Raw genomic sequence first — 141162 nt, 5'->3', positions numbered from 1 at the left:
CGGAAGGAGGCGTCTGCAGCCTCCTAATCCAATTTGTTTACAACAGTCTCTGCAGCTCATTTGCTCACAAGTGAAGAGCGGGCGTGTGCTGTGTTGGAGTGCACGTTTGCACACATGTGGAGGCTACACGGGGTGAACAGGTGGGCTGTGTTACACAAGCCTTGTCTCCCATCCATGGAATAGTCCCTTTCTGCTGCCCTGCTTCCCCGCCTTCCCTTCTTTCATCTCCAGTTCTTCCTGTTTATTCCAGCCCTGATAGATCCGCACCAGACTCCTCTATGCACAGCCTGACCTTGCGGTGCAGAACTCCACATACTCAGACAGGGCTAAAGAATCACCTCCATCCCTGGGAGCTGCTGTTATCAATAGCATAGTCCTCGCCCAGAGCCCCAGGATCCCAGGTACCCCTCCTACCAAGCCCTTCCATCTCTAAGGAAGATTAATGTTGGGTGTGTGTCTTCTTCAAGCCAGGCTGACTTCCTGTTGCAGTTGGAAGAGAACGGAGTGGGATGGGAAGGGGTCTCACACTGTTGGGGGTCCCTCGTCTTTGCTTCCATTAATTCACCTCCATTCCAGCCTCCAACACTGCTGAAAGGCTGCCCCATGGCTGGGCTCTACTCGTTGAGATTCCCAGCATTCTCTCTGAGTTTCCGGAGCCATGGGGATGGGGAGCTTGTCTGAGGGTCGCAGGCTATTCCTGGAGTTCCCTGAGTTAGGGTGTGTGTGGGGAACATGGAACGGAACACTTACAGATCTGGGAGCAGGCGGCCACCGCTGTCCGTTTTTCTGGTTCTCGGGAGGATTTCTCTCTGGGGAAATCCTCATTCTCCAGCGTAGTGGGGGATTTGACTAGCCATCACTCTTGCCTGAAAAGAACAAAAGGTCTGGCTCTTCAGAAGTATTCTGGGCTACTCTGTGACCAGAGTGCTGAACCCCAAGAGCCTGCGCCTGATATTGCTTTCCGAGAGACTGAGAGAGAGGGCCTAGGCCACTCTGAGCCCAGCCTTGGGCTGACTTGCTGAGGTTTGTCAAGCCTCATGGAATTGTCCTTCGGGCCCTACATGGCCAGGATCCCTGCTGCGCCCACCTTGCTTTCAAAGGGAAACTCTAAGCCCTTTGAGAAAGAGAGATCACCTTCCCTCCTAATGCAGCTGGACCGGTCAGCGAAAGTTCTGCTCTCCAAGGGCATTGCCCAGAGACACTGATGGTTAGTGGTCCCTCCCATCTCTCATATCACAAGTGGGCTGTGCTGGAGAAGGCCACAACCTGGGGTAACTCGGTGACGGAGACTGTACCTTCTTCCAGTAACACAAGGTTCTCGGCCTTGTAGAATAGCCTTGGACCAGTACAGCAACTGCTGAGGTGGGAGGGGACTGAACAAGGCCTTGCAGCTTGCTCAAGGCAATCTTGACTGACCAGGGTTCAAGGCAGACCAGGAGCCAGGCTCAGCTGGCTATCTCCTGAGCTCGGATGACCATAAAGCAAAGTTCATGTGGTCATTGCCAAAGCCCGTGCCTTCTCCCAGGGGACAAGACACAGCTGTTCTCTTGGGAGAGATGGTCTACCTTAGCTTTCCTTTGTAGCTCCCTCCCACACACGGGTTCCACAGCTCTTGATTCCAGGGCCCAGTTACCACTTTAAGCTTGGACAGAATACGGGAGAGGTGGGCCCACCTTTTGAATCTCATCCCTACCCCTTCCCAGCTGTATCTGAGGGTCCTCGTGTTCACCTGGATTCTGACCTCACATCCTTGCTTTAGACAGTCGGGGCAGCGGATAGCAAGCACAGTGCTAGGCACATGGCAAGCCAAGACTAAATGGCGGAGGTTTCTACTGTTAGCATGGTAAATGCAGGGGTGGGGTGGGAGGGTGACATCTGGAGGTGTGGATGCCGACAGCAGGAGCCACCCCTGCCTGGCCCCTCCTCATGTTCCTTTCTGTACAGCTTTCCTTGGCTTCTGTTCCCAGATGCCCTCAGCCCCTTGTCACCCTGTAAAGTTCACCAACCTCACACGCTCCCTACTTCCTCCCCAGGGAATGGTGTTCTGGGACTCTTGAGCAAGCCCTGGGAATGCAGCATGAGGTGAAAACCAGCAACGCAGGGAAGAGAGAAGAGGGAAGAGAAGGGCTCTCCTGGCTCCTCTGGAACCCCAAACTTTGCCTCCAGAAGCAGCTCAGATGCTGGGGGGGGGGTGAGAAGAAGGCCTAAACACCTCGATCTCTAATTTCCAACAAGGGCAAAAAGAAGTGGATTTCCGCCCAGCTTCCCTTGGTGTCTCCAAGCAAGATGGGGGAGAAGAGCTGGGAGCTCTTGATGCACCTCCCCCTTGCTAAGAATGTTTGCCCAGTTCTCATTAGGGGCCTTCTGATGGAATTTTACCAAGGAAGAGACCAAGGATCTCAAGGATCACAGCACCCCCTCAAGGTCACAGTCGTACAGCTCATTAGTCTAGGAGTCCCAGTGGGGCCTGTGCAATCCAGCACGCACCGTCCTCGCTCCCCTGGAGCTCAGACCGTCCTTGTCTTGGAGGGTAGGAGGCTGAGAAGAGGCAAAGCTGTTTTAGTATGAGCAGATGTCATCTGGGCCCTGGCAAGGCCACCAGATACCGGGAGCAACGGTTTTCTTGTGGGTGTAGCTTTCCTTCCTGTGCCATCTCTCTTGTTCGTTGAGTATTTGTTTTAAACAAGCAAAACCCCATTGCCGTTATAAAAGCCTTGCTTCTGTCCTGTTTGCCTTTTTTGGGTTTGTGTATATGTTAGTGTGTTCCCGTGTGTGGGTGTCTGTGGTGCTCTGATGGTCACAAAGGAGGGGAAAGGGGACAGGGCTCTGGTGCAAACGGACATCTCCATGTTGGGTTAGGAATGCATGGGCATGTTATCAGTGACACCTAATGTCAATCTCTGGTCTTTACACTCACTCTCTGTGTGTAAGTACAGTGCTCTCAGAGGGTACAAGGAGGTGTTGGAGCCCCTGGGACCGAAGTTGCAGATGGTTGTGAGCTACCATATGGATGCTGGGATTTGAACCCAGGTCCTCTGCAAGGGCGGTGTTCTTAACCACTGGGCCATCTCTCTACTTATCATCTAGCAGGATCTAGGGATCCTTTCGTCTTGGCCTCCTCAGCACTGGGATTATAGGTGCTATCAGAGCTCCTGGCTTTTACATGGTGCTGGGATCTAAATCCAGATAGATCTTCGTGCATGGCGAGCGCTTTACCAGAGTTCGTCCCCTCCCATCCTGCCCGTCTTCCCTGCTTTGTAAAGAACAGGGACTCCAGGGCTGCAGGGCTTTGTAGGAATGGGCACTGGGCTTGTTTTCTGGATAACAGACACTGGTTTCTTCTGGACCATTGAGAGCAAGGAGATTAGCAGGCGCCTGCATATATAACTCCCACGGCTTATGTACATGGGTCTTCCCCTCTCTGCATGTCAGGAGCCACATGCACAGGACATGGTGGGAGAGGAAGGACTTCCTGATGACAGGACTCTCCCAATTCACCCCTTCCCCAGCTCCCTTTCCTTGCTGCTGCAGTAGGACCTGAAATCTTGGTGCGTCCTGGTCTCACGCCCTTGTTCGGATGAGAACACTGGGGCGCAGAGAGGAGAGAAGCAAGGGATGCAAAAGGAATGCTTGAAGTCAGCTGACATCCAGCTAAGGTCCTGACCTCATCTATTGACTGAAAGATGTCATTGGTCGACACAGGGGGCCTCTGGGAGGAAAGTGGGGGAGAAGAAGAAGGCCTTAAGTTCCCTGGCTTTGAAGATGGAATAATCATGACTTCCTTCTCCAAATAGCTTTTGGCCCTTTCTAGAAGCCAGATGGCGGATGTTTGGAATGTATGTTGTAAATACTGTTTCAGGAGGGGGTGGGAGACAGATGCGTCACTTTCTCCAGTAACCAGAAAGGAGATCTGAAGGAGGGCAAGAGGAGAGAAGCCGGTTGTGAAAGGATTTGGGGAGAGGAGAGGAGACATGTGCGTATGTGTGTTGTGTGTGTGTGCGTGTATGCTCATGTGGTGGCGCGCGTGCGTGTGTGTGTGTGTGTGTGTGTGTGGTGGCATGTGTGTGTATGTGCATGTGTGTGTGCGTGCACGCGTGTGTGGTAGTGTGTGTGTGTGTGTGTGTGTGTGTGTGTGATGGCCACAAATGAGGATAAAGGGACGCAAGACAGCAGCAGCTGGGGAAGGGGCTGTGGTGTAAAGGGACAGCTCCATCTTGGGTTAGGAATAAATCCTACATCTAAAAATAACTCAGCCTTTCCCCCAGCAGGGCTGAGAAAGGCACACTTGCCCTTTTATGGTAAGAAAAGCATCTCAGCGGGAAGCTGGGCTGGAGCCTACAGCTCTGGATGGAGCCCAACCATGGGGTCTAGGGTGGGACGGGGCTGGTAGGGGTCCAACCTGATGGGATGTCCTGGCCCGAGTCCCCTACTGTCTGTGAAGGAAGAGCTGAGGTGAGGGCAGCAGGGTCCACCTGGGAAAGTCTGTGGATCTGCTGGGTGCTAGTATTAGGTCCTAAGAAAGCTCCTATCGTCTGCTTGATATTGGTCTTGGGTCCTGATGCCTCTAGTTCATACCAGGATGGCTCTTGTGCCCATTATCCTGAAAAGCACTGTAGACCACGAAAGGGCACTGGCTTGGGAGTCAGTCCTCTTCCAGTTTTACCTTGCTTTGCCACCTTGAATGCTGTGCTGACTTTTTTTGGTCTTAACTTCCCTCACTGGGCTATTTTTATTTACTTATTTATCTATCTATTTATTTATTTATTACTTTTGTTTTAAAATTATTATTTATTGTTTTTTTTCAAGGTAGCATCTCACTGTGTAGCTCTGGCTGTCATAGAACTCACTATGTAGACCAGGCTGGCCTTGAGATCACAGAGATCGATCTGCCTCTCTTCTTCCCAAGTGCTGGGACTAAAGGTCTGGGCCATTATGTCCCAGAGTCCCCTTATCACCACTAGGGTTTCCTAGTGCAAGGCTCAGGCTCACCCTGGACTCACTATGTACCCCAGGCTAGCTCTGAACTCATAGCAGTCTTCCTTAGGTTTCTGAGTGCTGGATTGCAGGCGTGAGTCACCACGCCACGCTTGCTTCCACGATTTTTCTCTCTCTGGGAATTTCTTGGCTGGAAAGCAAAGCTTGGGCATAGAGGAATCTGGAGGCTGCTGTTTTCTTCCTGTGGCTCACCCGCTCCCTCTGCTAAGCCTCCCGGGTAAATCTAAGATGAGCGAGGCAGTACATCATTGCGGGGCGGTCCCTCTGCTTTCCTGGCTCCTCAGATCTAGACCCTGTTAAACACACTGAGGCCTCTCGTTTAAGGTCAGTCACACAGAGAGCTAGGCAGAATCAAATAGAACCAAGGGCTTCCCCGTCCCAGCCTTGGTGGTTCCTTTTTCGAGAGGCCACCTCCCATTTGCAGTTCCAATAGCTTGGGGACCATCTCTAGCCACATAAAGGGACTTAGAGGACAGAACAGCAGGAACTCGCAATAGGTTGCTATTAGCAGACAATGGATCCTGACATGTTCCGGTTGGGTACCTGCCTCTCCTCTGTCCCTGCCTTTGGTATGAGGAGCCTCCAACATGCCTCTAACATTGGCTAGAAGGCAAAGGAGCCCTAAAGATTGCATGTACTTATGCAGTGTGATCTTGGGGCAGCCTCTCCTCAGCTTCTTTGCCGTTGACATGAGGAAATAGAGCTCTGTTGCCTGTATAAAAGGACTATTTTGCCCAGAAGTCACCAGGTTACCAGGGGGAGCGCATCAGAAAGTGTTCTAGTATTAGCCAGCCTGAGGCAGGGGCTTATCACTCACAATTGCCCAAGCCTCTGCTCCACACTGCCTGCCTTTATTCAGGGGAAACCTGGACTCGGCTCAGGAAGGCTCTAGTGCTGAGCATCCCTGCCCTGTCTGTTGGCAGGGCTGCTGTTTGTCTCCACTGCTCCAGGACTCTCCCCAAGCCTGATGGGTCCCTGAGCATCTTCCCTGGACTAAACACCTCCCCAGACTCTAGAAGGTAGTGGACTACCTGGAATTGCTCCTGATCCTAGCTCACCATACTGACTTTTGTGACTCAGCCTAGGGAAGCTGCTTGCTTTCCTCATCAGCTTCCTATCACACCCACTGCTGGGGAAAAAGGAGAGAGCAGAAGGAAAAACCGAGGCATCTTGATTGTCAATCAGCTGCTTTCCTGTGACCCTGGTGGAATCTCCATGCAGACTCTCTGGAGCGTGTGAACGGGCTCTCAGCCACTCTGCCCCCATAGATCTCACTCCTGCAGGCGGGGAGGCCATCGGATGGATGGTCCCCAGGGACTTTGTTCTCGTAAATAGTATCTAGGTCTCTCTGGTCAAGCCTGGAGTCCCCTGGGAAGAGCAAAAGATCACAGTAGACTAGGAGGAAAAAGGGGGTAGGGGAGCCCAGGAAGCCCCTGCGCAAAGCTGGAGCAGAACTGACGTCATATCGGTCCAGAATCTGACATGCAGGCAGGCAGGCAGCGACCTGTGCTCCGTGGTTGTCCCATGGCAGCCTGGGAAGGCATGCGAAGCTGCAGGCCGTTGGTGGGAAAGCGCCCATAAGGGACTCTGATAGCTGACTTTTCTCTCTGTTGTCACCGCTAATCTTACATGCTTCTTGGGATAAGAAGCTCATTACTTCCAAATGCCCCGCCTTCCCGCCCCCAGGAACAAACTATTGGAGACTCCCCTCTGGAGGTTAGATGTCATGGGCATCTCTGGGGCTTCTCGTGCTGTCCTCTGAGCTGCAGACTTCCTGCTCCTCTGGAATCTCTCAAGATGTTTGAAGTTGGTGTTTACAGTCCGCTGGTTCCCTGTCCTGACTCTTCTGTTCCCCTTACCTGACATCTGTGGTCATATTCCCTCATCTCCCTGCTCCTCTGGGGTTCTTGGTCTGAAGGTGTTTTGGAGAAGGGGAACAGATTAAAGGAAAGTACTGACAGAACTAAAAAGCCTGACTCAAGCCATTCCAGAACCCTCTGCCCGCCGCCAGCCTCAGTGAGCTGATAGGCTCTGAAAACACCTTTGCAGTTTTGCTTCTTAGAATTCCTCGGCAGGCGGTGGTGGCACCCACCTTTAATCCCAGCACTGGGGAGGCAGAGACAGGCGGATCTCTGTGAATTCAAGGCCAGCCTGGTCTACAGTCTACAAGAGCTAGTTCCAGGGCAGGAGCCAAAGCTACAGAAACCCTGTCTTGAAAAAACAAACAAACAAAAAAACCAAAAAATAAATCCTCATCCTGCCATCTCTTCTCTATCCCATTCCCCTTTTCTCCCCATCTAGCAGCTTTCCCTCAGGTGGAGTCTTGGTGTCTACATGAACTGGTCATGAGCTGCTCCCCCCTCCCCCCCACCGCCCACCATCCCAAATGGTGTACCAGGACCTGCAGATCTCAGCAGGGAATGGCACTGCCTTAGGTGTAATGGTGACAGAGCCTGGGCCAGGCCCTCGTCCAGTTCACCTTAGGGGATGGATACCCTCGGCTCTTTGAGGTTGGTATGCCTGAGATCTACTGGCTCAAGAAAGGCTGGCAAATGAGGGGTGGCATCCTGGCTACTACTTAGGCAAGGCCGCCTGTTTTGACTTGTTCCCATTCCTGTTTGGCTGGTCCAAGCAGAGGAGGAAGGGCAGAGAGAGTTGGTTTCGGGGGGGCAGGGTTCCTTTTAGCTGCCTCCCTGTGATACAGTTAGGGTCCATAGCAGTACAGATAGACATGTCTCGTGGGGAGGTGCCATAGGGTTACCTTTCCTTGACCTAGCTCACCGGTTCCTTCTGCAAGACTCTGAAGGGCTCTGTGGGGAAGGGGCAGCCCAGGACTGATGAGGTCTCCAATCAGACACAGACCACCTAGCAGGTGCTCACTGGAAGGGTCTGGCTGGAATCTGCATTTTCTGTCCTCAGCTGGCTGACAGTCGGGGGTTCTGTCACCATAGTTATTCTAAATTCAGAAGGCACAGAGCTTCCTCTCCTAAATGCCAAGTGTCCTATCAAGCTGGAACTGGCTCTCTGATTCATGGCCCTCTTGTCAGGTTCTAGAAAACCACAGTTAAGCATATGGAGTCAGCCAGATTTGGGATTGAGTCCCAAATCAAATCCCTGTGTGACTTTGAGCAAATAATCAAACCCGTCTGAGCCTCTGGCTGACCTGAGGGAGGAAGGTACGTACCTCAGGGCACAGGACAAGGAGGCCTTGATACACAGCAACTTGGTTGTGTGGGAAATGAAAGTTGCATTGAATGGAACACGGGGTCCTGTGTGTGCCAAGCAAGCACTCTGCCATTGGCTCACAACATCCTCAGTGTGAGAACTGATTTTTGAGACAGGATCTCCTGTAGCCCAGGCTAGCCTGGAACTCACTATGTAGCTGAGTATGGGCATGAATTCTTGATCCTTCTGAGTGCTGGTATTACAGGCATATGCTAACAGACCTGGCTTGAAATTGTTATTTTTCTCTTTTTTTCTATAGTTATTATTATTATTTTATGTTCACTTGTGTTTTGCCTGCACATATTCCTATGTGAGGATGTCAGAAGCCCTGGAACTGGAGTTACAGACAGTTGTGAGCTGCCATGTGCATGCTGGGAATTGAATCCAGGTCGTCTGGAAGAGCAGCCAGTGCTTTTAACCACTGAACCATCTCTTCATTCCTGAGAACTGTTATTTTTGAAGGAATGAGAGCATGAAGCTAGGTAGGACTCAGCAGGACATCCCCTCCCTGAGAAGCTGCCTGGGGCATAGGCCCCGTGTGCCAGTCATTGCTCCGTGGGCTTCAAGAGCTTCAGCTCCTCTGATCCAATCAGCGCAGTAAACTATCCTTGTTATTAAGAAGCTCAGTCTCCCTACTTTACAGATGGAGTAACGGAGGCTCACAGAACGGCAGCTGCTTCCAGACAAATGCAAGATTCAAACCCAAGCAACCCGTGCAGACCTGGCCCTGTGATCCTGGCTTCCTGTGTTTCACATCATTCTTACAGCACCCTGATCATCTTTGCCTCGTTCCGGGGGGACCCCTATTCCACCCCCACAGAACGCTGCATTCTCAGCAGACCCAAAAGTGGCTCGAAAAAGCTGGATTGTGTGGGCCAGCGGCGTGGGCGAGGCCCATTGCGCGTCAGGCATGTTCCAAATTGGAGGAAAGGTTTGTGGTGTTTGTGAGACCGCCACCAGTGGATTCTTTTGCAAGCAGGAAAATCGCTGACCCCAGAGCTCTCGCAATGTGTGTTGATGTCAGGTCCCCGTGGGGTTTGTCTAAACAGGCTGTGAGCAGGGATTGCTTCCGGACTTTATCCACGCAAGCCCTGCAGCTCACTCCCAGGCATTGGACCCAGGGTGCACCAGGGTAACTATTGCTTAGATCCCACCCCGGGGTCTTCCTAAGAGTGTGCGATATAGGCGCTCTGATAGGGCAAATTCCTAGGCATCCATGTGGACGGGGGGCGGCAGCCTGCAGAATACATATGAGTGTGCCTGCCTTCCTTCCTCCACTCCCCTGCTCCCCTTCCTTCTTTTGTGGTGCTAGGAATGAACCAATGCTAGACAAATGCTCTACTACTGAGCTACATCCTCAGCCCTCTTCTTACATTATTTGATGTATACAAGATAAAGTAGGTAATATATGTATTTCAAGAAATCCTACCATTTCTAGTGTGGTCAAGGAGAGGGGTTTGCTCAGTGAGACATGTAGAAATAGCCTGATGGAAGACACACACACACACACACACACACACACACACACACACACACACAGTGACTTCCCATGCTATCTTCAGGCCACACCCAGGACCCAGCAGCCCCATTCCAGGTGTAAACTGGAAAAATTCTGGCCCCTGTGCTCAGGAGGTTGTTTAAAACTGAACAAAAAACAGAGGGCAATATTTCTTATTCCTCCTCTCTTCCTCTTCCCTTTCTCCTTCCAGGATGTAGCCCTGGCTGACCTGTAACCCATTAGGCAGACCAGGCTGGCCTTGAACTCACAGACCCTCTAACTCCTGAGTGCTGAGATTAAAGGCTGTGCCACCACACCCAGCTTTCTCCTGGTTCTCTGAGCCACTCCAGGACCTGAGCCCCAGCCAGTTCTGATGGAAAACTGAAGAAGTGGCAGGGCCACCATCAAGGACCTTGGAGACCTCCTCCTAGGAGGAGTCTCACCTGGGGAGTCACTCAAAGCTTGGGTCTGTGGCAACTCGAGGTCTGGAACTTTCCATTCTGCAGAGCTGTATTAGCTTTTCTCCAGAACAAGCCAGCAGGAGAAAGGGCTGAGGTTGGCCACAGAGCTGTAGTGTGGCTATGGGACCAGCGCCTGTCTCCTCTGTTTTAGGACAGTCTCGTGGCTGAGGGACAGCAGTGGCTTCAGCTGGGAGACTTTCACCAAGCCCCAGTACAAATCCTGAGATGGGAGTCTCCTCCACATGTCTAGCTTCCTTATCAGCACTCAGGGGCTCTGGGGCCAGGTGAAGAGCAGGCAGGTGGAGGCTGTGTTTATGCCTACCTAATTTCTCGTGGTGAGAGCTTGGGTGGGTTGTGGTTTATGCCATAGCCAGGGACACTGGGATCATTTAATCTCTCCCAAGAATAATCTTAGGAGAACTACAATAATGCAAACCATTTAGCTGGTGTCTGGCTCCTGGGAATGCCCCCATACATATTCTACCCATGAAATTTATTGGACACTTGCTAGGAGGTCCACGTGGCCATAAGCAAAGCGAGAAGTTGGAGGCTCTTGGTAGAGACAGCAGCCTAGGGCAGCCAACACACATAGACAGTATCGGACCTCTCTGTAAAATGGGAACGATTGCACCTAGCTCCCCAAGTCCTGCAAGGTTCCATTGAGTTAACTCATATAAAACTCTCAGATTCCTGGATCTCCTAAGTGCTCAACAAAAGAAAGCAATAGATTTCTTATTTACAGTACCTGAAGGAGCCCCTGACTGGGCAGACACACACTCTGCCCTGGCTCTTTTGTCAGCGGATGGACCCAGAGCTATGATTTCTCTTTGGGGTTACCAATGCCCAGCTGTGTCCTGATGGTCTCAGGTTGTTCTGCAGCTCTGGGGCCTTGCACTGCTGGTGCCTAACTCCAGGCAGAGGGTGAGAGCAAAGGGAGCAGTCTAAAGCTGGTTGCTCTTTGCCTGTTTCCTCTGACTGGGCTTTACTCTACCTCTCTCTTTCTAGAGTCTTCTCTCTCTAGGGTGCTCTGGGCATTTCCTCCCTCTGTCTCATTTCCTCTCCCTAAACATAGCTGAGACATATGTCTCTTATTCCTCACCAAGGCCATATGGGGTGAGAACTTAAGCTGCACCTATTCCGTAGATGAAGGCGCCTAAGCCGAGATGGCTGATGACTGGACCAAGCACTTTGATATGTAAACAAGCCCAGAGTTGGGGCCCCATCCCTTCTGAGCCATATGGCCTTGGGTGACCAGGTGCAAGAGGAACAGATGTGTAATCTGAAACTGGAGGACCGTACTCCGTTCGGGACCCAGATGGGGCCACTGTGTTAGGCCCAAGGAGTTGGATGTTGTCTGTGTGTTCCGATCTGAGCTCCGCCTGGCCCCCACACTGCCCATCACAGGCCTGCCTTCCAAGGTTCTGGAAACTGTCTGTGATTTCTTCACCCCATTCCTGGCCCGAGGTCCTGCACTTGTGGCTTATTGTGTCAGACATCATCTCTGAGCCCACCAGAGGCAGCACAGCACCCTGGGGAAACCAGATCTAGGGCTTCAGCTAGACACCCTGAGGGTGTTCTCCATCACGTAGGCTCTAAGCCTCCAACAGCCCTCAGGGTTTGGATCAATTGCTTGAATGCAGAGTCTATGCCCAAAAGGTGGTATAGCCCAGGAATCTCGAGGGAACTTCCCCCCAGATGGCTCAGAAGCCACACCCTGCATCTCCAGACCATTTGGTCCAGTTACACATCTCGATGGCCCAGAGAGGGATGGGTACCAGCTCAGAGCCATATAGTCCAGCACTGAGTGCAGATCTAGATAGTCCAAAGTTCAGGCCCTACCTCCTCAGTGTCCCTTCCTAGCTCCCTCTCCCCTTTTACACACAGCCAGCACCCCATCCTTCCAGCCCTTGGCCTCCTACTCCCTGGCTGCCTGAGCATGCACGGCTGCCTCCGCCCCCAGCTATGGCTTTTAGAACCGTTATTCGGAAACAGTTTTCCTTAATAGGAGCCCCAGATTCTTGGAGCTGTGGTGTGAACACCTGGTACAACAAGGCAGAGTGCTGTCAAGGTAGAGACAGGGCAAACAGCCCAGATGCGGCACCGTGGGAGCTTGGCCTGCCAAGGACATCCGCTCAAACCCTTGTTCCTCGTTCAGCAGAAGCAGTCAACAAGCCCATAGGACTGGAGCTGGCCAGGGCTGGGTGGTCACCGGATCCAGTCCTGGTACAAATAGGGAAACTGAGATCCAGAAAGGCAGACGGCCCATAGCAATTAGCAGACAGCACGGATGAGAGCCCCTGGGAGGAAGCCCCGGAGGCCCGCTCTGGGACCCATGTCTGTGGCTGGTCCTTACCTTGGCTGTTGTCTGGCCCAGGGAGGACTCTTCGGAGGTGGAGGCTCAGCTTATTTGGGGTATGGTTGTGGGTGTCACTGCTTCTTAACTAAGTTGACTCGGTTCTGGCACCTCTTGATGCTACAGGGGCATTTTTAAGCAACTGGCATCGGACCCCCCTCTGCTCAGCCCCTTGCCCGTGGCTCTCTGGCCACGGAGGCCTCGCTGCCTTTTACCTTATATGAGCTGAAGAAGCGAGCCTGGTGTTGGGGCAAGGCGGGTGCTGAGTCCTCCCTGGGCCCCCCATTGGCCAGGGCGCCAGCCACGTGACTGCCTCGCCTTGACCTGCCCCTGGTGCCGAATGTTTCTTTTACCCCCTAAGGAAGGAGTGGTTGACAATTTTCATATTTCTTCTAAATTTGGAGGTTTCAGACAATGCTGAGGGCTTGGCTCCAGCCGCCAGAGCCCATGTGGAAGTTATTAAACTGGAGAAGGGCAGCAGGGGGAGGAGGAGGCAGGGAGGAGAGGAGGAAGGGAGTGGGGGACGGACTTCTGAGGGTTGCCAGTTGTCAGCCTGGGAACTTAGCAAACTCCTGGGGGAGAGCTGTGTGTGAGAATTTCCTTCCTCTCCCGTTGCCCCGAGTCCCAGGACTGGACAACCGGGCCCTGGGATGTTTTGAGAATCCCCCAAGAGAAAGACAGCAGTTGAGGCTTCTGGGGCTCAGCGGGTGATGGGAACGGTGACGCACGGCAGGCCCCAGGGAAGGCAAATCTCTTCTCCAGAAATCCAGGACTTTGAGCGGCCACTCCTATCCCTGTGCAATTGAGGTTCAGGGCCCACACAGTGAGGCTGCCTGGATAGGGCAGGCTCTTGAAGACAGGCATGCGGCGTCGGGGACTCTCCCATCCTAAGGAACAACCACAGCCTCTTTCTTCTTCTTCAGTGCCTTACTCTATGGCCTGGTTGGGTCTAGGACTCAAGGTCTCCATGTTGTTATCATGGTTTGCACCACCACACACAACCCAAGGCCTTAGCTCTTCTCCCTGCTCCTGCTCTATCTCAGCCACCATCCCTGACCACCCCAGGATGCCCCCATGTGCCCCGCTGGCATCTTTCCTAGGGCTCATCACACACTGTCTTGCCCACTTGCCTGCCTGGTTTACCACAGGCTCCTCTAGGAGGGGGTGACTTTCTCTCCAAGCTCTGAGTCCCCAGGCTTCCCATAGTGCTGGTCATAACTGCATACAGAGGGGCTGCTGGCCGTGGTCAGCTGGAAGCTCAGCTCTCAGACCTGCAGAGAGCTCCTTCCAGTGGTCAGCCATGCCCTCAGTTGAGGGCTGTCACTCTGTCCCCGCCCCTCATGGCCCAGCCCTGCCCCTCAATGTCCACACTCAGTAGCCATATCCTCTGACTATTCACAGTCTGATTCACAGACACCTGGACTCCATCTTTTCCTTTCCTGGGGACCACACTCTATGATCTGCTTCTACTGCTCATGTCCCTGCTAGTAATAGACCCATGGACCCATGCCAACCTATGTGGATCTAACCAGGGCATCCCTAGGGTATGGGGGTGACAAGTCAGAGACACAGTTTCTTTCTTTCTTTCTTTCTTTCTTTCTTTCTTTCTTTCTTTTTTCTTTTGTTTTTTAGACAGGGTCTGTCTACATAGCCTTGACTGTCCTGGTACTCACTATGTAGACCAGGATGACCTTGAACTCACAGAGATCCACTTGCCACTGCCTCCTGAGTACTGGTATTAAAGGTGTGAGTCACCCACCACGTCTGGCCCACATGGCTCCCAATCAACTGGGAGGAATAAAATAATAAAGTACTCCTCACTGACCACCTGGTCCTTGAGGGAAGAGTTTTCTGGAGGTGGACAGGCCTGTGCTCCTTTCTACCTCTACTACACCCAGCTCTGAGTGTGGGCGAAGTTACCTCTGGCACTCTGAAGTTTTGCCTTCATGACAGTGGACAGTAAATAGTCCCTCTTTGTGTGACCATGAGGCTTGGCAGGGTGGCAGTGCATCCTGGGAAATGGTGTGAGCGGAAGACAGGAGGGGGCTGGGGTCAGCTCTACCCCTAGATGCCTGAGGGGCTAACATCTGTGAAGCTAGCCTCCCCCCTCCTTAGAACGGAGCTGAGGAAGCGCTCAACTCCCAAGGGCCTGGCATGCAGCAGTCACTGCTCATGTCCCCGCTTCCCTCCTCAGGCTGGGAGACGCTTGCATTCACTGGCATGCAAGTGAGAGGCTACGGTAAGCGGGGAGAAGGCTCATCATGTCCCCTTCCCTAGTCTCCGCATGGGAGTTAGCCATCTGACAAGGGTACTGGGAGGGAAACTTCCTCTCTCCAGGTTCCAGTTGAGTAGAATAAAGCGCTACCTCCAGAGCCCAGAGGGAAGGCAAAACCAGCTCAACAGAATCCCCAGGGAAAAACCACTCTGGAGACCTTGCTAATTCAGGCCTGCGCTGTGCATGTGAGCTGTGGGGACCCGCCATTGCACCCACTCAAGAGCTCTGTGGCGTCATGCTAGTCTGACCTACCTGTGATAACAAAATTGGCTAGTCTTGGTGTGCTGGTGCACGTCTATTGTTCCAGCTGCTCAGGCGGTTAAGCCAGAAGGACCACATTAGTCCAGGAATTGAAGTCCAGCCTAGGCAATGGAGAAGGACTTTGTCCCTGCCTCCCCGCACCCCTGAAAAAAAATCCATTGTCATGACGTGGACTAAAGAGAAAGGGAGGATAGGGTTGCCTCTCCCTCTACAAAGGGGCTAAAGAGGGGTCTAGTTTGTACAGGCGGAGACACAGGAGAGACTGTGTTTTGAAAACAGGGTCTCAGGTAGCCCAGGTTGGATGCTCTGTGGACAGAGCTGGCCTTCAACTCCCCATGCTTCGTTGACCTCCCAAGTGCTGAGATCCCAGGTGTATGCCATCACACACAGGTTTAAGCAGTGTTGGGAATAGCACTCTGGCACCCGAGCTACACCCCGAGTTCAGGAAAGACCCTGAAACAGTCACTGGAGACACGAAGGAAGATAGGAGCGGATGGGCTTTCTCAGTAAAACAGGAAGTTCTCTGCCATTAGAGAATGCAGCAGAGGCTGGATAACAGCTTGGGAAGTCCCTTCTGGCTCTGAGGGCCTCAGAATGAATATGGATTTCATGTCATCTTCTTTCTTTCTTTTTTAAAAAAATATTTATTATGTATAGTGTTCTGCCTGCATGTATGCCTGCAGGCCAGGAGAGGGCACCAGATCTCATTATGGATGGTTGTGAGCCACCATGAATTTGCTGGGAATTGAACCCAGGACCTCTGAAAGGCAGCCAGTGCATTTAGCCACTGAGCCATCTCTCCAGCCCTTATTTCCTATTTCAACCCCTAGGCTTTCCCTTGTTTTTAGCTGTAGTGAGGAGCTTTGATTTCCTACCTATTCTCCCCAAGGATACAGCTCAGAGGTGAGAAAAATTATGTTTTATGCAGGATCCATAACCCCTAAGTTAACAGCACTTGGGAGGCAGAGGCAGGCAGATCTCTGGGTTCAAGGCCAGCCTGGTAAATTCCAGGACAAACAGGGTTGTGCAGAGAAATCTTGTCTCGGAAAAACTGAAAACAAACAAACAAACAAAAGCAACAGTAAAGCAAAACCCAAAACCAAAAAAATTACTAAATTAAAAGTTAAGCTTCAAGCTGGGTGGTGAAAAAAACCAAATAAGCTTATTGGTGGTGGTGCACACCTTTAATCCCAGCACTTGGGAAGCAGAGGCAGGTGGATCTCAATGAGTTTGAGGACAGTCTGATCTACAAAGTGAATTCCAGGACGGACACAACTGTTACACAGCGAAACCCTATCTCGAAACAAACAGACAAACAAACAAACACAGGTCTAAATCACAGCACTTAGGAGGCAGGGGCAGGCAGATCTCAATGAATTTAAGGCCTGCCTGGGCTCTATAACAAGTTCCAGACCAGCAAAGGCTATAGAGTGAGGCTCTGTCTAAATAGAAACAAAACAAACAAAGAAAAAAAAACAAAAAGCACCCCCCCCCCAAAAAAAACTGCATGCCTTCTTCAGTGGTGTCTGTTTGAATCTGGGAGGTGAAACCACTTGGTCACTGATGTTTGAATCTGGGAAGTGAGAACACTTGCCTTCTTCACTGATGCTTATATCTGGGAGGTGAGGCCATGTGCCCTTTCACTGCTGAAGTTCCTAATGGCTCTTCTTCACTGTCAGCTTGACTAGATTTAGAATCACTATGGAAACATCTCCCTGAGAGTGTCCGTGAAGATCTATGCGGTTGGAGGATCCACTCTGAATGTGGGTGGTATTATCCCACAAACTAGGGGCTGAGACTGAATGAAAAAGAGAAAACACCTGAGCACCGACCCCCACACTTGCTGCTTCCTGACTGCGGACACAATGTGACCAGCCTTGTGCTTCCTGCTCCCATGACTTCCTCTCTCTGATGGACTGGACCTTCAAATTGTGATTCAAGATAAACCCCTTTTTTCTTAAGTTGTTTAAATTACACACACACACACACACACACACACACACACACACGCGCGTGTGTGTTACTATAGTGCACATGTAGGTCAGAGGTCAGCTTCTGGGAGTCCATTTCTTATTCCAGAGGTCAAAATCTGTGTATCACTGTACGCCTTTATCTGTTGAGCCCTCATACTGTCCTAACAAGTTGTTGTTTATAAGATTTTTCAAGACAGGGTTTCTCTGTGTAGCCCTGGCTGTCACTGGAACTCACTCTATAGTCCAGGCTGTCTGAAAACTCAGAGATCTGCTAGCTCTGCCTCCTGAGTCCTGGGATTAAAGGTGTGTGCTACCACTGCCCGGCCCAACACGTTGTTTTTTTTTTTTGAGAGAAGTAATTAAAAATTCTTATAATTATTTGCTTTGTGATCAAACGATCCTCTCAAAAATGTGCTCCCATTAGCAGGTCAGCTGGAAGAGTAGAGGATGTATTACTTCTCAAAGACACCACCCTAGAGAGCTTCCCACAACACATTGAGGTTTTATAAAGTGCATGAGGCAGAAGATGCACGGTGCAATGTCACTGGAGTGAAGCGAGGCATCTGGGTGTGAGCGAGGTGGGTAAGTGTGTGAGCAGCCAGGTTGAATTAGTTTTTCCTCTCCCTGAGTCTCCCGCACAGACAAGTCAAGACAGAATCTCACTATGCAGCGCCCGAGGGAGCATCACTGGCAATGGCAGGGGTGGGTGAGCTGCCCCATTGTCCTGGAGAAGGAAGCAACAAACCCATTGTGCTGCTCGCCAAGGAAGACTGGTTGGGAACATGGAGGGAACAATGTGTAGCATAGTTCTCCCCAAACTTTGTGACAGCCTGGCATGGGGCTGACAGGAAACAGGAATGGATTGCATTAAGAGGCCCCGGTTCGTTGGCATGGGACCTTTTCCTGGTCTGGTGGGAACATTGGCTGTCATCCCTGTGGCCCCTCTGGGAGTCCTGAACTTGACCCACAACTCAGGCAGTAACTTGCTGAGATTGGCCTAGCTTGGTCCTTCATATCTTTCCACCACAGAGAATTGACTTAGAGAACCAACCGGGACTGACACTGCCCACCAAGACCTGGCATAGCTGGGGGACTGTGTGTAAGTAGTGGGTGGTGAGAACACTGGAGAGGACAGAGGGGTTGAGTGTCAGACTTACTGCTATTGCCAGCATGGGGCAGGGGATCGATCATTTGAACCTGGGGACAAAACCCTGACTGTACACCAAAGAGTGCAAAAGAACACATCACAGGGGCGGGAGAGCTGTCTCAGTGGTTAGGAGCATTGGCTGTTCTTCCAGAGGTCGTGGGTTCAATTCCCAGCACCCACATGACAGCTCACAACTCTAGTCCCGGAGCATCTGATACCTTTTTCTGGCCCTGAGGGGACTCCGTGCATGTGGTGCACAGACATGCATTCAAGCGTGTGAACGTGCACACACACAGCATAAATAAATATTAAGAACACCTCAGTTACACAGGTGAGTGTGCACGTGGCTAAGTGTGTACCGAAATGTTCAAGTTGGATAACAATAGCGTTGTCCTGTCGGGTCAAGGCCATTCTTGCCACCAGGGTGTCATGGTTACTCTTCTGACTCCACTTGGCTAGATTAAGCGATGCCTACAGAGCCAGTAACACACTATCTCTAGTGTGGCATGGTGTATTATTTCTATCAGGAACCGAGTAAAGGAAGCCTAATTTTGCCAGAGCGGCTGGGCATCTTCTAATCCAATGAGATATAAATAAAATGGAAAGGAGAAAGGGTGAGTCCACCCCCACCCCTATCTCAGCAGAGATCCATCTCCTGTCCTCTGACCCTGGAGCTCTCAGTCCTGTCCTGTGGCCTTGCGGAATGAAATCCAGCAGCTCACTGGGTCTCTAGCCTTTGACTATGACGTCAGCAGCTCTCCTGACCTTCAGCTTCCAAGTGTGTGGTGTGGTGGTCTGGTCTATGCCTGTGCGTGCACGCATATAGAGGATGTCCAAAATCAGAGGGGTGGTCAAGGTTGCTTCCTTCTAGGCTAGAAGGAAGGTGAGCCGCATTCCTGCTTAGTTTCCAAGGGGTAAGCAATCTTTGGAGTTCCTCGACTTGGAGACGTACCCCTCCCATTTCTGCCTCCATGTTCACAGGGCCTCACTTCCGTATCTTAAGAGATAGCTGTCTCACTGGATGCTTATGTGAGTCCATCCCAGTCACACCTGAAAAGCTCTGTTTCCAAATAAAGTCTCTGCCTTAGTTCTCTTTCTAGTTGCTGTGATGAAAAACTCTGCCAAAATCAGCTTTCTAAAAGGAATAAACTGCTGCCAGGGAAGTGGACTCTAGACTGGCCGCATTGCAGAGGGCTCTCTCAGACCTGTGCAGCTGCCTGCAAGGTGTTCCCAGGGTTGTAGCTTTTGGGAGTCATCATTTACCTTGCACTGAGCTTTTCAGTGATGCAGCTGCTTTTACTCATCCCTGCTTCTGCAACCCCTCAGCCATACTCCTGTAAGTAATCCCCCAGCCGTACTCCTGTAAGGAACCCCTCAGCCGTACTTTTGTTAGTAGCCCGATAAAGGCTCACTGGTCTAACAAGACAGACTTTGGTACTTTGGTGTAATCATTACTTTGGTCAGTCATGGGTTCCCTTTCTGGGATGCGTGCGTGTATGCGTATGCGTATGCGTGTGTGTGTGTGTGTGTGTGTGTGTGTGTGTGTGTTACTTCTCTGCAGGAACAGTCTCTTCCACAACACTACTAGGTGGAAAGCTGCATCCTACACGATTCACTCAGACACTGTGGTGCTCAGAGCTCTCACACTCTCTAGACCAGGCTCTCATTCCACATGCTGAGAACCAGCTTTGTAAGTTCTTCCCACGAGGCTATCATACCCAATTTTGTTGTTCTGTTATAATAATTTTAATATTTTAAAGATTTATTGGCTTTATGTGAATGAGTGTTTTGCCTGTATATATGTATGTGTGCAGTACCCACAGAGGGCAGAAGAGGCCATCAGGCTCCCTGGAATTGGAGTTATAGGTGTTTGTGAGCCATCATATGGAAACCAAACCCAGGTCCCCTGCAGAAGCATCAAATGCTCTTAACTATGGAGCCGGAACTGGAGCCGGAGCCGGAGTCAGAGCCAGAGCCCTAGCCGGAGCCGGAGCCAGAGCCGGAGCCGTCTCTCCAGACCCATGTTATTGTTACGTTTATCTTAGGATTGCTTCCAGAGCAGTTGTCTTCTCTCAGCCATGATGTTCCCTGCCACCAGCACTTTCCTTGCGTCTTGGGAGCTGAGTGCAAATCTCCGGGGAGGGATCTGAACCAGGGAGCCTTGCTTTCCGCTTTCTGTCTGTTTGGCCGTCGCCTTGCTCTGGGTGACTGGGATCTATGACACCCAATCTGTGACAAAGGCCTATAGATTCTGCTCAACTGGCAGAGTGTGAGCAGGGCATCGAAGGAGGGTGTAGAGGGACCTTTCTGCCCTGGGTCTGCTCTCCTGCATCGAGCTTGCTTGCTGAGGGCTTCAGGTAGGGTGGCTGCTTTCTTTGCTCAAAAAAAATGCCTGAGTATCTCTTGTGCACAGTACTGTACAGGATACCATGATGGCAAAACAGGGAAGTCGCCAGTTTCTGTTACCTGGTATTTACCAAGTTCCCCTTTTGGAGAAGAATGAAAACTCCTTTCTTCCGGGTTTCTAAACAAGAGGGACACCAATGGCCCTTGTGACTGAAGTCTTTGGGTAGTTTTGCCTTTAGGTGTGTCTGGACCCAGGGACATCTGTCTTGTTTTCTGAGAATGAATTCTGGGTAAAGAAAGAGGGAAGGGTTGGGGGAGAGCAATGTCGCTGGCAGAGGCAGACAGGAGCAACCCCACTGCAGAGAAGCCAGCGCTACGTGACATGAGAGCTGTGTGACATTAGGAAGCATGGAAGATTCCAGAATGGGGTGCAGTTAACACACTCATGCATTTGTCTATGCCTTTATTGGGGCTGAGATACTAACTCGGGTCTGGACCTCATGAAGGACAGGTTAGGTGTTTCAAAGATAAAGACGAAGCACTTGGTTTTAGGGATTCTGGCTGTGTCTTGGAGAAGCCAGGCCAGCACACACTGGTTACTAATCAAGCTTCCCCTGGCACAGTGATGCACCGCAACGCACAGCAGCTGAACTCAGTTCCTACTGGGAAGTCTAGGAAACTTCTTGGAAACAATTTACAAGGACTCAGAACAGGGCAAGAAAGGCTTTTAAAAAATCACTAATCTGTACCGTGTGTGTGTGCATGCACGTGACCAGTACTGGAGAGGATGAGGCCAAAGGATCATGAGTTCCAGGCCAGTCTGCAGACACTGCCGATAAACAACAAACGATAAACAAAATACTGGCTGGGAATGCTGGCAGGGGGCTTGCCTAGTGGGTGGAAGATTCTCCGTCCACCTTCATGTGGGTCCTGGGTATTGAACTCAGGCTGTTGAACTCTTCTGGAGTTACAAGCAGCTGAGAGCCATCAGACAAGGGTGCTAGAGACCAAACTCAGATCCTCTGCAAGAGCAGCAAGCACTTCTAACCCCTGGGCCGTCTCTCCACTCCACGTTTACACATTTTATAAAGTGCTATTATATTAATAGATTAACACAAATTAAAAGGTAGAATTTAGAGTAGAAGTAAAAACAGAGACCCCTTATATTTTCCCCAAACGTAGAATGACACCCACTTTGGAAAAAAAGCTACCTTAGTTTTAGGCACATATGGAACGTTTCTGTCTGAGAGGTTCTGGAGTGTCTCTGTGTGTGTGCTTGTGTGTGCTAACTCAGGCATGGAGGTGCTGTGGGGTTTGGGAGGTGTGAGGCATGGCAAGGATTGGCAGGGTCTCTGAGACCTGAGGGCATAGACGGAGCAGTGTGGTCCTGAATGAGGAGGGTCATGACAATACAGTAGAGGGGCTGGGCCCTCTGAATCTTGGTATGGAGGGGCTGGTGGTTCTGGCAAGTTCTGTGCCCCAGCTTGGCTGCAGAGAAGTGAAATGCTAGTCACCTTCATAATAACTCCCCCTAACCCCCAATCAGTATCCGCTCCCTGTCTCTGCGGATAAGAAGCGTGACCATGGTGATGAATGGAGGTGGTGCCAAGGCAGGGCCAACAAGGTGATCATTCTACCTGCTTGCTGTAGGTCAGCGCCCCTGTTTCTCTCCAGGTGCCAGAGGGTTATGCTAATAGGGCTGGGAGGAAGGGTTTCCAACTGAGAGCAACCTGACCGGTGAGACAGAGAAAATTAACATCCCACCTTGCCTGGCTTGTTCATAGACGGCTTGCCCTACCCTCTGCCATGCTGCAGGGCCTCCCCTCCCTGCAGACATCCCCACCCTGCCCGGTCTTTCCATCTGACACTCTCAGCCTGCCTTTAGGACTGCTACTGACTCCAAGTCTTCCTTCATAAACCACTCAGGACTGTAAAACAAATCCTATAATTAGAAAACAGGTTTGCTAAACCAAGTGAAAAATGTTACGTGGTCCTCCGTTCACTGGACCTGCAGATGGTGTCCCATGACCCAGAGGAGCTGTGACCTTGGGCTTCCAAGAAGCCTTAATAAGGTAATGTTTATAAGGCTTCGGGTTTATAACTCTGCTGGAGGAGAGCCCTGTGAACAGTGCACTTGCCATGATTCCAAGGCGGTCCCTTCCCGCTCTATCTTGATAGTGGAGCATATTGCCCCCTTAGGTGGTACGTGGAAAGTCCCAAGCTTGGCGTAAAGGAAGTGGACTCTGGTTCTAATGGTGACTCTAAATTCTTTGTGACACTGAATCAGCCTTTGGACTTCAGACTTCTGTTTGTCCATCCTTGAAAAAAAAAGAGCCAATGGGCGTTGCTTTCAAAGTCTTTTCCAGCCCCAACAAAGGCTAGTTGATTTCTGTGCTTACCACAGTTTCATCTCAAGCAAGGATTCTTTCCCAAATTCTGTTTTCCTCCTCTCGACACCGAAGAACTTGGTAATGAACTTGAGCTGCATGCCACTGGGGGGTTGGAAAGACACACGGGCACACATTTCTCTGCCTCGGTATTCAGTCCCCGATCTCCCTCCGGTGAGAGAAAATGAGAAACAAAACAAAGGAACAAAAATGGGACAGGCACTGATAGGGAAACCAACTGACGGGGGTGAAGTGGGACAACACGGGGGAATGGGGAGAGCCAGGGTCGCTCTGTGGAGAAACTAGCGTAGCACCAGTCAGGAAGCTGACAGAAAACTCTAAGAACCAGGCTCTTGTATGGATAACTTAACCTCTATCCTACCAGCTCAACTCCCAGCAAAGGAGCGGGATGGGTACCTCTTCATCATCCTCATTTTAGAGATGAGAAACTAACAGAAACAAAAGAGAGGGCGGGAGGTGAACCTCAGTGATTAGAGCATTTGCCTCTCATATGCTAGGGCCTGGGTATGATTCCCTTCACTGAACTGAAAAACAGAAAGAGAGATAGATGAGTTTTACCCCAATGAAGTGTGTGGTTGGAATAGATATTCCAAAATATCCTTGGCCTCTGCAGACGAGCCATCTACAAATCTCAAAGCCTGCTGCGATGTTTATGGTCACAACCGTGAGGGGATGTTTTTATCTCTGCATCTCTGGATGGTTCTGATGGACGGGGCTCTGTGATCTGTACGGGTCATGAAGCATGGGTGATGAGGGTGCCTTGGCTGCACCAACCCTTTCAGATTTGGGGGCTGCTAGTTGGTGCAGCACAACCTCATTTATCCTGACTGCTTAGCATGGACAGAGGTATCAGCTTTGTTCTGTGTATTCTCAGTCAATGTATGGGCAGCAGAAAAAAGGTTCAGACACAGAAGACGAAAAGACCTTTGAAAAGAGTGTCAGAAAAATGTGCTTTGTTGGTCCCGTGGCGCTTGAGAACTGAAGGGGGGATCTGCAATGTCCTTAGGAAGACACTGATTCCAGAATGCCCAGCCAGACCTAGCTTGGGGGCCAAGATAACGGGGTGAAAGCAAGGGAATGCTAGAATGGAAGAGAAAGTCCTCCCGCCCTCTCTTTTGTAACAGGCAAGCCACGTGGTCACCTGGAGAGCTCACTGTGAAGACAGAGCCGGTCAGCCTGACCTCTGACTCAGTGTTCTGGTGCTCAGGCATGAAACCCTCTGACAGATAAATCCTCTGCTGTGAACAGAGTACAGGATCTGTGAACAGAGCTTGAAATCATTCGTCTGGCCTTTGGCTCTCAGTGGAGGCCATCTGATAATCAGTCACATGCCTCTGACCTTAGCCGGCCTGGTGCCCCTTACCTCTCTCTAAAGCAGGGCAAAGATTAGGGAAGCTGTAGGCCCAGCGTTCATGCCAACCTCTGTCTCTCTTTCCCTCACTGTATGGCCATGGGCAGGTCACATCTCTTACCTGGGACTCTTTCTTCTTCTGTTAAATATTTATAGTGATTTTACATCCTGTGCTGAAGTCACGGGAATGACTGCTTCTAAAGTGGAGGGGACTGCATGCCCGCGAGGAGTATCACCTCCCACTCCTCAGGCAGTGGTCATCTGCCTCTGTCTATGACCTGGGCAGGGGACATCTTGTGTGTTCCAGAGCCAGGGGCTGGGAAGCTCCTTCCAACAACAGAGCAATGGCGGACTTCTTTCCTGGAAGGCAGGCTCCAGAAATGACCATCATCACACAGGCTGGCGTTTCTTTCCTCCTGCTATCTAGAGAACTGGCCTCCCATGGAAACTGGGTGAGACTTCACATTCTGGGGACAGTGCTTTTCTCCATATGTGAGCTGAGTCCAGGGTCCCAGGCTTCTCAGAAGGCGAACCACCAGTTGCCAAGGAATGTGGGAGATGCAGAAGGCTGAGCAGAAGTGTTCAGCCAGAGCTCTTCCAAGACGCGTTGCTGCCCCTGAAGCAGGGGTATTGCCACATCTGCCACTGTCCGCCGAAGCACAAGTCTAGGAGCTAGTGGAAGTATCCGTGCTAACCCCCAGGGCCTAGGACACGTTGAGCATACTGCAGTTGCTTAATATACATTTGCTTAGTGAAGTGGGTAGACCACCCCTTGGGAACGCTCCAAAGCTCTTCACTGCCCGCAGGCTGAAGCCTCAAAGGACATTGCTCACTAACTGGAGATTACATTTAACCATCACTGTTTCCTCCAGACTACACAGACCACACAGCCAGGGAGACTGGGTTGCGAGTCATAACACTAAACACCTATGAACTCTCTGGAGGTCAGGAGGATGGGGCAGGAGCCTTGGCAATGGCTCCCAAGGGGTAAGAGACTGTGTTCAGAGTTGTCTCTTCTCCCAGCTGGTGGGTTGTTAGCTGCCCTTGGGGAGAATGGGAGCAAATCTGCATGGTCATCCCGGCCCCAGGCTCTCCAAGGCAGGCGAATGAAATACACCCACTGCCTGGAAGCAGAGCTCCCTGATGGCACTCCAGGACCGCAGCAAGGCACTGAGACACTACCCTCAAGGCCATACGCCCCCAGATCCCCACCACAGAGCCACCTCTAATAAAACAGCTCAGTACCAATCTCCCCAGCTAGGGCCTACTATTAAATCTGACCTGCTGAAGGCACAGCTCTCTACTCTAGCCCACGTCACTCCAAGATGTTGGCTGCCCCATCTCGTCCCCTGTGTCTACAGCCTGGCTTGTTCCCTTTCCCTGGATTGTGAGGCTGTTCTTGTTTCTTTTTCCTTTTTCTTTTTTTTTTTTTGCTGGGTAGTGGGATCTCCCACCCCAAAGAGACACAGACCCACCCAGGAATGGGGGAGGTTGAGTGGTGACTTAGGGCGTCAGAGTCCTGGAGTCTCTAGAAGATTATAAACATCCCCTGGGTCTGAGGTGCGGATGTGCGGGTGAGCCGGCAGCCCGGTGCCTGGACTATGCACGCAGGCTGTTTATATCCTGCTCCTTCCTGCCCAGGCCTGAGCGAGTGCAGGCAGCAAGGCCATGTTTATTAGGTCCCAGGGCCTAATAAACGATCAGGACTTTTCCATGCTGGGAGCTTCTAAACTTTGGGAAGGCTGATCCCCTACCTGTCTTACACAGTGTCCCCAGCCAGGCTTCTTGCCTCTGCTGAAACTCGTGGGGTGCCCATTTTTCCCTAGGGTTGTTACTTCTATTTTGATGTCTCTCTGGGAACTACGAGGTTTTAGGACTGAACTGACTAGAATTATGCCGTGCTACGTGATCTGACAGAGCTAAGAACAAAATGTGTGCAAGCAAGCAGTAGCTAGGCCGTTCATGTCACACCGGTGGGCAAAGCACACAGATGACGTCATTTTCATTATTCTCTCCCCTTTGATGGAGGCTGGGGGGCCAGCCCCAGGTGACCTCAATAGACCAACTGCTGCGTGCCTTGGGCTGGGGTCCTTTACTTTGGTTCAAAGTCTAGGATTTAAATAATAGTCTTTGTGAACATCAAAGAGCAAGAAGAGACCCATGAAAATGCACAAGGAGGGCGGGCGGTGGTGGCGCAGCCTTTAATCCCAGCACTCGGGAGGCAGAGGCAGGCGGATCTCTGTGAGTTCGAGGCCAGCCTGGTCTAGAAGAGCTAGTTCCATGACAGGAACCAAAAAAAAAAAAAAGCTACGGAGAAACGCTGTCTCGAAAATCAAAAAAAAAAAAAAAAAAAAGAAAGAAAGAAAGAAAGAAAGTGCACAAGGAACAAATTTACAACGAGAACAGCCCAAAGAGGCCAAACACAAAGTGCCTGTTACATCCAAGATGGAATGTGTATCCTGAGAGAAGCAGGGAGGTCACCAGCAAAGACCCTACACAGGAAGGCCTGGCAAGGTGTCCCTGCCTGTGGGCGATGTCTTTGGGTGGCGAGCACTGGGACACAAAGCAGAACAGTCAATCTGCAGCCTAGAAGCAAGGCCTTGGTATTTTCAGTCCTGGACACTGGCCGACGGGCATCTCGGAGCTGGTCATCCGAGAACCGACTCCAGCTCATACTTGCTTGACATCCACCCTTTGGGGTGCAGACGCTAGTGACTGGCCTGGGCCCAGGGTCCTGCTGACGTGGCTGCCCCTCTACACGCCTCATTCACCCAGCCTTTCCCTTTTTTGAAAACTGGGAGCTGGCTGGTTAGGGCTATTCCCACCAACAATGTTCCTGTCTCTGGAGCTTAAAATAGACCCTCTTGGCTGGGACTCTGGAGTGAGCAGTGAGGCAGGCATTTGTGCAAATAAGGGCTTGGGAGAAGGATTCCTACCCTGGAGGGAGGGGACAACGGCATGGCAGAGGAGGCAGGACCTCCTGGAAGGATGCGCTTTGGGGGCTCTTGCCAGTAAAAGAGCCCGTAAGCCTCTTCCTGCCTAACTAGACCCCCTTGATCGGGGTCTGGGGCCATATCCCCCAGCCTCCTGGCCTGGTGGAGGATCTGAAGTGGGCACATTGAAGAGAGAAACCTCTGCATTGTCCCACTGGCTCTCGCCTCATCCCCACCCGATAATGCCGTATTTCTACTTAGGAATACTCCAAAGGCACCCTTGGAAGCCCAAGTTAAAGCTCATCTTAATAAGCGCAATCCCAATCTCTGCTATCACTAGTTGGACGCTCGCCTTTGCCAGGCACGGCACAGAGCACCGTAGGATGCATTCTTCTTCCATCCTTACAGTAACCCATTGAAAACTCACCATTTTGAGACAGGGTCTCTGGTAGCTTAGGCTGGCCTCAGATTTATGATGTAGTTGAGGATGGCCTTAAAGTTCTAATCCTCCTGCCTCTGCCTTCTGAATGCTGGGATTACAGGCACGAGCCAACACGCATGGTTTGTGCCGTGCCAGAGATCAGACCCAGGACTTCGTGCCAACTGGGCAAGCATTCCAACAACCTGATCTACATGCCCGGCCCCAAACCATTATCTCTATTGTACAGAAGAAACAAAGGGTCAGATAAACCAGCTCTTTCCCCAGAGCTATGACGAAGAAGACAAGATCAAGACTAAAATCCACCAGTCTTCACTACCCTGGAGGACATCCCTGCTCCTCTGGGTCCCATAGCGCCCATCTTTCATCCTGAGTTCCAGCGTCGCCATCCTGTGTCACAACTGGTTTGATTGAATGTATCACATTCTTAGCAGGTGCTTTCTATGTGCCAGAAACGTTATAACTAGACCGCCCCTGGGCTGGGGCGATTTCGCGTCTCCCAAGAACTCTATGTACTTCCTCTCCTGAGCTCCTCACCTTGCCCCATCTGGGTTGTTCGAGATCGCTGGGTGAGGCTGAGGTGTTACAGATCCCCTTTGATGGGCAGTCCTCCCCTTCAGGGGTGGTGTCTTCTACCTGCCCTGCAGCAGGAGATGAAGTGGTCAAACAAACTTGCTTTGTGTCTTCTGTGACTTTGGGCAAATAGTTAAGTAGATGGCCTAAGCTTCAGTTTCCCCAAGTCTCGAGAGAGAGTAATGACTGCACTAAAGGTGTGTTGGGATTGTCCCATGAACCAACATACTTGGAGGAGTTAGCGCTGCCCAACACCCAATTACTGATTGATGCCCACCTCCTACTCAAGTATGTATGTATGTGCACATGCGTGCGGGTCCATGCGGAGGAGGCCAGACGACAAACTCAGAGGCCATCCCTCAGGAGCCATTCATCTTGTTGAGCCAGGCTCTCTCATTGGCTAAGGGCTTTCCCAGTAGGCTAGGCTCTCTGGCCAGCAAGCTCTAGGGATCTGCTGGTTTCTGCCTCCCCAACACTGGATTAGAGTACGCAGTGAACACCAACACTCCTGGCTTCTCCTCTTAGCTTCTGGGGATTGAACCAAAGCCCTGATGCCTACGTGGCAAGCATTTTATCAACTGAACTACTGCCCCAGGCTCGCAGTTACTGTTTGCTGAGACAATGGTGCCGTGTTTCAGATACTAAAGTCCTAGAACATAGTAGATGCTCAAAGAAAGGAAGCAGGTACTCTGGGGTCAGCAGATAGAAACTTTCAGTCACAGACGGGCAGTGGTGGTACTTGTCTTTAATTCCAGCACTCGGGGGGCAGAGGCAGGCTGATCTCTGTGAGTTTGAGGCCAGCCTGGCCTACAGAGCAAGTTCCAGGACAGCCACAGTTACACAGAGAAACCCTGTCTTTAACCCCACCCCTCACCCCCAAAAGAAAAAAAGGAAAGAAACTCAGTCATTGCCCTCCACAGATTGGCTGGCCATGTCTGTTCTGATGCGGAAGACACCTCTAACACTGCTCCTCAACAGCACGGTTACTGGGAAGCCAGGGGCAGGCACAGGCCTTGCCCACAGCTTCAGCGTCTACTCAGAGAGGAAGGAACGGCCGCGGCTGCTCTTCAAGGCTGTCTGGCTTTCTGTTGGCGCCATCTAGTGGTGAGTGCAGTGAGGCTCCCGGCAGGTCTGTAGTAGAGGTGCCAAGGGATCGCTGCGGCTGCTGGCTGCCCATCCGTGCATCTTCACAGGTGCTTCCATTCCTTATTCGTGAAGATCCGAGGACTCCATCCTCATACACAAGGCAGATGGAGACCTGAATTCCTGGTTTCTTCATCTTCCTTTCTGGCCTTGCACCAAACTCTGAGACTGGATTCCACAGGTCTACACTCTGGACATCACTATGGGACAATCAATGACTCTACCGTGGTTTTTCAAGGCCAAAGCTGTAGGAAACGGCTTCTTTCTGGTTCAAGACATCCCAGGAATGGGGAAACTGGTGACAGTTACTTTGCTGTCTCTGGGGTCCATTGTAAGCAAGCTGAGTTCTCAGAAGCACTGACCTAGCTTCTCCGTCCACTACAAACTAGCAAGGATGCTCAGCCTAGCCCAAGGCTGTTAGTATAAGCACTGAGGGAGGACCAGTGGATAGAACCAGGGGGATAGTTCTGCTTCCAGATCCAGCACAAATACTGTGTGAGCCTGGGAAAGCCCCTGTGAACCTGGGAAGGCCCATCCTCTCTGAACTTCAACCCTGGATGGGGCGTGGACTATGTGAGAAGCAAAGATCTCTGTAGCTTCCAGACTGGCTTGTATTAAAAATGAAGACTCCTGGGTTTCCTGCGCCAATATCTCTGGACTAAAACACTGGGAATAGATGGACACCCACCTTCTCTTCTTGAGTATGTTCTGAAACTAGGTCTCTTGTGTTCCAGACTGGCTTGAATGTGATGTGTGGCTGAAGAGGTCCCTGAACCCCTGGTCCTTTTGCTTCCACTTTGCAAGCGATGCCACCACAGTTTGCACTACTAGATTCTGTTATTTGGGAATCTCTATCAGCATACCATGTAGTTGGGTCACGGGCAGCTGCGTTTTGTCCTTAGGGATTAGAAGGAAGGGTCCATATTCTAGCAAGTAACAGGATGGATATTTCTGGGGTTCTGAAAGGCAGAGGAACCTCCATATCCTAGTATGTATTTTTCAATATCCTCACCTTATCGTGGGCCCCTCTATAGCAGTAGAAGAAAGCCAAGAACTAGCTAGGCTGCCTCCATTCACCCCTCAGCCAGGTCCTTTCGTTTGTTCAAAGAGGGGCTGGGACAGCCAGGGGTGGGGGTGGGGGCTTGCTGCCCAAGGAGGTATTTTTCAGAGTCTCCCGCCCTCTGGAGTTTCCAAGGACAGCACAGAGCCCTCTCTAGTATTTGACCAAATATGGTGGTATCTCTCAAGGAGCTCACGCCCCAGCCAGCTCCTCAGTTATGCTGTGGAAACCTGCCCTGCACAGATTAATCTTGTGACATTCAGGAGCCTCTCACCCTGCCCTCCTCCTCTCCCTAGTTCTTGTAAATGGCCAAGACTGGCCCTCAGTAAGACAAGACAGGGGAGCTCGCCCACCCCTTCCTCCTCTGCTGCCCCCACCCCTGGGCACCCCCCAGGGAGTGTACTTACTGCTCTCCCACTTTCAGTTAACGGTTCACTCAAGGTGAGTGGCCTTAGCCACAGAGGGTTCGCCATCAGTTTAGCGTTTGGGGCCCCATGGACCCTGGGTCACCTGAGCTCATGAAGCTGGAACCCTCTTTAGGAAGGCTGCAGGCAGTGTCTCAGCCAGCAGGGTTGGTTTGAGAGGTATAAGGACGAGGTGCAAAAGGCCCATGAGCCCCAATACTAAGACAGCTGCTGTTTATAATAAGAAACGTAATAATTATAATCATTACAGCATCGTTTTATAATAAACAGTAAAGTGTTTATTGAGTGCTTCCTCTGTGCCAAGCATTGTCAGCTATGACATGGCCTATTTCTTTATTCTTTGTAGCAGCCTCAAGAGATATGGAAACAGACGTAGGCAGTCAGTAGGAGTCAGCAGGGGCTGCTACTCCTGGGATGTGACTCTCATTATATAGAGAATGGAACGAGAGTGAGAGAGAAGGAAGGTCATAAGCAGTTGTCAGACAGGGGATAGGCCCTGAAAGGGGAGATCTCTCATGCAAGATGGCAAATGTTACTCCCATGAAGGTTGTAAGAAGGTTACTTCCATGAAGCTTTTCGGTATCTGCACCTTGGCCTGGGTGGAGCACGCAGACTCGGAGACCTGTTCACAGAGGGCTAGAATTGTGCAGAAAATATCCCAACACAAACACTGTAGCGTGGCGTGTTGAGTTCTGGATCGGAACCAGGCCCAAATCCCAGTTCTGACATGGCTAATTCACTGTGGAATACTGGGCCAATTCCCTTCTTGCTCGGGCCTCAGTTTCCCTGCCTGTAACTAGAAGTGAGCTCACCTGAGGCTGGTTAGAGTACCTGAGGCGGTTTCCTTGGGAGATAGTACTGTCTGGCTCTGGACCAAGACAGTCTCAGTACATTTTCTCTTCTGACCAACCAGCAGCCCATCCCTCCTCCCCTCCTTCCCCCTGGCCATCCCCAAAGCAAACGAAGCTGATTGTCTTAACTGGCGCTGTGGGTGCTGGCTGGTCAGCCGGCCGCAGGCCACAGGCGGAGGTGCCATCAGCCAGGGCCCCACCAGACACACAGGACATTGTCCTTCGGTCAACAGCCCCTGGGCACCTCAGGGCCTGGCTCCTGGCCTGCCCCCACACCCCTCACCGCCTGCCACTGTGCTAAGGCCCAGCCAGCTGGGGGCCCAAGGCTCCCAGCTGACAGTGAGCCCACCCACCCACACCCCCCAGCAGCCCCCCGTGGAGCTATAATTGCCTCAGTCCATCCTGTTGCTGCTATTCTCTCCCTGCGGCATCTGGGGTTCCTGGCCCGTGGCAGCTGCAGGCCTGCTGCCTGGCTTGGTGGGATGGACTGGCCACACAGCCTGGTACGTGGTGCTCCCTTCTCGGTAGCTGTTCTTTCCCCCATTGATTAATGGCTGCCTGTGTTTGGCTTGGAATCTGCAGGGACCAGCTCTGTCCTCTCCTTCAGGCCCAGAGAGAAACAGAGCCTGGTCTCAGCCTGCAGTCATGACCTAAGGCTTGGGCTACGGCTCTGGGCATAGCCTGGTCACACTGAACTCTTTCAGGAGGAAGTGTCCCGGGTGATCTGGGCAGACTCGGGCACTAGAGCTTTTCCAGACCTGGCTTCTGCAATCTGGGCAGCGTGCATGATCTTGGGCAAATCCTTCTGTCTTTGTTACCCATCTGGAAACTGAGGGAGGGGATGTTGAATTTGGTCTGTTTCCCCTGCAAGGTGAGTTGAGGAACGTGTGGGCAGCTCAGCAGAGTCGGCCTGCAGTGAGGGAAATATTTCTGCTGCAGAATGTAGGACCAAAGGGAAGAATTTAGCAACCTAATTCACTGCTATGGCTTTTATGCCAGCAAGTGGCTCTGCCAAGAGGGGCTAGGCTGGGACTTGTTTTTAAGGGTCAAGCTTGCTGGGTAGCCTGGATGATAAACCAGGCCTGTCCCCCTTCCACCTCCCCCCAACCCCCGTGGGCCAAGATGCAGGGAAGGCACAGAGTCTGGTAAGACTCCGAAATGGAATGAGAAACAGTGAGCTGGAATAAGGTGTGAGGTAGGTTGTCTGGTGCTGAGGTGGAGGAGGTGGTGTGTGTGTGTGTGTGTGTGTGTGTGTGTGTGTGTGTGTGTGTGTGTGTCAGAGAGGGAGAGGGAGAGAGAGATCTGGAAATGAAGTCTTACAGGAACCACGCGCCAGCTCCGCCAGCTCCATGCAGTGTTCCTTCTCGCCCACTCTGTTTCAACTCATTTCCTCTCGGCAAAACCTATAAGCGGCTCAACCCCCCTCTCCCTCGTCCGCGTCCCTGGAAGACTTTAGGCTGCTTCTGCTCACGAATCCTCTTTCTTATTCCATTGATGAGTCTCCAGAGAAGCTAGGCCCAGCCACCCTGCTGCCCCAAGGGAGAGCCCTGCTCCCCAGCCATGCCTGCCCTTGCCACTCCGCTACCTTTCTGTTCCACCCCCACAGTTAACAGCACTGAGGTCCCTGAGGTCCCGGGCAGGCGTGGTGGTGGAATCCGTTCACTCTGCAGACGCAGGCACAAGGGGATAAGATGCATGGAAGGGAGTCTGTCCCTGGGGGGAACAGCTAAGGAGATATCAAAGAATCACATGTCCAAGTACAATTGCGGACGTGTTAGGGACATGTGGGGCATGGCGACTCCAAGATGTCCAGAAGCAACGCTGAGGCAGTGACCTAGAGCCCACAGCTGGGCAAGGTTTTCAGAAGGTGGAAGGAAAAGGCAGGACTTGGTGGGCAGGGTGCAAACTCCCTCCCACAGCAAGGAACATGGTGAGCACAAGAGCAGAGGAGGCCAGAAGGGACACAGGAGACCCCCACCCCCAGAGGGCCTCAGGAAGGACATTAAGAGGGAAGGTGGCAATGTCAGAAAGGCTTTTCAATGGCCGCCACTGGCCTTGATACGGTGAGTTGGTTAGGAGCCAGGCAGGCTTGGGAAAGCCAGTTGGGAGGGGGTGGAGCTCTCCTGGGAAGCAACTATGGTCTGCAGATTGAATAACTAGAGTGGGCAGGGGGATTTTCTGGAGGTACCTGATTTCAAGGACTTCAAGATGTGGGAGTGTCATCAGTGCCCAACACAAGTGTCCATACACAAGGCGGCCAACACAGAGGCCTCTCTCTTCTTTGCCCTCACCCTAAGCCTTGGCCCAGAGAGACTTGGTTCTGGCCTCTGACCAATAGCCTTCTTTCTCAGCTGCTCCTTCTTGCCATCTCTATCTTCCTGGGGCCAAGCCAGCCCCGAAACACCAAAGGCAAAAGGAAGGGGCAAGGGCGGCCTGGCCCCTTGGCCCCTGGGCCTCACCAGGTGCCACTGGACCTGGTCTCTCGCGTAAAGCCCTATGCTCGAATGGAAGAGTATGAGAGGAACCTTGGAGAGATGGTGGCCCAGCTGAGGAACAGCTCTGAGACAGCCAAGAGGAAATGCGAGGTCAACCTGCAGCTGTGGCTGTCCAACAAGAGAAGCCTGTCTCCTTGGGGATACAGGTAGGTGGGCTGGGCCCAGCAGGCCACCGTTTCCACTGTCCCAGATGCTGTGTTCAAGACCTGGGATTCAGGTGAATTTTAATCTCTCTTCCATATCTTTCGGCCAGTTGAATAGCTTTGCTGAGCCTCAGTTTCCCCAGCTGTCAGTGGAATAATAATAATGGTGGTATGTCCTTCACAGATAGACATACACAGCGCTGTCTTTTTATCCTCCAGGTCTCAAATGTAGTACTTCTAAAGTACTCTGTCCAGCATGGTGGTTCACGCCTACTGGCTATGCTCACACTTTTCAAATCAGACAGGTTTCTTCTTAAAATCTGCCTCAGAACCACCTCAGTGTTCCCGTGTTCACCCAGTCAGAATCCCTAGGACTGATGCCCAGATCACAGAGTTGCGCCTGCCTCTCCATGCTTGGGGTACATGGCCCCTGCTTTGACTTGGGGATCACTTTGCGGCCCTGGGTTACAGAGGCAATGTCTGTGTGTCCATCTCCACCTCCTAGGTCAGCGTGCAGAAGAGGCCCAAGGTCCACGGATTCGATGGAGTGAAGAAATAGCTAGCTCGCTCACAGACTCAGCCCAGGGCTTTGCCAGCTACACTGCCTATATCCTAAGACTCTAGACTAGCACTGTTTGCCAGAACTCCCTGGGATGAAGTCCACTGCGGTGGCCAGGTGACTACTGAACCACCGGAATGAGACTGAAGGACTAGTATAGATTGACTCAGATTTAGGTCGGCACTTGTGCTATAGCCAGTGGCTACTGTGTTGAGCAGTGTAGCCTTGGACTGTGACAATGCAATCAGCAAAGGGCCTTCAGACCACATTTTGCTCCTACTTGGCTGTGCTCATGTGCCAGTCATGGAGATTGTAAAACTGTAGGCTCATTCAGGAGACTTCAAATTTATTTCCAAGGAGCTCCCAAGCACAATGAGGTGACTGACACCGGGTGTTCCTAGGTCTAATTCTCTTACCTCTCATTTGTGTTTAACTGAGGAGGAAATCGAGACAGAGAAGAAAGATATTCCTAGGTCTGAGACAACCTCGGAAGGATCTCACTATGAGTGTCTCAAGTCTAAGACTGATTTGCTTTTTTTTTTTTTAAAAAAAATTATTTATTTTTAATTTTATGTGCATTGGCATTTTGCCTGTATGCATGTCTGTGTGAGGGTGTTGGATCCCCCGAAACAGGATTTACAGACAGCTTTGAGCTGCCATGTGGGTGCTGGGAATTGAACCCAGGTCCTCTGGAAGAACAGCCAGTGCTCTTAACCACTGAGCCATCCCGATTTTCTTTTAACACAGTATGTGAGCCAGGTGGTGGAGGCACACACCTTTAATCCCAGCACTTGGAAGGCAGAGGCAGGCAGAGCTCTGTGAGTTCAAGGCCAGCCTGGTCTACAAGAGCGAGTTCCAGGACAGTTAGAGCTGTTACACAGAGAAACCCTGTCTAGAAAAACCAAAAAAAAAACAAAAAAAAACAACAACAAACAAACAAAACAAGAACGTAGTATGTATATAAAAATACAATCTCCAGAATTCACATGGGGAAGGAGAGAACTGACTCCTACAAGCTGCCTTCTAGCTCCTTGTAAGGTACCCTCTGATCTCAGACAGACAGACAGATAGATGGATGATAGATAGATGGAAGATAGATAATAGATAGATAGATAGATAGATGATAGAATAAAAAAAATCAACAATTTGGGAAGGCTGAGGCAAGAGGATTGCAGGCAGGAGGTCACCCTGAGCTACAAAACAAGACCTTGTCTCAAAAACAAAAAGCAAGCAAACAAACAAAACCCCAAAACAAAAACAAAACAAAGAATAGAATAAAAAAAAATCAATCCAAACCAATCCACAACATCCTAAAACTTGTTGAGTCTCTGAGGTTCAGTAAAACAATAGAACACAGGCCCAGATCCTCTTCCAATGCAGAGTCTACACCCACTTGTGAACATTTTCTCCCTGTAGATTAATTCCCCACAATATAAAAACAGGGTAGATAAGAGGGAAGGCTTAGTTTTTTCCATGGTCCCCGTGGTATCTTACTGGGTAAAAGGAGGAAGCTGGGGACACGGTGGTGACAGAATCTGACTAGCAGTGACTTCCAAATCGGGGTCTCCTTTTTTGGGAAGGCAGAGTTCATTACAACACACCCTTGTCACTAGCCCTAACCCTCCCTAATCTATAGGACACCCTGGGGATGGTTCGGGCAGTTCCCGTTGTTGTTAATGGTGGCGCTCACCCTGCTCTCTCCCACCGGCTCTCTCCCACCGGCTCGCTCCCTGCAGCATCAACCACGACCCCAGCCGCATTCCTGCGGACTTGCCCGAGGCGCGCTGCCTTTGTCTGGGCTGCGTGAACCCCTTCACCATGCAGGAGGACCGCAGCATGGTGAGTGTGCCAGTGTTCAGCCAGGTGCCAGTGCGCCGCCGCCTTTGTCCGCCACCTCCGCGCCCTGGGCCCTGCCGTCACCGCGTCGTCATGGAGACCATCGCGGTGGGTTGCACCTGCATCTTCTGAGCCACCAAGTCAGTGGCCACTGCGACTCCTCCCTCCCCGCACCCACTGTGTTCCTGCAAGGCTGATAAACAGTAAATGTTGTCTTTTGTAAAGGAAGGCATTGTGCTTGCTCCTTGTGACTAGGAAACTAAAATTGTGTCCGGGTTGGATATCCCTGAGAAACAAATTCCAGATCAGTTTGAGTGAGCATTTCCCAGGACTCGGCCCTCAAGAGTGAACCAGGCTATTAGAAAATGCTGGGCTGGGGATGTAGTTCAGTTAAAGAGTCTGCCCAGCACAAATGACGTCCCGAATTCCATTTCTAGCACTACATAAAACAACAGGGTGGTGCACATCTGTAATACCAGTAGTCTGGAGGTGGGTAAGTCAGGAAATTCAAGGCCACCCTTGGCTATGAGTATAGCCTTGGATACACGAGACTCAGGAAACAAATACTGCTTCCATTTCTATCTCTTGAGATGGTGGCAGACTTCCTCTGCACTCTTCCCTGTAGCAGCTGTATAACTGGAACACGGCTGTCATAAGCCGATACGCTACCCAGCTGACTCAAGTTACTAAGACACACAGTCCTAAAAGGCTGTTCCAGGTTCTGCAGTACCAAGCTAGGGCTCAGCCTCTCCTGGATGCTGTGGCAATGACCCTTGCCACGAGTGGGAAGGGTTGCCCTTAGCCCCAGGGTTCTTTGCAGAACAGACCTAACCTCCCCCTAAGGGTCTCTGGTAGCCCAAGAGGTCCTAAATCAGCATCAGCATCTTCTCCCCCTCTTTTTATTCTTCTTTTTTTCTGGAAGGGGAACTCTGATTTTAAACACTCAAGAGCTGCAAGGCAAACTGGATAGGTCATTGTTCATCCAGCCACTTATCTGCAGCACTAGGTACCAGTGTCTGCGATCCTCAAAATGTCAGTCAGTGCGAAGCTTGTTCAGGCAGACTTCTGGCTCAGTACTCAGAGGTGCTGACTTAGGTGGGGTTTGCTATTTTTCCACTTGAGTGTTGTGGCCTCTTTTAATCTCTACTACTGTGGGGGAGCTGATGCTGCCATCTGTGACCGCATTTGGAGAACCACTGGGTCACATCAAAACATTCTACTGACCAACCCCGGCAGTATGGGGTTATCCTAAAGCCCATACTGGGTCTTGCCCTGATACTAGCTCTTTCCCCTTGTAATTGAATCTTATCCCCCTGGGCCTTCTAATCCCACAGCAAATCTCCAATCAGCTGTCCTGGGCTCTAAAAATACCTTGCCTCCCCCCAGGACAGCTGAGGGGCTTGGGCTATTTTCCGTGGGTGAGATGAGCTAACACGTTAGAGCTAACGTCCTACAAAGGGTCAATAGCCCACTGTGGGAACATTTCGCTCGGCTGCTTGAGCCCATGTGCGTACAACAGCTTCAGTGTGGAATGCTTTAATTGTCTAATTCACGAAAAGCCAATGGTTAGGTATGTGCCTGTCTGGGCTGGAAAGTAGCTTACCTTTTTTGGTATTGTTGTAGAGTGTATACTGGTTAAAATTACCCTGGGAAGTTTTGGCCTGGTTCCAGACACATGGAAAATAGACTCCACGTGCCAGCTCATGCCGATCCCTTTAGCAGCCACTTCTGTAGGGGTTGCTTGTCTTTAAGGCTCCCACAGATGTGCTCTGGATCTATGTGTGCCCCTAAAGGCAGGGTATCGAAGTCGGGCTTTGTCCATGCTAAGGAGTTGTTTTACCACCTAGCTATCTATCCTCCAAGCCCTATGCTCTCTGGGTCATAGGCCCATGCGATGGGTACAACAATTTCCAAGGCTTCACTGGAAGCCATTATGGGAGAAGGTGAGCTACAGGAGTCCTGGGGGAGCATGGGTAGTGTAGGCAGGAGGAAAGCCTCTTCTTGGCGAGAAAGGCCATCCTTATAGAGGGTGCGTTAGAATCTTAGAGATGCTTAGTATACACTTGCTATACAAGGTGAAGACTTTCCCTATTGCTGGGTCCTTATCTGAAACGAGCGGATGAAATTTCACTATCTCCAGGCTCTTGCCCGGTCTTTACAATCCTGGGACTTCAATGTGTAAAAGCCTCTCCTATAAAAAGGGTTTTTGTTTGTTTGTTTCTTTGAGTGAGAGCACAAGAGAGAGAGAAAGAACGTATGTACAAACGCATCCCACATGCGCTTGTGAAACTCACAGGGTAACTTCTGGGAGTCAGTTCTTTCCTTCCACCCTGTGGGTCCTGGGGCTGAACTGTCTTCAGGCTTGCCAGCTTGTCTTAGTCCACTGACCCTCTGGCTGGCCTGAAACTTGGCCTCTTGGGCCTGAGCAGGGGAGCTTAGGCCTTGGGAAAAGTGAGTCTATAAGGAATCTAGAAACTTACTTGGGTCTAAAGCTAAATACACACTTCCTAGAACATGACATAGATAAAATGCAAAGGCTTCCAGGGACCTACCGTCTGCCTCCTTACTTCCTTTCGCGCTGCTTCATGAGTGGGTAAGAGCAAGGCCTTCCTTAGCACCCTGGCCCCAAAGACGGCTCGGGTCATCTGCTCTACAAAGTAGAATATCTGTGTAGAGTTTTGTGGGATTCTTTTCTTTTCTTTTCTTTTTTCTTTTCTTTTCTTCTCTTTCCTGAGACAGAATCTCATGTAGCCCAGGTTGGCCTCAAACTTACTATGTAGCCACGGAAGACCCTGAACTTCTGATCCTCCTGCCTGACTACTCAATGCTGGGATTACAGGCAGTGATGTGATGAGTCAGGGCTTTGGAGCACGCTAGGCAGGGCTCTAATGAGCGAGCGACGCGCTTAGCCCTGTGTGCAGGGTTTTAAGTACTCATTATACTGTGGACTACAGACGGTAAGGGTGGTGCCCTTCTGCATTGCTGGTCAGACTCAAAGGCTTCTCTGGGCCTGGGCAGGGAATGTCTGTTCTAGCTTGAGAAGGCAAGGTGGGCCCCGGGATGCTTTCAGTTGGCCTGTGTTCCCCTTTTTGGAATCTGTCCTGCAAATGATGAGACCATGAGATGAACTTGAAGGCTTGGGCAAGCGGGCCTCAGGGCATTGAGAGTGGATTTGGTTTGGAGCTGTTTAGGCCTGCCTGTTCAGGCAAAGGAAGGGTCTGAAGTATAGCCAGCTTAGCTTTAGCATGAAATCCCAGCCCAGGGAAGGACCTGCCCTGGGTCTAAGCCATACTCTCCTTAGGGACCCAAGGGGGCAGAGTCAGCTGGGTACGCTTTGTATTGTCTTTGCTCCTCTGGCCCAATACCAGGCATACGATGACAGCCTGTGCCACCTACATTTCAAAGTTCTCTGGAAGACACCATCACACAATTTGATGTCACTAAACTTGAGGGTTGGGGGGTGCATAGGTACCTTCACAGCAATGACATTTAGATAAGACCTCTGCTCCCAAGATGGTTATTATTCAAACCTGTGATTCTAAGCAAATCGGTTTACTCTATCACCCTATTACTGGTCCAGTGTCTGAAGCCCAACCAATCAGCACTTGGCCCTTACAGGCATTGGTGCAGGGCTAGTCCACATGGCCTATCTGTTGACACTGCAGTCTTTGGCTGTGAGAGAAGGACCTGGGGATTGCCCTGTGCTCTGCACATGGCCTCAAATGGTTTTACCCAGTAAGGCCTTCACTGTTCAGGGAGTTTTCATTTGTTCTTCTACTTCAGCCAAAATTTGTTTTACTGGGGTGCCAGTCTTACGGCTTCTGTAATAGCCACCACGCACAGACCGTCTCTTCACTGCCGCCACCATCACCCGGTAAAGCATGAACCTTCGTTCCGGTGTGAGTCTAACTGCACGGGAGGAGTTTCTGCTCTTATGCTGACCTCAGTTAAGGCGAAGCTCCAGACTGGGGAAGTTCTAGAAAACTGAGCTGAGACCTCAGACAAATTATGCTGTCTCTGTGAGCTCTTGCCTTCCCTGCAGGAACAAAGAGCCAGATGAATCTTAGGATTATCTGTTGGGCAAGCTTCTGGGCTACGATCCTCTGGCGGTCATATTTCCTCTGTACATCCAAGCCTCTCCCCTAAAGCACAGTTTAACAAGTCTGAGGGGTGTGTGTGTGCGCGCGCGCATGCACGTGCGTGTGCGGGCTCCACACTGGCTCCACTCCTGTGTGCTCCCTCTGCAGAAAGGCCCAGGTCCAAAGGGACAAAGACAAATTTCACTTCAAAAGCTAATTTGGGAGCGTGGTGGTGCTGAGACTTGAACCTGGGGCTTCATGCATTCCAAATATATGCCCTCCACTGAGCTACGCCTGTGACCCTGGATGTCTATTTGATCTGTTTCTGTAATGGTTTGGCGGTGTCAAAGCCAAGGCCTCACGGATGCTATTACTAAACTACATCACCAGCCCCAGTCTACTGATCTTTATAGGTACAGAAAAAGGAAGGCACAATTCTCTACATGAAGCTAGAACCAGAGAAAGCACCAGATTAACCTCTGAAGAACTCCATCCCACACCGTCCTTTCCTCTGCTCAGGGGAGGAGTTCAGGGGTGAGGTAGGACCACTCTCTACCATCCAAGGACTCGCCTCCTGGGCAAGACAGATTCATCACATGACTCCTGTACCCTTACATAAAGAGAAAGGCCAATCCCTCCGGGGGCCATCAAAAGCTTCCGTTCTTCCTATGGCTCAACCTGTTTTCATTTTCCTACCTGATTGACAGGTAGCCCAGGGCTCTACTGATGGCAATGTCGGAGTAAATGTCATGTCAATCATACGCAGTGCTGCTGGGAGGTGCGGCGATGGTCTTGAAGAAATTCTGAACTGGAACCCACACGAAACAGCCCATCCAAACGCTGACATTTTCTGACTTGCCTTCTCTTTAGGTAGCTGACGGTAAATGTTTTACTGTAGGCTGTGCCTTTGGGGGGTTGGTATTGGAAGACGGAAAGGAAAGAAAGCTGAGTTCTCTGCTATATAGTCCTTCTCTCAGACATCTTGGCTTCTAGTGAGAAAGCGAAGTCAGAAGTGGCTTGGAGTCTGAATTTTTATTTTTTCTTGAAAAACAGTAACAAAAAAAAAAAAAAAGAAAAAGAAAAGAAAACCCAAGAAAGAAATAAACAAAAAATCACCCAACCCCCTCCCCCTAAACACTGGCCAGAATTTCCTTCCCTTTTTTTAACCTCTCCCTTAAAAAACAAAAAAGGTAGCCTCTAAGAGGATCCTTAGGCAGACAGTAGGTCACCTGGACCCACAGGGGACATCTGCTCAATACACGGTGGGAGAGAGAGCGGAGCAGCCCGTAAATGTTAGCCCGGTGCTGCTGAGATGGGCTCCATCTTCAGTGTGGGGCAGAGTTCCTGGACTCTCTCTGGAACCCTCACAGTTCAGTCTTGACCTTATGGATTAAGTCCTTTTGGTCAATCTTGTCCAGGTCTTGGTACCAGCGGTTGTAAGCCAGTAAGGCCACATTCTTAGCAGCTACGGCCATCATCTCCACAGAGCTGGCCGCCCACTCCAAGGCGTTGAGGTAGAAGAGCTGGTCATGGAGCATGAACTTCGGGAGGCTGCGGCGGGAGCCATAGAGGGGGTGGGCCTGCCACTCCGCCGTCTGGACTGAGTAGTAGGAACGGAAGAGGGTCTTCAGCTCAGTCCGGAAGAGGGGCTTCGGGGACTGCACCCGCCACACTGCTGCCTCCTGGGGCTGCTTCCGCCGGAAGTTGGCTGAGATGTTGACTGGACAGATGTTGTCCAGAGTGCAGAAGAAGCTGGGGAAATCTGTGGTGAGTATGTTGGCGAAGGGGAAAAGCTTAGGGTCGGGGAAGCCAAAGTAGGAAGAGTTGAGGTAGCCGTGGACCAGGGAGACCACAGTGGGCTGGAAAGAGCCCTGAATGTCATCGATGGGGGGAGTAAAGCCTTCAAAGGTGATGTTGCTGCTGCTGTTGTCCAGGTGCAGGGGCGTGGCAATGACCACGATGTCGTAGAACTCAGAGTTGTTGCCCCTGTCACTCTCATACCCCACTTGGTACAGGGCTTTCCCTTCTAGTAGGAGAGAGAACAGAAACGTCCACTTATTCCTTTGCTTCTACCCCACTGACCTTCCTTCCATCCGGGACCCAGCACTGGGGGTGCAGAGAGAGTCTGGCATCATGGGGCAGCTCAGCTGTCCCTTCTTTCCATATTGATGCCGCCGCTGGGTGAGCACTGGTTTGGATGTTAGAAGGAAGGCCTAAGCCCTTCTCTGGTTCTGTTGCTGACTGGCTGAGGTAAGGATGCCACTCAAATGATCAGAAATCAAAGGAATAATAGATACAGGTAGGAAGCTTCCTAGTGCCGACGCGAAGAGCGTCAGCGCCCTCTAGTGGTCTGTGGGCCTTTCCCTGATTTTTCTGAAAAATACTTTCCAGCAGGAACCACTCTGGTTGTGGTCCAGGAGAGCAGGAGGGCTGGCTAGGAATGGCAGGGGCATAACTCCTGTTTGGTTCACTCACCTGTAGTGTGCAGGGTCACAGAGGTCACTGTGGCATGGATCACGCTAGCCTTGGCGAGCTTCAGCAAACCGGAACAAACCAGCTTGTTGCCCCCTTCCACAGACCACAGGTTGCCCTGAGCCCCAGCTAGTGACATGGCTCCTGGGAAAGAGAGGGAGGGAAGAGAGGAAAGATCTTGGGCTTTCCTCCTGCCAAGACAAGGCTCCTCCCACGAACCCCGGGCAACGTGCTTAAATATAGTGTGATTTTAAAAGTAAAAAAAAAAAAATGGGGCAACAATAATAAGCCAGAACATGGTTTTCATAGGACCCAGCTTGTTCTGAGGATGTGGGCAAGGTGGACAGGCAGGCTGAGGGCTGTGCACTTACCAGCAAAGGCAGGCATTGATGCTGACTGGCCATAGCTGGCCCGGAGGACAGCAGAGACAACATCATCAATAAAGCGCTGTGTGACCCCCCCCTGGAGCAGGGACTCGGCCACCGAACGCTGGGTCATGTTGACAAAGGTGGCCTCCCCCAGGGAGTAGAGCAGTTCTTCTACGCCCGAGAAGGCATAGCCATGGGCCTGGTACTTGTAGATCCTAGGAGACACGTGGGACTGGAGTCTTGTGCAGAGAGGCTCCCTAGAGGTCTACCCCTTGATCCCTTCAGCCTGCTCTGTGGCTACAGTGCGCTTGTCTGTACCTCCTCACTGGTAGCCAGGGACAGTGCAGAGATACAAATAATCCAAGATTTCAAAGGACTTGGCTTCCTCGTGTGGCTAGATGCCAATTATATCACACTTCCTGCCCAAGGGGCTGATATGTCTCTGAACATGGGTGACTAGCTTCTAGTCTGTCCTGCCTTCAGGTCCAAGCTGGTCCTGATGGCAATAGCCTCAGACCACTGCTGTCCCCGCCTGTGACTGGATATCTGACTTGATCCGGCAGGGCTCTCACTTGCCCAGAGTTCCTGTCTTGTCTCTACTACTCCTCCTTCCAGCCCCAGAGCTAGCACAGATGGGAGCTATCTGCTGATATATTCTGGATTAGTTTGTCTGTGAACTGCTGCCTTCTCTGGGCTTGACTTTCAACTGTGCTACTAGACAGCAGTGTCCAGGGGGTGGACAGGGATGTGGGGCTGGAAGAAGACAAGGACGTGGGACTGGAAGACAGGGTGGCCTGGAACTCACAGAAATTCACCTGCCTCTGCCTCCCAAGTGCTGGGATTAAAGGCGCGCCCGGCTTGAGAATTACCATTCTAGAGGGACAAAGTAGGGGTAGAAATCTCTCAAACAGGTGACCCCAGGCTGCGTCTGGCCTGCATCAATGTTTCATTTGGTTCACAAAGTCAATTGGTGATAAACACTGAAAAGCTGGAAAATTCCATGACATGTTTCCTTGGGGCTAGTCAGTGTGCTGCAGCTAGCTGCCTCCCTCAGAGGGTCTTTCTCTTCAGGCTACCCCACCCCGCTGTTCTCGTCCACCCAGGGGCCTTGCTCACCCCACTTTAGCCTTTGTAAGAGACTGAGTTTGCAACTCATGCTTCGGTAATTTAGTGGGAGGAAGGAATGAAGACTAGTGTCGCAAAGCCAGGGGCCCTGTCTCACACACTTCTCAGGCTGGGGCTCGCCCTGAGCCTGCACTGGGTTGGGCAGGGTCCTTGCTTTGGCCTTTACCACTCTCTCACAATTTCCAAACCATCAGTTCCCTCCTGAGATCTTCCCTGGCCTCCTGGCATCGCTCTGCAGCCCTACCTCATGAACTTCTCCATGACTTCCTCCACCCACATCTGCAGCCTCAGGAAGCTGATGCCGTAGTGCCACCAGAGGCGGAAGAGGTTCAGCAGGTACCAGTCGGTTTCCTCCAGCACGAAATGCTCCCCGCCGAAGATGGCGCTCCTGCCCACCACCTCTCGCCGCTGTCTCAGCCCTGCGGAGACCAGCAGCCCCTCAGCTCCCTTTCATGGCCCTCAGGAGGCCCAACAGTGCCTTGAGCTTTTGCATTGGGCCCTTCCTGATGCAAAGGGCTGGAACTATTTTGTTCCTTTGTGCTTCCTGTTTATAGGTAGCATGCTAATGAATACATCGAGAAAATCATTTGCTCTTCCTAGTGAGTAAGAAAATGAAAACTATGTCCCATTTTGTACTTTCTTCAACAGGGACCCGCTTAGCCAAGAGAGAGGGAAATGCTACCAAGCCAGAATGTCTAAAGGCTCACAGGGCAGGGCTGGCTTTGTTATGGATCCCTGAACTCACACTAGCTCCTTCTAGCTTCTCAGCATTCTACAATTCAAAGAACACTCCACTCATGAACATGTATGTGGCCATGATTTGGTCTCTTCCACCCCGACATAACACATACAACATCCTGCATCCCTAACAGTCTCCTGTATACTTACATGGCTTTGTGTTTCACCCCAAGCACAGAGAGGGTGGGCGGGAGGGCATCTCAAAATCCTGCTGTAGCAAATGAGCCCGCATGTGCGCACTTTGCCTAACTACAAGACGTGATCCTGCAGGACCAATTCCGAGAAGTGGAACTTCTTCAGCAGACAGCATACGTACTCGGAGTTTAGAGGATGCTGACTTTGAACCCCAACTTGATCACTTTAGCATCTCAGCTGAAGGGTATTAAGGATTTGAGTTCCAGTCTCTTTAGAGGGAGATCTGTCTCTCATCCTAAAGGCTGGCTAGGTGTGAGGTCATGTCCACATACCACCTGCTAGAGTACCAAGTGTCTGGTGGGCAATGTAGATAAAGGATGTAGGATATAGATGCTGATATGATTGCAGTAACTAAGAGGCAGTACACTGAAAGGGAGAGACTGGCCTGGGAGTCAAACCTGAGTTCTAATCCCGGCTCTGCAACTAACTCACTGTGTACCTCAGGCAAGTTCTTTCCCCTCTCTGGTCTCAGCTGCTCCATCTGTAAAATGAGGAGATGGAGCTAAAGGACGATCTGACCACAAGGGCCTGGGGGAGTCTGGGAAGGGCCTGGGGCAGCGGGCACTAGACCCCAATGCTGGACACTCACCCAACAGCTTGATGAAGTCCTGCATGTGGAGGCTCAGTGAGTGGAAGGAGGCTGCCCCGCTCTCATAGTTCTGCTTGTTGACGGAGATGGTGGCCAGGCGGCCACCCACAGCCCCTTTCTCATAGACGACAATTTGTACTCGGGGTCCAAAGTGTTGCTGAAGGAAATGGGCCACGGCAGAGCCCCCAATCCCAGCTCCAATAACAGCTGTGTCGGCAAGCCCGAACAAGGCAGGGAGGGAGAGACGGCACAACGGGAGAGAGGCTGGTTAGTAAGGCACTACCCTGTGCACAGCGGAGGCTCCTGGCACATGCATGTAGCAGGCTTATGGAATTTCAAAAGGGGAATCCACAGCCAGGGCTTTCAGACGCTCTAAACCTAACCGACCGCACCTACTGCCTTCCTCAGGAGGAAGACCCTATCGGCAAGAGAAAAGGAAAGAATCTCAAAATTCTCTTAAAAATGCTTAAGAATGCTCTTAAAAAAGAATAAATTGACCAGGGCAGTGGTGGTGCACACCTTTAATCCCAGCTCTCAGGAGGCAGAATTGAGCAGATCTCTGAGTTCTAGGCCAGTCTGGTCTACAGAGAGAGTTCCGGGACAGTCAGGGATACACAGAGACCCTGTCTCAAAAAACCAAACTAAACAGAGAGAAGGGGTGGGGGAATAGAAAGGAATATAAATTGGGCCAATCAGATGGCTCCATGTAAAGGTTTGCTGCCAGCCTGTTGACCCGAATTTGATCCCTGGAACGTGAAAGAACTGATTCCTGGAAGTTGTCCCCACATCTCCACGAGTCATGGCATGAATGCTGCCCCTCTCTATACATCAATGAATGTTAAAGAAAATAGAGAATAAATTTAGATTCGTATAAAATTCCCCATGCCCTCCACTTTTCTTATTTCAGGATGAACTGGTGAAAACAGTTACTGACCAAGTACTTCTGTTAGTGGGCTGAAAAACATTCCTTAAGTCAGGATCAACAAACTACAGCCCACAGGCCAAAATCGCACACCTTTAAACCCAACACTCGGGAGGAAGAGGCAGGCGGATCTCTCTGTGTGTTCGAGGCCAGCCTGGTCTATAAGAGCTAGTTCCAGGACAGGCTACAAAGAAACAAACAAATAAACAAACAACCCCCCCCAAAAACAACAACAAAAAAGAAATGTTATAGGCACAAGTCCTTCTCTTTCTTCCTTCCTTCCTTCCTTCCTTCCTTCCTTCCTTCCTTCCTTCCTTTCTTTCTTTCTTTCTTTCTTTCTTTCTTTCTTTCTTTCTTTCTTTCTTTCTTTCTTTCTTTCTTAAGGCCTCCCTATGTAGACCAGGCTGGCCTTGAACTCATAGAGATCTGTCTGCCTCTGCCTCTACAATGAACCACCGTGCCCAGCAGGCTTTCTTTCTTTTGTCTTTTGAGATAGTGCCTCAGCGTGCTGCTTAGGCTAGCCTGGAACTCCTGGGCTCAAGTGATTCTCCCTTTCAGCCACCTGGTGCTGATGACAGCTGCCAACAAAGCTACACCCTTTCTTTCACTTACTGTCAGTGGGAAAATACTGTGAAATGGCCTGGAACACCCAAAATATTTACTTGTTGGCTCTTTTGGTCAAAGTCCAACCTACCACCTGATGCTGCTGGGAACCACTGTCTAGACAGACAGTGGTCAACAAACAGCCCCGAGGGAGAATGAACTAGTTATGAACCCTTGGGCTGGGCTACTGCCTTGCCTGCAGTTCCGTCTGCCCAACATCTGAAACGAGGCTTTCCTCCCACTGACAGTCTGGTATTCCCCTCCAGCCAGGCGAGAAGATAAAGACTTCCCCAGTCCCCGGGTGCTTCGGTTAGCCCAGTTTGCCACCTTCTAAGGAGAGGCCGGTGTTGCCCATGCCTGTTCCAGCAGCTCCCCCTGCCTTTGCCACACCACATTCAAATGACTTGAGGACACAGAGGAAGCAGGATTATGCTGTCCCCAGACCCTGGCCGATAACAAAGTCCAGAAACATCTATTGCACGGTGAACTAACCAACTCCTTTTTCTCAGTACTTAAGAGTCACATCCAGGAATACCCTCATTTTCTTCCTAACCACTCTGCTCTCTTTCCCTCCTCTTCCTCTGGAGAGACTCCCAAATTACTTATTTTCTCTAAAGAAACAGACATGTCAAGGGCTGGAAGTGCCACCGGTTATAAGTAAGATGTCCTATCACTGTGAGCAGGTTTATGGAACATACCTAACAGACACTGCTCTTTGTTCTATAAGATGTGCCAAGGCTCAGAGATGAACCAAGGGGGGGTTGGGTTTCCAGGAACTTAAGCAGCCAACAGGCAGAGAGATTCGTGCATAATCAGCTAAAACGATCCATAACCAAGAAGGACAACAGGCTTTCAGGGATCCTGAGAAGGCAGCAACAGATACAGGCTTTGCACAGAGAAGGCATCTGAGCAGGACCCTAGAGAAAAATCTGCATGTCAGCGAGAGGAGAAAGAAGGGCACCGAGGGGGACTCAGAAGCATGGAGACAGAATCCTACTGGAGCCCAAGGACTGTGACCTTTAATGGGAGGCACCCTGTCCTCCTCTCTAGGTACAGTCCAAACCACCAAGGGGGTTGAAGGTGTTTAGGAAGCTAAAGGGCAGCTTGTCATCGATTGGGAAGATGGTGAGGTATGTCTGGGGACAAGCTGGAAGGAGGCAGGTTGCAAGCTACAGAGCTGCCATTTGGTTCTGTTGCAGGACGTCCTTGCTGCCCATCCCTGGTCCCTAAACCTGCCTAAGTCATCCTTCCAAGCTTGCTCCGAAGTCAACCTCCATTCGACCTTCTCTTAATACCGTAGCCCCCAGGATTCTCTCTTGTGCAGACTCTTAGTCACAAATCAATATTTCCAGTGTGCTCTGGCCAGCCTTAACCCTCTGTGGCCTGTTGAAGCTTTCTCACACAGTCAAGTTTTAGCACTGTACCGGCCCTGGCAAATCCCCGTCATCTCAGCTGTCCCAAGGCACTCCTGACAACTGGGGTTCCCAGGGGCTGCCTAGTGGAATTATTACTCTGTCCTCCCACAAATAGGAACTGAGCATTTCTGGTTGTGGGAATCCATGTGCAAAGAGATTTGAGAAACTTCGAGCCATGCAGGGTTAAAACAAAAGGCAGGAAAAAAGTTGCAAACAAACGAGTGACGATGACTATACACGGTGAATTAAGTGAGGTGTCCCGGTGCCTGCAGTTTATTTGGAAATGCAATACAATATGAACAGTGCAAAGAGCAGAATGTGGGGGGCACATGGATAAGATTGCAAAATTCTTTCAACTTTGCTGTATGTCTGAAGAACTTCGGAATAAAATGTTGGGGGAACCACACAAATAATAATAATTAATTAAAAAAAATGACAGCCATTAAGAGTTCTCCATACTGGGCTGTGGGGCTGTGCAGTAGACTGCTTGTCTAAGCAAGCCTGAGGGGGGAAAAAAGTTCCACACTCATCCGACTCAGCAAATCCACCCCCAGCAATCTATTTATTGTTCTGTCCCGTGGAAGGAACTACCTTCTAAAGACCGGAAGTTCTCGTTAGATGTTACTTCTAGGAAGCCTTCTTAGAGCCCGCAGAACCTGCCAAACGCCCTCCAGACACAGAACTTTCTCATCCTAAGCAAGGGCCTGGCGTCCTGAAGGAACCACAGCCATAGCGTGCTGTAACACACAGCGCGCTCAGCCGACCCCTGCAAAGGCCACCGCCCAGCTCCTGTCACCCGAGAGCTTCTCAAGAAGTAAATATTCAGTGACCGTGCGCCTTGCGGACAGCTGTCAGTGGCTATTCCTGCTCAGGCCTTTTCCTTCCCAGGCGGACCCCTCCTCGTGCCCACGCCACCCTCCCCATCAGCACCTCCCCTGTGCACGCTTCTTCCGCGCCCACCAGCCCCTAGCCAATCTTGCACCCAGCTCCTCTTGGGAGCAGCCCTCCCCTGCCCCAGGTCAGCTGCAAACCCTCTTCCCGCCCGTCCTTCTCAGTGAGCACTCCACCACATCCTTCCCGCACCGATTTTTCCGGGCGGGGCGTCTCCGCCTGCAGCAGCGGTGGTGAGAAGCGTGGCCAGCATGGCGAGCAGCGGGACAGCGCGGGCCATGGCGGGTGGTGACCGGGCTGCACGCTGCGGATCCCTGCTTGCGGTTGGCGCTCGACTGCGCGCCCCGCCCTGGCGCCCCACTGGCCGGCTGGCCTTGCAGCCTGGTTGGTCCCAGCCTTTCATTGGTCGAGCAACCGTCCCTCTGCAGTACTAGGTCTCCATTAGCTACATCTGTCTCAGGGAGAGCTCAGCCATTGGCAGCGCCCCTGTCCCTCCTCCTTGGATGCGGGTTCTTCATTGGCTGGCTCATTCTGCTCAGGCGCAGGTGTGCATGTCTTTGGAGCACAACATCAGGACCAGGGCCCAGTTGCTGGGAGATGCACAGAAGGGAGTTAAATCACGCTTACTAGCTTCGTGATGTGTCTTCTTGGTGTCTGTTTCCAGGGGACATAATAATCTAGGCTCTGCCTTTCTTGGTTGTGATGATCACGTGAGATAATGGAGGGGAAATCCCTTTGAGGGGCTTGTTAGTCCCTCAAGAGCTGTGAATTGCTGACCAAGCTGGCGACCTGCATGATTAGATGAGCTTCTTCGTGCAAGTGCCGAAACAAGCACTTCTGCGTTGGAGCCTTCGTTTTTGCTTCCAGTTTCTACATCTTCCCCCTGCCTTCTACCATCTCTCCCTTCCTTTATTTTTATTTAGGCATTTGTTTACTTATTTAGATACTAGGTCTCATGTAGTTTTGGCTGGCTTGGAGGATAGTGGAGGATAATTTTGAATTCTTGATCTCCTGCCTCCACCTCTCAAATGCTAGAATTATAGGCTTGCCCATATTTTTGGAGACAGGGTCTCTCTTGGTAATCCAGGCTGGTTACCAGGCTCTCTGTTGCTAGGATTACAGGTCTGAAGCACCGTGCTTCTTATCTAAAAACTGATGAGTTTGCCTGCACGTCTGTATATGCGCTGTGTGCAGTCTGCTGTCCTCCAAGGTCAGAAGTGGGCATTGGACCCCCTAGAGCCTGGTTCACACCCATGTGTGGACACCGGGAACTGAACCAGGGTCCCTGATGTGCAAGAGCAACAATTGTTCTTAACTACTGGACCATATCTTCAACTTCTCTTCCTTATTTTAAATAGGCATTTACTTATCATTTTGTGTCAGGTATTCTTATGGGCTGACCACTTACAGTGTTGTTGTTTTAATCATATTTACTTTAAAATTCATCTTGGCTCTCCAACTTTGTAACACTGGAATTTTTTGTGATTGTTGAATCTAGAACTGTGCTTTTTTTCACTAATTTTATTATTAATTAATTAATTAATTATTATTATTATAATGGTTTTTTGAGACAGAGTTTCTTGGTGTAACAGTCCTGGATGTTCTGGAACTCAATTTTGTAGACCAGGCTAGCCTCAGACTCACTGAGATCTGCCTCCTCTGCCTCCCGTGTGCTGGGATTAGTGTGCGCCACCACTGCCCGGCCTCTCCCCACTAGTTCTTATAACTCTACCAGCCTATTGATCATGCATGAGATCGTCAGGTTCAGAATTGCTGGTAAGAGGAAAAACAAGCAAGCACACAAATAAAACCATTACAATTAGGGGTACAGAGGTGCAAAATAATTAACTGAGCCCGGGAACGAGGTGAGGTAACCGTATCACTTATCCGCTGCTATCTAATGAACCGCTCTGAAACCAAAGTCATACTTTTGATTTGTTCACAAATGTACAGAGTAGTCCCACTTGCATGATGGCCCACTGGAGGACAAGATGATACTGACCCAGTTATTTTTAAGGGTTAGTCCAGAAACCCAAAGTGTGACGTTCACCATATCATATGGGTCAAACAATTGTAGGCAGAGCAATGAGACTAAAAAATGAATTCAGGAACTCTCCACGTATCTAAAAAAACCCCACTGGGGTCACTTGAACGATTTGTTAACGTGTATGTGTGTGCCTGAGTGTATGTGCATCATGTGTGTGCATTGCCCTTGGAAGCCAGGGGAAGGCATTGGATTTCCTAAGTTGGAGTTAAGTCTCGAACTACCTGGTATGGGTGATGGCAACAGAACCTTGGTCCTCTGGAAAGGCTGCAAGTGCTCTTAACCTCTGAACCATCTCCAGCTCTACTGGGATCATTTAAAAACCATGGCAATGAACTTGAGAACATGGGCCAAGGCTAGGTAGGATGGGAATAAGAATATACTTATTGACGCTCTGGGAATACAGGAAGCAATGGCATATGGAGTCAAAAGTAAAACTACAGTATGCACATAGACCTGGAAGGATGAAGATGCAAGGCTAAATCCCAGGAAAGCTTAACTCTAAAGGTGGCCATTTGGTGAGGAAGCTGGTTCATGGAAGTCAAGTAAGAGGCTGAGGCAAGCAGTTAGAAGATGATTGAACATATAGAAAATGAAGGTTGGATCAAGGACAAATGCAGTAGCTTTGTGAATGTGTGTATGGTACACGGTGTGTGTAGGCATGTGCAACACATGCATGTATGTGGAAACCAGAGAATAATGGTGTCTTCCTCTATGTAGGGTCTTTCACTGAGCCCAAAGCTCATTTGGGTCAGGCAATCAACCATCAACCTGGGACATGCCTGTCTCTACCATCCTGGGCTGGGGTTCTAGGTGCATACAGTCTTGCCTGGCTTTTTACATGGGCACTGGGGACTTGAACTCAGGTCCTCATGCTTGCAGAGAAAGCACTCCTGCCAACTGAACCCCTTCCCCCATCACAAAGGACTGCCAGGAGTGTTGTGGGACAAACTTTCCAGGGGAGACACAGCACACACACCACACACAACCTATTACCCCAGATAGGAAGCCCACAATGGATCAAAATATGAGTATCATCAAAATATGACTTGGTGAACCAGAAGTTTTGTTGGGGTTACCTACAGGAATATGAGGGGTTACTTCTAGGAGGAGAAGTGATCCAAAGAGCGCACCATCACCAAAGTCCACCACAGTATGGATGATAGATAGCTCATCAAAGCCGGGAACCTGGAATACCACACAGCCTGCAGGCAGCTCAAGTTGGAGGGTCTTTGTTACCTGGTGGCTTACCTGGTCTTTGTTCAAGGAAGTTCTCCTGGTCTCTGTTTCTTCCAGGAGGTGAGGCTTATCTGAGAATCCTCTTTGTAATGGCTTGTCTGAGAGTAGCTCTCAAAAGTCTTTACTGTTCACATACTCTTGGAGAGGGAGAGACCTAGTGAATCTGGTAGTTTCAGGGACTTCCTGTAGCTATCTTGAGTTATTTACTTTCCCTCTTAATAATCAGGATGGAATGTGTCTTAAGCCAATGTTTTATTGCTGTGAAGAGACAACACAGCCACAGCAAGACTTATAAAGGAGAACATTTAATTGGGGGCTTGCTTATAGTATCAGAGGCTTAGTACATTATTGTCATGGCAGGAAGCATGGCGGCTCATAGGTAGACATGGTGCTGGAGAGTTAGCTGAGAGGTCCACGTCTGGATTGACAGGCAGCAGGAAGAAAGACACTGGCTTGGGCTTCTGAAACCCAGAAGTGCACCCCTAGTGACACACTTTCTCCAGCGAGGTGACACCTACTTCACCAAGGCCACCTGTCCTAAATCGTTTCAAGTAGCATCACTCTCTATGAATCTATGGGGCCCATTTTCATTCAAACCACCACAGAATATTTCAGTTCTTTGAGGAAACTGTTACACAACAAAGGGCAAAGCAGAATCTCAGCAGTCAATGCAGGCATAGAAGCAAACAGAAGAAAAGGCAACCAAACAGGAAGAAACATACAAGATTAACTCAAGGCAGGGTGTGGAACGCCCATATGCACACCAGGACTAGGGCCGAGCTTATGACTTGATGGTAGAGCACTCCTTGGCCGAGCACAGGAAGGTGGGTGAGAAGCCCTATATGCTGTCCCTAGCCCTAGGAAAAACAAACCAAACCGTCCACATCTGAACTGCAGTTATTTTAATTCAGCTGCTGTAAAGGCATTTCTTGTGTTGATAGTATACTTCATCCTATCTTTCCCTATTTGATTTTCCTTTAGCATTTTCTCACTTATCAAGCCTATTGTGGGTGTGAGCAATCAATTTACCAAAGGAAAGGCAAAGATTTGTTAGCCCAAGCACCAGAGCATCAAGTCTTTCGCAAGTTGATCTATTTCCTTACATGTCCACTGCAAGCCAAGGTGCTTTAAAATTAAATTTTAAAATTTCACTCACTTATCTCTGATGTATGGGCAATTTGCATATGTCTGTGTGCCTGGTATCCTCAGAGGGCAGAAGAGGGCATCAGATCCCTTAGGACTGACAGCTGGTTATGAGACACCTTGTGCGTACTGAGAATTGAAACTGAATCCTCTGCAAGAGCAGTCAGTACTCTTTTAACCACTGAGTCATGTCTCCAACCCCCATTGTTTTAAGATAGTGTCATTATGTATACTGGGATGACCTCAGATTGACAGAGATCCTCTTGTCTGTGCTTCTCAAGTGTTATGATCAAGGACATGAGTCACCATCCCAGCACACCGAGGTCTTTTATGGTAAAGCCATCAAGATGAAAACAAAGGTCTGGACTCAATTTCATCCTTCTTTCGGTCTAAAAGTGCATATTTCTGTAACAAGGTCAACCAAACAACAGAACGGGAAGAGAAAGATGTATTATGAATGGTTAGTGTTCTGGCTAGACTTATGTCAACTTGACAAGAGCTAGTGTCTTCTGAGGGGAGGGGACCTTGAAACCTCCATAAAATTCAGCCTTAGGCAGGCCTGAAGGGCATTTTTCTAAATTAGTGGCTGATGGGAAAGGGCTCAGTCAATTCTGGGTGGTCACCCTGGGTTCTACAAGAAAGCAGACTAAGCCAGTAAATAGCTCCATGGCTTCAGCAACAGTTCCTGCCCCCAGCTTCCTGCCCTGACTTCCTTTGATGATGAACGGTGATATATAAGTGTAAGCAAAACAAGCCATTTCCTCTTCGTTTTACTTTTGGTTGTGGTATTTCATCACACTAAGAGGAACCCTAAGACAGTCGGTGTAATGGTGGGAAAGCCTGAGGGAGCGAAGTGAGTATGTATTTTGATATGGGTATGGCCTGCTGAGGACTACAAGGTCTTAATTGGCCCATGGAAAATTGGCAAGCTTTTCTCTGGAGTCTGAGTGTCTATGGAAGACTAATCAGTGTGTGCAAAGACTAGCAACTGAGGCTTCCTCCTCCTCCTGGATGTTTACAGCTGGGATTGTTGGTCTCCAGAGGCTTCCTTTGAGACTAGCTAATGTCTTCCCCTGTGCTCTACCTAATGAACACCTAGCAGTAGAGGCATTAGAAACCCCCACCTGATCCTGGCTTCACTATGCGTGTGACTGTATGTCTGTCTGCTCTTTATTCCCTTACCAACCCTAGCCAGGGTTCCAGGACCCAAGCCACATAGGTCACAGCAAGTTAGCTCAAAATTTATTTTTAATACCATCACTTAGCCAGTCTTCCCGTTCCCCTAGACTTTAGGCGATCATAAAAATGCAAGAAAACCGTGATAATTTAAGTAACAAAACAGGAGAATTTACTGGAGTTTCACGTAATCCTTAGTGTCATGAATTATAACCATTTTGTAAACATGGAATGACTGGTGGCAGAAGTCACAGGTACCAGAACTGCCCTCAAAAATCTATGCTACCAAGTCTGAGTTCTACTACACTGTTGTGGCTTCCATGTCCCTTCTTTGAGCTTCTTTTATTATAGCTTCCTCTCATTGTGAATTCATTATTTAAGTCTGCAAAACAGAATAAAGAACCTAACGTTGATCTACTTGCAAAAATGTGTGGAGAGATCAGAACACTCTAGATAACAGAACTCCTAAAACAACAGTCTGTTCTAGTTCACTTGCAAGGACAAGTAACTCTAAAATATACATGGCCCATTTTCTCACTGTTTCCATTTGTCAATCTTGTAGGAACGAAGGCAAATTCATATTGTGGAATTTCACTGTTCCTTAAACAGGCAATTAGTAAAATGGTAAAATGCCTTGCCAAGAGAATCTTTTGACTGCAGAGTCCTGGAAATAGAACCTGGGTTCTCTGGAAGAGCAGTCGGAATGCCCTTAATCACCGAGTCATGTCTCAGTCTACAATAAATAATACTTTTAAAGTATACCTACACATGGTGTACAAACCATTTCTAACTCCAGTTCCAGGGGATCTCACACACTCTTCTGGCCTCCACAAGCACATGGTGCAGAGATACATGGAGACAAAACACATAAAATATGGTCATATATTTTTTTTTAAAAAAAACTTGGGGGCTGGAGAGATGGCTCAGCGGTGAAGAGCACTGGCTGCTCTTCCAGAGGACCTGGATTCAATTCTTAGCACCCACATGGCAGCTCACAACTGTCTTAAACTTGAGCTCCAGGAGTTCCAACACCTTTACACAGATACACATGCAGGCAAAATACTACTGTGTAAAAGATAAAAAAAGAAACAATTTAAAAAAGTACATTTACTGCTCCCAGTACACTTTACACCATCTCCAAGTCTTGTCTTTGTGCAGGTGTTTAGATGTGACGGAGGTCAAAGGAGGAAGACTTCATACTCGAGGGCTAACTCACCACCTGAAAATATGACTGGAGTCCGAGATTAGAATATGCTGCTCCAAAATAGTCTTTGCTATATATTGTGCTGGTTGTTATTTTGGGAAACTGCAGTCACGGGAGTAGCTGAGACTGACTTTCCTTTTTTAATGCAGTAGTTGAAAGAAAATGCACATTGGCAGTTTTATGTATCAAAGGGCTTCTCCAGACGTCTGAGACCACCCACTCTCATCATAATTTTGTCTTCCAGGCCTCTTCTGTAGGTCAGGATGTGATCAAAGCACCAGTTTTCTGAGGCCGACTCTCAGATTTTGCACGACTCTTGTTCACATAGACAACGGAGTTTGCTTTCCTCTCATTCACCCAGTTTGTGCCAGTTTAATTGGCAGTTCAAAGAATCTAGGAGGGCTGTCTCGAGTCTGTCCTAAAACCGACTGGATTTTTGAGCTTCGGAAGCAGCAGGAAGGGTAACGCTATGTTACAGAATTGAAAGGCCTTCCCAATAGATGAGTAAAAGAGAAACTTGCAAGCCAGTAGGCGACTGCCCCTGGCTAATGCACCAAAGGGAGCCAGCCCTGAACAGAAATCCCTGGAGCCTATAGTTTCCTGGCTCCAGAGGTATACTTCGAGTCATTCACCACATTTCACAGAGCCAGGAATGACAAGGTTTGACTGTTTGGACAAATGGGGAAATTTACAATGTAAAATATTGTCAAGGCTATCTCAAGATAGGTCAGCACTGCTTCTCCCAGGCAGTCGTTAACCAAGGCTATCCCCACCTGCCTGGCAGGGTTATGTTAAGAGAACCTTAGTGCTCCTTTGGCTAACTTAGTAAAAGTAAAATCTTTTATACAGCATCAGTTAAGATGTAAAAAATACACAGGTTCACAAAATTTACAAGGTTAATATATAAATGAGGAGACAGATGTTCAAACAAATATGGCTTAAAGATGGATTTAATAACAGGAAACAAAGCTTGTCAGGGCTGGGAGCAGAGCTCAGTTGCAAAGTGCTTACCTAGTATTCTGGAGACCTTGCCTTCAATCCCCAGTGCTAAAAACACAAATTAGTTTGTTGATGTGAGAAGTAGTAATTTGTCAGTCTCAACCACAAAGGAAAAAAGGCATACCTCAGCATTATTAGATGAGAAATTCATGGGAGTCCAGCATTTTGTCCATTACCTCCCCATACAATCTAATATAAGATCCCAGGGCAAATCTGACAAAGGGCAGGAGTAAGGGTTGGTGGAAGCAGCCATTTGTAGGTAATTACTCAGACAATTGTGTTTGGGTCTTTGGCCGCTGGTATTGTGACGGGTATTTCATACCCAAGGGCCTGAAAATAACTGCTTATGAGGGAAGAGGATCTGCAGAACCCATACTCACCTGACACACACAAGTCTCTCTGCTGCTGTCTCGACCTGCTACCATCTGCCATGGAAACAGATACTGCTACACTGGCCCCAGCATGTACAAAGCTGGCTGCAGAGGCGGGGATGCGTCCAAGTCTCTCTTGCTTCTATGGTGTTTTATCCACCAAACTGGGGATGTGATGGTGGACATGGGCCAGTAGGACTCCTATATGGGCATTTAGGCCCAGACCAAAAGCATCCTGATGCTGAGGTATTCATGGAGAGGGGTACTTTCACCAATTTGGATAACAGAGATGATACTACACCTTATACAATGAACCACGTGTGGCCCTGGAAGAGCACTTGCTGCTTACCAAGGCGCCCTTAACCCCACACCAGTTATGAAAAGACCCAGATCATGCTCAAGATCATCAACACTCCAAGGCTGTGCTGTCTGTACAACTCTGTTGGCATCACCTGCCTCATGATGGACTCCAGAGATGGACGCGCACACACACACAGTGCTCATCTACAGGAACTACTCTTTATGATGGACTCTGTGGGAACTGCAGCCCCGAGTTGTTATCCCTGCCCCCACTTGAGGTGCTTATCTACAAGGAAAACATAATAAATTCCCTCTGCTCCTGGAGCGGGGAAGGAAGGAATTTTGAGTGCATGGTGACCGTTCCTTGATCCCTGACAGGGTCAGGTTACAGTCCCTTCGCAGCCCCCTCATTTGGTTCCATGGTATAAAACCACCCCCAGCAAGAGAATAAAGGGAGAGGCTGTTCCACCTCAACCTCATGCTCTGTATATTCATTCAACCTGGACACCCTCCACCGAGACTCTTGGTTCCAGCCCGCGCTGGCACGGCAGGACTCCACACAAACGTACCCCCACACCCCTAACAGGGCCCATCTACAGGACCTACTCATGAAGTTCCAGAATAAACATGGCTACAACCTCGTCATAGCCAAGCAGGAAACTGATCTAATATCAAGAAACTGTGCCATTTTGCCCTGGACTTCCAGTAAGGCATGCCTGCTGCTGCATCCTTTGTCCTGGAGAAGAGTTATGTCCGACAGCCAGGTCATCACTATGAGCAAGGACCAATTCTGCTGCCCCCAGGCGCTCTTCTAGCCTTCCTTTCTGGGTGTGGACTATTTGGGTGTCCATCAAGTGCGGTGTCAATATCAGCAAAGACGTCTATGCCACCGCAGTGCTGCCTGTAGGTACCACCATGTACCTAGGCATCGATTACACCAGGATACAGATCACTGCTCTGGCTCCTAGTACAGTGAAGATCAACACCATTCTCCCCAAGTCCAAGGACTCCATGTGGATAGGCAGTTCCACTACGGCCTCCTGGTTCAGCAAGGAGGACTACAACGGTCCTTCCTTCATACACAGCAAATGATTCTAGGTGGACAATGACGGAGCTGTGTTTACACCTTTTCTTGACAAAATGTTCATGGAAAAAAAAACCCCGAGACAACTTTGTTCTTTTTCTCAATTATAAATATATATATTGGTGCTTTTGATTCAGGATTTAAAAACTGGAATGGTGAAGGTGACAGCAGCTGATCTGGGATACGCATCCCCAAAGTTTTGCAATGTGGTTGAAGACTTTGCATTTTGTTGTTGCTACAGGAAGTCCCTTGTCCTCCCCAAAGAAGCACCCCGTCCTAATCTAGAAAGGAGGATGCCCAGGTCATCCGAGAGCATGTAAGTGAGATGAGACAGCAGCATTACTTTTGTGTATTGCAAAAAAATTATCCACCCTAATACTTTGTTTTTAATTTTGAACAGTCAGCTACTATGCTTGGCCCCCCATGCTGGACTCTCCAACTCGAGATTTATGGAGGCTTTTGGTCTCCCTGGGAGTGGGTTGTGTTGTCAAGAGCTTACCTGTTCTTAGACTTGAGATCAGTTTAGTAAAAGAGCACATCTCATAAACAAAAAAAAGGAAGACTGGCCCGACAGACCCTTTAGCCCTTCCAAAAGGGACAAGAAAGGAGCAGCTACGGAATAACGTGTGACCCCTAGCAGGGATTACAAGTAAAAAAGATGACTAAATAAAAAATGAAATAAAAAAGCCTTGAAAAATCTCTCTATATGTCAACCCAAATGATCTAAATTTATACAAGGGTAAAGCTTTGTCAGTCTAAGTACCTAAATGTCACACCAATCCCTACCATCTCCCTTTCCCATAAAGTATAAGACACACGATGCTGCACTAATTCCAGAAATTAGTTGAAAACACAATTAAGGGATTTTGGATTCAGTCATCAGAGTACCAACTTAAATGATTTTTGTAAACATTTTGAAAAAGGCCATAGGACACTCGTCACATTGTTCAAATGCCCAGTGGCAGGACTTCTGATGAGACCAAACAGGCCACATAAACCAATAAGATACTGTAGAGATAAAGCCAATATGACTAAATCCAAAGTGGAGCACACGAAGGACCTCATGTATAATACAAACCAGCTTAATAAATAAAGGAGAGACAGGTGCCAGAACCTGCGAGAGTTTCAGTTCCTGGGGGCTTGTTCACAGCCTTCTCTGAGACTCCACTGCCACTTCTACTCGGGCAAGTCTAATGGTGCGGCCATGAAGCTTGTAGCCATCTTGCCGTACTAATGCCACAGTGCCAGGCTGTACCCCTACAGCTGCGGGCATGTGACAGATGAGTTCATGCTCATGAGGGTCATATTTGTCACCAATCGGTGTCATTTTCTCTAGGCCATGCTTGGCAAACACGCTCTTCAGCTTTGCTTCTAAAAGGGACAGTCCTTGAAAGACTTTTTCCAGAGTAAGCTTGTGGTCCTCAGGTTTGGTTCCTTCTGAAAAGCACTCGGCAGTCTTCTCCAAAATGTCTGCCACCTCCACCAAGTCCTTACAGAAGCTCTGGATTCCTGCAGAAAACAGAACCAAGTCTGAGAACAACGCTGTCCTTAGGGGTAGAACCTGGAGTAGGCAAAGAGGTAGCTCACTTTATACTTAGTATTTCTGAGAGTGGGAAGGTTGCTATGCACGACTTGGGGATCAGCTCAACCATTCAACCTCAACTGACAAGTCAGAGTCAGTTTTTGCAAACTGTGTCTGTCTGTCTGTCTACTGGGAAACCAGGAAAAGATACAATTTGGGCTAAATACACCTATATAAAATAGACTAAAAACAGGCTTATCTTAGTTGTGCAAAGGCCACTCTCAAGAGATAAGATAGGAATATTTCATTGGGAGGGTGGGGGTGGAGAACACAAAATAAGAAAAGCCAACACTATGCTAAGGATGGCGAGAGCCACTTGTTAGTGGCTGCCTAGATAGGAAGGTAAGGCACACTTACAGATGAGGTGAGTATCCTTTCTAAGGCCTGTTAGGGAGACCTGGGAAAGGTCCACAGAAACCTTTTAGAGCAAGTGAACTGTTTCAAGCTGAAAGTAAAGCCAGTGTTTCCACTCTGATAGGGATAAGGAATGGTCACCACTGGACATCCATGGCATAATGCCCAGCAGGGGCTGGTAAAGAGTAGACTTCTCTATTGACATGTTTATAGCTACGCCAAGGTGGGCAGCCACCTAGACTAGTCACAGGTAAGCAATAAAAATACCGACAGGTAGACCTGAGAAAACGGACCAGATGTGGCAGACCAAAGGAGAGGAAGGAATTCTACTTTTAACTTCCCAGACTCTACTAGTAGAGTTTCTTGAGGAAAGCAGTGGCACATCAGCCCAACAGCAGTATACTAGCAACATGCCCACTGACTTACAGGCATGCAGATGGGCTCACAAGGAAAAGAAAAAAGTGCCAGTGTCAAGCAAGGAAACAAGCCCTGACTGAGAGCAGATGCTGGGTTTTTGTGTTGGGGATTAAGCCCAAGCCCATGGTTCTGCCACTGAGCCACATTCTCAGCCATCCAGTAGAAGTTTTAAAGCAGCAAGCTTCTGTGCTGATCTGCATACTAAATGAGTATTTAGGGGGGACTTTGCTTCTAAATGAGTGAAGTAGTGGGGATTTGGCTAAACAGAAGCTCAAGTTCAGTTTCTGACTGCATTCTCATTATTGTATTATAATTATTTTGTGTGTGATGTATGCACGTTTGCCTCTACATGCACCCAGGTTATAGGTCAACGATGGATATTTTGCTCTAGTTTTTTTTTTTTTTTAGATGAAGACTCTTATTGGACACAAAACTAGACATTTCAGCCAAACTGAGGAGAGTTCAGTGAGTTGCCTGTCTCCTCCCCACCCCAGCACTGAAATTAGTCACACACCTGACCTTTTTTCCACATGAATTTTGGGTATCCCAACTCAGAACTTCATGCTTGCAAAATAATTACTTTATTCACTGAACCATCTCCCAAGTCCCAATTTAACTACTGAGTTAAAACTATGCTTGCAAGGAGGTCAGATAGTTGTTATGATATGTCAGTTAAAAAACATACTTTCCACCAGGTGTGGTAGCTCATGCCTTTAATTCTAGCACTTGGGAGGCAGAGGCAGGAATTTCTGTGAGTTAGAGGCCAGCCTGATCTATACAGAGTTCCAGGTTAGCGAGGGCTACATAGAGAGACCTTGACACAAAAGACATAAACCAAAATCAAAACCAAATTATACTTTCCTTCTCCCTCCACGCTCATCTCAACCCCTTCAGTTTCCTAAGTATCTCTGGCAGCCAGGAGGAAACTCCATAGGCAAACGACTTCTAACTAGTGTCCTTGGTTAGATACATTGTTTTAAGTCAATAAACTGGCCCTTAGTTAACATGAATTCATTCCTAGATGTCTAACTAGTGCTAACTCAATGCTTGACTTCAGTGTCCATCCACATTACTCATCAAGCAGGTCGAACATCAGAAGTTCCCCATTGCTAAAACTGTTCTACTTGGAACAAGACATTTCCACAGCTCAGCAGCCAACAACTTTCTTCTGTAAAAGGCCACACAGCAAGCAATTTAAGGTTTGTGGGACAAGAGGCAAAAGTCAAAAATTTTATGTTTTGTAAGTAAAGAGAAAATAAGTTCATATGAACTTTAAAAAAAACCATGGAATTCAAAACTACTAACTGGCAGCTGGCTATGATCTGTGGAGCTTTGTTATAGACTTGGATACACATGTACACAAGTGCACAAGTGCTCGAACACACACACACTTTCAAGTTTGACCTTCTTTCAGGCTGCTCTATAAAGAACCGACTTGCAAAGCACCGACAGCAATAAAGGATTCTTGCCCACAGTAGTATAAACTTTCCCTGTGCATACACACCAATGCTGCTTACATCACGCAAACTTGAGCATTCCTGGTTATGCACTGCTCTTTGGATTTTCCTCTTGAATGTCACAATAATTCACTGTTTCATCAATGACTAAAAAATATTATTTGTTATACACTAGAATGTTGGAACTGTAGCAACTGTACATCCTTAGAAAAATAAAGGCCAGCATTATTATACAATGGTTAACATGACACCATTTCCATGTGCAGCAGAGAAAGCCTGTGGGGAGAGTGGAAGGTATGGGATGTATCAGTTAGGGGTCTCAGATGCATTTCTACTACAATTAGTTTACAAAAGTGCTTACAAAGGTACAAGCCCTTCAAATAAATTTACTGTATCATCCCTCACCAAATATCTTGGCGTCTTCTACACATCTCTGGGTTCGTCTCCTTATGTTCTCACAATCAGCGACAGCTCTCTGGTATCTCAGCTAAATAACAAAAGCAAAATCAAAGGTGAGAAGTCAGTGGTAAAGAATGCTTTTACTTTATAAATCTTGCCCTTGTAATAGAGGCAGGAACACAGCTCAGTGATAGAGTACATTCTCAGCATGCACAAGGCCCTGGGTTTAGTCTTCAGTAGTCGCTGTTTAAAAACAAACTAGTAGCCAGGCGGTGGTGGCGCACGTTTTTAATCCCAGCACTTGGGAGGCAGAGGCAGGTGGATCTCTGTGAGTTTGAGACCAGCCTGGTCTACAAGAGCTAGTTCCAGGACAGGAACCAAAACCACGAGAAACCCTGTCTCGAAAAACCAAAAACCGAAAAAAAAAAACAAACCCAAAATAAATAAGTAAATAAAAACAAACTAGTCTGAGTCTGAGACCGGCTGCTCTCCAAATTTCCAAAACAGTAATCTATTTACTCTTCAGTAGCTTGTAAGTAGTTACAACTAGCTTGAACACATTACTTTTCAAGTTCATTATCCAGAGCAAACAATTTCACATTTAGGCAACACTGCCAACCTTTCTTTCATGGACCCGAACTCTCACATGACAAAGAATAACTTTTAAAAACTTATCACTGCAACTGGAAAGATGACTCAGATGTTAAAAGCATTGACTGCTCTTCTAGAGGTCCTGAGTTAAATCCCAGCAACCACATGGTGGCTCACAACCATATGTAATGTGAGATCTGATGCCTTCTGGTGTGTAAGCAAACAGGCAGACAGAATATAATATATACATAACATAAATCTTAAAAACAAAACAAAACCAACCAACCAAACAAAAAAAACCAATAACCAAAACCTATCACCTATTTCAAGGCAGTTAACTCATCCTGTTTGTTCCTCTTTTCTCTTTAGTTCCTGGGTTCTTTAATTGCTCTCATAAGACTGCTTCCCAGCACCCTGCAGTCCTGAGGGACTTTACTCCGCCTTGTAATTATTCTGCTTTAGCTATCTCTTCTCGCAGTGCTCAGTCACAACTACGTTTAGTAGGTCAGATGTTCTTTGCTTACCAGAGTACAAAGACCTTACACACCCAGCAAATATTTATTCTCTATCACCTGACAGGCACCACACCACCTTCAACTGCCAAAACCATCAGTTATCTAAGGGCTGGGAAACAAGAGGGAAGCAAAACAAGGCACCACCCTTAGCAAGTGGCTTTTAAAAACCAGATTTTTTTTTTTTTAAAAAATTGGCCCAGCAAGAGAGTAATGGAAGAGGGGTAAAAATCATTTTAAAGGAAAGTTCATTTAAAAAAACAAAAAACACAAAAAATTTTGCTTGAACACTTAAATCAGAAAAGAGAGAGCAAATAAATAATATAAAATCTATTACTCACTGTTAAATCCTGGACTTCTTTTTCCAGTTTAACAGCTTTTAGCCTTAAAGCTTGCTCAGCAAGGGAGGGACCGAGTACGTCAGGAGGGTCCTCAGAACTGCAGTCTTCCCCAGCAGTTCTTTGGGTGGCAGTGCTGAATGGGTGTAGCCATCCCCTAAGAGGGTGGGGTAGGGCAGTGGCACACAATGAAAAAATGCCATCATACAAAGGCAAACCACAACAGTTAGAGCCCTCAAAGCACCCCATGCTGACTCTTCATAGTCTTCAGTCTTGGTGACAGATGCTACGAAGTCCTAAGTTTTTTCTGCTTCATCTGCCTCACGTTTTTGACTAGATTTTAAAGTGCTCTTAAAAGTAGCATTAAAGTGAGAAAAACAGCTCAGCAGTTAAGAGCACTGATTGCTCTTCCAGAAGACCTGGATTCAACTCCAAGCATCTAAGTAGTGGCAACTCACAACCACCCGTAACTCCAGTTCTCCGGGATCTAATGCCTTCTGTGGGCAGCAGGTGCGCAGTTGGAGCAGACATAATGCAGGCCAAACTCCCATACATTTAAAGTTTTAACGATATGCAGTTGTCATGCCACACAATTTACCATTTAGAGCGTACAATTCAACATTTTTACCATGTCCAGAGTCTGTGCGTGAAATCACAATTTCACAACATCTTTGTCACATAAAAGGGCTTATATTTCACACATCATTTACCACTGCCTCCTACACTGTTTGCCCCAGGTAAACCTGATGATACTTTGTTTTCTATAGACAAGTCTTTTATGGATGCTTAATGTCTACAGAATCGTAATAGATGATCACTTAGAATGTGTTTCAGGTTCATTCATGTAATTGTGATAAGAGAAAAACACCAACAAGTTTTTTTAATTAAAAGGAATAGGAATAGAATAAATTTACTGACAAATAGGAAATATTAGGTAACAAAGAATAAGAAAAGAACATAAGGAACTCTCCTCTGAAACACAGGAGCTAAAACTAAACTGCTGGTTTCTCCGCCCCAGCCCCAAAAGGGTCACATCTGCTTTTTTCCCCTGAGAAGAGAGCATCACCAACATCTGATTAGACAGATGTTAGCTAAAGATAAAAATGTCTTAACTAGAAACTTGCAAATCTCAGCTTCTGTAAAACCTGCTTAGTTCTGGGAGATCTCCTTTAACACAGGGATAAAAAGACCCAAGATGGTCTGAAGATTATGATAATGTCTAACCCTACATAAAACATAAACTATTTCGATCAGGGCTTTAATAGCTAGAGTCTACAGCTGTATACTAAAAAAGTTTTTCTCATTGGGGACGGGTGAGGCACCCCCCCCAACTGCATTTACCAGTAACTGGTTACTTTCTATTGCTAATAGCTCATTGTGTAGATAGATATGCTACACCTTTTTACCCATTTGGATTTCTTTTCTATTAGAATGATAACACTGCTTCTACACAACAAATGCTATTATAATCTGTCATGTCCAGCCTAACTGTAGGAATGGACCTCATTGGGGCAGTGAGGGAATGAAGAAGATAGACAGAAAGGTGGGGTCACGTGGTCTAGGCTCACTACTGGAAAAAACCACAGCACCCTGGAAGCTCAGCATTTTATCAGTAGAGTTGTTCAAACTTTAGGGAGGTGGGGTTATTACATACAGATCCATGGGGGGGGGCTTCTGGTGTACAGTTAGATCAAGTGGACAGGTTTAGTTAATATTAGTAGGTGTAGTCTCTGTAGAGGAACAGTCTTTAAATTGTAAACATCCAGAGGGGAGAAGCTACACAGACATTTTCTGCACACACTGGTAATACTCACACTCAACCCCTAGAGGGAGGCTTTGCCACTTCTCCATGGGCCTGAGGCTCTGGGGTCTTAGACATGGCCTGTTCGTGTCATCACACACATTCACACAGGACTTTTACCCACTCAGGTTTCCTACATCTCCCCTTTCCTATTTCTCAGATGTGCAGGATGAATCTTCACTATTAGTCCAGTGGCAGTTCACCACAGTGTCCGACACCAGACACAGAAGGCATTAAAGGTGCCTTTTTTCCTGTTTCACCTTTCGGCCTCTTCCATCGCTGTGTTACCACTCTGCCACTCTGGGCCGTCTTCTTGCCCTCAGGTGCTGCAAAGCCACTCTTTGTGGGATCTAGTCTCTTCACACCTGGAGCCAGGCTCTTTACAGGCCTCGAAGGTACCCAAAGTAGTTATTCTGCACTGTCAGGAAAAACACAAGCATACCTTCACCCCCACATTAGCATAGGCCAAACCATTTTCCTGTCATGACATCTTTCCATATAGCACCTTAGGTTTTATTTCTCTGTCCTTTGGTGGCCAGTGTCAACTCTACAGTGAGGTAACCTACTTAAAATATTTTAATGTGAACAAGGCCTTGTTTAGACAATCGGTAGGGGCAGAGCTCCCCTTTTAGTGTTTGTTATTTGAGACATCTGTGGGATCTTTCTACAATAGCTGTCCCTGGGGGTTGTAAGGAACACTTGTGTTGTGAGCCATTTTATGTTGGGCACAAATGCTTTTAAAGCAGAAGACATGTAGGTAGAACATTTTCCATTTAAAGATGTTGTAGATAGACCCAAATGGCAAATGCAGCGATGCACTGAGCAGTATGGTATGTTCTGCAGCCTCCCTTGTGAACAGAGGCATAAACTGAGAATAGGTATCAGCATTAAACACGCACACACTGTGCTTCCCAAAGGAAGAGACATGAGTAACATCCATCTGCCAGAGAGCACTGGGATGTAACCCCTGGGGTTAACACTTCACGTGTGACGGGACGAAAAGGATTGGTTGTACTGCTTAACTACCTGCCTAGCCTGTTCTTCCTGGGAGGAAACAAGTTCACTGCACAAAGCATTTTGGTGGTACAGAGCATGACTATTATGGAACATTCCTTTATACTCCGTGAATATATGTCATTGTGATTGGTTTAATAAAGATAGCTAGATAGGATAAGGTTAGGCGAGGAATCAAAAAAAGAGGACTCTAGCAAGAAGGGCGGAATCTGAGAATCTCGAGGAGACGTGTAGAGAATGAACTTGCCCTACTGAGAAAAGGTATTTTCTATGTGGCAGAGCATAGATAAGAAATATGGGCCAGGCGGTGGTGGCACACGCTTTTAATCCCATCATTCAGGAGGCAGAGTCAGGTGGAAATCTGTGAGTTCGAGACCAGCCTGGTCCACAGAGCTAGTTCTAGGACAGGCTCCAAAGCTACAGAGAAACCCTGTCTTGAAAAACAAAAACAAAAAAAGGTTTATTTAAAATGTAAGAGTTAGCTAGTAATAACCTTGAGCTACTGGCAGAGTTGTTTTTTTTTTTTTGAGAGGATTTCTCTGTAGCTTTGGAGTCTGTGTAGACCAGGTTGGACTTGAACTCACAGAGATCTGTCTGTCTCTGCCTCCCAAGTGCTGGGATTAAAGGTGTGCGCCACCACTGCTTGACTTGGCTGAACATTTATATGGTAAGTCTCTGTGTGGTTATTTGGAAGTGGGCTGGCAAGATGAAAAACTACCTGCAGACCATAATGAGCTTGTAGTAAGTCGAACTACACAGCAGCAGAGAAGCAGAGCAGGGATCCTGAGACTCAAGCATTACCTTCAGCCAATGGCTGAGGGCGACCTCAGTGCGATTAAATACGACTAATATAGCAAAAACTCTGGTATAACTCTTGATCTAGGCTCGGACCAGTGTAGCCAAGGCTTGTGTTATTCTGACCACATAGGAGCTGTTCTTTTAAGTTTAAATGAAAACATGGTGTAGCAGTAGGTGATGGCAGTCCTGGCTGTAGGGACCTATTGCCTGCTTGCATGACTTTATGGCTCTTAAACCGTGTAACAACCTCCATTTACACTATTTCTTTTTTGTAACGAAGATGGGGTGTTTCAAGGGCTATTGGGCCACTCTGTGTGTTTGGCCTGTAATTATTTCTCTACCAAAGCAGTGGTTGCAGTCAATACCCAACCTGACATTGCCAAATGGCCACTAATCAACATACCAGTTTCTCTGATGCCAAATAATCCAGGAGAGAAATTTCCATGGGGGGAGGCGTGTGCCTTGCAGTATCAACTTAGGCTGCTAGTGAAAAGAATCTGCCGAGGGACGCCTGTCTTCTAAATATACACTGATGGGACTGCAACTTTTTACCTTGCTTCCAGGATTTCTCAAAACCTCTAAATACTGAGATATAATTGCTTATCTTTAGAGTCTACTTGTCCCATATTATACTTGACACTTAGAATTGCCTGCCCTCTCTCCCTTTGTTCCTTTATTTTTCTCTTCATCTCTTTCCTCCTTTTTACTGGCACAAATACACTTCTCTTGGAAGTGTTCCCTCCTTTGGCCAAAGAGTTTCCCTTAGCCACTATCCATGTCCCTGGTTGGGCACCACTTGCTGCATCCAGCAGAGCTCCAGGGATAGTTGACTGGGGTGGTGAGAATGTGAAGAAAAGACAGAAAGCTGGGATCAGGTAGTCAGGGATCTTGTCTGGAGAAACCCCAGCACCCTGGAAGCTTTGATTATATATAGTTTGTAATATAGATCGAACAGAGAGGCAGAGTTATTGCATAAAGTTGAACAAGGAGACAAGGTTATCACACACAGACAAACAAGGGGGCAGGGCTTATGGTGTACAAGGGAATTAAGTTCATCTCAGTAGGAGTAATCTCTGTAGGGGCGCAGTCTTCAGGCTGTAAACATCCAGGGAGGGAGAATACTACAGCGATCTTTCTGCACACACTATTAACACCTGCACTCTGTCCCCCACGGAAGGCTGTGTCATGCCTCCACGGGTCGGAGGGAGTTTTGACATGGCTTGTATATGTCGACACATGCATTCACTCAGGACTTCACTCACTGAGGACTTTCTCCACTCCTCACAATAAACCCTACTTTACTGAAGAAAAACCCTAAGAGGAGATGCTTGAGGTTTATTTTATTTTTTTTTTTATTTTTTTTTGGTTTTTCGAGACAGGGTTTCTCTGTGATTTTGGAGCCTGTCCTGGAACTAGCTCTTGTAGACCAGGCTGGTCTCGAACTCACAGAGATCCGCCTGCCTCTGCCTCCCGAGTGCTGGGATTAAAGGCGTGAGCCACCACCGCCCGGCGATGCTTGAGGTTTAATGACATAGTCAAGATCTAAAAAATTAAGCTGGGCAAAGTGGCATGTAACTATCTGCAACTCAGGTACTGGGAGGCTGATATGGGCAGATCATTTGGTAGCATAGTAAAAGTCTGTCTCAAAAGAACAAAAATAGTACTCCCTCCAAAACAAACAAAAGAAAGGCACATGCAGAGCAAGTGTTCCGTTGAGCCAGGATATTTAACACCAGGAAGCCACAAAGTTATACAATTCTGGTCTAACTCTTTATCTTATAGAAGGGGAAAATGAGTAAAAGGAACTCAGGCTTAGAATTCCAAGACTTTATGGCCACACACTGTAAGGGAAGAAAATCTGTGCTATGAAAGAGAAATTATGACTGGTCGTCTCTGGACAGAACAGGTCACTAAAATGGAACCTTATTTTAGTCAACTAGTTTTTGTTCAGCTAGTTATGTAATCTAAAATTTTGCATAGCTAATGAAAATGGTTAAGGTCCCAACAACAGGACATACATTCCTTAATTGACAAAGCATTTGAAATTGTTTTTCAGGAACTGCTTACAGTATCCATTCAAGAGCAGTTTCAAACAGGCATTTTAAGAAGGGACAGTCCTGGCTGGGCAGTGGTGGTGCACGCCTTTAATCCCAGCACTTGGGAGGCAGAGGCAGGCGGATCTCTTGTGAATTCAATGCCAGCCTGGTCTACACAGTGAGTTCCAGGATAGTTAGGACGGACGACACAGAGAAATCCTGTCTTGAAACTTCTTCCCACAAAAGTGTGAACAGTTCCACAAGCCAGTTTGCTTGCCAGTGACATTTTGATATCAGGAGCTCAAAATCCTAAGCAAAAACATAACTTCCCCCTAATAAGCACACGACTTGTGAAGAGGCAAGATGACATCTACACTGGCACACAAGAACCCTAGATTATAGCCGGGCGGTGGTGGCGCACGCCTTTAATCCCAGCACTCGGGAGGCAGAGGCAGGCGGATCTCTGTGAGCTCGAGGCCAGCCTGGTCTACAAGAGCTAGTGCCAGGACAGGCTCCAAAGCTACAGAGAAACCCTGTCTTGAAAAACCAAAAAAAGAAAAGAACCCTAGATTGTTCTCCTTCTTACCACCTAAATGAGAAATAGCCTCTCTCTGCCTATTAGTTTCCCCATCAATTGACAAGGGAAGGAGGTAAACTTTCTGTTTCTGTCCTCCTTGCCAGTTGACCTTGTAAATAAAACTTTTCTGTTATAAAAAACAAACAAAACAAAACCATCCTTGGCTGCTATGGGCAGAGGAAGGTGAGCCCTTGCTCTTGGTATCACTAAAATATTTGATATTTAGTTCAGTGTACACAGAAATGTAGACTTGGACCTTGTTTAGAGCAGCTCTTCAACTGCGGCAGTTCTGACGTCTAGTTTAAGGAAGTTTTCACTATACCTCCTAGACCCAAGTGAAAAGCTTACAAGGTTAATCAATCTGTGGGTTCGAGAGCTCTTTAAAGCAACTAGTTTCTTACTTATACGCACAGACATATCTTGGACAGTGATCACTGAGGTGGCAGAAATGATAACAAAGGCTTAAGGGGATGGGAGGTATAGGAGTCTGCTTTAAGAAAAGAGAACTTTAGGCAGAGCAAAGAGCTGGCTTAGTGTCACAATCAAGGGCATTTCCCAGACTTACAGGCTGGTCCTGAATTTTATTAAGCATTGATATCCAACTAAACCATGTATCCAATTAGGATACACGGTCCTAACTAAATATTTGGTTCAGAAAATATAGTTATCATAGATATGTCTGGGGCAAATTATACACAGCCAAAAAGACCAGCCCTCCTGGAAAACCACATTTATCCCGGATAAACAGAAAGCTGTTCAAAATGACCAGTTTGAAGAGAAGAGGCCAATGCTCAATTACTCCTTCAGAAGAAACTAGTCTTTGATTATTTCCTTACCTCACCCAACAAACTGCCCAAGGTAGGAAAACAAACCACCCCGCCCTAAGCATTGAATTCACGGCCTCACTGCTCTGGTAGGGCGGGTGTATTAGATCAGGTGCATCAAGACCGGAAAAAGAATGACAAATGGTCACGCAAATTTCCTGGATTTCCCCGCAGCTAATTGACAAGTCAGAATTCTCGAACTTATAGACAGCCTCTTAAAAAAATTCTTTCTCAGGAGTATCCCCTGAGAATAATGAACCGTGTTCACTAATACCAAAACACCTGCTCGAGACCGGCGACTGGTTTCTAGGCGGGGTAACTTCCTTAAGATTTGTTTGGAAAACTTAGTTAATTTCCTTAAATTCTAGATTCCTCGGTTATTAAACATGAAATAATAAAAAGCGACTCCCCATAGTTCTGCAGGGCACTGACGGCACGAATTTCACTGGTGGTAGGGGCGTTTGGGGAACGGTCCATGGCTCTCCTTTTACACACAAGTCAAACGATGCTCCCGAGAGAAGAGTGACTGGACCACATGGAGTCTGGCAAAGAACCCCACGACATCCTTGGAAGACGCAGGCGCGCAGGGGCTAGGGACGAGTTACGTTTCCGATTCAGTCCTGCTTGGCTTCTACCTCTCAGGACGTGGCCTCGGATGCACTCATCTTCCCTTACTGGGAAAAGCGCGCCGATGGGCCTCAGCCTCCCTTACAGGAGACGCAGCGTGGACGCCGGGTCACGGGGCCTGCGGCCGGTCCTCGCTGGCGCCGAGTTAGCCTTCACCTTCCCTCCCACAGCTGCCGATCGCCGCGCCCACGCCACGGCCTGCCCGGCCCCGCTGCCCCGCTTACCTGCTCTCTGACACAAGCCCCGAGGCCAGGAGGCGCTGCAGCCGCTGCACCGCCCACAGCGACCGCGCCGCCATGTTCCAGACCAGAACGTCGACACCGCGCACGCGCGCTCGAGCCAAGCGGAGAGACGCGCTCGCCGGAAAGCCACGCCCCTCCTCGGTGTAGGCAGGGACTTCCGGTTTCCTGTGCGCCACACTGCTCTTCCCGGCCGGGAGGACGTTTGTCCCAAGAGCTTGCCAAGTTCACGGTGAGCGAGGCGGCTCTCACCTCATCCTCGAGGAGCGCATATGAGACGACAAGCAATAAATGTAAAATGTGACTAGTGCTTAAACGCGAGGGGCACGCGCTTTGAAAGTAAGATAGACGCGTAGGCCGACGAGTCTCAACAACCCGAGTTCGATCCTGGGACCCACTAGGAGAAAAAAAGAATTCTAAAGTTTGTTTTCTGACTTCACTTCGGGCCCAGTCATGTACGCGCCGAAATAAATACTCGCCCACACAAAACTGAAAAAAAAAAAAGACTAGAATATAGCCTTAAAGAAAGCAAGTGAAGAGGGAGAGTATTGAAAGCAAAAGATGGGAATCCGGGGAGAGGGTATGGTAATGTCAGACTGGAGAATTGGCTTGAACCGGTCTGGTGAGCGATTAAATACTGCAGCCTGGTCGCACCTTACCCAGTCACTCTTATGATTTTTCTTTCGACGACTGTTTTCTGACGTAAGTGTGTGTTAATGATAAATGGTTGAGTTGTTTCCGCTTAGTAAAATCTAAGCGCTTTTCAGGGCAGAGCTATATTTTGTTGTCTGATTTTGGTTGCAGTAGCTCGACAACAGGTATGACTCAGGCCTGTAATCCCAGCTACTGTGGGCTAAGGCCAGAAGATCACAAGATCGTGTTCAGCTGGGACACCTTAGTGAGGCGGTCTCAGTACAAGAGAGCTGGGGATACAGCTCAGTGGTCCAGTGCATACCTACACATGCCAGACCCTTCCTCGGTACTAGAGAAAAAAAAGTCCCTTAGCTGTTAAGAGAAAATTGAAGGGTGTAAAAAGAGGTAGAGAAGAGAAACTGTTGGAATAGCCCAGGCAAGAGAGGACGGAATGTTTTTACTATGGTTGTTGACAGAGGGTCTTATATGAAGCCCTGAGCTCATTCTTCACTGTCTTCAGAGGTGGGTTTGGAGGGCAGGCCATCTCACCCCCTATCACCGTAGACAGTGTAGTTACAGAGAAACCTAACTAGCTGGTGTAAGTCTCTGTGCTTACTTCCTATTTTCTTAGTATTTTATCTTGCTTTTTTTCTGCAATGTAGAATTTGAGTTTTGTGGTGTGTCTTGATCACTGTTTTTTCCCCCTGATCAATAAATACTTGCAAAATGAATTAATGAAGTTGGATGATGTCAGTAATGATGTGGGCAAATTTTATTTTTTTAGATGTGTATGTATGTATATGGGTACACACATGAATACATGTAGTCAGAGGACCATTTGCAGTAGCCTTTGTCTTCCACTGTGTGGGTCCTGGGAATTGAATTCAGGTCATCAGGCTTGGTGGTAACCCCCCTTTTACCTGCTGAGCCATTTTGCCAGCCTAAAATGTAGATATATTTCAGGCCTTTGCTGCGTGTAGCGGTGTACAACTTTAATCCCAGTACTTGGAAGGCAGCAGCAGGCAAATCTCTTGTCAGTTTGAGGCCTGCCAGACCTATACATCAAATAGAATAGGCCAGTCAGAGATACATGAGAAACCCTCACCATCCCCAGACAGGGTTTCTCTGTGTAGCCCTTGCTGTCCTGGAACTAGCTCTATAGACCAGGCTGACCTCAAACTCAGAGATCCACCTGAGTTCTGGGATTAATGTGACCCTTCTTTTAAAAAAAAAAAGAATAGCGGTTCTGGATGAAGAGGTGTCTTGAGTGTGAAGATGAACTTATGATTGTGGTTTCAAGCTTAATTACTGAGTCGACCTTAAGGTCAAAATGATAAAAAGTTTTTAGAAGGAATGGGACATGTTCCTTCAGCACTATGAATCCTCACCAAAATATAGATTACTTCTGCTCTAGCAACTTGGGTCAGACTTTGTCCTCTGCCAGTTCATGGGTTCCATGAGGACAGAGACAATTTTTTGTATCTTTGATCTCAGATGTCACAGCCAACAACATCGTTGTCTTCATGTGGTGCTCTATGAGAATGCAGTTTAGGTGGGGAGGTTATGAACCCTTCAGATAAGAAACTTGAGACTCTGAACAGTAAGTTTCTCTCCAGTGAGGATGAGGGACATGAAGAATCTAACACTTCAGTGTTGGGAAGGCTGGGACGTTAAGTTCCTCTCAGAACTGTGGTCTGAGAAGGCATTTTAACAACCAAGTACAAGAGCGGGTGTCTGCTTTAGCGGTTTGCTCACAGTTCTTTTAGCTACGCAACTCAGACCACAGGTACACAGATGGAGACACGTATGTATCCACTGACTCATGTACATACGTTTATGTACATACGTGCATTTTTAAGACAGTGTTTTTAAGTCCTGATTGACCTAAAACTTGCTATGTAAACCAGGCTACCTTGAATTTGGCTTTTATTCATATATTTATTAGGTGCAAGTGTGCTTCTGAATGGAGAGCCACAGAAGAGGCAAACAATTTGGAGTTAAGAAATAAGGGTTCTAGAATCACATGAAACTGCAAAGAAAATTATTTTGACTGATCTCACAGATTCTTAGTGTAAAGTACAGGCATAATGCTTAGAAAGGCAATAAATACCAGAGCTGGCTACACTATCTTAAAAATATTTTTACATTAGTGTGTGTGTGTTTATGAGTGCCAGTGTTTGTGTGGAGGTCAGAGGGCGGCTTCTGGGAGTTGGTTCCATCCTTTCATCATATGGGTTTTGAGGTCAAATTCAGGTCCCCAGGCTTGGCAACAAGCTCCCTTATACCCCTGAGTTATCTTGCTGCATTCTGGCTACATTATTTAAAAGATAAGAATAAATTGCAGAACCTCTTATTGAAAAACTAGTAAGGGGAAACATTTTCAAGAAGGCAGCAGTCGAATGTGAAGGTGAGCACTAGGTGTTCCCTGGGTATGGGCCTCAGGTGACACAGGCTGTTGGTGCCTGACAGGTGGCGTGTCCTCATGTGTGTTAATGATTAATGACGCAGGGCCCTTCCTTTTTTGAGCCCAAGACTTACTCTTGTAAAAGGCATTTAACCTTAAAGTAGCGGCCTAAGAAAGAGTGTGACAGATTCTTAAGACACAGTGGTGGGCACCATTGTAGAATATCCATCTTAACATGAGCACTGGCAAATGTGGGCTGTTAGTCACTGAAGACACAGAAGTGCAGTTCGGAATGAAAACCCTCTCTTTGGGTTGGATGTCTTTTAGTAGTTGTTACTGTCTGATAAATCATTTTTTTCTTTAACAGAAAGAACAAAGGTTTTTGAGTCAGACCTTTCTCAATTAGTTGATACTAAAATCTACTTCTGACTTGAGTATTTTCAACTTTAAACAATATAGAAGATGCGTCTTATGAATTATCTCATTAGTTACCCACCAGGATTCTTGGAAGGAGAGTACAACCACTTAGCGGGGGGGAGGGGGGGTCGAAGAGATTATCCTTCAGTTAGTAGCAATCTGCCCTATTTGGATCCAGGACCATGACCCCAATGTGTCTGTCCTACCAGTAAGGTGGCTGATTTTCCTGCTCTGGTCTCAAGCTACTGCAAAGGCTGAAGTACATTAAACCTTAGGTGGGTAACACACCAAGACTAGCCAACTGGTTATTCTGAGACACACATCTTCCCTCTAACCCCCAAGTGCCAGCTATCTTCCGACCTCTCAGAGTTGAGCATTTTCATCTTTATTGGAGATGAATATATTTAAAAAACGACCTAAACGCCCAGTGTTGAGACAGTCATGAATGGCATAGAAAAGACGTTGCTAGGACTTGACGTCCTACACAAATATCAAGTGTTGGGGAAAGGCTTAGCACCCTCATCATGAGCAGAAGTGATCCATCCTCCCGTTGGCTTTCCTCAATAGTTTCACATCACAGCAGATACAGAGACAGACTTGTGGGCCTCCTAGTACAAGATAAAGACTTCATTAGGCTGAAGACTTAGTCTTCCAACCATAGCCCCATAGCCCCAGGGCCCTTAGTGTCACATTCGATAGGTAAGGACTTGACGGACAGCAAATTACTCCATCCTCCAAAGAATGCAACAGTATGTGGGCATTTGAACTCCATACTTCTACCACTGTGCGTTTACAATGGGCCAGCTGTTCAACTTTCTTTACTCTCTGAATACTCATGATTTTAAAATGCTCAAACATGGAAGGTTTTAGTGGCTATACTTTGCCTGGCTATAAAACAGATGAAGAATGACTGAAATATTTTTTCTTCTGGTTTTTCAAGACGGGTTTCCCTGTGTAACAGTCCTAGCTGTCCTGGGACTCGCTCAGTAGACCAGGCTGGCCTCGAACTCACAGAGATCTGCCTGTCTCTGCCTCCCAAGTGCTGAGAATAAAGGCGTGTGGCACCACCACTGGGTGACTGTGGAATTTTTAGGTTCTTAATAGCTTTTGTTCACTGTTGTGCACGCAGGGATATATCGACTCTCCAGCCCATTACCCCTGCTCAGAGGTCGTCTGTAAGGCCCAATAGAAACGCAGTCTGCTTAAGTGTTTTCAGGTGATGGGGTGTCTTCTTCCTCAAGACACTACCAGTGCTTCAGTGCTGTCTTCCTTTGCCTTAAGGACTGGGACGGATGCTGAGAAAGGATGGGATGGCTTATTCACATGTGCTTTCATTGCTTCAGAAGGCAGAGAGATCTAACAAAGCCTTTACAACTGTGAACGAACGAGTCTATCTCCCGCCACTCCCACCTCCACCCTCTATAAAGCCAGAAGGATGTTTTCCACTTCTCCCTTCCCACAGTCCCTAAAATCATGCAGACGACCAAGCTGATCTTCTGGGTGCTCCAGGTCTTTTCCTGATGTCTTTGTGAAGAAAGCATTTCCTCATTAGATGGACAAGCTGATACTCCTTCAGGATGGACTTCTCACCCTTCCTAGGTCTTCTTCATCTCCCATTCCTAAAGCACAGAAAGATGGGGAAAAGTCAGTTGTTGAGGTTTTAGTGGGACTGTAGGTTGGAACACTTACTGCATTTAGTATGAACAGCTCCAATGTCCAGGCCAAAGACCACGGGGCTCTGCTCTTCAGTGTCTGTGACCTTTAGTCCCTTTCTCCCCTCCCAGCAGAGTAGTTAGGATTGCCTTTTGTTGTGAGACAAGGTCTCGCTATGTATATCAGGCTGGCCTCAAATTCATAGTGATCCTCCTGCTTCAGCCTCCAAAGTGCTGGGATTACACACCTAGCCAGATTTAAAAAATTTTTTTGATGATTTTTTTTATTGTATGTATATGCAGGTTTTGTCTGTGCACTATGTGTGTGCCTGGTCAGAAGAGAGTGTCAGATCCATGGAGTTACAGATGGTTGTAAGCCACCAGATGGGTGCTGGGAATTGAACCCCACTCTTCTGCAAGAACAAGTGTTTTTTGTTTGTTTGTTTGTTTTTGTCTTTTAATTTTTAAGACAGGGTTTCTCTGTGTAGCCTTGGCTGTCCTGGAACTCGCTCTGTAGACCAGGCTGGTCTTGAACTCACAGAGATCCACCTGCCTCTGCCGGGGATAAAAGTACTGGGATTAAAGGCGTGCACCACCACTGCCCAGCGTTTGTCTTTCACTCTTAATGCTCACCCTTCCACCTGCTTGTCCATAAACAAGGGAGGACTTGGAACATGCTCCTTTCTTTCTGGATTACTCATCCCTTGGCCCCATTTGTTTTCCTCATACTCTTCCCTAGGATGTGTATATGTATATGAATATGGATATGGATATGGATTGTGTATGACCCTCTGCAAAGGCACTGACTATCAATGGTGAAAATAGCCACCCCAGCCACTTGTCACCTTTCTCCTCTTCCTCTGCTTCATTTTACTTCACAGTACTTACTATGACCTGGCATCACAGTCTTCATGGATGTATGCATATGAAGTCATATCTTCCCGAGTCCCCAAGAGAAAGAAAGGCTGGTTTGGGTTCCTAGCTCTTCATCTTAAAGAAGAGGAAACCCCTTGGTCTCCACATTTCTTAGTAAGGTTGGGTACTTGTAGATCAAACTACCCAGGCAGATGTCAGTGTTAGCTTTCGCAGCGACTTACTGGGCACACTGGCTGAGCTTGCTATCTTTTTCTTGATGGGGGGGGGATAGGGTCTCCCTATATAATCCAGGGCTGGTCTAGATCCCCCTGCCTCAGATTCAGGTGCTAGGATTGTAGGCGTGCACCACCATGTTCAACGCTGAATTTGTTTTTCAGTTCTACACCATTTTACCTGTGTATTCTGAAATCCAAAAAACCCTGAAACAGGCATATTTTCTAGGTGTTTTGGCACAAGCTCATTTGGTGGCAAAGCCCAATGCGGCCCGATATAAGACATTTTCTATTCTATGCTCTACGTGTTACTCATATGCTTGAGAAATGTGTCGCAGTGTTTCCAATACATACCTTTATAAATCCCAAAATGTTCTTAATAGCTGTCCCCAAGAATTATACGAAGAGGTTAAGGACCAGTGTCATATAGTGAGCCCCGAGCCTCTCTGTCTTTGTGTTGCTTTCTTGCTTATCCTTGGGCCAGGTATTACCCCTGATCTTGTCTCCTCGCTACCAGAAATGCTGTTAGGCTCAGAAGCCAGATGGCAGCTTGTTAAAACCATGTTAATGCAGGGCGAGGAGTCTTCTGGCTTTACTGCATGGCTACACCCTCAGTTCTCCACCTTTCTCTCTGGGTGGCATTCTGGATTTTGGGATGGGTCCTGTATAAAAAGATCCAGACCAGTGAGTTGCCATTAGCTGAGCTCTTTCTGGGTTTACCTTGGCCTTCTGTAGCACCCTTCCTTGGTTGGAGGTGACAATGGATGGACTTCTCTTCCTCAGCTCAGAAACGCAGTTGACAGGGAGAGACTGCTCTGCGGCAGTGCTTTGGGGTTTATTTGTAGTTTCCTGTTCATGGCAAACCAAACCAAACCAGTGAGTAGGTGAGATACAGTGCCGTCTACCTGCACCCAACCTGCACTTAGAAGGAAAAGTGAACTTTAAATGAGAAAGCACTAGGCAAGCATGCTGGGGGCTGGGAGTAAAGACAGTGGCAGGCAAAGTCACAGAGTTCTCTCTATGCACCAGGCAGACATTGTATGGGTGGGCTTTTCCACGAGCCTGTGAAGTAGGTACTTTTTATTAACTGCCCCATTTTACAGATGAAATCAGGAAGGTCAAGTTTCTGTGAAGGGTGACACGGTTGCTTAGTATGAGAGCTGGGATTCAAACCCCATAGCTGCCCTGTTTCTTCTGGGTGCTGCTGCTAGGGATTCAACGCAGTGCTTCATGTATATGCGCTTAACTTCTCCCTTAATGTTGGTGCTGTCTTCATGTCTACTGTATCTTCACCTGTTAAATCTTCCAGATAACTGCTTAATATTCAACTCCGTAAGTGTGTATGTGTGCTGTCTACTTTTATGTAAACTTGACACAAGGTTCTGAGAGGAGGGAGCCTCAATTGAGAAGATGCCTTCATAAGTTCGGGCTGCAGCCAAACATGTAGGTCATCTTCTTGATTTGTAATTGATGGGGGGGGGGAGACCCATCCCATTGTGGGTGGTGTCATCCCTGCTGCTCATGATCCTGTGTTCTAGATGAATGCAAGCTGAACAAGCCAATAAGCAGCACCCCCACCTCCATGGCCTCTGCATCAGCTCTTGCCTTCAGGTTCCTGCCCTGTTTGAGTCCCTGTCCCCACTTTCTTCTCTGATGAGCAATGATGTGGAAGTGTGAGCCAAATAAACCCTTTCCTCCCCAACCTGCTTTTTGGTCATGATGTTTCCTCATAGCAGTTAGTGACCCTAACTCAAGCAGTGTGAAATCTTACTAGCTAACCCTGCAAGACATGTAGAAAAGACTTAAGTTTTTCTACCTCCAGAGGATAATTAAAAGGATCAAAGGTGGCGTGGAAAAGGCACCGAGGGCACTGCTGAGAAGCAGTAGCTGCTAAGAAGGAATGGCTTCCAGCTGCTTCCCCAGCCCTCTGGGAATCAGATTCTCCATCTGTAAAATGAAGCTAAGGATGCCCCCAAAGAGAGGAAGTGTCGGGTGGCTTCAGATCACGGGGTGTGGTCTGCTCACAGGGAGTAGCTGAGAGCACAGCTCATACTTATCAGAAGAGCCAGTTTTGTTGTCTGAGCGCAGGGAGGGCATCAAATCATCCAGCAAACACTTGGCATAGTCCTATCATCCAGACTCCGTAAGAGGCAGGGCTATGATAAACACAGTCTAACTCCCGCGTTAGTGTTTGATGCTGGGGATCTAACCTAATGCCTCATCTATGCCAGGCATGTGCTCATCCCTCAAGTCTTCATGAAAACACAAAATACTTGGGGCAGAAGACAGACATTATACAAACAAGCACACCTATATGCATATATTTCCTTCTAGTGGATCAGTATAAGCAGATGAAGAATGTATATGATCACTGGCAATTTATAGCAATGCTTTCTAATGGGGTAGTCCTGCCCTTCTTGGGATACGTGGAATTTTCTGGAAATGCTTCTGACTGTTGTAACTGGGAATGAAAACAGTGGAGTGGCAGAGAGGGGCTCGGAAGTGGCCGCCCCCTGGGGGAGGCACTGGACTCACCTGGCTCTTGTTCTTGTTGCTCACAGACAGGCCCAGGGCCGGGCCCCCTGCCAGGGACTGTTGCAAGCGCTCCTTCACAGCCACCAGCTTCAGCTCCAGGTCGATCCTCTGCTCCTCTTTGGCACGACACTGAGCTTCTAGAGTGGCCACAGCCTCCTCCATAGCCTTCACCTTTGCTCCTGAGCCCAGAGAAACTGATGAGAAAGTCTGTGGGGCCTCAGGCACTGCTGTCTCTCCTGGAGGACCTTTCTAGCAGTGTGGGTGTAGGTAAAAGACAGATTCTGGGGTGGGTTACCAGCCACACTCTGTGGTGTGGTCTTTAGCTGCCTAGCCTCCATCTTTAGGAAACAGTACCCTAATAGCCCACTGCAGAACCATGGTTGCCCACTCATTCTCTACAGTTTGAGTAGGTGGGTCCCATGTAACTCAGGGGCCTGGCCACCGATCACCTCTCATCTTCCGCTCACAGTGATGGGTTTAGACTTTAGGGTTGGCTCGAATGGAGTGGAGCCTGAGATTTTGGTGGTGGTCACTGGGAAGAGGATCCCCTTTTACTGGGGTGTTCAGAGGACTGGGTGAAGGCTTGTACTGTACAGTCTCTATGTCAACACAAAGGGGAAGAGAATGAGGTCATTTGCTTCCCTACACTTCACAGTCTGATCTCTCAGTTTTCAGTTTGCGTTTTCGTGTGTGATGTTGGTTTCTGTTACTTGTGAACTGGAGTCATAGTTCAGAGCTTTCCACAGTCCAGGTTTTCGGGGAGGACCTTGCGCTTATATAGTTTAAACTGATACATTTTCATTAATGCTTCTGTCATGCTAAGAAGCTCCATTTGTATGTGGAGGAGTAGGGATTGAACCTAAGTGCTTACACACTCAGAAGGGCTCTGCCACAGAGCTACACCTACAGCCCTCTATTAAAGAAAAGCTATTTAAAAAATCTTAAGGGGGCTGGAGAGATGGCTCAGGGGTTAAGAGCACTGACTGCTCTTCCAGAGGTCCTGAGTTCAATTCCCAGCAACCACATGGTGGCTCACAACCATCTACAGTGGTGCTCTCTTCTGGCCTGCAGGCCTGTATGCAGGTAGAACACTGTATACACAACAAATAAAAATCTTTAAAAAAAAATCTTAAAACACTTAAAACAGGGTCTCATATGGCCCAGACTTGCCTCAGACTGTACAATGGAAAATGCCTACCTCCGAAGTGCTGGGATTATGGTGTGTGCTGCCATGCCTGGTTTATGTGGTACTGGAAATTGAACCTAGGACTTTGTGAATGCCAGGCAGGCATTTTACCAATGAGCCACAGCTCTAGCTCAGTCCAGAATCTTCTCCATCCTTTAACTTCCACTAGAAAGCTTTATAGTCATGTTAGATGCATCCATTCATTGCTTTAGTAGTGGTTTATTGAATTCTTACTACATATCAAGCATTGTCCTGGACCCTTGGGATGGATCAGGGAAGAAATCAGGCAAAGGTCTTCGCTTGTGTAATCTTATATGTATATGTGTATGACAAGTATAAGCAAAAGTAATGAATATAACAACTTATGCATACTGCAAATTGATACAGACAAAAACGTTGGCTGGATAGTCAGTCTGTTCCAAATCATGGCTCTTACCGCTGGAAAGTTCCTGTCCTTTGTTTGTTTATGGGGGATTGAGTCCAGGGCCTTACACATGCTAGCAAGTGCGTATGCTCAACCACTGAGTTACATCCCTAGTCCCACACATTTTCCTTATACTGAAATCAAGCTGCTTTCCCTTGCCATCCTCCCGTGTTGTTTATTCTCTTGCTCATTTAATTTTTTTTGATACAGGGTCTCACTATGTAACCTTGGCTGTCCTAGAACTTGGTATGTAGATCAAGCTGGCCTCCAACTCATGGAGATCCATTTGCCTGCTGGAACCAGAGGTGTGTTCTACCACACAAGGTTCCAAGCGTTCATTCTCTGGTTTACCAGAAGTCCTTATCTTAGGCCTGTAGTGATCTATGGATGGGCTCTAGGGTTGGGCCACTGAATTTGTCTGTACCGTCCTGATGAAGTGTTTGGTTCTCAGGGAAGAGCCCATAGGTTCAGCGCTCTAAAAGAGCCATGTGTGTTCTGTAAGGTAGGACTTCTTGTTCCCCGGAACATATGGGAGACAGCCAAGCAGAAGTATGGTAAACTGCCGCTAAGTAAAGGATGCAGAGAAACACAGTAAAAAATGTGGTTAGAGAAGCCCAGAGCAGGCAGGGCCTGGTGAGGTCACTGGATTTCAGAAGGGGATCCTGGAAAAGATCAATGTTCATTAAACCTAGCCCTGGACCACTGTCTTACATCTGACTGAATAGATGCAGCACCCAAACAGTCTTACTACCAAGATGCCGAGGCAAGCTTCTGCTCTCCACTCCGCTGTAGTCAGGCCGTCTCTTACTACAGGGAGCTCCACAGTACTGGGAGGCTTCTCATGCTCTATCTGGAAGCACTCACTAAACTCCCAGCACTGTCTTGAGTCAGGATGAATGATAATGAGGAGAAGGGGGTGAAGCCTAACTCTCCCGAGTGGAAAACTAGGAGATCTGTGTAAGAGGCCTCTCCTTATTGTGCCAGGGGACGTCTCAGGCTGAGCCACCCCTGTGCATTCAGGGCCACACCTTGCCAGGTACCTGGGTTGTTCCGGATGGCTTCCTTCAGTTCCTTCTTCTCCTGTCGCAAAGCCATCAGTTCTGTCCGAATCATCTCCTTCTCCTTTTCCAGCCTCTCTTTTTCTACCAGGTACCTGCGGGCATCCTCCTCAGCCCGGTTCTTGCCATATTTGTATTGATTGGCACCTACGGAGATACAGGACAGCAAGAGGTCCGTGGGCCTGACCTCTGGGGAGGCACACATGTGGTGTTAGCTTGCCTCTCACTTCGACTTCATCCGTAACATATGGATGGTTAGGTTCACTTATGTAAGTGTATCTAGTGTGACTCCCCTGAGGAATAGGAAAGAACAGGGGAGCAGCACAGCGCAGGGGCTGGGAACCAGGCAGACCTGGGTTTGTATTCTTTCTTCACTGGGGGTGTGATGTTACACTGAAATGATTGGTGTGCTTTTGTGCCTTTCCCCAAAACCTCAGGGTCCATATGAACAAAAATAAAGATACTGATAACATTTAGCTTCCAGGAGGCAGTGAGGTTTAAAGGAGATAATCAAGAAAAAGTACTTAATACAGTACCTAGCAACTAATTAGTGCTTAGTAAATGTTAGGAAATAATGATAGTAGTATCATATATACTAGAGCAAAATTTGTGATGTCTAACCCATTTTGCTTTGTGGAAAGTGTGCTTTGAATGAGTCAAGTCTCAGGTATTTGTGACAAAGGAAGATGCCTACGTCTAACTCAGATCAGACCCAGGCCAGTGTCAGGCCCTGCTCGTTGTACTGCTGGGGAAGGGTGGGAAGAGAGAAAGCCCCAGCAGTGTGCTGTAGGTCCAGCACCACGGTGGACAGGACCATGCTGTTCACACGGTGTGTGCTCTGCTCAGCCACCTGCCTGAATTCCCACTTAACCTTCCTCTATCCATCATGTGACTTACTTGGTTCTGCTCATCATTCATTTTACTGCTGAGGAAGCCAGGCACAGAAAGGTTAGGTTCCACTGTTTGTGGCACTAGAGACAAGCTGGACATGTGTCTGTCTTACTCTAGGTGATGAGGTCACAAGCACAGAATCTGTATACGTGACATCCGTGGCCTCAGAAGAGAGCAAGATAGCCATCTATGCAAAAGGGGGGGAGGGTGGCCCAGATGCCACGCCTGCTGACTTGGACTCTGGCTTCCAAAGCTAGGAGAAACAAGCTGTTGTTTTTGAAAGGTCATCTAGCTTAGGATGTTTTGTTAGAGTGGACTGAGGAGCAGGGTGGCTTTCCTCCTGTGTGCCTCAGGACATCACTGGACTACACCATATGGCTTCGAGCCCCTCCAGGAGCCCTGTGACTTCACCTGTGGTTCACAGCCCCTGGAAAGGAGATGGAGACACCAATGGTCCTCAGGCACAGCAGCCCCATGATCACAGCTCTTACAGCATGAGCCCGTGTGAGAGATTTGATTTAAAAACAAACAAAACAAACAGGTCTAGGTTTTATACTTTTTGTTCATGTTGCTATTTTGTGATTTTTTTAATCTTATATATTGACTTCAATTTTCTACTTTGTTTATCCATCGATTTATATTTTATTTTTTTGTTTTTTTTCCAAGACAAGGTCTCATTATGTAGCTCTGGCTGTCCTGGAACTCACTATGTAGGCCATGTTGACCTCAAATTCACAGTGATCTGCCTGCTTCTGCCTCCTGAGTGCTGGGATTCAAGGTGTGGGTCTCATTCTGCAGCCCTAGTCTTTTTATTCATGCAGACAAGGCTGGCCTGGAGCTTGCAGCATTTGTCCTGTCTTTGTCTCCTGAGTGCCGGGACTACAGCATGTCAATTACATGAAGAACGGTTTTCCATTTTAAACAGGTTTTTTCAAAGCCCTGTATTTCCAGCACCTAAGCAAGAAGCTTATCAAGAACACTATGCATCCCTTCCTCAGGGGACCAGATAGGAGAAAGGACTTATTTAAAGTTACATAGCAGTGTCTCCGCCAAGTGAGAACTGAAGACCGGTTTCCCCAGTCTGAGGAGCTATGATTTATATATACTAATGCAAGGGAACCAGGGAACAGAAACGTTTTCACTTCGTTTTTTAAAAGAAGCCTTCAAAAAGCAAAGACTAGAATGTCCAGGTGCATGGGAAAGAAACCTTAAGAAAGAGTACGTTGTCCTCTAGGAAGCTGGCTTGCTCTAGGGTGGCCCTAGTGAGTCTCTTGTGTGCTCTGGAGAGCACAGATGGGGACACAGAAGTGAGCTGTGGATCTTGTGAGGGACTGATTATCAGTTTACTACCCTAGATCAGAGACCACAAACTTTGGTCTTCTGGAAAAGATGAGCATGCACCCCCCCATATATGCTTATATACCTTTAAACACTCAACTATTATACAGATAATATTCTTGCAATATAAAAACATTTAAATTAGCATCTATTTATTAAGAATTCACACACCAGGTGGTGGTGGTGGTGGTGACACATACCTTTAATCCCAGCACTTGGGAGGCAGAGTCAGGTGGATCTCTGAGTTTGAGGCCACCCTGGTCTACAGAGTGAGTTCCAGAACAGCCAGGGCTACACAGGGAAAACTCTATCTCAAAAGTAAAAAAGAATCCACATGAAGCTCAATTTTTGGCCTTTTGAGTAATCGGGAAATGCTGAGTGGGGTCTCCTGGGTAAACCAAGCAGAGTTTACCTCTGGAGTGAGGACCCAAGCACTCCAGTCTCGCTGCAAACCTCCCTCCGCTCTTCACTGGCTCAGTGGCCATACTATTATGGTCACTTTCTTTTTGTGTCTCTTGCTATGCTGGGGACCGGGCCCTTACATCTTCCCATACCTGGCAAGTGCTCCCACACTGCCCAGCCCCCACTCCTTCCCTTAGGGTAGAGTGTTTACTGATAGACTGCTTCTACTCATTTTTCTCCCTTACCCCTGGAGAAATCTGGTATTGAGGCCCCTGCAGTGTTCTCCTCTCCCTCCCTCGAGCAGGAGAAAGACCACAGAACTCACTGGAGGCATGGCGCTTGACTTTGACCTGCGGGTCCACACGATGGGACTTCTCACTGCAGGAGGAGGCATGGCGCTTCACCTGAGCCCCAGTGGGGCGCTGGGGCTCCTCATCCTGGGCACGGGGGACAGAGGTAGAAGTTTAAGTTCAGACAGGGAGCTTCTGGCCAGCTCCTTTGAGATCTGGCCTTACAGATATAGGCTGGTGCCCCTCTCTACAGTACAGTAAACGATACCTTACTAGCAGTATTGTTTAAACCCCATACCTTTCTGTGCCAGGTAAAAGGCAACCTTAAATTGGCGTACTTACTGAGAGGACAAATGAGAGGGCTCAGGGAATTGCAGGTGGTTGCCTCTATTAGAGGCATTTTGTCCTCCTATCATTTGAAAGTGTTTTTCTATTTTCTGAATTGCTAATGCCGTCTTCCCTCAGAAGAGGAGGAGGAAAAGGAGGGAAGCAAAGGCATGGAAGAGAGGAGCCAATGGCAGAGGTGATGCACCTTATTAAACTGACTGCATTTGTGCTGTTAGAGCATTTCCCATGCTCTAAGTCTAGCCAAGGTCTTGAAGCCTGGTGTGATCGATACATTAGTGTCACCTAACCACTTTATTAGGAACAGTACTGTTACTTCTCTGGGCAGAACGTTCCACTGCCTGGGCACTGTGCTATTTTCTTTCTTTCTCTTTCTTTCTTTCTTTCTTTCTTTCTTTCTTTCTTTCTTTCTTTCTTTCTTTCTTAACACAAATCACTACATTTTGTTCTCAAAATACTCCTAAGAAGAGAAGGACCAGCACACTCACGTGGAGGTGGGAAGTGGGAATCAGGGGGTCTGAAAGGCAAAGCCGAGGTCCCTCTGACTCCAGCCTTCATATCTGAAGTGTTTGGCTTTTTGTTTGTTTGTTTGTTTAAGACAGGATCTCACTACGCAGCTCTGGCTGGCCTCAAGCTCAGAGATTCACATGCCTCTGCCTGCCTCCTGAGTGCTGGGATTAAGGGCATGTGCCACCATACCATATAGGCATGTATCCATCTATCTATCTATCTATCTATCTATCTATCTATCTATCTATCTATCTATCTATCTATCTATCTATCTATCTGCATATAGAAACCCGGCTATGCATATATGAAGTGCTAAACTACCCAGTTACTAGATTTTCTGCAACCGAGCAAAACCTTCAAGTTGCAGTGAAGAAAGACCTTGGGCACAAACGGGCAGGTTGGGGATGTTTCTAGAAAAGGGGAACTATGAAAGTGAGGACTCAAAGCATCTTCTAGTCCAGGCAGGTCCTGACTCACAGACGTGCCATGTCCTCAGCAGCTTTGTTCCCTCTCCTCTAGATGCAAGGCCACTCACCCACTCATATCTGGTTGCAATGTACCTGTCTTCTGTTTTTTTTTCCCAGAAGGCACAGGGCATGCCACTGAGAGCAGGTGGGTTAGTGAAGGCATTTTCTCTGAAGCAAAGGATAAAGTGGGCAGTGGAGGGGAGAGAAGACATGGAAGGAAGCCTACCTGCACCTTTTCATAAGGAACCTCATCATAGACACGGGGCTCAGGCCACTGATCCTGGCAGGATTGTGCGTACCTAGAACATGAAAGGTTTAATAATGTTGGTGACATTTTGTGGCATGTGCTGCCTTCGTGTCTTCTCTCATTGGATGTTGGCAGCTGCTTTTTTTCTTTTAAATTTTACTCATTTTAGTTATTTTTATGTGAACTGGTGTTTTGCCCACATGTGTATCATCTGTGGGAGGGTGTCAGATTCCTGGAACTGGAGTTATAGGCAGGTGTGAGCTGCCATGTAGGTGCTAGAAATTGAACCCGGGTCCTCTGGAAGGGCAGCCAGTGCTCTTAACCATGAGCCACCCCTCCAGTCCCCGACAGCAGTTTGTTTTTGTTTTTTCGAGACAGGGTTTTTCTGTGGCTTTTGGAGTCTGTTCTGGAACTAGCTCTTGTAGTCCAGGCTGGCTTCGAACTCACAGAGATCCGCCTGCCTCCCAAATACTGGGATTAAAGGCATGTGCCACCATGGCCCGGCCCAGCAGCAGTTTTTAATGTAGACTGAAAGGTTACACGCTTGCGAGGACTGCACAGGCATGCCTGTCTCACAAGTGACAACTGGTGGCACATTCCCAGAATTCTTTGTAAGTCAGCCGAGAGACCCCAGAATGGCAACAAGCAGGCTATGCTTCCCACAAAGGCGAAAGTGCCATCCTTCCCAAGGAAGCGGACTTCCTGAGCTTGCCCCACCCCTTCTGCCCAATGCTCAAGGCTGCATGGAGCCTGGAACTGGAACCGGTCAGGGGTGGGTCGCGGAACTGAGGCAGGAATCCCCCCCACCAGCGGTGCGTCGTGGAATCACCCTTACAGGAAGGAGTTGCGCCCGGCACTGACAATGCTGGTTAGGGTCTCCACATCCACGTAGTCATAGTGCAGGGCCTCTGGGGTGACTTTGGAGCCCATCTCTACCAGCAGCAGCCCTAGCCAGCGGCCCATGTCCTCTGAACAGCTTGCCTGGGGAGAGGAGGCACAGTGCAGTTCACTTTCACACCGTGAAGCCTTCTGGCTGCTTGCTCACGTCATAGACACCCGCAAATGTTTATAAGTCCTCAGGACTTAGTGAAGGAGGAAGAATTAGGCTAGACACACATGCCAGAATCCAAGGCTCCTGAATTCTCTCAAGAATGTACTCAAAAAGCTACGTCCTCCGAGGGGTCCTCCCTGATTACTCCTATAAGATGGTATATCCCTACCCTCCACCCTCTGGGCTTTTATATCTGACCCTTTGGATGTAAAAACAACATTTCACGGTTCTCAAAACTTCTTCCTTTCCTCTCCTTCCATGCTGGGGATCAAACCCAGGGCGCCTTGTGTATTCAAGGCCTGGCTTTATCACTGAGTCACATCTCCAGCCCCAAAACATATATTGTTTAAAAATTTTTATGTTATGTGTATGACTAATTCTTTTGCTTGCATGTATGTATGTGTACTGCATTAATGCCTGATGTCTGCAGAAGCCAAAACCCCTGGAACTAGAATTACAGATGGCTGTGAGCCACTTTGTGGGTGCTGGGAATCACTACAGGGTTCTTTGCCAAAGCAGCAAGTGCTTTTAACTGCCGAGCCATCTCTCCAGCCTCCATATTTATAATTAATTTCTACATAGGAAATTGCTCATACAACTCAAAATTTTCTTAGACTGTAATTACCAAAGCATTACAGAACCATTTATGGGGAAATTCCCCAGGATAAACTGCTGGCCAATTAAACATATCCTTAATTCTGATGTAAAGAGCATGATCACAATACCAGTTAGCTAGTGATGGCAAACTTAAGTAAAGAAATAAATGAAACATGGTTTTTAAAGAGGGAAAAAAACCTTAGAAAACTCTGTGTAAGTTAAGGGAAACAAGAAACTCAACAGGAGGATGCCGAGATAATAGTGTTTGAAGCTAAAAAACAACAAGGCAGATGGAAAGGGTACAGGCACTCCTCCAGCCTTGAAAAATCACGTGGCTGCCCTGGCCTGTTTGTCTATAATGTGGGCAGGTGGACATTTGAACTTCCCTGTGTCAACATTGTGAATTCTAAGCATCCCAAGGGCTGTCACAGGGAGTGTGTGCTCTGAACAGCCTCAGAGAGGAGGGTGGTGCCAGCAGGTAGGACAGGCGGTGAGCAGGCGGCACCTGTGCATTGTTCAGTGTGGGCCTGCTAAGCTCAGTGTGTGCTGGACACGGTGCAGAGATCTAGAAAGAGAAACAGTGTCCGAAAATGTGGCTGCGGCCCTGCCAGTGTGGAGCTGGAGGGATCTTAACTCTGTGTGGGGAAACTCTCTGTAGAGGCTGGAGTTGCTCAGGGGGAGGGACGGGCACCTTGAAGGGCAGCGGGTTTCCTGAGGTCGATGCCTCCTGCGGGGAAGGTCTGAGAGAGAACTCCAGAATCAGATCCCAGTCAGACCGCAGGAGATGCCTGTTGGACCTGGAACTGTAAGGTCAGGGCAAATAAGCAAACCTGGGCTCTAGAATTAGGGCTGCCAGAATTAGGCTAGAAAAACAGTGTGCTCTGTTGGGTTTGAACTTCAGATACACAACAAATAACCTTTCAGTGTAGGTGTGTCTCCAAATCACCCAGGATACTTTCATATGAAAAACACGATTCCTTGTTTATTTGGAATTCCAGCATCCCTGGTGTCCCCTATGTTACCTGACAAGCACGTTGGGTTCTTTCCCCAAAGTTCCTGTGGTAGAGTAGCCACAAGCTGACACCCCCACCCCCTACCCCTACCTTGACTCTCTCCTCTCACCTCCAGGATGGCCACCTCCTGCCGATTGCGCAGGATCCTGAAGGCAAATGGGTGCCTGGGTCCAAAGCCTGGGGCTACCTCACAGCCGCCAAGGGCAATGGCATTCACGTGGGTGTGCAGGTCCGTGCGGTCTTTGTGGAAATAGAGAGTGTTACACTTGAGGCGGCACCACCGTTCCTTCCAGCCTTGGTTTACCAGCACGTTTAGGTAGCCTGGAAAAAGAGACGGCCGAATGACCTGTTATAGCCCCCTGGGCAAAGGCTCTAAGGGGTACCTACACAAGCCTTGTGATGGAGCTGGCAGGAAGGCCTGGCACCTTAGGCATCCTTCTCTCTGAGTCTCAGCTGCCCAGCTGTGAGCGCTCACTGACGATGCTATTCCCACATCCTTTTACGGCTCCAGGACCACACCAAGTGTGATGGAAATGGCCGACAATCCTAGAGAAGGCCTACAAAAGCTACAACTGCCCCCTCCACTCCGCCAAACTGAATTTTCTGCTAAGATGGAAAGTGACGGATGATGCTGGCACCTAGCGGCAGCACATAGAAACGTCACCACAGTAAGGATTTGTAAATCTAAGTAGACAGCTGTGCAGCTGACCACAGATGGAGCTAGAATCAGCTCCGAGCAGTTTAGGTTTTTATTTATTTTTATTGCTTTTTTTCTTTACCACAGCATGTTATGAGTCAACGACCATGAAATATTTCTTTATAATCACAACATTTATTTATTTATTTATTTACTAGTTTTTCAAGGCAGTGTTTCTCTGTGTAGCCCTTGTACTGGAACTTGTCCTGCAGACCAGGCTGGCCTTGAACTCACAGAGATCTGCTTGCCTCTGCATCCTGGAGTGCTGGGATTATAGCCACTAGGCTATAATTGCAGCTTTTAAACTAATAGAGTATTTCTGCATATCCGAAACAGATGATTTTATTTTTTTGCTATGCTGGGTATGGAACCTGGGATCTCACCCAGCTAGGCAAATGCTCTGCCATTGAGACACACTTTATCCCCTTTAAGACAGGTGATTATCTACTGGATTAGAGTACATGGACCACAGCACTTGTATGAAAGAAGCAATGCCTTCTCTGCCAGACACTTTTGACTAAGATGTATTATCTTAAAAAGTACTTAACATTTTAATTCCAATTTCCTCATCAGACTAGGCTGCAATCTATATACACTTACATATATATATATATATGTATATGTATATATATATATATATATGTAGATAAACCAGAAACCACAGTCCTTCAAGGTGCTTGACCCTCCCGGCAGGCAACCCCAGTCTCTGCAAAGTTTCCTACACCGAGTTAAGGTCCTTCTAGCTCCTCAAAGACAGCAGCCATGTTTTTGTGTAAATTTTATTTTTCTAGCTTATAAAGGCCAGGAGATAAACTACATAAACATATAAATGAAACTTATATACTTTTGTTGTTGTTTGTTTTTGAGATAGGGTCCAGGCTGGCCTCTGACCTTGAACTTGCTATGGAGACACACAGATAACCTTGAACTCCTGATCCTGCGGCTTCCAGCTCCCTAGTTCTGGAATTACAGGTGTGTATCACCAAGGCCAGCACATCTGGCACGTGAGATGCCGTGAATTTTCTCCTCTCTCACATTAGCAGAGGAAGCTGAAGCCTACAGGTGGACAGTGGTTTGACTGAGTTCACAGGAATCCCAGCTACGATGGTCAGTGGATTTCCCTTTCCCTGGGCCATCCTTTCACCCATGGGAGTGAAGGGATGCATGCCATGGATTTGACAGAGTGGAGTCTAGCCATCTAGAGGAATGAGCTAGGGCCGAGGTGCTGAGAGTTTTCTGGCATCTGCCCCAGGGCCTGGGTTTAAGGGCCTGCACTTCCTTCTTCTGAGTCAGGACTTACCGCAGCACGGAACCTCATTCTCACTGGAAAACGTCTGCAGGTCCTCTCCCAGCGCCTTTTTCTTGGAGAAACTGATGATGCGCGTGATCTTCCGGCCTGCAGCCCTGCTCATGGAGCCCTTTAGCTCAGCGAGGCTATTCTTCTTCCCTTTGCCTGGCAGCACAGGAGTGGGTCACAGGGGATGATGGGGAAGGTCCCACTTTTACCCATTTCTTCCCAGCAGCCCTTGCAAGCTGCACACAGGGACTAGCCTGTAATTCCACATACGGAGGGCCCAGTGGCCCTACTCAGGTCTCTGGGACACGCTCTACCACTCTGTAAGTGTGACAAAGTCCCTCCCATCTTTGACATTCTCCAGCATGGGCAGTGGACTCCTACCATGTTCACAGGCTTCTCGGCGGCTCAGGGTGGAACTGCTGTCATTCATGCCCAAGCTGTCAGAGTCCGAGTTCTGTTTCTCTTGGGACAATCTCTGGGGAAGGACACAGACAGCCTCACATCAGCGAGATCCTTAGAACTCCTTTATAAGCCCAGGCTTCTTCCAACTCTCCAAGCAACAGCGATCATGTATCTGATACCACCCCAATATTATCAGGAAGGTAGCAATGATCATGTCTTCAGGTTACTCTATGGGGAGAGCAGGAGCATTGATTATAACGCATTGATAGCAACATTCTGGAATATGCATTATATTTGGCAAATGAGGGAGAAGGGCAAGCATTGACAGGGAATGTGAATGTAATCCAGTAGCACTGCAGGGATGGACAAGAGTAGGCAACCCTGAATGCTGAAGAGCCCCTGGGCAAACTGATCAGGATGAAGTTCCAGAAAGGGATGGACCAAGATGACAGCATACAGGAAAAGGGGTGACGATGTTTTCAGAGAAGTTGTGATAAGACCCAATGATCAGTAGACATCCATTACAGCTCTATCTTGAATGAGAGAATGAAGGAACACACACACACACACACAAAACCTTTGTTGCCAGTCTATTAATAACCATACCTTCATTGATTCACTAATGAATTCATATGCTACAAAGGAGGTAGAGCAGAAATCATGGAAGAAATCCTAATGCTACTATTCCCTATTAGCTGTGGGAATGGGGAGGCACCTAGCAGAAAGTGGATGAGCATTTGAAGAACCTGGTCTGTAGGTTTTGAAACTGAAGTTACAGCCCTGTTTGTTCTGCAACAGTGTGCATATAGCAACTTTTCCACCAGGGTGGGAAACAGAGAGGAAGACCATGAGTTTGTAATGAATTCAGTGATGATCCTTCAATCTCGTGACCCTTTGGAAAGAGACCCCACCAACACAACATCCCAGCTCTTCTTCCACCAGAATGACCTCCATAAGTACATCAGTTACCCTCTCCTGGTCCACTCAACCACGGCAGAGAACTCCACGGCATGGCTTGCCCTACTATTGCTCTTTGGAGCCTCTGCAATGCGTAAGAGGCTGTACCATAATGTGTATCCACATGCTCACACCACTCTCCAGTGCTGGCCGTACCATAGTGTGTACCCGCAATTCACATTCCTCTCCAGTGCTGGCCGTACCATAGTGTGTACCCGCAATTCACATTCCTCTCCAGTGCTGGCTGTACCATAGTGTGTACCTGCACGCTCACACTCCTCTTCCAGGGCTGGCCGTACCATAGTGTGTACCCACACTCTCACACCCCTCTTCCAGTGCTGGCCGTACCATAGTGTGTACCCACACTCTCACACCCCTCTTCCAGTGCTGGCCGTACCATAGTGTGTACCTGCACGCTCACACCCCTCTTCCAGGGCTGGCCGTACCATAGTGTGTACCCACACTCTCACACCCCTCTTCCAGTGCTGGCCGTACCATAGTGTGTACCCACACTCTCACACCCCTCTTCCAGGGCTGGCCGTACCATAGTGTGTACCCACACTCTCACACCCCTCTTCCAGTGCTGGCCGTACCATAGTGTGTACCTGCAATTCACACCCCTCTTCCAGTGCTGGCTGTACCATAGTGTGTATCCACACGCCCACACCCCTCTTCCAGTGCTGGCTGTATCATAGTGTGTACCTGCAATTCACACCCCTCTTCCAGTGCTGGCCGTACCATAGTGTGTACCCACACTCTCACACCCCTCTTCCAGTGCTGGCCGTACCATAGTGTGTACCCACACTCTCACACCCCTCTTCCAGTGCTGGCCATACCATAGTGTGTACCTGCAATTCACACCCCTCTTCCAGTGCTGGCCGTACCATAGTGTGTACCTGCACGCTCACACCCCTCTTCCAGTGCTGGCCGTACCATAGTGTGTACCTGCACGCTCACACCCCTCTTCCAGTGCTGGCCGTACCATAGTGTGTACCCACACTCTCACACCCCTCTTCTAGGGCTGCTTTCCTATGGTCTTACTAACTGGTAAAAGCTAAGTGTGGGCAGGGCTCCTTCAGTTCACTTCACAGGAATCCATGTTCCCTAACACTCCAGCCATCCCAAGCTCCCAAGTCCATTTCCTGTCCCTGTCCAAAGCCAGCTCTAACAGCTCCCCAACTCTAGACCACGCCACACAGGCCACTTTCAGTTCCACATCTTCTCGGTTCTACTGCCCATCCCTGCTACTTAAAGCACCTTTTTTATTTTAGTTTTGCCCTTTTCATCCTTGTCTGAGGCATCACTTGCTTGGGAATATTCTTGAGCCTCTGAGACAGGATCATGCCTCCCTGACACTCACCAGGAACCTGGCACTGTCTCTTTTAGCTTGTACCCAGGGTAGCAGATAATACAGTATGATGGTTTTGACTCATGCCTGCCTGACCATTGGACCGCAAGTGTACTGATTTCTGCAGAGGGTCTGGATTTGCCCAGTGGTTGTTCAGGCTGCTCTATTGCAGTAGTAGAGTCCCAAAGAGGCAGCCTGTGTGGGCTCAAATGCTAGCTCGGTTCCTTATTTACTATGGGACTTGGTTACAGTGTTCCTTTCCGAAAACCTGTCTCCAACACAAGCATCCCAGAAGTGGGACTTCTGAGAAGTGACTGGATCCTAAGGGCTCTCTTCCTTCAGTGGATTTACTCATGGCTAAATTTAGCTCTCTGAAACTGATCGAAGGCAGTGGAACTCGTTAGACCAGGTGTCCCTGGAGGGCCTGGCCTGAGAAGATACACACCTGGTCCCTTCCTGCCTCCCTGTCTGCTTTCTGTCTCTTATGAGGTGAGCTGCACCGCCTGTCTCCCTGTTTCCCACCTCCTCCTATTATTGCAACACAGCACCCTGGTGATGCTTGGCCTTGCCCAAGGCCCGCAGCATGTTGCCAGCTTACTGGGGCTGAACCAAAACAAGTCATTCCTCCTTTAGCTGTTTATGGCAGGTATGTTGTCGCAGAGACTAAAGTGACCACCAGGCACCTGCCACTCTGCTGCTTAGCTCGTAGGATGCCACAGGTGTGTGTGTGTGTGTGTGCCTGTGCTTAGTGCCCATTACCTGACTCAGAGGAGTCAAGATAGACATACCTTGTCCTGATCCAGCTTACACAGGAAGACTGGAGATCGGGGGGCCTCCAAGCCCTCTGCTCCCCCACACGGCCGGCTGACCTCGCGGATAACCTGTGAAGAGAACACGGGGTTGGGGATAGGTGTGCGGGAAAGGTCTGGGGAAAGAAGCATGGCTGGGATTTGTGGGAGCAAACCTGTTGTGAAGATGGATTGGGGCCACCAGGAGGCAGAGTAGGGCTGAAAACGACCATCTGCACAAATGCAAACTTATCAGAGCCTGACTGGAAGGGCTTTCGACACACTTCCCAACTATAAGAACACTGCTCTCTGCAGAGGAGAGTGAGGCCGTGGGTAGGAGAGATGTGAATCTTGAAGATTCACAAAGGTGAGGGGGCTTAAGTGACAGCTAGGACTTTTGCTTTCAGTGACATGGGAAATTGATTCGGGGCCCTTTCACTTACGCAGGGTCCCAGGAATAAGCATGCAGATGATAAAATGTAAAAAGTCACCATCTAAGCTGAGCGTGGTGGCGCATGCTTTTAATTCCAGCACACAGGCAGAGGCAGACAGATCTCCGAGTTCGAGGCCAGCCTGGTCTACAGAATGAGTTCTGGGACAGCCAGGGCTAAGAAGGCACCATCTGATGGTCTCCTAGACAACAGCATTTATCCCCACAGCGGTCTGTGATCCTCAAGATACAGGTGAGGATGATGTGACCAGGGAGGTAAAGGTGCTGGTAGGAGGCAGCAGAGCCAGACCCTGAAGTAGGCTGCGAGGATGCCAGCTAGGTGAGCCTTGGACCAGTACAGAGGACCAGCACGGCCAGGCAGATCCCTTTGAACTCTGGGCCCAAGACTCCTACGTTTGACTCACAGGGACCCTGAAGCTTGAGGCTCCAGAAGACAAGTTCTCTCCCTTCCTTCCCCTCTGGACACAAAGGTAGGGATGGGAATACCAGACATTCCAGGGAGAGCTGGTTATCACCGGAAGGAAGGGAGGAGGGAGGAGGAAGTAAAAGGAGGACTCTGGCTTCATTGTTCCAACCGGAAGGTAAGAGAGGAGAGCAGGGAGAGAGTGGAGCAGACGGACGGGGGTCTGCTGGAGAGAACTGGAGGCAGGATAGAGCCATGACCACCACCACCACCAGAAGCCAACCAACGCTACAGCTCACTTATTGCCTGGCAGGCACTATGCCAACTCTTGTTGAATCCTTAAAAGAACCATTTAACAGATGAGGAAACTGAGGCACAGGGCAAGTAATGCCATTTGCATAAGATCTCATGGCTCTCTGGCACTTGAACTCAAATCCATACACCATCAAAGTCTTCCCTCGCCATCACACTGCCACCATGCCGACTTTGGAATAGACCTGCTTAGCTTCACATCTTGGTCCCAATCACGTGATGCTGTCTGTGACCTCTGGCAATCACTTTAAGTTCTCTGTGCCTCAGCTGACTCACCTTTGAATGTCAGTAACAGCTCCAATGGTCATATGCATGAGGCTTTGGCACATTGGACAGTACAAAGTGGTTAATACATGGTGGCACCCTCTGACACCAGAAGATGCTGAACTCCAGTGGCTATCACAACAATGCACATTCCCATCTAAAAACAAGAAGGAGATCTGTCCTCCCCCTATTTTTAAATTAGAAGGGCTAGCAGGCCCTTCAGTTTCAAAGGCATCAAGCACACCATTCCAGGAGTGTAGGTTGGGCAAACAGTAGGTTGCTATATAGGGATGTTAAAAAACAGAGAGTATAGACCTCCTCCATGAGGCCTGCTTGTTGTGAATATTCAAGGCCCATTTGATATGAGTCCTAGTCCCCTAGATGAGGTTTGTAACTTCAAAGTTTAGAACCCCATGCTTGGGGACAGAGAGGAAGGGAGGTGGTGTGGGGTGGCAGCTTCTGGTGTGTCCTGTGTGTGCATACCTTTAGCCACTCCTCTGCCTGTTCCCTGCTCTGCAGAGCCAGCACCAACACCTCTGTGGCCCCCTGGGAGAAGCGCAGCTCATGTCGCTTGTGCCGGCTGTCCTTGGGCACGTAGACGACAGTGCAGGCATCTAGCGCCAGCCTCAGATGCGGCTGCCGGTCCTTGGAGCTTTTGTAACACTGCACAGGGAGAGAGGGGGGTCAGAGCTTCCTGCAGTAGGGGTGGGAGGGGTAAGGCCCTCACACATGAGTAGATTCCTCCCTTGGGCCCAACTGTGAGCGATGCCTCACAGCGAGAAGCTGGAGAGGGGGTCTCTGGGAATCTTCCAGCACAGCTGTCCATGAGGAAAAGGCAGATTATAGCACAATACTAGGAAGACCATGTGGGCTGAAGAACCAGAGAACAAATAGGTTGGCTTGGGAGGATGCCAGCTGAAAGGGCTGCGTGGCAGAATGTTAGGAGTGGATCCCAGCAGGTACCAGTGCTGACCTTGGGAAGGCAGGCTTTCTCACAGGAAGGCCAACCTTAACCTTGACACAAGACATTGACAATAACGCGACAAAAGGGGATTGGGATCGTAAGTGGATAATGTGGCTGGGGGAGGGAGAGGCATTTCTTTCAGTAGGGGTATATACTGGTAAGTTGTCTACCCTCGTATAAATAACCCCTAACCTACACCCCTTTAAACAATCCTAAGACACACACACATACACACACACACACACACACACACACACACACACACACACACACACACTGAGTGGGGGAAGGTAGTTAGAATGTTAAGCTACCCCTGTGTTACTAGAATAAACCAGTATCGGTCCTATGTTTTTATAAGCATCTAGTTCTGTTTGCCAGTGTTTCATTTAGAGCCTTCAACTAGGTTATAAAAGAAATCAGACTATGAATTTTCTTTTTAAAATTGTTTCATTTATTTATTACTGGGGGACGGAGGCATGTGTGCCACAGTAAATATGTAGTAGCCAGAGACAACTTGCTAGAGTTGGTTCCCAACCTCCACCATGTGGGTTTCAGGGGTCAAGCTCAGGCCATCAGGCTTGGTAACAAATGCCCTTACCCACTGAGCTGTGTTACCCGTTTTTAAGTTTTTAGCACATAAACACGGGTTTCACTATGAATGACATTTCCATACATGTCTAGATTTTGACTATTGTCAGCCTTCTGCTACCCTCTCATTCCATTCCAGCTAACCCCCTTCCACTGCCCGGCTTGTACGGGAGAATTATTAAAGGATTCCCTTTGGAGTTGGGCTGAGACTGGTTGTCTTCTCGGGTCACTCTGTATCCTCTGGGCTGGAGGGCCTGGCAGCAGCCGGCAGTGGAGCAAAATACAGAAAGGGAGGTGAAGGAATGGAAACATAGCTGGGTGGTGACGTGCACCTTTAATCCCAGCACTCAGGAGGCAGAGGCAGGTGGGTCTCTGTGAGTTCGAGGCCAGCCTGGTCTACAGAGTAAGTTCCAGGACAGCTACGGTTACACAGAGACAGCCTGTCTCAAAAAACCAAACCAAACAAAAAGAGCTGGAAACACACCTATCATGAGCCTTGGACTGGCCCTGGCCTGCAGTCAGTTTTCACTGCTCAGGGTGAGAAAAGGTTTCAAAGCCATGTGTTGAGCATGGCATGGCTTGCAAACAGAGTAAAACATGTGTGTGTGTGTGTGTGTGTGTGAGAGAGAGAGAGAGAGAGAGAGAGAGAGAGAGAGAGAGAGAGAGAAGAAAGAAATCAGCTATTGTTTTTTTCCCACAGTTATGTTCATTTTTCCTACTCTGGGTTTCTCTGTGTAGCTCTGGCTGGAACTCGCTCTCTCCAGTCATCATGAAGGAGAACCACTCATTCTTTTGCTCCATATGCGTGTGCTGGAGCTCGATGTACCATCCCCAAGGGTCTGTGCAGAGACCACTCACAGCCTCAGGCACACCCACAGGTCTCCAGGGAGGCACTCACCAGTAGCTGCTCCTCCTTGATGACAGTCAGCTGCTTGGCCCACTGCCCAAAGCGCTTTTTCCGAAGCAGGAAGGCACATATCCGGCAGTCCCTAACCAGGTGTATGGAGGCCTCCTCCGAGGGCCACTGGTGCCTGGGCCGCCGCCCCTTCTCTTCCTCCTCCTCCTCATCGTAGGACTCGTAGGAGCTACTCATGGCGTCAGAGTCATTGTCTGTGGGTGTCGCAGGAAAGGACCCTCAGTCCCCGTGCCCCTTCTAACCCTGGCAGGCAGCCTGCTCTGGGTCCAAGCTACAGGGGGCAGAGGAAGGACAAGGATGGACTAAAGGCCTGACTCAAAAGCTTCGCTTTGGAGCGGCCTCTGGGACGGCATCTTGGTGATTTCACTTCTTGGAGTTCCTCACCACTATGTAGTCATGATATATACCAGATGCTGCTTCATCTGGTGCCTTGGACCCCATGGCATGGACAATGTCTAGCTAAGTGTCTTCTTCTACCAGTAAGTGCTCAGTAAACTTCTGTTACTGCCCTGACCTCATCACCACCCACGGCCATTGTCTCAGACCACCCTCCCAATCCAAATCCCTAAAATTCATAAGGAAACTGAACTTGCCCAAGATCAGCCATCGAGAATAGATCAGGGAAAGACTCAAGTGACTCCCCATTCCAGTGTTTTTTCTTTCCCCCCACTGAACCCACCGAGAGCAAGGGCTTTGGGACCTGTTTAGTGATCACAGTCTGGTAAGGGGTTGTGGGTGTATGCATGCTGAGGGCCAGTTCTTCGGGAGGACAGCTGCGTGAGCAGCTGCCTGGTACGTACAGGAGTTCTTCATCTCTCCGTTCAGCCTCGTGCTGGGGTAGCTGCTGTCCGCGTCCTCATAGTAGCCACCCACAATCGACTGGGCTGGGCTGCAGCCATCTGTGGGGGTGTTCGAAAGAGTTGAGCTTGTAGACATGCGGGTAGAATCCAGGGCTGGGCTGGGGAAGTCCCAGGGACAGAGAGTGGGGACTCAGGGCAGCCTCAGCCTGAGTGGGGGGCTCTACTTCTGCACCTGGTTTGCGGTGGATCCTCATTTAACCCTCCATACCCGCCACAACAAACTGCTTTGCTGGGCCTCGCCAGACCTCCAGGTCTATGTTCATCCTATTCTCTCTGCCTTCCTATGTTTTTATCAGAGAATTACTCCCCACCCTTCAAGGCCCAGCTCAAAGATGTTTTCGCTCATTGCCCAATGGCACCGAGTATGTGTGAATGTCCTTGTCATAGCTCTGGTCTCAGTGTTGCAGGGCATAGGGGATCTGCTGCAAGAAAGGAGGCTTGGTTTCATTTCACACTCAGGGCAGCAGGCCCCACAGAGATTGCTAGTGGCTGAGGCTGGATCAGAACTGAGCCGGATGCCTTCATTCAGCCAGGCTGGCTCACGCTCTCATCATACGGTTCTTCAGAGTGCTGGCTCTGGGTTCGTCCTGTCCATCTGTTTCCTGAGGAAAGCTGTGCTGAAGTCCCTAGCTACTGGGATACTCAGAGCCCGCCTTTGCCTCTCTGAGGCCGACATGTTGGCATCACGGTGTGCAAGGTGGGCTGGAGGAGTTGGGGGAGTGGGGTATGTAGGGGCAAAATGAACACCATGGCTGGACACTGAGTGTGAGAGAGGAGGGATGCTCTGGCTGGCTTGGTGGCAGGCTCTCTCCTGACTGGGTCCATGGCCTTCCTGAGGCCTTCCCTTCCAGCCTTCCCAGGAGGGGGTGGCTCTGCCCTGTATGAAGGAAGTAAACCCTGGAAAGGTTAGGGAGCCTCTTTCTGCCAGGGCGCTTGACATGCAACTTGGGTCCCTGCAAGTACCTTGTCCCTTCCTTCTTCCTTTGCCCTTAGTGAACCAGATAGGAAAAGTTGCCTGCTTCACCTCTGTGATAGGAATCTGGAGACTCATAACCTGAAAGAGGGCCACAGATCACTTGGTCCAACCTCTCCACAGGCAAAAGGTATAAACATGGTCAATGTCATCAGCTGATGGACAGATGAACCGGATGTGGCACGTCCTTAGAAAAGAGTTATCAGCCATTCTGATGCACACTCCTACGTGGATAGATCTTGAAAATGCTACGCTAAGTGAAAGATGTCAATCTAGAAAGGTCACATGTCAGATTCCCTTTATATGAAAAGTCCAGGATAGGCAAAGCCGTATTGCCAGAAACGGCAGAGGCTGGGAGCATTCGGGGAGGAGAAGTGGCTGAGGAGGGACTGCTTCATGGTCCAGTTTCTTTTGGGGGTGATGAAGACGCTTGGGGACTAGACAGCAGTGGCGGCTGTGTAACGCTAAATGCACGCCACACCAGGGATGGACACTTTTCAAAACAGCGTGACAGACAACTAATCTTCTATTTTATCACCTTTGCCCATGGGAAAATATAAACAGTACAAAAGAGTGTGAATAAAAGAACATTTTCCCTTCACCCGGATTTACTTATTTCCTGCCTTCCTCCTTTTCTTCCTTCCCTCCTTCACTGTCTTCTATCGAGAAGGGGCCTCAAACTCCTGGGCTCAAGCAATCTTCCTGCCTCAGGTGCATAGTAGCTGGGATTTTAGTGAATGACATCAAACTGACTTAAATAAGTATTCTCAAATTACACATCACATTTACCTTTCATTATTTATTTTGCACAAGGGCTCTGCCACTGAGCTATCTGCCCAGTGCCCCACCTGGATTTTTATTCATTTCCCATAGGAAAATCCTGTTACGAGTTTCTTGCACATCCTAGAAAAATTGCAAAAACCAGTGCACGAGTGAGAATATCCTGTTAGAAAAAGTAAACAAATGAAACGGTGTTCTGTAGAGCCTTCTGTGCTTGGTTTTCTTCCATGGCTGGGTCATTCACATGGTCATAAACACGTGAGTTTATCATTTCTCACGGGGCAGGCCTGTTTCATTTGCAGTTTGGCGGGTGGAGAATATTCTGCTGTGCTGTGGGACAGCAGGGAAGTGGAACACCGGCATTACCAGCTACAAACCCAGCTGCGCATGCTTGGGCCTCTAAAGCCAGTTTCCCTGTACACTGTCAACTTCTCATCGGGTCCTTATGCAAAGGGAGGGCCACCTGCTGCCCACTGGGGAAGTCAGAATGGCTAATTTAAGAGATTTTCTAAGGTTATTTATGCCATCAGTAAAAGAACACGCACAGAATTCTTTGGTACATATATATGTATAAATTATATATATGCTATTTGCAAGCATTATGCTATAAGTAGATCATAACAAATATAAAATATTAATAGTTTTTAAAAAGGTGGTTGAACTATATATAAATCAAGCCTCTCCTATTTCTGCCTACCACTGTGTGACTCCCTGGGGCGGGAGGATGAACCATGCAGCTTGGTTTAGGCCATAGGCCACATCCTGTGATGTCCTGACTTGGTAACACGATCATCCATATGTATACGCAGAAGGAAAACCATGACACTGCAGGATGAAGGGGCGAGAGAGGGGGAAGCAGAACTGACAGCTGTCACTTATGTCCTGCACTCTCTTAGGATTGGAGCTATGGCCTCCTTGTTTAGAGGATGGAGGGCAGAGATCCTCAGAAGACAGGGGTCCGCCTCAAGTCACAGAACTGAGACTAGAAGCCAAGCCCCTGGCCATGCCATTGGTCCCATGGTCTGAAGCTCAGGGCAGCTCATCCCAGAGAAGGGCAACAGAGCTGGGCAGGCAGTGGCTTATCTTGCTGCTTCTCAAGGAGGGAATTCTGTAAGCCATGAGGGGCCCAGAACTTACTGTGTGAGCTGATGTACTCGGGGGACTTGCCGGGCCCCAGGGGAAAGGCTTCTTCATAGTAATCCTCAGGGGGAGGCTTGTTGGGCAGTGGTGGAGGCACGTCGGCTGTCTGCAGGGGAACAAATAAGGCCTGTGAAGTAAGGCAGCTGTGAACATGGCAGAGGGGAACAGGTGGGAGGAGGGAGAGAGACTGGTTGCCAGGAGGCCAGGGTTCCAAGGATGCAGTCTGAACGTGAAGCTCTAAACTGTTTTTTGTGTATTGAGGTCTCATCATGTAGCCCAGGCTGGCCCTGAGCTGCAATGCTCCCATCTCTCCATCCTACGTGCTGGGATTACAGCGTGGGATGCTGTACCTGGCGTAGCCATAACATCTACTAGACTCAGAGCTGGCAACCAGAGAGCCCATTCGTGCTGTTCTGCAAGTGTCCGAGCACCTTTGTAACGTCCAAGAGTTTTGCAAATTGCCCCGAGTGGCTGTTGTGTTTTGAGTGGGCACACCCACAGTGCTCCGACATTGGTGTGAGCTCTGCCACCACACGAGGAGCAATAGAACAAGTAAACACGAGGCATATAATTGAGGGAGCAGTGAAATCTGGGGTCAGGAAGCCTCAGCTTTTCAGTTCAGCACTTAAAAAATATTTATTTATTATGTATACAATATTCTGTCTGTGTGTATGCCTGCAGGCCAGAAGAGGGCACCAGACCCCATTACAGATGGTTGTGAGCCGCCATGTGGTTGCTGGGAATTCAACTCAGGACCTTTAGAAGAGCAGACAATGCTCTTAACCTCTGAGCCATCTCGCCAGCCCTCAGCACTTTCTTTTACTTGCTGCGGGACACTGGGTGCATCACCTAACCCTCTCCCTGAGCCTTATCTGTAAAATGGGGACAGCAAGCACGCCACACACATCTGGTTGCCGTATGCATGTAAAGAACATAGCGAATTAACAACTAGTACCTGTCATGGAGGTGATGAGGCTCAGAGTCTGTGTGACAAGCAAAGCTTGTCTCTAACTCTGTAGTCCCCAGGCTGGGAACACTAGAACAAATCCTTTACTTTGTAGGTGTGAAAAACTCAGATTCCCTCGTTAGTCAGGGCCAGGACTTACACTTCTCAGAGACGGGCTCTTGGTTGGCTCAGGGCTGGCTCCCTTGCTAGGTTGTTCCCCATCATCCGACATATCCCGAAGGTCACCCAGGTCACAATCTACAGAGAAAACCAAGGTGGCAGAGGAGAAAGATGGCTGGCTTGGGGTCTGGAGGCCTGCCTGTGAAGCCAGGCCCTTCTTCCTCCATCCTTAGCAACCTGCACAAGCAGCTGAATAGAGTGTGCCCTGGGCTTCTTCCCTAGGTCGGCTGTGCTAATCTGTCTTGCCTGGCTTCCAGACAGAAGTCACCGTAGAACATCTTTGTGGGGTGCTTTGGAGGTCTTTGAGAATATGACACGGAGGAATGGGGGGCTCCTGTATATGTATGGGGCTCCTACATCTCTATGATGTACAGGGATCGTCGTCTCAAAACTCTCCTAGACCATACATCTCTCCTGAGATAAACAGCGCTTTCTTTCTAGGATGGCTGCAGGGTACCTTCTCCTCGACAAGCCAAGCTGGTTGCTCTCAGGCTCACGCACCCACTCTCCCCTGGTCATAGTTCCTACTTTCTGCTGAGTTGCTGGGCCTCTCAGCCAGGCTCAGGGGCCACAAAGTGATGGGTGGCAGTGGCTACAAGGGAACCTCTGTGCTGTCCTGTTTGGCCTGCACATTCACTCCTGCAAGCTTGGGGTAAGTCTCCAACTACAGACGGAGTCATTCAGAACTACCCGGGCTCAGGGTGAAAGTCAAGAGCAGCACAAGGGGGACCCGGTGTGTATGTGTGCGTGCATGCGTGCGTGTGTGTGCGTGTGTGTGTTCTTGGCTAAGGTCAGGAGAGGGAACTTACCAAATTCTTCAAAGAGAGACTCCACAAAGCTGGGACCTGAGTGCAGGTCTGCAGTATTCACATACAGGAAGGAGACTTCCTTTGCTGAGGGAGGAGGACACACCAGTGAGGAGAGAAGGCTAGCTCACCTCTTTCTAGTCATTTGCACGGCCACTGTGATTGCGATCTCTGCCTCCACACACAAGGGTATCCAGAAGTCTAGGCTGCTACAGGCCAGCTCAGGGTTGGTGGGGAAAAAGGGCTCCAGTGAGGAGGAACCTTTGTCCCTGCCTCCCCGCCCCCACCCCAATGATCTTGTGAGGCAACAGGTGACCTTCTGTTTGAGGAGAGTATGACTCAGAGTTACCTCATCCTTCAGGCTCCCGGAGTCTTGCAAGGATGGGGTACAGTTTGTGAGTTATGAAGAGACAGCATGCCGTCTGCTGACTTGCAAGTATCTCTGAGAGGCTGAGGCAAACTGCTAGGTAGGCAGCAAGGCACACATATGCGCTTTTAGAGGGGGCAAGCACAAAGTTTGTGGGAACTGTTTATCCTGTGGGGATGTGTGTGTCAGAGAGCATACAGGAGTGTATGTCTATGTGCAACTACATGTACACACACGTATACACTACAGTGTAGCCACAGCATATGCTTATGTGTGTATGTATGCATGGTATATGTTTGTGCTTATCTTGTGTAATGTGTGGTGTATACAGCGTGTTACGTGTGAGAGCGTTGTGCTGTGAATAGTGTGTGGTAAATATATGAACACTCATGTGTGAGTCTGTGGAGGGCTGGGGATGGAGGAGGACACACAGGACAACCGAGACTACAGTGGAGGGGCGGGGCCTGGGTCATAGCCTGGCACCTGCTGAGCTAGGAGGCTTAGGCATCCCTTACACAGGCTCCGCAGGGAATGGTACCATTGCGGTCTATGTTAAGCGAGACTCCTCGGGGCTGACCTGGGAGGGGCTGCAGGTTCTGTAGGATGGAGGCCACGGCCATCTTCTTCTCCAGGGTGCTGTCACTGAGGTACTCATGGTCCAGGAGGCTGAGGAGGCCGGTGAGCTCTGGGATGAGCTGCTCCAGCACTGGGGAGGGAAAGTCAGGCCCTGAGTTAAGATCTTGTCCCTGTCCACTGGAGGCCAGGACAGCAGGGGCCAGAAGGCAGTGCCTTGTTTACCACAGAGACACAGACAAGGCCCCCACACAGCTGTCCCATAGCTCGTCCCCAACCTCTCTGGGGAGGGCCCTGCTCAAAACCCGGTGGCTTTCTTCCAGCCTTCCTACTCAGATGGCCTTGGCCTGCAGACTGACTTGGCCTCCATGTTGGCACACCTGAGCCCAGGCCACCCTGGGCAGGAGCAGGATGGCCTTCCTTTGCCTCAGCCTGATTTGCAGGCACAGGAGCTCCGAACGTATCTCAGCCGGAGTCCCCAGCTGCCCAGAACACAGGCAGGAAGGAAGCCTTCCTGCTTCATCCATTCATAGGCTTCAATCTCTAGAACCTTCTGTTTCCTGTGCCAGAGCCAAACGAAGCATTAACCCTTCCTACTCCACAGCCCGAACTAGCACTGCTGTTCTTTCCGCCCGTGCATGGGTGCATCTCGAGCCTAAGTGTGCACGGGAATCACGTGGATCCTTGCCAAAATGCAGATTCTGGTTCAGGAGGTCTGGGGTGGGAGCTGAGATTCTGGGTTTCTGACAAGTTCCCCAGGTCAGAGACCCCAGCGACTTACGAGATCTCAGAGCGGAGAGTCCTTTAAAGGCGGGAGCATGCCAAGACCATTATGTCATCGGCATTTCTCTGCCCCATATAGGACTTCTTTTGCCTTAGGGACAATGGTCAGCTTCATAACAGCTGTAACACATCCCTGCTTTATGACAGACACATGGTAACTTGTGTCGAGCAGCTATTATGCGTTGTGCTTTCTCTCTTCTCTTTGTCTCTGTCTGTCTCTCTCTTACACACACACACACATACACACACACACACACACACACACACACACACACACACACACACAGATATTCACATCCATCCATACCTAACCACTCACAGGGATATGCTCATAGTGTGTAAACACAACAGTATAGCCTTGTTTCCCTGCTCTGTCAGCACCCTAGGGGTTGGGGTACTGGGCAGAACAGCCTTATACCAGGCATTCTGATTTTTTTTTTAATCTCAAAATTCTTCTATTCATTTAGAAATTCTTCAGGTCCCACGAAGCTCCCATTTGCAGTGGATTGTGCCTATCAGTGCTGCATAACAATTAGGCCAGTAGGCTGGTCCACCACAAAGACACACGTGCATCCCAGCAGCCTTCAGAGCTGCCATCTTTATGTGCCCCTAGACCTCCAGACACTGTACCTGCACACTTGTGCAGAAGGAGCACGAGGAAGGCACAATGCATGTTAGTGCTATGTTGAAACACTTTTGACCCAGGCTTGGCAGTGCACCCCTGAAGTTCCAGCACCGGGGAGCCCGAGGCTAGGGGGTAGCTTGAGACCAGGGAGCTAGAGACCAGCCTGAAATCACAGTGAGATTCCCACAAACAACAAAAAGGCAATGAAAAAGTAGCTTTGATCTTGTGGTCCCCTTGAAAATATTTTGGGATCCCCAGGTGTTTCTACTCCCCAGGCAAGTGCCCAGCGGCCGGATCAGTCTGGCTTCTCCAGAAGCCGTACTTATATTTATTGCCCTGCATGCAGCTTGGTTGCCCTTTCTATAGGAACAACTAGGTTCTGAGGGAATTCTCTGAGGTTATCACAGCAGCTTTAGTTCTAAGCTCTGCAAGGCAATTTGTTTCCTCTCTGGTCTTTGACAGGATCACACACGCAAAGCCTTGACTTCTAAGTACCCTGTCTCCCCATTGGGGATTAAACTCAGGGCACCTGGACATGCTAGGAAAGTGCCCTACCACTGAGCTACCCCCTCCCAGACCTGAAGGACTGATTACTGAACAGACATGGGCCACTAGAATCCAACTAGACAGAGGAGAAGGAGGAGCTAAGGGAGAAGATGACGGAGAGCATGCAGACACAATGCTTTCTGCCTCCCAGAGAGAAAACTCCACTTGCAGTCAATGAACAAGGCTTGTCCTCGAGGCTGAGCAGTCACCTTGTGCTGGGCAGGTGGTTTGAATGAGAACAGCCTCCAAAGGCTCATATGTTTGAATGCTGGTCCCAGGCAGTGGAACTGTTTGGGAAGGATTGGGAGGTATGACTTTGCTGGAGGAGATGTATCACTGGGGGTAGACTTTGGGTTTCAAAAGCCCTGGAAAGCCCAGTCTCCCTCTCTCTTTCTGGCTATAACTGTTATACTAGGTGTGAGCTCTCAGCTACCGCTCCAGCACCATGCCTGCCTGCCTGCTGCCATGCTCCCTGCCATGATGATAATGTACCAATCCTCTGAAACTGGAAGCCAACTCTCAATTAAACACTTCCTCCTATAAGTTGCCTTGGTCATGGTGTCTCTTCTCAGCAATAGAACAGTAACGAAGACAACCTCCACTGCCCTAGGAAAGAGGAAATCAAAGCTCAAAGGAAGAGAAATAAGTGCCTTTTCTTCAAAACTCAAACTCCCATGCTTTAACCTCCTAACCACACTTCAGCTTAACCCAACAGCTTGGAGGCGAGGGTGCTGTGGAATATTAGTTGAAGTTGTGTTACATTCGTTTATGCTGTGGAACATTTGTTTAACGATGCAAAGATGTGTTGCATTCTTTTTTAAAATATTTATTTATTTATTATGTATACAGTATTCTGTCTACTTGTATGCCTTCAGGCCAGAAGAGGGCACCAGACCTCATTACAGATCATTGTGAGCCACCATGTGATTGCTGGGAATTGAACTCAGGACCTTAGGAAGAGCAGGCAATGCTCTTAACCACTGAGCCATCTCTCCAGCCCTGTGTTGCATTCTTTTATGTTGCATTTGTTTAACTCTATGAAGCTGTGTTGCTTTGCTTGTCTAAAACTCCTGATTGGTCCAATAAGGAGCTGAATGGCCAATAGAAAGGCAGGAGAAAAAAATAGGTGGGACTAGAAGGCAGGGAAAATAAATAGGAGGAGGACTCTGGGAAGAGATGATGAAAGAACAAGAAACAAAGGAGAGAAGGACATCAAGGATCAGCTACCTAGCTACCCAGCCAGCCACAAAGCATGAAGTAAAGAAAGGTATATAGAATAGAGAAAGATAAAAGCCCAGAGGCAAAGGTAGACAGGATAATTTAAGTTAAGAAAAGCTGGCAAGAAATAAGCCAAGATAAGGCCAGGCACTTATACGTAAGAATAGGCCTCTGTGTGTTTATTTGGAGCTGGGTGGTGGACCCCCGAGGGAAAAACAGTAAAAAACTACAGCAAGGCAGGAGGGAGGTGGCAGAGGCAATGCTGGGCTTCCTCTCCAAACCCTCTTTTCAGAGGGTGCTGGGTTACACCTTCACCTGTGAGATTCTTTCTGAGGGGTTGAGGTGTCTGCTACATGGCCATCTCCACAGGCAGCCTACCAATACTTCACAGCCCTGACTGTCAGCAACAACAGCACTCAGAGGAGCTTTCCTGCATGGAACCACATCCCAGAGAAAATGTTATATAACACCGTGGACACAAAACCATTCAGCCAGCACCAGGCTCTTCCAGGATAATAGAGTTCACAGTGTTCTCAAGAACACTGGATACAGAAGTATGGTCCTGCTGTGGGGGATTTTCCTAAGGGATTTTTTTTTTTTTTGGTTTTTCGAGACAGGGTTTCTCTGTGGCTTTGGAGCCTGTCCTGGAACTAGCTCTGTAGACCAGGCTGGTCTCGAACTCACAGAGATCCGCCTGCCTCTGCCTCCCAAGTGCTGGGATTAAAGGCGTGCGCCACCACCGCCCGGCTTTCCTAAGGGATTTAAACCATCAGAGAACTCCATCAGAGAGAAGGCTTCTGGGTGTCATGCAGATGACAAGCTGCACCATCACCAGGTCAGCACACTGGAGTTTTAGGTAGACTAAGACTCCAGGGTTGTTGGAAATGCAGACTCCTGGTCCTCTCAGCCAGAGAGTGACAGGGTCCAGAGGCACTGGGGTCTAGAGGCTGGCATTTGCCAAGGATTCAGGTGCTTCTTCCCTGGCAATGTAAATTTCAGTATCTGCAAAACATGCCAGCAAGCATCTATGAATCATATAGACTGAAGGAAAACCTTTATCATTTAAGAAACCACTGGACTGCCCTCTCTGGATAACAGAGAGCCAAACAGTAAAGGGATAGACACACCTACAGAAGATGATTAGTAGCTTCAGGGCAGAGTCTGGTGTAGTGGCTAGCGATCTGGGTCTAACCCCAAATGTGTCCTTGGATTCTTTTTTTTTTTAATTTTATTTTATGTACATTGGCAAGAAGGTGTCAGATCCCCTGGAACTGGAGTTACTGGCAATTGTGAACTGCCATGTGGGTGCTGGGAATTGATTGAACCTGTGTCCTCTGGAAGTGCAGCCAGTGCTCTGAACTGCTGAGCCATCTCTCCAGCCCCTAAGTCCTTGGATTCTTGTATTTTGCACTTGTGTTTAGATCTGGTCTTGTTGTTCAAGAGGATCCCTAACTTCAGAGGCTCTGGGGAGTCAATAAGGCCCTGCTGTGTCTATAGCCAACACACACTAAGCGACTGCTGTATTGTACACTGTGGTCAGAGTTGTTTCTGTTTACTAACACCTTCCAGAACTTTGGATTACAAAGCATTGACCAGATGATATGTGTGGACAATGCGTTATACTTATTAACACAAGGCACACAGCAGATGTTCAACGAACTCTACTAACGAAAACGATATTTTGATGACCTAGCCCAGCTCTCCCATTTTAAAGATCTGCAAAGCAAGGACCAAAGAAGTTGTGAAGGCGTAAGTCATAAACAATCCCACACCAGTTTGGAATTATGATTAATAGAATGGTTACTTATTTTAGGGGGAGGAGTCTCCCTATGACCAGGGAGACCTTGCCCAGGGTGCCCATGCTGGTTGGTCCTCATCCTTTCAGCCCAGACATTCTCTGTGTTTCTGGCCTCCAGATTTCCCTCCTCTGACTGCCAAGTAGGCCTCTGCTCTCAACTCCACCATGATTCCTCAGAGAAACCTCTGTTCTTTTGGCTACACTGCTTTCTCCTAACTTATGCTATCATATCTTGATAGAGCTCTCCCTCTGGCATTTCCTGTGGTCAAACTTTTTTTTTTAAAGATTTATTTAGTTATTTCTATATAAGTGTTTTGCCTGCATGTATGGGTATGTATATATGCCTGGTGCTGGCAGAGGCCAAAGAGATAACTGGACTTCCTGGAACTGATGTTACAGATGGTTGTGAGCCACCATGTGGGTGCTAGGAACCCAACCCAGGTCCTCTGGAAGAGCAGCAAGCACTCTTAACTGCTGAGACATCTCTCCAGCCCTTGCGTAGTAAAATGGAAACCCCTTACTGTTTTTTGTTTTGGGAACAGAGTCTCATGTACCCTAGCGTAGCCTCAGTCTTGAACTTCTCATCCTCCTGAGAAGTGCTATGAGTATCATCACATTGGGAGTTTTATGTTGTGCTGGGATCCAGTCCTCATCGTCCTTGTGTGTCTTTTCTTTTGGGGGGGGGGTCAGTTTCCCTCATTTGGGTCTCCTCCATGTTGACAGAGGCATACTCATGCCCAGCATGAAGTATATGCCGAAGGAATGGTGAAGGGAATGAATTTATAGGCACAGACTTTTTTCTTTTGTTCATAAAGTCTAGCAGCTAGCTGATGTGATTTAAACAATCACATCCATCCCATTTGTGACTTAGCATAGTAAAGAGGTGTTTGGAAGAAAAAAAGCACAAAAACAAACAAACAACAAAAACTCTGGTTAAAAAAGGAAACCAAAGCCCAATTGCTCCTTTGGCTCAGCTCCCAAAGACTGTGTGCTGTCTTGTATCCCCCATGGGAATATAGCTGCGAATGACTGCGAGATGCGGTCTCTTGGTGGTGGGCGTCATCAATTCTGACACATATACTGGAAATGGTGGGAGTCTGAAGATACTGAACAAACAGTCTGTGGTGCTTCACTGCGACTCTCAACTTGGTGGGATTCAGAGACACCACAGAAGCAAACCCCTGGACATGATTGGATTAGCTGAGGTGGGAAAATCTCCCCTAAATGTGGGTGGTAGCATACTACAGGCTATAGACCTGGACTGAATAAGAGGTGCCAGGATCCACCGCTCTCTGTTGGATACTCCATGGCTAGCTGCCCCATGCCCCTGTTACCACATCCTTCCTGATAGTCTGTGACCTCAAACCAGGAGCCCAAATAAATGTCTTCTCCTATAAGCTGCTACTGTCATAGCAACAAGACAAGTAAATAATATACCCCCAAGTTCAAGTCCTGTTCCCCCATTTCTTAGCCAGTGGGAAGCTGTTGTGTACAAACTCAGGCTATACCAATGGGAAGCTGCTGTGTGCAAACCGAGCCATGCACGTCTGAGACAAATAGCCCTCTGCTGATCATACACCACTATTAACCCAGAAGTACGGCTCCTCAGTAGGAATGGGCTTGACACAGGAGAACATATGGAGAACAGCATTTAGCATATTGTAGGTATTCAGCCAACATGGGTGGGATTACCTGCTTTAAGAGACTCACACGTTATTTACATGCATTCATCTGTACAAGGTGGGCTAGCCCTGTTTTATAGGTGAGGAATTTATAAGTGGGAGGATGGCAGAATGGGAGGGGCTGGTTGTGATGTCTTTCTTCCAGAATGGTGCTCTCACAGGTGCTCCATTGGGGCCACCGGCACCACAGGAAAGGCTAGGAGAACTGTCCTTTTGATCTGTGGGTTTAAACTCTCCTTCCCCGTCCAAGGTCTTTTTCAACTTGCTGACTGGGGCTACAGGGGCCCCAGCTTCTTCCTGTAGCTTTATAAGTGCTTCTTTTGAAGACCAAGGAACAGGCAGACGGTAGGCAAAATGCTGGAAGTGACAGCATTGATTAGACTAGCAGGGTTTTTTTTTTCCATCAAAATAAACATTGCCTGTTGTCCTGTTATATAGAAAGAACATGGTATAAATGGACTGGAAAAGAAGCAGTAGAGATGCCCTGCCTGCCCAGCTAGGGTCTGGTGCTCAGCATCTTTCAGGAGTTCAGTCTTGGCCCTGTGGAAGTCGCCTTGGAAGGCTTGTGTATGGTAATCAGAGCAATGGTTTCCTGGCTGGAGAGGACTTTGGAGGAAGGAAGCTGAAGGACAGAGGAGGGTCTGTGTATAGGTTGGGGACTTGGTCTCAGAGGACCTGGTTTGAGTTTTAACTCCCCTCATTAACTCAGGGTGATTTTGGGTATGCAATTTAACCTCTTTGAGCATCATTTTCCTCCTAGGCATGAGGATGTGGAACTCCCAGATGTGTTGGCTCAGGGTGATGGGGGAATGAATTGGACTTTTAAAGCAGGGTTATGACCAGGATGGTAGACTAGCATATTTCTTTAACCTGCTGTGATTTCAACAAGATAGGGAGATAGGAAGTCAGAAAGGTCATAGGTCATGGGAAAGCAGTCACGTGGACATATCTGGTGGCCCTATTTAGGAGTCAGGCTGGGGGACAGGCTCAGGGAAGTCCAGGGTCTTTACTGCCATCCCCAGCAGCAATTCTGTCCCTATTGAGGAGCTCTCGCTTGGAGAACCAGTTCCCAGCTCTGGGTCCCAGGGAAACCGTCCTTGCACATGGGAGGTGGTGGGGGCTTGCCTATAACGTCCCACTTCTGAGGAAATAACTTCTGGCTGTGGGATGGGGCTCTCCCAGAATTGTTCCTTTGTCTGTGGATTCCTCCCTGTTTAGCTCACAACGGAAACTGTTCTAGGAGGAAGTGGGAAACTGTGACACCCGCTCCTTCTCCCACTCAAGATGGGAGCCTGCTTCCGTTTGGACAGTCTGCACGGTCTCCCTCACCAAAGTCAGGGGGAGCAGCAGCAGTGCCAGCTCGTATTCGCCGTTCTTCAGTGATGTTCCGGAGGGGGCACTAAGCACCCTAATGTGTCACCAAGCTTTTCCTCCTGACCCCGTAAGGAAGGTAGGATCTGCTGTTCTAGGAATGGACTCCGTGAGACTCAGAGAGGCCACAGTCACTTACCCAGAGACACAGAGCACAGACTGTGATTAGCACTCAGACCCAACTCAGCTGAAGCTTCTGGTATCTACACCGGAATCTTTTTCTGGCCATCTTTGTTACTAAGCACTTCTTGTCGGGAGGTTCTATAAGAAGAGACTGAAGACTCAGGAAGATGAAAACGGGATTAATTCTGATTATGGCCTCACAAGTTACTCTCATCACTGGGCCATACACAGCCATCCTCATATACCTGTTATTTATGTAATGGTTATTATTATCATTTGTGTAATTGGTTATTTCCTCTGTCCTAAGCATCCACCATCACTCCACACTAAGCCAGCATCTTGACTGCCCTGGTCTTTGTGCTCTCTGATGTCATCTTCAGAGCTGCCTTCCTCAGGCATTTGCTTCCTTTGTTCAGAGTTTTGGTGTAACTAGGCGAGAGCCTGAAAATTCATACTTTAAAGTTTTAACTACAAATGTTATTAAGAGGGTCTAAGGCTATAGAAAACCCTTTCTTACTTTACATTATTAGGTTGCAGAGAGATGTGTGCATGTTGCTGCCTGTCCTTGTGTTCCTCCCTCTTGACAGCTACACGCTGTTCTGCATCTCTGTGCCTCACCCTGTGCTTGCTCCCTCTCTGTAGCATCACTGTATAGTAAGAATTCAGTTTTGCTGAGATCCAGTGAGCTTACAGAATTCGCTGGAGGCCACAGGTGCCAGGGTGAGATCTTTCTGGCTGCCCACGGTGTGCTGTGTTTTGGTACAGTGGAGAAAACACAGGCACTGGAGCCAGAATCCAGCAGCTCAAATCTCGGCCACCTCCTCACTGACTACATAGCCTTGGTCAAGCTGCTTCATGTGTTTGAGCCTCAGTTTTCTTGACAGCAGGGTGGGTGATCATAACTGCCTGCCTATTGTGTGAGACCAAAGTCTTACCGCCTCGCTTTAGCACGCAAGCACCGTGTGAACTGAGGTTTTGCATGAACTGTAAATATGTGGTGGCCAACAATGGTTCTTATCATGTGGAAGACTCCGTAAAGATTCAGGAGGCAAGGCTCAGTAGCGGTCTGTGCAGAAGCTCAGGCAGAGGTGGAGGGTCGGCACCCAGAAACCTCAGTGCGAGAAAGCAAGCAGAAAAGGATCAACAGCTGCCATAGGCTGCACTATTGGCAAGTAGCTATGAGCACAGGTCAGGCTGCACCAATGGGAAGCCGCTGTGTGCAAACTGAGGCTGCACCAATGGGAAGCCGCTGTGTGCAAACTCGGGCTGCACCAGTGGGAAGCTGTTGTGTGCAAACTCTGGCTGCACCAGTGGGAAGCCGCTGTGTGCAAACTCTGGCTGCACCAGTGGGAAGCTGTTGTGTGCAAACTCTGGCTGCACCAGTGGGAAGCCGCTGTGTGCAAACTTGGGCTGCACCAGTGGGAAGCCGCTGTGTGCAAACTCTGGCTGCACCAGTGGGAAGCTGTTGTGTGCAAACTCTGGCTGCACCAGTGGGAAGCTGTTGTGTGCAAACTCGGGCTGCACCAGTGGGAAGCTGTTGTGTGCAAACTCGGGCTGCACCAGTGGGAAGCCGCTGTGTGCAAACTCGGGCTGCACCAGTGGGAAGCTGTTGTGTGCAAACTCTGGCTGCACCAGTGGGAAGCTGTTGTGTGCAAACTCGGGCTGCACCAGTGGGAAGCTGTTGTGTGCAAACTCTGGCTGCACCAGTGGGAAGCTGTTGTGTGCAAACTCGGGCTGCACCAGTGGGAAGCTGTTGTGTGCAAACTCGGGCTGCACCAGTGGGAAGCTGTTGTGTGCAAACTCGGGCTGCACCAGTGGGAAGCTGTTGTGTGCAAACTCGGGCTGCACCAGTGGGAAGCCGCTGTGTGCAAACTCGGGCTGCACCAGTGGGAAGCTGTTGTGTGCAAACTCTGGCTGCACCAGTGGGAAGCTGTTGTGTGCAAACTCGGGCTGCACCAGTGGGAAGCTGTTGTGTGCAAACTCAGGCTACACCAGTGGGAAGCAGTCATACACATAGCTTTGTTCTGTGCTGTGGCTCAGAGACTTGAATACTTGTTCTCAACTGATGTCTTGGAAAGCTACAGAACCTTACGATATAAAGGCTTTATGGAGGATATATCACCAGGGAGTCGGCCTTGAGTTTTCACTCTACTTCCTCTCTGCAGACCGACGTCACCATCCATTTCACAGTCATGCTTTCTGTCCAGCTTTCGTTCAACCTTCCTTTAGTATCCGAGACCACCTCCCAGTGCTGTCTGCTCGTGACCGCTGTTCCAGTGGCCACCTCCTTGCCTGTGGCTTCAGGCAAGGTATTTAACTTCTCCATGTCTGTTTTCTCATGTGCAGAATGGAAATAATAAGACTGCTGTGAGCATCCAGGAGAGCACTGCACAGCATCCTCATGCTAACCATGCTGAGCCTTATTATGAGCTAAAGCCACCTCAAATTGTACGCCAAATTAGGTGTCTTCTCGTCAGATATTCGGTCCCAGTAATAAGAAAGTAATTCATAAAACTAGTACTGGGAGTGGAATTACTACTTTGTGATAAACCTAACTGTGTGGTTTGTTGACTTTCGGTTTGCCAGAGGAATATGGAAGAGCTGGGAGCTGGAGAAGCCCTAGGATGCTGTAAACAGAGCTTAATGGGTCATTCTAGCGGGAGTATGGAAGACAAAATGTGGAGAGAGATGAGGCCAGCAGAAGCCCGACTCATGAGATCCCAAAGGGAAACAACAACTCTTAATTCTGTGTCCCAAAAGAAAGATGGTGTTCTGAGCCCTGGAGGGCTGGAAGGGGTTGGGGTGTGATGCAATGTTTGTCGGTTGTTAAAAAGCCAGAAGGAGCTCATGTAGGAGAGGAAGAAGAGCGATTGGTTAGAAGTGGCTTAATTAGGACCGGGTAAACACTTCAGATGGAGCAGGTGCCTAAAATAAAGTCCCCTTGCTGCGAAGAGTAGAGCCTAGAAAACTCCCATTTCAGGAGGAGAGAAAGGGGCAGAACTTCAAGTCTAATGGTTAAGTGAGGTTCTAAGTGCCTGTGATCATTGGACATGCAGGCATCTAATTCCATGGCCTGTTTTCTTTTTTTCTTTTTTCTTTTTGTACCCTCCCCTGAGGTCTCCTAGAGGGAAGTCTTGGGACTTCCCTGGCCCAGGGCCAACTTCATAACAACCCAAGACACATCAGAAGGTTTCTGCTAGCAAGGAAAAGTGAAGCAGGGAAACAGATCCCCAATCTGGCAAACAGTCCAAAGGGTCCTTCTGTGCTCACCCTGAGCATCACAGCCTACCTGGATGATCTGTCTTACCAGCTGTGATCACTAACTCAGCACCATTATCAATAGGAACAAGGCTCTCCAGCTGCTTCATGGGTGCCCGCCCCAGTTTGGTCACTGTTCCTACCTATGTTCCCTTCTGAGTGATCTCTGTCCTACAGTGGGCAAACAGACGCTGGCTGAGGAATGTCAGCTGCCTCGATGGCTGGGGAAAGGAAAGAAAACCCATTTGATTGTGGGTGCTTCTCACCGCAGTCCACAGTGTATCCACAATCCATTGTGCTGGAATTTCTTCTACACAGTGAACCTAATGTTGTGGTCTCGGCACTGCTCCTCTACCTAAGGAGCACTCAGCTCAAGGCTCCCCACCAGCCCAGGAGTCTGTCCATCCTTGTAGAACGTTCTAAAAGGATCTGCTGGCCCCTCTCCAGGTGCAGCTGCGGTGCCAATGGGACACACGCTAAGTGAAGCACGGATGCTGTCCTCATGGGCTCACACTTAGTGGAGAAGGACATGGGATAACTCTGTTCTGCAACTGTGAGCAGAGTGGCCTGACCTGTCCAGGAAGGCAGCACATGCCTTTAAAACAACTCTCACAGGATGGCGTGGTGGCACAGGCCCAGGATCCCAGAAGTAGGGAGACTAAGGCAAAAGAGTTTCTAGATCAAAGTCACCACCCTGGGCCACCCACTATAAGCAAGTGTGTATGTGCTTGATGAGTGTGCAAATATGTGTGCATGTGTGTGTATGATGGGTATATAAGTACATGTGTGTGTATGCGTGCACGAGTGCATATGTGTGTGTATGATGCATGTGTGAGTGTGTGCGCGTGTATGAGTGCATGTGTGTGTATGTATATACGATGGGTGCATGAGTGTGTGCTTTTGTGTGTATGCATGCACAAGTGCATTGTGCATGTGTGTGTGTTTTGCAAGTGTGTGTGATGGGTATATGAGTGCATGTGTGTGTATGATGCGTGTGGGAGCACATATGAGTGCATGTGCATGTGTATGTATATATGATGTATGAGCATGTGCATGTGTGTATATGCATTCATGAGTGCATGTACGCATGTGTGTGGGCATCTATGTGTGTTTATGATGGGTGTGTGTGGGTATGGACATACACATACCATGACACACGAGCTGAGGTCAGAGGACAACTTTCAGGTGTCAGTTCTCTCCTTCCACCATGGTTTCCAGGGATCAAATTCTATTAAATGTTGTTAAGTCAGAGGATGAGCAGGGCCCATCAGGAAAGCGGGGGGGGGGGGGAGGCTTAAGGCAGTAATGAGGGGTGATCTGGTTTGTGTGCAGTGCCAACCACATAGCACTATTATGATCATTTCCATTTTGCAGATGAAGAAAAGGGCACACAAATGTTAAACACCTTGCTTGAGGTCACATAGCTTCTAGGCAGTGACGGATGGGGCATAGGTTGGTAAGAGGACACATCATAAGCAAACAACACTGGGAGGTGTCTCAGATATTAAAAAGGAGCTCAAACAAAAGCTTGTAACTCCAACTCTGGGGAAGCAGAGACAGGAGGGTTCCTGGGGTTCACTGGCCACCACCCTAATACTTGGCAAGTCCTGGGCCAACAAGATACTCCATCTCAAGAAGATTCCTCCTGCGGTAGATGGGCACGAATACAGAGACCCACAACTGGGCAGTGTCAGAGAGTGAGAGACCTTGGAATGCTCTAATGAGCTGTCTCCACCAGATCCCTCCCCTTAGGTCAGGAAACCCTGAGGAAGAGGAGGCAGAGGAAACAGAGATTGTAGCGTCAGTGCGGACAGACGACACCTGGGGAACAAGGTTTTCAAGACACAACAGGATTGCTGCACATGTGAACTCCCAGATGTGGCAGTGTGCACAGAACAACACAGGTCTAAGCCAGATGTGGCAGTGTGCACAGAACAACACAGGTCTAAGCCAGATGTGGCAGCGTGCACAGAACAACACAGGTCTAAGCCAGATGTGGCAGCGTGCACAGAACAACACAGGTCTAAGCCAGCTGGGGTCCCAGAGAGAGAGGTTAAGGAGCACAACCCCATTCCTAACCCAAAAGCTGCCCCACGTTGGTAACTGCTCTCAAAAGAAAAATTAATTTTCTCTAATGGAGTCTCACTAGATATACAAACCACACTTAAGAGCAGGCCCAATTGTTAATACAAAACAAACTCAATGGTATTTTTGGAGGGTTTTTTTTCTTTAAATCTCATAATGTTTTGTCTAGGTGTTTATTTATTTGTTATTTATCATTTTATTTTTACCTTAAGATCGTTTGCTTATATATTATGGTTTCCAATTTTGTTTCTGTATGTGAAAACATGTATGTTAACTCACCACCTGCATGGGGGTTTCTTGTGATTTTTCTTTTACTCTTTTTCTCTGTTTTTATTTATTATTATTACATTGATGCCTGTTTTGTATTCTAGTGAGAGAGAAAGGGTGTAGACTTGGGTGGGTTGGGAAGTGGGAAGGATCTGGGAGGAGTTGGGGAAGGAGAACGGTAATTAGAACCTCTAACTATTCAGCAGCTCCTCAGCATGGTCTACAATCCTAAACTCAATTATTTTTCTTGCCAAACTGCACAGTTCTTTGATGCCTCTGCTCTGTTTTCATTTTCTCTCTTTATGGACCTGAAGAAGAGCAGTTAAGAGTAACCACACTACAGCCTGAATGCTCCCGTCTTGATATTTCCTTCAGCAAATAAATTAATCTTTACTTTGGAATTTAGCTTGACTCCAGTTCTCAGGATACAGGCAGAATGTAGCCAGATTCTTGGCCAGATTATAACAAGATGGCCTCTCACCCAGTTCCCAGAGCATCTCCAATCCTGCTGTCTCCCTCCAGTGCCAATAAAGGGTGTACACGAGCAAGAGCCTTAAGGGTGCCAAGGAGAACTCCAGTTCCTCTCTTGCTTATTATGGAAGAAAATGAGATACAAACTTGCATTCCAAGCCTCACTTTGAAGAACTGAACTGCAATGCTTTCTGTGCACAGAGCATCTTCCCATGCCTGCCTGGAGCCTCCTGATGGCTTCCGTGGAAGAAACAGAGGATTAAGCGAAAACAGGTACAGACAGGATCGGAAAGGGGTAACTAGACACAAGCAGGCAGCCAAGGCCCTTGACTCTGGTCGTATCTGTGTCTATAATTAGGCACATCACAAGCAGCAGAGCCTCCGAGAATAGGGCACACCCTGTTGGAGACCAGAGACTGTGTGTGTGTGTGTGGGGGGGGGGGCTCTGTGGAGGCCCTCAAGGCCCTGCTTGCTTCTTGCTGATGTTCTGGGCTGCAGGCATGTGGTTTTGCCTGCTCCTCAGCACCTTCTGGGTCTCTGTCTCTGTCTCTCTCTCTCTTCTCTCTACCTCTTCCCCCACCTGAAATACCATCTGTGGTGTTTCTGAGGGTCTTGGCTACAAAGTGTCCCTTGACACTGTCCCTCTGGTCCTTTACACTTTCTCTTTGATGGGCACCAACCAGATATGATTTCAGGTCTCACTTTTGAGCTTGCTCCCTATAGCCCTTCAGAGCCACACCTGGTTGCTAGCTAGAGGCAAGGAAAAGCCATTAGTCTCTCTGGTTTCCTGGCACTGTCCCAGGAGATTGGTTTTCTTGGTTCAAGTGTAGCTAAAAAAAAAGTCTTCCTTGGATTCATATCAGCAGGATCTGCCCTTAGCACACCCTCCACCAAGAATGGGCAGGAAGGGTAAATATTTATTCTACAAATGAATGAATCTGATTCCATCTTCAAAAGAAAGCTTTTGTATAAATTATCATAATTTCTCCCTCCTAAGATGCCACCGATTTGAAGATGTTTTTTATCTACTGAATAACAGCTTTTTCAGAAAAGGGAAAAAAATGAATAAATTAACATGTCAATTGTAACATACACTCTGAGGTTTTTAAAGAAAAACTCTTTGTACCAATGAAATAATAAAAAAAAGATTGTAATTTTTTTCTTTTGGTTCTGGGTCCCTCAGAAAATAGGTTCTCAAACCTGACTCGGCCGCGGTGATGTAATGCATAGGCAGGTTCCCACAAAGTGTGCAGCAGAGCCTCAGATCTGACCCCTGGGGACTCTAAATCAGCGGGGCTGGCCCTGGCTGCCGTGCACTGACACCAACGGCAGGCTCTGCACAGCTAAGGGACAGGCCTGTCCCCAGAAGAGATGGGTCTGTGTAATGCCACCTGGGGGCTCTGTCACAGACCTTAGGAAAACTCCTACCCTTGAACCTCAGGTCCCCACTGTAAAACTGAGGGAGGGCACATGGTTTCCATGTGTTCTTTTGGCAAAACCCATGGGGTTTGCTTGGCTTCTACTGGTGTGTGTGTGTGCTGTGTTGGGAGTAAGACAGAGGGAGGTTTCTGTGCTCAGTACTCCCATTTCACCCAGTGTAACTCTCTATTGCCTAAAATTTTGTTTGCAAAATAATTCTGAGGCTAAATGTAATCTGGAAAGCAGAGGGAAATAGCCATTCCCATTTCTTGCACTGTTTACAGCCTGTGCTTCATTTCTCAGTGTTCCCAGCAGGCTCCGCACTCTCTCTACACCCTACCAAGAGTGGGCAAACACCTCTGGGAAGGCCTAGACCAGTGCTTCTCAACCTTCCTAACGCTGTGATCCTTTAATATAGTTCTCCTCACGCTGTAGTGACCCCAACCAGAAAATTATTTTTGTTGTTACTTTATAACTGTAATTTTGCTACTGTTATGAATTGTAATGTAAATATCTGATACGTAGGATATCTGATAAGCGACCCCTGCAAAAGGGTCGTTAGACCCCCTAAGGGATCGTGACCTACAGGTTGAGAACCGCTGGCCTAGATGGTTCATGTGTTTTAGGCTTTGCAGGATGCATAGGGTCTGTTCCAAGTACTCAGCCGTGGTCTTGTACCAGCTCATCAACAACACACACATAAGGACTGGGCACAGTTCTTTGCCAACAGCACTAATAAACCTGTTATTGGGCCCGTGGGTTGAGTCTGCTGACCACTGTACTCTGCTAGTCAGTGCGCAGTAATCTGTCAGGTGAAGAAACTGAAGCCCAAGAAGGTGACCCAAAGAGCCAGCGGCTGTGTCCCCATCTTCCATCTCCAATAGTGCACCAGCTTCCTTAACTCACAATGCTCACTTAGCCGCCTCTCCTGCCTAACCAGGACTGTGGGCCTCTGGGAACTACGCGAATGAGAGGAGGTGCTGGGACAAGACAAGTGCTCCGCTGCTCTCTCACAGATCAGTTTTCCTCCAGGTTCTTAGCGGGCTATAAAAAGCCCCCTGGCCTGCCTCCTTGGCAGCAGACTGCTGGTGAATTCCCCCAGCTGGAATGACCGCAATGTGGTGCCACATTCTGTCCCCACCATGGCCTGACAGCTGTGCCAGGGAGAAGGACCATGCCTGGCCAGCGCTGCCCCTCTATCCCCCATGACCGGCGTCACTGGCATTCCGGAATGGAATTTTACATGGAAGGCTAAGCCAGCCTAGGGGCCCTCCTGGATCAGCCTCCTAAGGCCTCTTTAATGCTAAACACCAGCTATAGTGGGATGGTTGGGAGGGGGAAGGCTTACCACCTCAACTCACAAGGCTGCCTGTCTGTACCCCTTCACTGATGGAGGGTGTCCCACAGGATGGTTCAGAGATTCTTCTCTCAGTACCTGTCCCATCCCTACCTTGTGGTCTTTACCTAGTGAGCACTACCCTGCCCCCAACATTCATACAAAACAACAACAACAACAAAACGATGTTAAAGACAAACGGGACAGTATGAGAAGAAAAGTGTTCATACTGCAAAGCAAATATTCAACAGAGCCCAGAGACCACTGTGCCAGCTGCACATCTGGCTGGGGTTAATACCAGAGAAACTATTCAGAATCCTAAAATTAAACAGCAAAAGAACCAATAGTACAGTTAATAAATTAGCTAGTGAAGCACAGTCCTCAAAAGAAGTACAAATGACTACATGGACTGGGGTCATGGTGAGTGTCAACTATAAACACTCAGCATTTGCCGTCGGTTGGACCCCGAGGACATAATGCAGAAAACACTCCTACACGTTGGGATTCGCCTGGAAATGGAACACACGTGTCAGTGAGAACTAGAATCTCCTAAAAGCCCAGCCTCCTGAGAAGGACTGGTAACTGAAAGTCTTAGGGGAACTAAGATGGGGATGTGTCAGAAGACCCCACAGGTAGGCGATGCTGGCCTGGTCTCTTTCAGGAAGGTGCTGAACTTCTGGCTCTTCACCTATGGAAGGAGAATGGCTGTGCTGTCCACTTCCTAGGGCTACTGCCATGGCTGGGACGAGCCCCAGAAGAGAAACTCAAGGATGAACCGGTATCTGAAAAGGAACTCCAGCACCAGTTCTCAGTCTGATGATTCTCCTATCACATGGCTGCTTCTTTCCCAGGGCATTCCCTCCCCAGCCCATAAACTGTCGTGAAGTGACAGTATACATGATGACCCCTGGCACTTTGACCAAAAGTTTTCCATAAATGCTTAGCATCTCACCACTGGGGAGATGTCAAAGCCTCTCAAAGTTGAAAAAAAAATGCAGGGCAGGGTTAGAAGGAATTAGATAGATTCTGGGCTATGGTTAAAAAAAAAAGCCTGCATGGCTATTTATGCATTCACTTTTAGTTTTTTTGAGATAGGATCTCACTATGTAGCTCTGGTTGGCCTAGAGATCTATGTAGATCAGGCTAGCTCCAACTTGCCTCTGCTGGGATTAAAGGCATGTGCCACCATGCCCTGCTTAGTGAGTTAAGAATTAAAAGCAAGAGAACTTTGTAGCTTGTCGGCGTCTACACTGAGTGACAGGTTCAGACAGCAGCGCTCCACTTGGTTGAAAGGTGGGAAAGGCCTTTGAATAGCCCTCAGTTACCTAGGGCAGGCAACAGGAAATCCTGGAAGGGTGTATGAGTAGGGCCAAAGGTCATGGCAGAGCAGTGTATGGGAGCTGTGGTATTCACCAGTGAGAACAAGTTTACCCAAGGGCTTTGCAAAATGCAGATTCCCCAGATCGCATCCCAGAACCCTTGATGGGATCTCTGGAGTGCACTTTCTCTGAGCTCAACGTGGGCATGGTTTGGAGCCCAGGTAGATTAGGGAAACAGAGCTTTAGACACACAGGGAGTAGTCCTTGAGGCACGCTGGATAAGTCCACAGTAGAAACAGGAAGACCCTGTAGGGGGAACAGGATATAGGAGAAGCAGCCACCCAATAACATTTCCCAATAACAGTCAACAGGATCTGGGATCTGACGGCACAAAGGAAGCAATGTGTCGTGATAAAGCCCATACTTCTGTCCTTCAAATCACGATCACCGAAACGACAAATCCTGGTGTGGAAAATGACCGCATCCAGGGTCTACTCAGAACTGGATCCGCTCCCTTTCATTTCTTCACCACCATGATAGACATTTCCTAAGTGCCGACCATGGCGGGAGGAGCTGAGGAGGAGGCTGCGAACAAGCTAGGAAATGCCTGTCCTCAAAGAGCTCCTACCAACATTGCATGCCATGCTGCATTAACTGCAGCTGTGGAAATGACCACCAGCAGCACACGGCGCTCTGAGCAGTGGCGAGCAGAGGCAGCTGGGAAGACTGGGAAACACTTCCCTGGGGAAGAAATGTTTGCACAGTGACTAGGGGCGACAGGAGTGAGGAGGGGAAGGCTCGGAGTACTCAAAGCTGGAAGGAGTAAAACCAGCAGCAGCAGGAGGAAGTGAGCTGTTAGCGGGAATGGAGCAGGATAACAAAGGCCTGGTGGTGGTAGCAGCGGCTGCGGGGGGGGGGGGGGGGGGGGGGGCACTACAAGATGGCGGCGTAGAGTGGGAAACCAGAGAGAGGTTCAAGTCTGCTTTGTACTCTTTCTTTCTCTCTTTACCTTTCACTGTGTGTGTGTGTGTGTGTGAGAGAGAGAGAGAGAGAGAGAGAGAGAGAGAGAGAGAGAGAGAGAAAGAGAGAGAGAGAGAGGAACATACGGTTGGAGGGGGGCATGAACCACACCATACACGCCAAGGCCAGAGAACAACCTGTGAGCCAATGTTCTCTTTCCACCATATGAGTTCTGAGGATCAAACTCAGGTACTCGGGCTTGGTGGCAATGTCTCCACCCACCGGGCCACCCCATATGCTCACTGGTTTTAAACAACTGCCCTGAACTACATCACACCCTCTTCTCCCCAGACTCCATCTTCACACACTGGTCCATCAATCCCCAAAATGCCACGCTGCTGCATGCAACCTGGGAGCCCTGCTCTCTCCAGGAAGGTGTTTCTGGAATCCTCTGGAACATCAGGTGAAGGTGACGGTCGTCCTTTGCCTGTATATTGATTGAGGACTGTTTAACCTCTGCCTCACGGTGTGCGCAGGCAACACTGCTTTATCTCTTTTTCATTTCTTTACTGCGTTTCTGTCTGTAGTCCTCTTCCTGCCTCGGTTTCCTGAGTCTGGGATGCCACCATCCCTCGCCACACCCAGCTTCCAGCTTTGAGCATTTCTTTGATTGATGCACCTCTAAGCGCAGCCCACACCAGCCTTTGGCAAGCTTTTAAGAGAAGCTTCTACAAGACAGTCCTATTGCCTCTCCTATAGGGATGCTAGCCGGAGAAGCGAGCTCCTGTCTCTCCTTCATGGTTTGTCTTGTTCACGAACACCCCCCACTTCCTTTGACAGTTCCCCACACCATTGTGTTGGCAAAAGAAAAAGCTTCAGGCAGGCTCATCTGACACAGTGGGGAATGAGTTCAGAACTTGAGCCCCTGGATGTAAGCTGACTGAATACCGCCAAGCACGTGAGTGCCCCTTGCACACTAAGCTCTGTATACATATGGTTCACATCTATCTCCAAGAAAAGGCAGTCTCACTTTCCACATTTAGCTTCATCCGGGGACAGAAAGTTCACTAGCTTGTCCTGTGGGAGTCGTGAGGCCTACCTGTGTGCTACCTCACCGGTGGCCAGTTCTCTTTGTGTGACAGACATACCGCAGGGAACCCTGTGGGAAAGGAGATTCTATGTCTATGACAGGGCTGTATGAATTCTGCTTTGCTTTCTCCGAGGCGCTATGCTGTGAGAAGAGAAAATCCCGCTTCCCAGGTTTGCTCCTATCCTCTCTGTGGAGGTTTGACGGTATAATTGTGTCAGAGAGCATGCGCAGGGTGACCGAGATAGAAGATTTGGGATCTAGTCTTGTTTTAGGGCATGGCTGTGCCCTTGCCACCATGGAGGTAGTTAGCAGTATGCTTAAAATCAAGGTTGTGTTAAAGCCTTGTTCTGTGTTTCGCACAGAAAGTGACTGCAGATCAATGTCAGTGGCTGTTCTGGATGGACCTGCATCTCCTGTCCACCCCTACCTTCTACCCATTCATATGCTGAAGCCCTAAGTCCCATAGGATAGCATTTGGAGCCAGGACCTTTAGCAGGTAGCTGAGGTCAAAGGAGGTCATGAGAACAGCCATTAAATCTGAGGGAGCTGGTGTGCATCTAAGAAGAGAAGAGGCGTGTGAAAACCCAGAGAGAAGACGAAAGCCAGGAAAAGGCCTCATCCAAAGTTAACCTTGATCCTGGGCTACCAGCTCGGAGAGCTGTGGGAAAAGAGATTCCCGTTATTAAAGACACCTGGTGTTTGGAGCTGTGCCACGGCCAGCTTTCCTGAGAGGGGATAGCCGTTGACCCACGAGCTGTTCAGAGAGCACACAAGGCGAAAAGACTGAACAGGGAGCCTAGGGCCAGTGGTGATTCCAACTGCCGTGGCTGCAAACACTGATTGGTATTCTTGCCCAAGGTGACCCTAGCCTGCCCAAGATCACCCTACCCTGAGGTGGTGGGAGAGGCTAAAATGAGACCTGCCTTTAAAAAACTTTCCTTGATGTGGTGGCGGCGGTGGTGGTGTGTGCATTTACCTAAGGATGTGTGGGGGGGGGAGTGGGCATAACAAAGAAGGCTATGTCTAACTTTAGCTTCCTGTTGTGCTATGGCAAAATACGACGGCGAAAGCAATTTAGGGGAGAGGGGACTTGCTTCATCTCCCTATTCCAGGTGACAGCCAGGGGAGCCAGGGCAGCAGGAATTTAGAGCAGCAAGTCACATCCACAGGCACAGGCAGAGGGAGGAGGCTTGCTTTGTGGTGCCCAGCTCACCCTCTGCCTTTCTAAACAGTCCACACAGCACACATCTAGGGAGTGCTGCTGCTCACTGTTAGGCTGTATCTTCCCACATCAGTTTACAGAGCCAAGGGAATCTCCGTCCCCCTCCCCCCAAGGCACACCCATAGGCCAACCTAATCCAGACAATCCCTCATTGAGATGCTCAGGTCATTCTAGAATGTGTCAAATTGATAAAGCCAGCCATCACAGCTGGCTAACATAATTTCTGAAGTCTTATACTTTATCTTAAAGACGTATTTTGCACGCGAGTTCACAAGACTCTAATCCACGTTTGCTTTCAGCACAGTATTAGAAACTGTCTCTCAAGGGAGAAAACAAGATGACTTGGTCGTGTGCACTCTGGCCACACACCGCTTTACTCTAGGGTCGGCATGGCCTTTAGTAGATCACAGAGTGGTGCTGTTGTGAGAATTTTGCAGGATTCTTTTTAAAATAGACATTCTGGCCAGGTGGGGGTGGCGCACGCCTTTAATCCCAGCACTCAGGGGGGAGGCAGAGGCAGAGGCAGAGGGAGGTGGATCTCTGTGAGTTCGAGGCCAGCGTGGTCTACAGAGTGAGTTCCAGGACAGCCAGAGATACACAGAGAAACACTGTCTCCGGGAAAAAAAACCAACAGAAAACAAAAATCAAAAATAGACGTTCTGATGCATTAGTTTGAGATGCATAAGATGCATGCTTCATCTCACTTGATAAACCACACTGGTCTGTTCCTACCATGTGCCAGACACTGTCTCACAAGCTCTGCTTCCTGGCTTCTGGAACTCACTTCCGGTCAAGGGAGCAAGATCCAGGAAGCTAATACTACAAAACTAACAGGACCCTGTGAGAAGAGCTGTGCGGGGGAGAAGGGAAAAAGAGGTAGAAAAGGTCAGAGTCCTTGAATGCTCAGGGAGGTCCCACCTCTTAGCTAGTGGTCTGGAGACGGCATTTTGAAGTGGCCCCATTGATTGGTACAGGGAATCAGGCAGGACTGTATGTGACATCTGAGGATGACCCTGGCTTTAGATGTGAGGCTGGAGCGTTGGGGGAGAGCAGAAGGAATGGGAAGTGCCTACTCTGCTTTTCTGCCCTGGTGTGTGGGTATACCCTCGACCAGAAGTCAGTTAACAGGTGAAAACTGCCTTCAAATCATGCCTCAGCCTGCTTTCCTGAGACCCCGAAGGAGAAGGCGGATTTTGTGCTGGAGAAGGGTGGTGAAGAGGACGGGGTGGAGGGTCCTCTAAGGCCCTCTGAACTTACACACCTGTTCAAGCGCTCCTCCCAGCCCAAACCCTCCCTTTTGCCCCTGGGGCCCGCAGCAGAGCAAGCAAGGGGGAGGGTTGTTAAGTTGATTGTCGGAAGGGAGAGGAATTTTCCATTAACAGCAACAACAATAGAAACTGCTTCTGGTAAAGACACAACACTCTGTTTGCCAAGTGCCTTCACACCTGTGATCTCTGGATTCCAGAGGTGCCGCCTGAACCCAGGCATTTGACACTACCCCCGTGCACAAGTAGGCACACGCCTGCTGCAGTGTCCTAACCTTTATTAAGGTGCTCTACCCACCCCAAGGCCCCGGGAAGCCTTTATCTTTGCCCCGGGGTAGTCCCAGCTGCAGTAGTCTGCAGGACTCTAAAACGTCCACCAAACACAGGCAGACGCGCGGAAGCGTGCTCAGGCAGCCCTTCTCCCAAAGCAGCTGAAAACTTCGGTGTCCTGGGGCTTCTCCTAGAGCACACAGTAGGAGCCACAAGTGTGGCTGTTCTAGGACTATAACCTGTACCCCTATTCAACCTTCTCCCTCCTTGTGGCGAGGAGGGGGTAGTTGGCTGACCTCAAGAGTCTTTCATAAAGTTAGGAAATAGAGTGCTTAAACACGCCAATTTCCCACTTATGAGGGGACTCAGACCTAGGCCACGACACACACGGGATTGCTCCTGCTGCAGGAGGCACCTGTGCCCAAGTGTCTAGTGCCAGTCCCGCCAAGACCCACCGCCACTTCTCCCCGACTATCTCAGCTCCTCTCCACTCTCGGATCTCCCAGGTCTCCCTTCCCGTCCACCGCCGTGGTGCCACTTACCCCGGCCTCGGTCCATGGCGCCGGCGGGGATCCCGGGGAGCCCAGCCCAGGGCGCAGCAGCTGCCGCACGGGCGGCGTGCGCTCTTGGGGCTGCCCCAGCGGCTAGCTCGTCCCCTCCCCCAGACAGGATGCTCGCAGGACGCCCCCGCCCCGCCCTGCGCGCTCCCGGAATAGACCCGTGTACGCCTCGCCCCCTACGCCGCCGGTGTCCCGGTCCGGCGCTGGCCAGCGCCACGCCCTGCTTTCCACCGCCCTCCTGTTGGGCTAGTAGGGACAGCCTCACAGCCCACACACTTTGGTGCCGAGCCCGGGTTACCGACCTGCCTGGACCACTCAGTTTTGCTTGCCCTCTGCTAAAGTCAGAGAAGCTAGCCACTTCACTTTCCAGGCAGGCTGTGTCTGTGGGGACTGCCTTAGGACTGCTTAGGCCCACCTTTTTGGCTTTAAGTTTATCTCCATTTCCAGAAGTTCTTTCCTGAGCCCCTTCCAGCCTAGATAGCCAGGCCGGCAAAAAGACAACAAAGGAGCGAGAGAGGAGTGAGAAACAATAAACAAAGATCTTCAGAAAGAAAATCTCCCAGGAAAAAGACTAAAAAGACAGGCGGTAGATGGGGCCCACTTTCAACTTTCGGAGTTCCTAATGTACTAAGATGTGAAGAGATATCAAGCCAGCGTGATAGATATTGCAGAAGCGAAGAGTTTTAACACCGAAAATACAACACAGTGCATGCCTCTGAAGGTAATTACGGGATGCAGAAAATGAATTGCTACAGCCCAGCCAAGAGAGGTAGTGTGAAGTTGTATAAGAGTGTTAACTCTTATTTCTGGTAGATGCACTGCAGACAAGCCCAATGCTCAGACTCTCTTCCCCAGCTGTGCCTCTGATTTGACTGGGCAGCGACTTTGTAGCATATCGGATGTACTTGAGACACTCCTGTAAAGACATCGAAGCAAGAATGGCCATTTTGTATTTTCTTCAGCTCTACATATTTCCTCTGTTGGTTTTACCTGCAGGTTGAAATTAACATTGTCTTTGCAAAATGACCCCCGTAGTTTGTGTAGTACATGTGTGTGTAGAGTGCTCAGACGGAACTTGATGTGTTTAAAAAAAAAAGTCTTCTGAGTTTTTTTTTCTTCTACCCAGGTACTGCGTGCTATGTCCCATCTGCGAGGCCTGCCTGCCCATCTGTGCCCAGAGAGACCTCAAACTGACCTCACAGCGCTGTTGGCAGGGCAATGAAATGATGATACAGACCCAGTTTATACGCCATAAATAGCTATGAAAATGTGAGCCATTGTTCGTTTCCAAGCTCCTCTTTGTTCCTGCCCGCTTTTCCAATTTGAAAAGGTCATTTTCAGTTCTAAAGCAGCTAACCAACAATGGCGAGTGGATTTAGCATCCTAAGTTCACTGCTTGAACTCTGGAACTTGGAAGTCATCTGCGTATTCGAAGTTCCCAGGTCAGCTCACTACAGTGTGCTGCAGCACAGGGCATCGAACCCAGGGCTTTCCTCAAGGCAAGGCAAGCGCTTGACCTTGGAGCACCACTCCAAGTTTTTATCCCCTCCCTCCCTCCTTTCCTCCCTCTCTCCCTCCCTTCTTTTTCTCTTTTAGACAGGTTTCTTCCTAAGAAGCTCAGGTTGGCTCCAAGTCATTAATCTCTTGCCTCTTGCTCCAGAGGCTGGAGGTACAGTGCCAGGCTACTATGTCCTCTGATGAAATAACTTTCAATCAACAGTATAAAATATTACCATTGCCAAATAGGTGGAGGTTTTTCGTAGACATTGTTTTTAAAAAGTAGAATTTTCAAAAACTTTCAAGGATTTTGAACTTTTATTCAAATAATTGGAGCAAAGATTTCATAAGAATTTGCGTGTTTTTATGGGAGTGACCTATGTAGTAGGATTAACTGAACTATGATCTAGGAAATGCATAAAAATGAGAGTGGACACAATCCACTCACGACTCTGAGAATTAATGAGGTTTGTAGGAGGTACAGCGGCTCTAGCTTAGCCTGTAACTTCGTCTGCTGGAACTGCTGACCAAGTGGGCTGCAACTTGGTAGCTGTCAGAATGAGCCAATGAGATGCATGTAGAAGATATCCGTGTATGAACACAAAAGAATGAAGAATTGGTTTTCTACACTTTTTCTTTAAGAAGGAACAAGAAAATGATGCCCATCAGTTCCCTTAGGCAGCATTGATTGGGATCTGTGTAAGCTGGTGTTGAAAGGACAGGTGTTAAGTAGGAGTGAGCCCCATCTTCAAGGAATCTATGAACTAGAAGAGGGGGTAATTTTAACACATATTATACTGTAAAAAATACACGAGAGAGATCCAGGGCTTTGGAGTCCATGAAGACAAAGCAGTGGCTTCTTACTGATCATGGAGACAGCACTAGAAGGTAGGCGTGTGCTCGGGAGTCAGTTGATCTGAATGTGTAACGAGAAGATAGCATGACCGGCAAAGAAAACAGTGAGTGCGAAGACACAGAGATAGAACACGGCAGGACTGTCGGCAACGCGGTTTGCATTGGCCAGATCACGGGGTATCAGGTGCTAGGTAGGAGGACAAGGATGTGAAGGGGACTGTTGATGTCTAGTATTTAGTTCCCTCTTCTGTTTCTCCATATGTAACTCTGGCAAACATTATGAAGACTTGCCTCATATCTTCTTGCTTGCTGCTGAGTTTCCCAGGTTCACCTGGTGCTTGTCGAGAGAATTCCACACCCAGAAAAGTCCAGCTTTGTAAAAAGATATCGAATTCGGCTCCAGGGAACAATACCAGGAAGAAAACGTTCAGCTCCCTTCTGCTCCTGGTCTTGTGAAAACAAATGATAGTCCCCAGACTCCCTCTTCGCTTATCAGGTAGAACAGGAAACCCTGGGAAAGAAAAATTTGGAGTCTGAAGGGCTCTTGTATCAGGGGGAGAAATACTGTCACCTTCTAACCTGTCATCTTGCATCCCGGGTCAGCTTCCTCTGCACTTGCCAGAGTGACCTTTTCATGACCCTAAGCAGACTATGCTATTTCCCTCTTTAAAAAAAAAAATTCACGTTCTCCTTTGCCACCAGAGGAGCATTCGACTTCCTTGTTACAGCATTCAGATACCTTCTTTGCTGAGCTTGTAGAATCTCGGGGAACTCCAGGAAGTATATGAAACTGGACCAAGGGGGATCAGATACGGGGTTGGAGTTGTTGCTGTGTGAATCTCAGTTCTTCCACTGTGTCATCAATTATAATTTCTTGCTTACTTACCCATCCTTGGCTCCAGATCACTGTGTGGGTGAGTGCTGTGCCTTACTCTGAGGTCCCCAGATCCCAGGTCAGCACTCTGTGTCTAGTAAGTAATGAGAAAGACTTAGGACAAGAGTCGTTCAGTAAACTCATGGCACCTGCAAGGCCTGCTGTCACGGACTATTGCTAATGCTGAGTCCAGGCCTGCTATCCCTCTGGGATGTGTCTTATTGGTATCTATTTTTGGAAGGAAATGCAATTGCAAGGTGTCTTATGGAAATGCCCTGGGCTCTCCAGGCTCCTGTGTGCACCAGGGGCCACATAGCTTCCTCTCCCACGTTCTTTGTTCAGGGTGATCCCCAAGCCTTTTGCTTGAGTGTCTGCTGGGTGCTGGCTGCTGGATGAAAACCTCTCTTGTTCCACACAGCACAATGTTGGCATTATAGCACTGGTCCAGGGAAGTGACACATGCCTTTGGTCCACCCTGGGCCCCAGTCACAGACAGCAATCTGGTGACAGCTGCAGGGAGGAAAGAGGGTGAGGGAGCACTCCTCTTTGCTGAGAGCCTTTATATTCCTGCTCCAGGCTTTGTGGTTTATGTGCAGCCTGGCTAGGGGGCTCCTGCTGATCTCAGGGCTCAGGCTCACCGAGGCAGAAGCTGTGAGGCCAGAGGAAATGTTTGAAGGACCCTTTGTCATTGTGTCCAAATGCCTCATATAGCCTGGCCCCACCCTAGGTTCTGCCCCAAGGCCAGAGAACAATGCCCCTCGAGAGTGACCATACTCTGAAGTCCCCAGGGGTAAAGGGTTGTTTGGATTGCTAGGGACACAGGTAAAGCAGGGCTCTCCCCTCCCCTTTAGAGGGGGAATGGCTAACAGCTCAGAAACTAAGATTTTTCACATAAACATTAAAAAAAAGTTGTATACATACACATGTGAGCTTATGTGTGTCTGTGTGGTGGCCAGAGGACAACTTAAGGGAATTGGCTGTCTTCTCCCACCATGTGGGTCTCATGAGATTCAGGTCATGTAACTTGGTGACACACCTTTACCTACTGAGCCAACTCAACAGCCCATACGATCTGTTTTGACGTAAGAACGCTGGTCACAGGCTGGGGATATTGTTCAGTATGTGCCCAGCATTCCTGAAAGCCTTGGGTTTGCACTCCAGTGCCACACAAACTGAGTGTGGCCTATAATTTTAGTATCAAGGAGGTGGAGATGGAGGATCTGTATTTCATGGTCATTCTTGACCATTTAACAAATTTGAGATCAGCCTGGGATACATGGGGACTCTGTCTTAGGAAAAAAAGTCGATCATTAATTTCTCTTGTTTTAGAATAGTGGTTCTCAACCTTCCTAATGCTGTGCCTCTTTAGTATAGTCTCTCATGTTGTGGTGACCCCCAACTATAAGATTATATTTGTTGCTACTTCATAATTGTAATCTTGCTACTGTTATAGATTGTAATATAATTATCTGTGTTTTTCGATGGTCTTGGGTGACCCCTGTGAAAGGGTTATTTGACCCCCAAAGGGGTTGTGACCCACAGGTTGAAAGCCACTGTTTTGGAATATCAAGAACCAGCTAAGCCATGCCTGTGGGCTGTATCTGGCCATGGACTCCTTCCCTTCTGGAGTGCCTGTCCACTCAGGACAGAATGCTAAAGCAGAAGCCTCCTTTTCTGAGACGCTGACTATTTTATTCAGATGCTCAAGGCTCAAGGGAAGTACTGGGCTCCGGGGTCCAGAATGAACTAACCTGGATCTAGGAAAATCCCAGAGCTGAGAGAAAACAGAGACACCAGCCTATCTCATCTTGTCCTTTGTCATGTGGGGAGATGGAGGCCAAGAGCATGTAGAGACTTTTAATAAATCACACAAGGCCTTAGGGCACGGAATAGGGAACAGTAGGGCAGGAATCCAGGCTCCATGACATCTTTGCTACAGTCCCTGGCCTGTCACTCTGCTCATTGTGTGTGGAACACAGTGGCGAAGAGCTAACCATTGGAAAGAGTCTTTGCAGTCCAGGGCATGACCGTCAAACCTTCTGAACTAGACCTTCCTCATCTAGGCTAATACAGGTTCCTAGCAGAGTGACAGGAAGATTTAAACGTGTCTATGTCTGTTGAATGCCTGGTGCCAGGCGTGACATAGAGCGAGTATTCTTCAAATGCCACTTGACGATTTAGGGAGGTAGCTATTCAGTGGTTAAGTTCAAGTCCTGACTTTACCCACATGCAGCTGTGAAAAACAGGATGCATTGCTTCCCAAAGGCTCAATATGTTCATCTGAAAACTGAGGATAAAACAGTAGCCGGGACACAAATGAGATCAGAGCACAGAGCTCATCTGTTGGAAGTCTTGCCATTATGTCATTGGTGAGGGTTTCCTTTGAGGAAGTTGTCAGAAGCTTATGGAAATAGTAAGGAAATCTTGACTACATAGACCCAGGCTGCCCCCTGCAGGAAGTTTCTTATGTCAAAGCCCTGGCTATGGAACCAATTCGGCCAGGTTCCTGACCCCTGCAGGAGCACCTGGGCTTCTGGATGGGGGAATTGCCAGGCTTTCAGCGCTTGCTGCCACCGAGGCTGATGAGGAGTGACATTTTGTACAGATATGAAACAACAAAACCAAAGCCAGGCAGTGGTGGCGCACACCTTTAACCCCAGCAATTGGGAGCAGAGGCAGGCGGATTTTGAGTTTGAGGCCAGCCTGGTCTACAGAGCAAGTTCCAGGACTGCCAGGGTTACACAGAGAAACTCTGTCTCAAAAAACAAAACAAAAGAAAACCAAAATCAAATGAATGGCTAAGATATTTCATCAGAAGGACAAACTTTGGGTCACGTGGAGTTTGTTCTGATACAGGTGGTCCAGTGTGTTGGGGAGTGGGAGGAAGGCTCACTTATGTGTATTATAATCACATGTGGCACTGGGAACCAGAGATTGCATAAGACTCTAGAAATCCTTTTCCAGGGCTGAAAAAGCAAACTTCTAGTCCTTCACATCGGCTTTTCCATTTCCCTAGTGAGTCCTCCCATCCTGCCATGAGCTTTCACAGGGACGGATACAGGCACTGTTAGGTTGCTGGGGTCACCCCTTACATGGCCAGCACACGAGACTACACTGCCAACGCTAATTCACCTCCTTTGGTGGAACTCTGAACAGCTTAAACCATAAGGCTGATGTAGAGAGAGCTGCTTCTAAAGAGAGTGCAGAAACTCTCTGTCTGTCTCTGTCTGTTTCTGTCTCTCTCTCTCTGTCTCTCTGTCTCTCTCTCTCTGCTGCAAAGGAGGCTAGCAAGCTTCCCTAATAGCCGGAGAATCCAGAGTATGCCTGATAACTGGAGAATCAAGCCTGTCTCCCTGCAGTTCCAGCAATGGTCCAGAGGGGGCACTCTTAGCCTGGGGAAACAATGATTTGAGACTGCTGGAGATGGTGGCGAAGATGAGAGTAGTGTTTAGGTGGCACAGCTCATGTCAACTAGGAAATGGTCACAGACTTAGATGACATATCATATTTTAGTTTTACTTATGTGCACACTTGTCTCTGCTGGCCTTTGGTGTCTTTTGCCTGTGTCCCTCAGGTCTAGCGGCAGGAGGAGTTAGTAAAAGGTTATGCTTCTCATAGATTGTACATTTTGCTCATTTAGAGCCCCACTCCAGGGCAGCAGCTCATAATGGTGGACGTAAGTGAGTGTTTGCAACTGTGTGTCAAAACCTTTAGTGTTGAAATGCTTAGATCCTCATTGCACACAGGGCACTGATGGAGCGGGCGTAGCTCTGGGATGTCAATTGCTATTAATTTTTAAAAAAGTATTAAAATATTTATGTATGTAGGTATTTTGCCTGCATGTATGTCTCTGCACCACATGTGTGTCTGGTGCCCAGGGAGGCCAGAAGAGAGGGTGTTGCATCTCCTGGAACTTAACTTATAGCTGCCTGTGAGCTATCATGTGGATGCTGAGAACTGAACCTGGGTCCTCTGCGAAAGCAGCAAATGCTCTTAGCCATTGAGCTAGCGCTTCACCCCCCACTTGCTACTAATTTTTAGCAATGCTTTGTTTCCCCATTAGTTTTTCCTAGCTGTGTTGAATAGCGGCACTTCTAGCCCACGTGAAACTCCTCTGCGGCCTTCCGTAGCGGGTGTTCGCATCCCTGTGCCTGCAGTCTACTAAGGGCAAGTGTCCCTGGTGCAGCTGATCAGGCTCCCCGTCTCGATGAACATACTCAAGACTCTGTTGGTCTGTTTGTAGCTACAAAGTGCGGCTATCGCTGGGTTTAATTATAACCTGTGATATTGGAGGCCCCTAACACTGTGTTCTGGCTTGTTAATGTAATGTTGCCCTCCAGTATTCAAAGAGGTTATATATATATGGGAAAATACCCTTCTCCAAGAACCTCGGAATGTCCGACAGAAGAGGTTGAGTCTGTCCTTAAAAGACAGATGGCTCAGGGCAGAGTGTCTCACTTTCACTGCTGCGCAGCTCTCAGAGAGCACATTAAATTCAGATGCCGAAGGGGAGGCCAGGGCAGGGCCTGCGGTTCTGTGTTCCTCATCAGCATTCCTGATTGGAGATGACACTCTTTATCGGAAGAGTTGGATCAATCCTTCCTCACACTCGTTATTAATAACCACAGAGCAAAGTCAGACTATCTGTACAGAACGTGGAGGAATGGGGAAGGTATCTTCTAGGCCTTCTGCGTGCCTACCTGGCTATTATGGCCCCTGCCTACCTGGCTACTGTTGGGAAGATATTTGTACGCTGTGTGAAGATATATTGTTGTGGTTAGTTTAATAAAGAGCTGAACAGCCAATAGCTAGGCAGGAGGTATAGGTGAGACTTCTGGGCAGAGAGAGGAAGTAAGAAGAGGTAATCGAGACACAGAGGTGACAGGGAGAGGAAGTAGGGGGTGCCAGATGGAAGAGAGGTAACGCCATGTGATAGAATGTAGATAAATGGGCTAATCTAAGTTATAAGAACTCATTAGGAACAAGCCTAAACTATAGGTTGAGCTTTAATAACTAAGAAGAGGTCTCGCTGTGGTTATTTGTGAGCTGGCAGCCAGCCCAAAGGAAAGGCTGACTCCAGGCTACCTCTGACATCACTTTTTCCTTTCCTTGTTCCACTCCATCCTCACTCCCACCAGATCCTCAGTAGGACAAGCTCCTGTCTACCCAATGCCTTGCATGCACTGTTTCCCTCTGCCTAGAATGTTCCTACTTCCACTTTCTCTGCTGACCCATTTCGTCTTTCGCTAGGTGTTTGAAGGGAGCTCTTTTCCCGGGGCACCCTGTCTGCTGACTCTGTAGAGGTTGTTTCCATGTACCGTCTTTTTCTGTTTACTCTCTGTAATCCAGGCTGGCCTCAAATTCATGGAGATCCACCTGCCTCTTCTTCCCAAGTGCTGGGATTAAAGGCGTGCACCACTATCGCCGCCCACCTTTTTCTGTTTACTTAGAACTTGTTTCTCTTCTAGACCAGAATGCAGGAGGCACGTCTCCCATACTGTTTATCTGGCAGCAGAGGCCCCAGAAGCAGACATTTGTTGGGTGCATATGTAGGTAGGAACAAAGATATTCTTGGTATCATTTTGTGCATTTGAACCACTTGTCTGGAAGGGAAGGAAAGTGGAAGAAAAGTAGAAATATATCCCTTTCTTTTTTTTTCTTTTAAAAAGAAACTGGGTCGGATGATGGTGGCTCACATCTTTAATCCCAGCACTCGGGAGGCAGAGGCAGGTGGATCTCAGTGAGTTTGAGGCCAGCGTGGTCTACAAAGCAAGTTCAGGGACAGTCAAGAATATTGCACAGAGAAACCCTGTCTCGAAAAACAAAACAAAACAAGCAAACAAACAAAAAAGGAATTGGTGTGCACAACTTTAATCCTAGCCTTAGGGAGGCAGAGATGGCTAGATCTTTGTGAGGTTGGGGCCAGCATGGTGTACACAGTGAGTTCCAGGATTCTAGGACAGCCAGGGCTGTTATACTGAGAAACTCTGTCTCGAAAAATATGTATTGTGTCTCTGTGTGTGCATGTGTGCACATACGTGGAGGTCAGAGGACAAATTATGGAAGTGAGTTCTCTCCTTCCACCACACGGGTCCCAGGCATTGAACTCGGGTCATCAGCATCTCACCTGCGGAGCTATCTCACTGGAGCAGAATTATTCTTGCTAAAAATTATAGAATAAGAGGTCAGGAAAGAGGCTAACCCATGCCACATTTTCAAATTTTCAAGATTATTCATTCCTTCATTCATTTATGTGTTTCTGGGGGAGTGTATGCACACATGTGTGCTGGTGTGTGCACCTCTGTATGCATGTGGAAACCAGAAGAGAATGTCTCTGTCTGTTCTTTCAAGTCAGAGGCTCTCTCCGAATTAGAACTTTTTTTTTTAAGCTGGGCTGGAAGTCAGCAAGCCCCAGAGATGCCCCCAGTCTCCCCT

The 141162-nt window shown here is 48.7% G+C and overlaps 4 protein-coding genes and 1 long non-coding RNA gene across 8 annotated transcripts in view; 1 reads left to right on the top strand and 4 right to left on the bottom strand.

Moving 5' to 3' along the window:
- The window catches only part of LOC142847655 (uncharacterized), a 21140-nt gene extending 8418 nt beyond the window's left edge, over nucleotides 1-12722 (bottom strand). For both annotated transcript variants that reach the window (XR_012910281.1, XR_012910282.1), the window contains exons 1-2: nucleotides 12533-12722; nucleotides 751-866 (exon numbers count right to left, since the gene is read on the bottom strand). This is a non-coding gene — a long non-coding RNA (uncharacterized LOC142847655). The remainder of the gene's footprint in view (nucleotides 1-750; nucleotides 867-12532) is intronic.
- Nucleotides 12723-29169: 16447 nt separating this feature from the next.
- On the top strand, nucleotides 29170-36889 carry Il17b (interleukin 17B). Its single transcript, XM_075971119.1, has 3 exons — nucleotides 29170-29313; nucleotides 34069-34358; nucleotides 36651-36889. Exons 1-3 carry the CDS (start codon nucleotides 29170-29172, stop codon nucleotides 36880-36882), a joined length of 666 nt encoding a protein of 221 aa, XP_075827234.1. The 3' UTR covers nucleotides 36883-36889.
- A 4954-nt stretch (nucleotides 36890-41843) lies between these two features.
- On the bottom strand, nucleotides 41844-50528 carry Pcyox1l (prenylcysteine oxidase 1 like). Its single transcript, XM_075968516.1, has 6 exons — nucleotides 50340-50528; nucleotides 46317-46523; nucleotides 45039-45213; nucleotides 43673-43884; nucleotides 43305-43445; nucleotides 41844-42855 (listed from the first exon to the last, which is right to left on the bottom strand). Exons 1-6 carry the CDS (start codon nucleotides 50425-50427, stop codon nucleotides 42194-42196), a joined length of 1485 nt encoding a protein of 494 aa, XP_075824631.1. The 5' UTR covers nucleotides 50428-50528; the 3' UTR covers nucleotides 41844-42193.
- Nucleotides 50529-55802: 5274 nt separating this feature from the next.
- Grpel2 (GrpE like 2, mitochondrial) lies at nucleotides 55803-73428 on the bottom strand. Its single transcript, XM_075968515.1, has 4 exons — nucleotides 73259-73428; nucleotides 65361-65514; nucleotides 63923-64004; nucleotides 55803-61216 (listed from the first exon to the last, which is right to left on the bottom strand). The coding sequence occupies exons 1-4, from the start codon at nucleotides 73330-73332 to the stop codon at nucleotides 60852-60854; spliced, it is 675 nt and encodes a 224-aa protein (XP_075824630.1). The 5' UTR covers nucleotides 73333-73428; the 3' UTR covers nucleotides 55803-60851.
- A 3663-nt stretch (nucleotides 73429-77091) lies between these two features.
- Nucleotides 77092-131606, bottom strand: Afap1l1 (actin filament associated protein 1 like 1). Of its 3 annotated transcripts, none has more exons than XM_075968513.1 (19): nucleotides 131484-131590; nucleotides 107838-107966; nucleotides 106897-106980; nucleotides 106068-106165; nucleotides 104959-105067; nucleotides 102009-102107; nucleotides 101191-101402; nucleotides 99224-99403; nucleotides 97311-97403; nucleotides 94197-94290; nucleotides 93819-93971; nucleotides 91931-92142; nucleotides 89996-90141; nucleotides 89140-89212; nucleotides 87627-87738; nucleotides 84653-84817; nucleotides 82003-82181; nucleotides 80188-80316; nucleotides 77092-78346 (listed from the first exon to the last, which is right to left on the bottom strand). In XM_075968513.1, the coding sequence occupies exons 1-19, from the start codon at nucleotides 131497-131499 to the stop codon at nucleotides 78323-78325; spliced, it is 2307 nt and encodes a 768-aa protein (XP_075824628.1). In that variant the 5' UTR covers nucleotides 131500-131590; the 3' UTR covers nucleotides 77092-78322. The 3 variants fall into 3 exon arrangements, with proteins under 3 accessions (XP_075824628.1, XP_075824629.1, XP_075824627.1); XM_075968514.1 differs by having other exon boundaries at nucleotides 78176-78346; nucleotides 84641-84817; nucleotides 131484-131606; XM_075968512.1 differs by having other exon boundaries at nucleotides 78176-78346; nucleotides 84641-84817; nucleotides 89146-89212.
- Nucleotides 131607-141162: the final 9556 nt, after the last annotated feature.

The sequence above is a fragment of the Microtus pennsylvanicus genome, chromosome 4 (genome assembly GCF_037038515.1).
Source record: "Microtus pennsylvanicus isolate mMicPen1 chromosome 4, mMicPen1.hap1, whole genome shotgun sequence".
NCBI classification, from domain to species: domain Eukaryota; kingdom Metazoa; phylum Chordata; class Mammalia; order Rodentia; family Cricetidae; genus Microtus; species Microtus pennsylvanicus.
Note: the sequence above shows the minus strand (reverse complement) of the source record. Positions and strands in the feature narration are given on the sequence as shown.

Bases quoted from the DNA above. Each gene is read 5' to 3' on its own strand.
- Il17b (XM_075971119.1), top strand. From the start codon at position 29,170: ATGTCTGTTCTGATGCGGAAGACACCTCTAACACTGCTCCTCAACAGC. The intron at 29,314-34,068 runs GTCTGGCTTTCT...CTTCTTTCTCAG, and splicing joins CGCGGCTGCTCTTCAAGGCT to CTGCTCCTTCTTGCCATCTC. The intron at 34,359-36,650 runs GTAGGTGGGCTG...CGCTCCCTGCAG, and splicing joins CTGTCTCCTTGGGGATACAG to CATCAACCACGACCCCAGCC.
- Pcyox1l (XM_075968516.1), bottom strand. From the start codon at position 50,427: ATGGCCCGCGCTGTCCCGCTGCTCGCCATGCTGGCCACGCTTCTCACC. The intron at 43,885-45,038 runs GTAGGGCTGCAG...CGTGTCTCCTAG, and splicing joins GTCATGGAGAAGTTCATGAG to GATCTACAAGTACCAGGCCC. The intron at 42,856-43,304 runs GTGAGTGAACCA...CTCTCCTACTAG, and splicing joins TGTGACCCTGCACACTACAG to AAGGGAAAGCCCTGTACCAA.
- Grpel2 (XM_075968515.1), bottom strand. From the start codon at position 73,332: ATGGCGGCGCGGTCGCTGTGGGCGGTGCAGCGGCTGCAGCGCCTCCTG. The intron at 64,005-65,360 runs GTGAGTAATAGA...TTTGTTATTTAG, and splicing joins AAGAAGTCCAGGATTTAACA to CTGAGATACCAGAGAGCTGT. The intron at 61,217-63,922 runs GTGAGGGATGAT...TGTTTTCTGCAG, and splicing joins AGAAGACGCCAAGATATTTG to GAATCCAGAGCTTCTGTAAG.
- Afap1l1 (XM_075968514.1), bottom strand. The intron at 99,404-101,190 runs GTGAGTGCCTCC...CTCCCTGTGCAG, and splicing joins TCAAGGAGGAGCAGCTACTG to TGTTACAAAAGCTCCAAGGA. The intron at 94,291-97,310 runs GTATGTCTATCT...GTCCTTCCCCAG, and splicing joins GTAAGCTGGATCAGGACAAG to AGATTGTCCCAAGAGAAACA.